General features: G+C 37.7%; 7 protein-coding genes and 3 pseudogenes across 10 annotated transcripts; 2 read left to right on the forward strand and 8 right to left on the reverse strand.

Moving 5' to 3' along the window:
* Window positions 1–3,062: 3,062 nt before the first annotated feature.
* LOC143599354 (profilin-1-like) lies at window positions 3,063–4,634 on the reverse strand (annotated as a pseudogene).
* A 1,168-nt stretch (window positions 4,635–5,802) lies between these two features.
* On the reverse strand, window positions 5,803–8,600 carry LOC143599355 (acid phosphatase 1-like). Its single transcript, XM_077077330.1, has 3 exons — window positions 8,197–8,600; window positions 6,556–6,765; window positions 5,803–5,980 (listed from the first exon to the last, which is right to left on the reverse strand). Exons 1-3 carry the CDS (start codon window positions 8,598–8,600, stop codon window positions 5,803–5,805), a joined length of 792 nt encoding a protein of 263 aa, XP_076933445.1.
* A 3,012-nt stretch (window positions 8,601–11,612) lies between these two features.
* LOC143599348 (light-inducible protein CPRF2-like) lies at window positions 11,613–23,442 on the reverse strand. The gene is made up of 6 exons (XM_077077326.1): window positions 23,212–23,442; window positions 23,076–23,127; window positions 22,419–22,551; window positions 22,272–22,347; window positions 21,867–21,992; window positions 11,613–11,774 (listed from the first exon to the last, which is right to left on the reverse strand). The coding sequence occupies exons 1-6, from the start codon at window positions 23,440–23,442 to the stop codon at window positions 11,613–11,615; spliced, it is 780 nt and encodes a 259-aa protein (XP_076933441.1).
* A 5,741-nt stretch (window positions 23,443–29,183) lies between these two features.
* On the reverse strand, window positions 29,184–33,728 carry LOC143599356 (NAC domain-containing protein 75-like). 3 transcript variants are annotated; one of them, XM_077077333.1, is made up of 3 exons: window positions 33,116–33,728; window positions 31,843–31,944; window positions 29,184–29,615 (listed from the first exon to the last, which is right to left on the reverse strand). In XM_077077333.1, exons 1-3 carry the CDS (start codon window positions 33,323–33,325, stop codon window positions 29,529–29,531), a joined length of 399 nt encoding a protein of 132 aa, XP_076933448.1. In that variant the 5' UTR covers window positions 33,326–33,728; the 3' UTR covers window positions 29,184–29,528. The 3 variants fall into 3 exon arrangements, with proteins under 3 accessions (XP_076933448.1, XP_076933447.1, XP_076933446.1); XM_077077332.1 differs by having other exon boundaries at window positions 31,843–31,950; XM_077077331.1 differs by having other exon boundaries at window positions 31,843–31,953.
* On the reverse strand, window positions 33,569–45,803 carry LOC143599351 (NAC domain-containing protein 75-like). Its single transcript, XM_077077327.1, has 4 exons — window positions 45,639–45,803; window positions 44,892–45,069; window positions 43,803–44,275; window positions 33,569–33,574 (listed from the first exon to the last, which is right to left on the reverse strand). The coding sequence occupies exons 1-4, from the start codon at window positions 45,774–45,776 to the stop codon at window positions 33,569–33,571; spliced, it is 795 nt and encodes a 264-aa protein (XP_076933442.1). The 5' UTR covers window positions 45,777–45,803.
* Window positions 45,804–56,466: 10,663 nt separating this feature from the next.
* Window positions 56,467–56,880, forward strand: LOC143599352 (uncharacterized). Its single transcript, XM_077077328.1, has one exon. The coding sequence runs from the start codon at window positions 56,467–56,469 to the stop codon at window positions 56,878–56,880; it is 414 nt and encodes a 137-aa protein (XP_076933443.1).
* Window positions 56,881–59,597: 2,717 nt separating this feature from the next.
* Window positions 59,598–60,302, forward strand: LOC143599353 (secreted RxLR effector protein 161 pseudogene; annotated as a pseudogene).
* Window positions 60,303–67,676: 7,374 nt separating this feature from the next.
* LOC143599358 (mitochondrial-processing peptidase subunit alpha-like) lies at window positions 67,677–76,140 on the reverse strand (annotated as a pseudogene). The gene is made up of 13 exons (XR_013147283.1): window positions 76,106–76,140; window positions 73,740–73,979; window positions 73,354–73,649; window positions 72,310–72,477; window positions 71,882–72,048; window positions 71,697–71,777; window positions 71,398–71,464; window positions 71,145–71,242; window positions 70,989–71,061; window positions 70,832–70,902; window positions 69,195–69,244; window positions 68,805–68,917; window positions 67,677–67,996 (listed from the first exon to the last, which is right to left on the reverse strand). The product of XR_013147283.1 is annotated as a mitochondrial-processing peptidase subunit alpha-like (transcript).
* A 7,337-nt stretch (window positions 76,141–83,477) lies between these two features.
* Window positions 83,478–87,605, reverse strand: LOC143599357 (glutathione hydrolase 3-like). Its single transcript, XM_077077334.1, has 6 exons — window positions 87,339–87,605; window positions 86,176–86,694; window positions 85,177–85,412; window positions 84,843–85,107; window positions 83,912–84,049; window positions 83,478–83,827 (listed from the first exon to the last, which is right to left on the reverse strand). The coding sequence occupies exons 1-6, from the start codon at window positions 87,570–87,572 to the stop codon at window positions 83,558–83,560; spliced, it is 1,662 nt and encodes a 553-aa protein (XP_076933449.1). The 5' UTR covers window positions 87,573–87,605; the 3' UTR covers window positions 83,478–83,557.
* Window positions 87,606–90,129: 2,524 nt separating this feature from the next.
* Window positions 90,130–98,713, reverse strand: LOC143599359 (uncharacterized). Its single transcript, XM_077077336.1, has 21 exons — window positions 97,864–98,713; window positions 97,649–97,764; window positions 96,210–96,418; window positions 95,853–95,972; window positions 95,613–95,747; window positions 95,403–95,528; window positions 94,549–94,604; window positions 94,383–94,473; window positions 94,184–94,301; window positions 93,825–94,037; window positions 93,404–93,731; window positions 93,209–93,302; window positions 93,009–93,117; window positions 92,560–92,834; window positions 92,275–92,402; window positions 91,945–92,179; window positions 91,662–91,850; window positions 91,119–91,589; window positions 90,787–91,029; window positions 90,525–90,616; window positions 90,130–90,362 (listed from the first exon to the last, which is right to left on the reverse strand). Exons 1-21 carry the CDS (start codon window positions 98,676–98,678, stop codon window positions 90,215–90,217), a joined length of 4,311 nt encoding a protein of 1,436 aa, XP_076933451.1. The 5' UTR covers window positions 98,679–98,713; the 3' UTR covers window positions 90,130–90,214.
* Window positions 98,714–105,332: the final 6,619 nt, after the last annotated feature.

A 105,332-nucleotide genomic window follows, 5' to 3' on the forward strand; every position in this document is an offset into this window, starting at 1 on the left:
AACCGACACACGGGGTTTATGCAATAATTCACCAAAATTTCCAGCCCTTAAACACAACCTATTTCATGTCTAAATCAAACTTTACAATAACAATTCAAGTCTATCAATCAAACAATCCATAAAACCTATCAAACACTAACAATAATCATCATTCCTAGGTAGAACTAACAAGTTTAGCCTATGATCATAATTGGACAGGCATGAACATTGAATAAAACCATTAATAAACTCAAACCAATCATCTTAACAATTGTCCAACAATCAATAAAAATCATAAACACTTCAATCTCTAACACAATTGCAAAACAAATTAACAATTAAGCAAGAAACTAAAAGTGTATGAACAATGAAAGTTAAAATATTGGTAAATGCGATGGTTTAACCATTGATCGAAATATTGACGGTAGGTTGAGAGAATCAGCTTCTTAGTTGTCCCACGAGTCGATGATATGGGAAAACAACAGTTTACGGGTGGCTTCTAGCCCCACATAAAGAAAACAAAATAGACACTCTTAAAATGAAGAAATGGAAGCCCGAAATGAAGAAATGAAAACCATACGTGTTAAAGAAAAATAAAATGAGAGACTCACCATATTAATCATCACAGGAATCCCTACTAGGCCTAAAAATTAATAACAATCCATATAATCTATATTTATTTATTATTATTTTCTCACAATCATTGGTTCTTATACACATTGTATCAGATATAGTCAAAATATTGGTAAATGCGAACGTTTAGCAATTGATCGAAATATTTAGGGTATGTTGAGAGAATCATCTCCTTAGTCGTCCCACGAGTCGATGATAGCCTCGTTAAGAGAAAACAACAGTCTACCGGTGGCTGCTAGCCCCGCATAGGGAAAATAAAATCGACACTTTTAAAGGGAAGAAATTGAAGCCCGGAATGAAGAAATGAAAACCATACGTGTCAAAGAAAAATAAAATGAGAGACTCACCATATTCATCATCTCGCGAGTGTCTACTAGTCCTAAAACTTAATAACAATACATATATTCTATATTTATTTATTATTTTTTTTCACAATCATGGGTTCTTATACAAATTGTATCAAATGTAGTCAAAATATTGTTAAACTCGAAGGTTTAACCATTGATCGAAATATTGTGGATAGGTTGAGAGAATCAGCTTCTTAGTCCTTCCACGAGTCGATGGTAGCCTCTTTAAGGGAAAACAACAGTCTACCGGTGGATGTTAGCCCCGCATAGGGAAAATGAAATCGACACTCTTAAAATGAAGAAATGGAAGCCTGAAATGAAGAAATGAAAACATACGTGTCAAAGAAAAATAAAATGAGAGACTCACCATCTTAATCATCCTATGAGTCCTACTAGTCCTAAAAATCAAAAACAATCCAAATAATCAATATTTATTTATTATTTTTTTCTCACAATCATGGGTTCTTATACACATTGTATCAAATAACATAGAAATATTGGTAAATGCGAAGGTTTAACCATTGATCGAAATATTGAGGGTACGTTGAGAGAATCAGCTTCTTAGTCGTCTCTCGATTCGATGATATCCTCGTTAAGGGAAAACAAAAGTCTACCGGTGGCTGCTAGCCCCGAATAAGGAAAACAAAATCGACACTTTTAAAATGAAGAAATTGAAGCTCGAAATGAAGAAATGAAAATCATAGGTGTCAAAGAAAAATAAAATGAGAGACTCACCATCTTAATCTTACCAAGAGTCCCTACTAGACCTAAAAATTAAAACAATCCATATAATCTATATTTATTTATTATTTTTTTCTCACAATTATGGGTTCTTATACACATTGTATCAAATAAAGTAGAAATATTGGTAAATGCAAAGATTTAACCATTGATCAAAATATTGAGGGTAGGTTGAGAGAATTAGTTTCTTAGTCGTCCCACGAGTCGATGATAGCCTCGTTAAGGGAAAATAAAAGTCTACCGGTGGTTGCTAGCCCCGCATAGATACAATAAAATCGACATTCTTAAAATGAAGAAATAGATGCTCTAAATGAAGAAATGAAAACCATACGTGTCAAAGAAAAATAAAATGAGAGCATCACCATCTTAATCTTTCCGAGAATCCCTACTAGGCCTAAAAATTAAAAACAATCCATATAATCTATATATATATTTATTTTTTTTCTCACAATCATGTGTTCTTTTACACATTGCATCAAATAAAGTCAAAATATTGGTAAATGTGAAAGTTTAACCATTGATCAAAATATTGAGGGTAGGTTGAGAGAATAAGCGTTTTAGTCGTTTCACGAGTCGATGATAGCCTCGTTAAGAGAAAACAACTGTTTATCGGTAGGTTTTTGTTTTCTTTTAACGGGGCTATCATCGACTTGTGGGACGACTAAGAAGCTGATTTTTTCAACCTATCCTCAATATTTTGATCAATAGGTAAACATTTGTATTTACCAAAATTTCTATTTTATTTGATATAATGTGTATAAGAACTCATGATTGTGAGAAAAAAATAATAAATAAATATAGATTATTTGGATTTTTTATTTTTGGGTCTAGCAGGGACATGGTAGCCCAACGAAGAAATGGTAGCCAAAATAATTAAATGGAAACCAAAAGACATAAATGGTAGCTCAACAAAGAAATGGTAGCCAAAAAGGGTAAATAGAAGCTAAAAGATATAAATGTTAGCTAAAAGCCATTAATTGAACGTAAAAGATATAAATGTTAGCCAAAAAACATAAATAATAGCTAAAAGGCTTGAAAGAAAGTCCAAAGATAAAAATGAAATCCAAAAGATATACATGAACACATTTGCATCATAAACAAAATAAATAGAGAGAGTACAATGGGTTTTCTCTTATTTACATAATATGCCATCTTGTGGCATTAACTGCCACGTAGAGTACAACTTTTGAACATATTTGAATAACAAGTTATTGAACTTATGGATTCGTTAATAACGATACAAATGACCTGGCATATAACAAGGATTCGGAGAAGCACCAAAAAACAGTGAAAAAACCGTTTGTATCCTTGTATTCAAGACTATAGACACAAAAGTACTTCGAGTAATGACAATAACACAAATCACATGCCTTGGTCCACGAGATAATCACCGAGCCTTTCCATAACCATGTTGCATTGACCGGGAGCTACCGGCTCTTCGTAAAGCCCAAACACTATTGCTTGACCGGTTTTCTTGATGCAAATCCCTCCAGCTCTCTGTAAATTCAAATATTATTAATTAACCATTTGAACAGTTAAACGATAAACGCTAACCCATATCAACCATAGCCGTCCTCAAGAATCCCTAAAAATTCATGGGCCCAAAACGAGTAAAAAAATGACCCCTAAAATATAAACTCAAAACTTATTTATAATATAAATTGTTGTGATAACAATAAACAAAATAAAAATATTATAGCAAAATGATATAATTTAAATACTTAAACGAATCGTGAAGCTCTCCTAGCATTTTTCAATGCCAAGCTATTGATTAACTCTTTGTAATCAGTACTCTATTATGTCATTCTCAATAGCCAATTAGCCATAACGTTTTAAATGCGCGGTAATGATAAATTATGATTTAAATGGGTTAATGATAACATATATAGTTGGGCAATGGCGGTCGCCAACCTCGCGCCCTAAGCTAAATCAAATGTTAATTGGTTGTTGGGTTTAAAATATATATTTTTAAGATATGTGAAAAAGGTAATAAAAAAGGGCCTCGGGATCCTGCCTCGACTGGCCATGCTATCAACATATTAATAAAGTGCACGGGTTGAAATTACCTTCTTTCCACGAATAACAACTCCAGCCTCGCCTTGTAACACTATGTACTTTTGACTAGCAAGAAATAAACCAGTTGGGGCTAGGTACCGGTTTCATCGAATTCTTTAATGATAGCTTTAATTTCCTCAGGTTTAAACTGCACAGAAAATGATTACAAGGAATAAAAAATCTATAAATTCGGTTTGAGTACAGTTTTGCCATTTGAGTTTAAAATTTTTGGGTTGAAATTAAAAAAATTAATAAAAACTAACCAAAATATTGAATTTTGGACTAAATCATTTTGTTAACTAATTGATTATTATAAATTTGGACTAGCATATTTGAGATACACATTTATTAAATTCTTATAAATTATTTAAAATAGAAAATGAAAATCTATAAATTCGGTTCGTTTCGATTTCAGTTTCAGTTTTTTTGGTTATGGTTTTTTCAATTTGTTTTCGGTTTTTTGGTTCCGTCATTTGAGTTTGAAAATTTTGGACCGATATAAAAAAAATGGCAAAAATAATGAATTTGGATCTAAATCATTTTGCTAACTAATAGTCTAATAACTAATTTAGTTATTAATTATTCCACATATCGGAAAAAAAATATTTGAGTTAAATATTTATTAAATTCTTATACATTATTTAAAACAAAAATGAAAATACATAAACTCGGTTTGGTTCTTTCGGTTTTAACATGCAAAACCAAAACCAAAAGCCGGTTTTTATTACGGGTCGTAAAATGAAGACAAACCTGGGGAAAGGAAGTGCTCTTAGCCCAAACGGTGCCATCAACACCAAAGATAGCGGCGGAGCTTAGGTGCTGGCCACTGCCATCAATGTCACACATTAAGTGGTCATCGACGTAAGTTTGCCACGACATTTTAAGACAGTTTTTATGTTAAGTTATATTATTGTTTGAGAAAGTGTGAGATTTAAAGTTGAATATAAGGTTAATTAGAAGAGAAGCGATATTCTAGTTATTGTTGATGGTTTTTATTTAATTGCCTATATTATGTTTCGCCTTTGTTTAAGGACAATGTGTTACCAAAATAGGCCTTTGTAACATGACAACTAGTTGTTAAGATTTTTGTGTTTTATTTGTTAGAAGATTAAACTGCGGTTTTCGTCCCTGTGGTTTGTCAAAATCTATGGTTTTAGTCCAGTAGTTTTAAATAATTTTATATATTACCAGTTTAAAGTATGGATATAAACGAGCCGAGCCGCTCGCGAGCAACTCGAGATCCAATTGATAAAAAGTTCGAAACGAACCAAGTTTTTCAAGCCCGGGCCTCAGATAAAGCTCATTTAGTTATGCTCTTTGAATAGGAAGCTCGCTTAGGCTAGTCAAGCTTTGACTCGGTTAAGGTTTTTCTTAAACTATATAAAAATAACTAGAAAGGTATATAAGTTAATTAATTAATAAAAAATGAGTCAAACCCGAGCTTGAGCACTCGTACGTTAAAATGAACCGACTTGAGTCTAGTCAAGCTTGGACTCGACTCAACTCGTTTACACCAACAAAAATAGCTTCAATAAGATATTGAGTATCATTCTCCCACTCATCTATGTCACTTCTAAGTGTTTTAGTTATTATGCTAGTATGCTACTATTCATGTGGGAACATTATTAATTATGAGTATTAGTAAGTTCTACAAATATACATTCTAATATTTCCTATCAAATGCATATTATAACCTTGTCAGTTTCTTTTGACAATCACAAGACTTGAACACTCACCATTTAAAAAGTAAAACCTTATCTAACAATTTATTGTGTTGATCATATTTTTACTCAGAATGGTTAGCAGATGTATGCAGAGTCTAAAAGATCGACGATAACCAATTTGACATGACCGATCGTGGAAGAATGAGATACTTCCATGATACCTACATTCACACGTTTCATCGAAAACTTTTAAAAGACAGTTATTAATAACACATTTTGAATAACATTCAACATATTACCCGAACCAGAATCTATCCATTAATAAGAAATAAGAATAAGAAATACAATGAGATACAATGAATTACCGCAACCGTGGGTATAAATCAGGGGATGTAATACAATGGATTTGGAAGTTTAAAAGATCTGTCTGCTCTTGCAAAACCAAACAAATCACTCCACTGGTCTCCCGAGCTCCCTCGTACCCGATAGCCTGCGTCTTTTAGCTCCTGTCTCTTTTCAGATTTGTACACAGTAGCTGTTTTACCTAAATCTGAATCTCCCCTGTTTCATTAATAAACATATTAAAGTTGTGAAATGAGCGAGCCGAATGTTCAGTGAACTGTTCGGTTGGAAGTTCCTTTATGTTCATTTATTTAATAAACGAACGGACAAGAACATGTTTCATTCATTCATGTGCATTCACTTATGTTTGTTCCTATATGATCCTTTATTTGCGCTTGTTCGTTTATGTTCGTTCATTTGTGTCCGTTTGTTTAACCCATTTTAAAATGAAATTAAATAGTTTTTTTAAAAAATAAACATGTTAAGTAAATAAAAACTCATATGTGTTAATCATGTACTATTGTACTTAATGTTTTATATTTGTTTGTTCATATTTAATTTAGTGTGTTCATTTATGTTTGTTAGCGTTTGTTAATACACGTTCATGAACTTTTTGTTTAAATTTTACGAACAAACATAAACGAACACAAACATGCTCACGAACATGAACACAAATATTTGTCTGACTAACTGCTCGTCTGGCGTTCGCTTAAAGTTAAATAAATAAACATGAACATACCCTTGTTCATGTTCATTCGGTTCGTTTACAGGCCTAGGTTTTAGAGATAAATTACCTTAAGAAAAGCTTTTCATAGTTGGTGTATCCAGCAAACTGGAGATTCTTGTTAGTAGCTTCTCTTTGAAATTCACTTCGGCCCGTTAACAAGAAAATCTTGAACCCTAACTGTTGAAGCTCTGTGTATAATCTGAAACTTGCTGGTAAGGCGGGCGCCTCAGCTAAGTCTACCCACTCATCGAAAGACTTCTCGTTAAAGACCTCTGATCTGTTCAGATCAAATCAATCCGGTTAATAATAAAGGATATTGTTATTATGTTAAAGCATTATAGTTTTTTGCAGTTTCCCTAGATATAATGTGACGTGATCTGGTTGGTTGAAAATCTAGTCGGATGATGATTATTAAGTAGCGGGTCCACGGGATCTAGGGTGGACAGGCTAGGGGCAGAGCCAATTCTAAATGTCAGTATTATATTGGCTTAGGATCCTCATGCATCATTTTAGATTCTCAGTTCTCACACACCATTTTTTGCATATACGACTCGTATAAGGCTATACGGGCCGTATAGCACCTGAGTTGTGTCAGTTTGTGTCGGATGTTGTCGGTTATTTTTTGTAGTGTCTCGTATAGGCCTATACGGGCCGTATAGCCAACTTTTTGTACACAAATTTTTTATGACCATATATTTATGCGATTTATGACTTTAACATCCTATATTTATCAAGCCATCATCCGGACTTGCACCATATTTTTTTAGCAATTTTAGCGGCTCTTTTTTTCAACCCTTTCATGTTTTGTTTCAGTTATATAGAATTATGTTTTATACTGAAAGGTTGAATAATATAATAGAATAAATTGTCTATTAAAATTTACATAACATATTTGGCTAAGTAATTTGTAGTTGTACCCCGAGAACCTTAGTTTAAGATTATATTATGGTAAACCTTACAATAGTCCATACAAAATAATCAATCAATGATTAAGAAAACAACAAAACATTTGGCCAAAACAACATACTAATAACATCTGGTCCACATGTATAAAAATAAGTTTTCTATACGGCCTGTATAGAGGTTTTAGGGGGTGTTTGGCCTAGCTTTTATTTTTTTGGCTTATGCTTATATTTCAAAGTAGCTTATAACTTATTTTCTATTATTTGATAAGCTCTTTTTAAGTATTTGGATTAGCTTATATTCTACAAGTTGATAATAAGTTGTTAAATCCACCGTTCTTTAATTTGTTACAGTAATAAGTTGCTTCAATAATTATTAATCCGCCACCATTTTAGGGTAAATGAGTAACTTACACCCTTACACAAATAAGCTAAAAAAACCGTCTTCAAATAAGCTTATTCAAATTAGCTTATATAAGCATATAATCATAAGCTTAAAAAGCTAAACCAAACACCAGTTAAGCTTATTTTGTAAAAAAAAGCTAAAAAAGCTAAAATACTACTTATTTCATGATTACAAGTGTTGACTTGTGAATACTCATTAATGAGAAAAATGCATGTACGTCTCTCGTATAGGTGCTATATGAGCAATTAAATGCGGTCTTGTATAGGTCTATATGGGTCGTATGGCCCGTACGAGCCGTATAGTCATGCCCGTATAGGCCTATAAGTGTACACCCGCGCCAGATTTATTTCCATTCATATTACGATTAACTCGATCAAAGGCTTCTAATTTTCTAGCTTACCCGTATCCGTGATCGACATAATACGGCAAATTAGACACCAACGTCTGATCAATATCAAACACCCACGCATCCAAACCATCACCGGAAACATTCACCGTCTTCGCATACTCCACCGCATTCTCCCCAACCACCTCCGAATCCGACCGGTACCGCTCACCGTTCATATACTCCTTCACAAATTGAACGTACCGGTCCGGCACAAGGTACCACACTCCGGCGTCGTTAGCTTCGATCGAATATTTCCAGCTTTCGCAGAACAAATCGTTGGTTTTACGGTGGGTGTCGGAATAATACGCCGGTGATCGGTGGTACCCACGTGGCAACCGGATTAATCGTTCGGATGAAGAGGAGGTGGTGACGGAGAGGATGAGGAGGAGTGTGACGGCGAATTGGCCGGAGTTCATAGTGGGACCACGTTCTCCGGTATGGTGGCTTCGCCGGATTTGATATTCAATGGCTAATAATGGAATGGAATAATAATATGTTAGGTGTATCGTTTATGATAATATTATATTATGGGCCAATTTCAACTCTTTAAAGCTACGTTTTTATAACCGGATATGACAGCGAATCGGATAGGCGACGGGTTGAACAATTTTGGTAAAAAAATAACGGATAGCGCCGGAAAAAGGTTTTATCAAAATTTGTAAAATAAAACATATTCTATTTATTTTAAAATTAGAAATTTAAGCATACGCATTGTATTAATGAACCATTCTTATTATTTTTTAAATTATTAATAAAAAAAAATCAATGTTTTCAATAAAAATAAAAGACAGAATTACAAATTTTGTTCTTTAAAATAAGACGAATTACGGTTCGTGTCCTTTTCTTAGTTTCCTTGCAGGCGGTGTACTTTAAACTTTTTATTCTTACAAGTTTTGTCCTTTACGCTAACTTTGTTATAAAAAGTCAGTTAAATCCCATCACGTGAGGCGCATGTGAGGGTAGTTTTGTCCTTTCATATATCTCTGCAACTAAACCCTTTATCAGTCTTCTTCTTACTCCATCTTACTCCGCCGGCAATGCTACCGGAATCCACAAACAAACCACCACCACAATAAACCACCACAATGTCACCACCAACCAAACACCCACTTAAATTAACCGGTGAATCTCAACTGGGATCATGGAAGCTATCAGCAAAATCAACATTATAATCAAACTATTAGTTGGAATATTGAGCCACTTGTTAACAACCATAGGCCACAACAACTCTACACAGCTGCAATCCCAACATTTTTCAACTTAATTTATGATATGCAATTGGAGATCATACACACACAAACATATGTTTTGGATTATTATCCCCAAATCAATTGTGCAGTGAATGTGTGATTAGTTGTCCACTGTCTTGCGATGCCACCTAGGGTTCATAAATGGAACCCAGCAACAACACACAAAAATCGCCCACCGACAAACAATCGCCATCTAACCCACGACCCAGAGACCGTCGTCCGTACTGCCTGCCTCTCCGCCACCGCTTCCATCGCCACCCACGTCACCACTCACCTCTCACAAACCCTAAACTCTAACTGCAATATCTCCACCACCACTTCGCAGATCTGAAAAATCGAAATCGCAGACTGGACGGGTTTCCGGCCACCATTACGGCAGCAGCTACGGCCACCATTACGGCAGTCGGTTTTCCGGCCACCATTGCCATCGCCGGAATCACCATCGATCCCTAGACTCACCATCGCCGTCACAGTCGCCGATATGAGGGTTTCCGGCCATCATTACGGCAGCTTCTACTTCCCTAGAATCACCATCACCGTCACAGTCGGTTTTTCGACCACCATTACGGCAGCAGCTACGGCGGCTCCGGCGAGGCTGTGGGCGGTAGATTGGTTGGTGAGATTGATGATGGCGAGGTTGTGATTCCGGTGGTGGTGGTGGTGAGTCCGGCTGGGGTGTTTAGGGTGGATTCTGTGATGGGTAATTGGTTGGTGAGATTGATGATGGTGATTGAAGAAGATGTGGTTAGTTGCAGAGATATATGAAAGGACAAAACTACCCTCATATGCGCCTCACGTGATGGGATTTAACTGACTTTTTCTAACCCAGTTAGCGTAAAGGACAAAACTTGTAGGAAAAAAAAGTTTAAAGTACACCGCCTGCAAGGAAACTAAGAAAAGGACACGAACCGTAATTCGTCTTATTTTAAAGGACAAAATTTGTAATTCTGTCAAAATAAAACAACTGGTTCAAAACTATTTGGCTGACCCTATTAACCCGTCCAGTTTGGTTTGTTATTTTTCAAAAGTGTAGTTAGTGACTTAGTTTCTGACTTTTTTCACGATTGGATGCAATGAACCTTCAATGTCCTACTATAATGTTTCCAGAGCCAGGATTATATGACAAAGAATAGAATGCCATCATTTAAACTTTAGAGCTTTCTATAATTCTTGTCAATTTTCATAGTTTCCTTTTACGGCTAATTTAAGCAAAATGAATAACGATCTAAACTAAAGCAGAATTCAAAGTACCCCAATCTTACTAATATATTAAAGCAAGATGATTCTCTCCATATGTCTTTATTCTAGCCTATTTATATAGGATTCTATGTAATCACATTTTCATATCAATAATTTCCACATATTCATAATTATTTTTAATCCACTAAATTAAAATAAGCATTCCAATTTAATTCAATTAATCTGTAATTAAATATATTTATTCAAATTAATGCAATTAACTCTATGATTAAGTCTATTTATTTCAATTAATAACCACCTTGTTAATGATTTAATTTATTCTTGAGGAAAGAAGAAGAGCCGGTGAATGGTGATCAAACCGAATCTTCTTTAAGTTTTATTTATTTATTTATTAAGAAATAACATGAAAAATGCTATAAAAATATAGATATCTCTGAAAATTATTTATAAAAAACACTATAAAAGAAAAAAGAAAAAAACATTCTTTAGAACAATTAGGAACATTTAAAAATATTAAATAAAGCTGTTTATAAAGAGATTTTTGAAACTTAATGTGATACAGTTTAAAGTTGGTATGTATTTGTAAACTTAGTTTTCAATTAATATTACAAAATCTTTTACTAATATGTGTTTTTTTATTTATTTTCGGGTCTAATGGTTCATTTATGTTATATTATTTCTTATTCATTGCATTGTTTATTTATAAAGTATTTTCTTTGTATGTTATAGATATAGTTTAACATCTTTTGTAACATCTGAGGGTAAAAAACTTATGTCAAATATTTGTGTTGACTGAATGCGTAGTTTATATTTTATATTGTTTGTTGATATGTTTTCCACCTGTGTGTAACACGGGCTATTAACCTAGTTTATCAATAAAGAAAAATTAGCTTTATTACATATGTTTAGTTTTATAAAAGTCTACTTGTCTGATTCGTCTAGCACTTTTTTCGCCACTAATGACCCCAATTGTCGCCGCTAATCCATGTCATGTTGTTGATTCATGTCAACTGTGGATGAACCAGATGGAATACAATTATATGAAGGCATAAGACCCATAGTTGATAAATTGGATACTGGTTGAACCATTGAGTTAAATTCAGGAATAAATTTTTTCACGCTTTCTTCAGCTATCTTCACCTGCATACATGTTTGATAAATTATCAGGATATTAATTGCATCAGGATTGTTTGTGACTCAAACCGTGAACCATATGCATGAAATGTAAACGAGCCAAGGTGCACATTAGCTACTCAAGATTAGCTCACTAAAGGTTCAAATAAAGCTTAAACGAGCTCAATCTTGAATGCATGCCTAAAATACGGTTCATTTAATAAACGAGCTCGAGTCTGACCTCCATACACCAAGTCTATTTAGACTTGTGACCCTGTTCTTATATACATATAATTTTACTTCTATAATATAATATATAATTACATAATAATATTATTATATACATAAATATAACAAAAACACAAATAAAATATATTATATACAGTGAAGTGAACAAGACATGCTGCTTGTGCTCTACTTGAGATGGGCTCGCAAATACGTCAAAACGAGCTCAAACTTGAGCTTCACATACCAAATTTGACTAACTGGCTTCATTCAAGTCATTTATATGAAAATTAAATTTTATTTCGCATAATAAATATATAATTACATATTTACATGATAAATAATATATATCAAGACATGTTAAAAATATCTCCATGATGCGTATTTTATTATATGTTCAAAATTATAATTACAAAAATATAGTTATATCTATATATTAATAAACAAATTAAATAAATATTTTTTAAATGCATATAAACGAGCTGATCCGAGCAGAGCTTGAGCTTGTTTAAATTAAACAAGTTGAACTCAAGCTTAGGCAAGCTCAGGCTCAGCTCGCTTACACCTCCTAGTGTTGGGTTCGTAGGTCTTGTTGGCCCGGTTTATTATATGAAGTCAAAAGAGGAGACGGGTGTGGGCGGTCGGGCCCAAGCCCGGCCCGGTTTAGATTTCTTGCATAATAATTTACTAACCCTAGTTCAGTCTCTATATAAACAACATTATGTATTTGTAATATTTGGTCACTCAATAAAGAAATACCTAGTTGCCACCCGTGGACGTAGGTCAGTTTAGACCGAACCACGTTAAATCCTCGTGTTCGTTTACTGCTTTCGTGTGTGTGTTCAGTTTCGTGTGTGCGTTTAATCCTAACAAGTGGTATCAGAGCTTAGGTTCGGATCACACGAGAACGCGTGAACCAGTTCTGCTCATCGCGGCCGCGGAAGTCGGAGCTAGGGTTCCGTCAGTTTCTGTTCGCCGTCGTCACAGTCGGTTAGGGTTTTTTCCCAGCCACCGACGTTCTTTTTGTGGAGGTTCTGTTCGAAAGTCATCTGCGCGTCGCCACCGTGTACCGTCGCTAGTTTCCCTCCGTTGATCGGTTCATTGTTGGCAGTTCCATTGCCACCATAGAAGATCAGAACGCGGAGCTGAAGTTGCAGTCGTATTAAATTACTTTTGTGGGAAAGCAGCGGTGTGATGTGACCTCGTTTGACCAAAAAATTCTTGTTGCTACCAGACCCTCCTTATTGGGCTTAGTAAAGGCCTGCTAAATAATTTTTTATTTGGGCTTTAGATTAAAAGGCCCAATTGGTTTAATTTGGGTGGTACGTATATTTTTTGGCAGGTTAGCCAAATATATTATTTTTGGTCAAGATCATATTTTACCAAAAGGGAGTTTTGTTACCAGACCAGTTCTGAACTTTTTGTTTGGCCAATATAGATCGTTGTTTCGATCTTTGTTATTGGTGTGGGTTGTTTCATTACCGATTAAGCAAGTTAATGAACCAAGAACAAGTTGAATCAGGATTCTATTTTTCATTGAAGAACCGTTGTCAATCAGAAGGAGTCATTTAAAGAAACAGAGAACCAGTGCCAACCGCGTTTGTCAGGTTTTATCGTTTCAATTTAAAATTTCAGTTTCTGATTTACAGTTCGTATTTCTGCTACGGTTTAAATAGGTTGATTTTTAACAGAGTTCAGTAGAACAGCCGTTAAGTTCAGGCTCGTGCCATTGTTGTGTCTGTCTCTGTTTTTATCCAGTTTTTCGTTTTAGTCATTGTTATGGCAGAAGACGGAAAGGTTTCGATACAGAAGTTTGACGGACAGAAGTTCGGTTGGTGGAAGATGCAGATTGAGGCACTACTTTGTCAGAAAGACTTGGATGTAGTGTTTGAGGATGAAAAACCAGAAAAGTTGTCAGAAGCAGATTGGAAGAAGTTAGACAAGAAAGCTAGGGCTTGTATTACTTTGTCGTTGTCGGAAGATGTGGCGTTTAACATCATGAAAGAAACCACAGCACGTGGTATGATGGAGGCGCTATCCAACATGTATGAGAAGCCTTCGGCAGCGAATAAAGTCTATCTTATCCGAGAGCTAGTGACAACAAGAATGAAAGAGGGTGGGTCAGTTACAACTCATATCAATAATCTTAATTCGATCTTGTCCCGCTTAGTGTCAGTTGACATTAAGTTTGATGATGAAGTTCAAGGCCTCTTGTTATTATCCTCTTTGCCCGACAGTTGGTCGCAAACAGTGACTGCGGTTTGTAGTTCGTCTACAAATATTACTTTCGATGGGATTCGAGATCTGATTCTGGGAGAAGATTCAAGACGCAGAAGTTCAGGTGAATCATCAGGCAATATGCTAGTCACAGAAGGTAGAGGTAGGGGAAAACAGCGAGGCAGTGGGAGCAGGAAGAGGAGTCAGTCTAAGACTCGTAAGGATATTGAATGTTGGGGTTGTAAAGAGAAAGGACACTTCAAGAATCAGTGTCCGAATGGTAAGAAAGAGGTGAACGTTACAGAAGACGACACAGATGACGGGGTCAGTAGTGATGAGGCTTTGGTTTGTAGTGTTGAGAGTAGCGTTGATGCTTGGGTGATGGATTCTGGTGCATCGTTTCATGCCACTCACTGTAGTGAAACGATGAAGAATCTTAAATTTGGGGATTTTGGAAAGGTTCGACTAGCGAATGATGATATTTTAGAGGTTACGGGTATGGGAGACGTTGATTTGATAACTTCAGCCGGTACTTCTTGTACTTGAAAGACGTGAGGGTTATTCCAAGTTTGAAGAAACGTTTGATTTCAGTTGGGCAGTTGGATGACCAGGGGCACGATGTTAAGTTCGGGAATGGGCAGTGGAAAGTAGTCAAAGGGAATCTCGTTGTTGCTCGTGGCAAGAAATGGTCGATATGTCATCGAAAGGAGTGGATCCAGTTTTGGTGAAAGACAAAATCCGGTTCACAGAATCTCGTGGGCAGAAGAAGGTTCGTTTTGCAAGTAACAAACCCAGAGCCAAAGTGAAGATTCAGGATGAACGAGCTAGGAAGGTTAAATCAGTTGGGGGACATCGTGACAGTGGGAGCACAGGTCGTGTTTCAGTTACAGTTCCAGGTCGACAGTGGATTAAGAAAACCAGTATTCCAGCTGTAAAAGTCTCTCCAATGAATTACTTGCTGAATATGGAGAGTGTTTGTTCTCAGGTTATCTCAGGATCCGGTAGTTCGTTACAGTGGGAGCCGGTAGGGACAGAGAATGGGTCAGGGGCAGTTTCAGCCGTGACTGACGTATTGGAGCTCCGGGGAGCTTCAACGGGCCTTCTGGTTAATTGATGAGAAGGCAGTGGCAACTAGAAGAAGTTTAATGTTCAGATTACAGAAGTACAATCAGGAGTGCAGACTAGAGTACTTAAGGCCTCCGAGTGGGAGATTGTTGGGTTCGTAGGCCTTGTTGGCCCGGTTTATTATATGAAGTCAAAAGAGGAGACGGGTGTGGGCGGTCGGGCCCAAGCCCGGCCCGGTTTAGATTTCTTGCATAATAATTTACTAACCCTAGTTCAGTCTCTATATAAACAACATTATGTACTTGTAATATTTGGTCACTCAAAAAAGAAATACCTAGTTGCCACCCGTGGACGTAGGTCAGTTTAGACCGAACCACGTTAAATCCTCGTGTTCGTTTACTGCTTTCGTGTGTGTAACATCCCGAAATTTTTATAATGATAAATAAAAGAAAGTTATGTTTAGTAATTTCACGTTTTAGTTATTTAATGTCGAGTAAGGAACGGGTCTTGGGCTTAGTTATTTTATGAACTCGGCCTGTCTCGACCCGTAGGAAGCCAACCCGAGCCTAACCAAACCCGTAGTATATAAACGAAAGTTCTTGACACTTTCACCATTTTCACCAACTCCCTTTCACTCCCACACCCAAACACTCTCAATTCTAGAGAGAGAAACTAGAGAGAGAAAGTTCTCGAATCACAAATCCGAGTCCACAATCTTGTTCCTAATCGTTTTTGGTAAGTCCCTCTTGAAAATCATCCGTTTTCATAACCATTTTCGACCTCAAATCGAGCAAAAACTCCCGTTTTTGTAACTTGAGTTTTCGGGTCAAAAACCGCCTTGTTTTGGTGTCAAAATGCAAGCTTGTGTGTTTAAAAGTACAAGGAATCGATAGCCCTTTCAATCCCGAGCATTTCCATGTCAAAAACGTCGATTTTGGGTCAAAAATCTGGAAAATCTGGAAAACCCGTGGGTTTCTCCGTCGCCAGCTTGAAGGAGTCGAACCAGACTCATTCGATCGAACCAGTCGATCGAATCAGTCCATTCGATCGAATGCGTAGATCGAACAAGTCCAGTCGACCGAATAGGGAAGCAACCGAATGGTCTCCAACTCATTCGATCGAATGAGTTTTGTATTCGATCGAATGAGTGTTGTATTCGATCGGTGTTCCTATTCGATCGAACGTGTTCCTGTTTGATCGAACGTGTTGTATTCGATCGAACGTGTTGTATTCGATCGAACGTGTTCCTATTCGATCGAACGTGTTCCTATTCGATCGAATCAAGCCAGAACCAAGTTGTTTCCAAGTTCGCCTAAGGTTTAACTTCGCCTGAAGCGAAGTTCGTTTTTTTAAAATGAATTAAAAACCTAATGGGAAATGTGTTAAGGCAGTTATTGAAAACGGGTAGTAGTAGTTAATTGATATGTGTAAATATTATACAGTTAGCCGAGCCCAGTTAAAGAAAGGAATTACAATCAACGGAGAACGTAACCGTATTCAGGTGAGTTTCTAGCCCCCTTATGTGTTATGTTTTCGGGGCTGTGTGCATACTCAATATGTTTGTTAATACACTTATCCTACGAGATAAGTGTATGCCTTATGTGAATGATATGATATGTATGAATGATTGCTTGATGTTACGTGAACGATCTTCGGATATTGCACGTACTGTCAGGTTGTAACGCCAGGTGTAAGGTAAGTATGATATGTATGTTTACGTGTATGAACGTGATAAAGATAATAAAAGAAAGAAATGATAATGTATGGTTGTATGGTAACGAAGAGGGAACCGAGCCCTAATAATACTCGAGGAAAGAGGGTACCGAGCCCTAATAATACTCGAGGAAGGAGGGTACCGAGCCCTAATAATACTCGAGGAAGGAGGGTACCGAGCCCTAATAATACTCGAGGAAAGAGGGTACCGAGCCCTAATAATACTCGAGGAAGGAGGGTACCGAGCCCTAATAATACTCGAGGAAAGAGGGTACCGAGCCCTAATAATACTCGAGGAAGGAGGGTACCGAGCCCTAATAATACTCGAGGAATGTAGGGCGTAATGCTCTTTATAACGTAAGATATGACAGTAAGTTAATACAGTATGAAAGTATGAAAGTATGAATGAAAGAACATTATGTTATGTGAATGGTATGATTATGTGATTATCTAGAACTCACTCAGCGTAGCTGACTTTTAGTATGCACGCAGGTGAGTAGAATGAGGCAGCTCGCTTGAGGGGACACATGGCACTGAACGAGAGTCTGGCATCTGAAGACTTATGATGTTTTAATTTAATGCTTTAATGTTGAAAGACAAAGAATGTTTTGAGACAAGTTATGAATTATGCAAAGTTTTATGAAAGTTTTATATTCCGCGTAAATGTTTTAATTAACTCTGATATTTAGAACTGTGTTTATGAGTAAATCCAACGCGAAAGTAGGGCTTCCGGTAACGGGGCCTTACAAGTTGGTATCAGAGCAAAGTTCGAGAGATTTAAGCATCCTACATGCTTAGACTCGAACAGAGTATGAGATATAAGTAAGAAAGGAAAGAAGATGCCAGTTCAAGAATGCCATGTGTTGCTCAAGCAAGAACAGTAAAGGTAAGGTGTATGATTAATTGATATATGTTAATGAGAAAAGAAAGATATGTGAACGTCAGGGATAGGAATAATTGATTGTTTGATTTGACAAACTGCTTAAGTAGAACCGGCACAAATAGACTCATAAAGGGAAGTGTATAGGACACGGAAAGTAACGTGATCAGCTAATCACAACTGGCCACTGTTATTACCTGTTAGCCTTGCTATCCTTGTACTAAATAGTTCCTTGAGTGATGATGTTTGTGTTTTCCATTTAAGGATACTAATGGCTGGAGCAAGAAGGTTTGTTGGAAAGGGAGGTCACACTGGACGTCCTCTTGGATTACGCGTTGTCCGAAAACCTTCTGAAGAACTAGTTACTACCTCGAGAAAGGAGAAAAGTGAAACTTTGCAAGGACCAAGCAGCGATGAAGGATATCAGCTGGATCCTGCTGTTCGATTTGCCATTTCCTACGCTGTAGCTGCTACAGAGAAGAAATTTCGTACTGACAGGTCTGCTGAAAACCATGCAAGGGCCACTTTGAAGGCAGGAAAGGACAGTGAGAGTGGTGATGATGAAAAGGGAGGAGCGAAAGGAACCAAAAGATCTGTAGATGTCGTGGAGTATGCTGGGAAAAAGATACCAAGGGTCGCGGGAAGGGAAACGTGCAAAGTGTGCGGGAAGATGCACCTAGGTGAATGCAAGGCTGGTCCAAATCAGTGCTACCGATGTGGGAAGAAGGGACACATAACTCGTGATTGCACCGAGGACCAGAAATGTTATAAGTGTGGTAAGTCGGGTCACTTTGCTAGGGATTGTGGGGAAACAAGAACGGTGGGGGGAGAGAAGGAAAAGAAATGGGCTACCTCTACTAAGCGGTCTGGCGTGATGGTGACAACAACTGATGAGAGGAAGGCCAAGGGTGGGAACAAGGATACATGTGAGACATGTGGGCGAGTGCACCAGGGAGAATGCAAGACTGGGACAGACAGGTGCTATCGGTGTGGAAAGAGTGGGCATTATTCTCGAGAATGCCCTGATCGTCCAAAGTGCTTCAAATGCGGAAAAGCTGACCACATGGCTAGGGATTGCAAGGAATCAGGGGCGGTAGGTGCGAAAGGATGAAGACTTTGGGAAACTGCAGAGAGGAACACCTGATGAAGGAATAATTGCTCATGCAATGGTTCTATTAAATTACATTTGCTTAAGAACTTGTTTTGTGTTAAGGTTTAAAACTTATGTTTATCTGTGGTGTGTAATTATTTTGAGTTTGGTTAAGAATGATTATTATGTTATGGTGAAATGTTGATTTAGACAATAGTGTTAAAAGTACTAATCGAAACCCTTAGAAGGATGAGATGAGTCTTGGTGCATCGAGGGTCTCATGGACAAGCTACCTTAAATAGCTAAAACACATGACCACCATTCGATGACTGCAAAGCCGGAAGTAAGAAGGGTAACTCAGAAAGCGAAGGCGATTCAATAAAGCGTGTAAATATAAGAAGTTTTCCTTTTATAGGGAATAAGTTAGGTTTCGGGGACGAAACCTCTTTAAGGAGGGAAGACTTGTAACATCCCGAAATTTTTATAATGATAAATAAAAGAAAGTTATGTTTAGTAATTTCACGTTTTAGTTATTTAATGTCGAGTAAGGAACGGGTCTTGGGCTTAGTTATTTTATGAACTCGGCCTGTCTCGACCCGTAGGAAGCCAACCCGAGCCTAACCAAACCCGTAGTATATAAACGAAAGTTCTTGACACTTTCACCATTTTCACCAACTCCCTTTCACTCCCACACCCAAACACTCTCAATTCTAGAGAGAGAAACTAGAGAGAGAAAGTTCTCGAATCACAAATCCGAGTCCACAATCTTGTTCCTAATCGTTTTTGGTAAGTCCCTCTTGAAAATCATCCGTTTTCATAACCATTTTCGACCTCAAATCGAGCAAAAACTCCCGTTTTTGTAACTTGAGTTTTCGGGTCAAAAACCGCCTTGTTTTGGTGTCAAAATGCAAGCTTGTGTGTTTAAAAGTACAAGGAATCGATAGCCCTTTCAATCCCGAGCATTTCCATGTCAAAAACGTCGATTTTGGGTCAAAAATCTGGAAAATCTGGAAAACCCGTGGGTTTCTCCGTCGCCAGCTTGAAGGAGTCGAACCAGACTCATTCGATCGAACCAGTCGATCGAATCAGTCCATTCGATCGAATGCGTAGATCGAACAAGTCCAGTCGACCGAATAGGGAAGCAACCGAATGGTCTCCAACTCATTCGATCGAATGAGTTTTGTATTCGATCGAATGAGTGTTGTATTCGATCGGTGTTCCTATTCGATCGAACGTGTTCCTGTTTGATCGAACGTGTTGTATTCGATCGAACGTGTTGTATTCGATCGAACGTGTTCCTATTCGATCGAACGTGTTCCTATTCGATCGAATCAAGCCAGAACCAAGTTGTTTCCAAGTTCGCCTAAGGTTTAACTTCGCCTGAAGCGAAGTTCGTTTTTTTAAAATGAATTAAAAACCTAATGGGAAATGTGTTAAGGCAGTTATTGAAAACGGGTAGTAGTAGTTAATTGATATGTGTAAATATTATACAGTTAGCCGAGCCCAGTTAAAGAAAGGAATTACAATCAACGGAGAACGTAACCGTATTCAGGTGAGTTTCTAGCCCCCTTATGTGTTATGTTTTCGGGGCTGTGTGCATACTCAATATGTTTGTTAATACACTTATCCTACGAGATAAGTGTATGCCTTATGTGAATGATATGATATGTATGAATGATTGCTTGATGTTACGTGAACGATCTTCGGATATTGCACGTACTGTCAGGTTGTAACGCCAGGTGTAAGGTAAGTATGATATGTATGTTTACGTGTATGAACGTGATAAAGATAATAAAAGAAAGAAATGATAATGTATGGTTGTATGGTAACGAAGAGGGAACCGAGCCCTAATAATACTCGAGGAAAGAGGGTACCGAGCCCTAATAATACTCGAGGAAGGAGGGTACCGAGCCCTAATAATACTCGAGGAAGGAGGGTACCGAGCCCTAATAATACTCGAGGAAAGAGGGTACCGAGCCCTAATAATACTCGAGGAAGGAGGGTACCGAGCCCTAATAATACTCGAGGAAAGAGGGTACCGAGCCCTAATAATACTCGAGGAAGGAGGGTACCGAGCCCTAATAATACTCGAGGAATGTAGGGCGTAATGCTCTTTATAACGTAAGATATGACAGTAAGTTAATACAGTATGAAAGTATGAAAGTATGAATGAAAGAACATTATGTTATGTGAATGGTATGATTATGTGATTATCTAGAACTCACTCAGCGTAGCTGACTTTTAGTATGCACGCAGGTGAGTAGAATGAGGCAGCTCGCTTGAGGGGACACATGGCACTGAACGAGAGTCTGGCATCTGAAGACTTATGATGTTTTAATTTAATGCTTTAATGTTGAAAGACAAAGAATGTTTTGAGACAAGTTATGAATTATGCAAAGTTTTATGAAAGTTTTATATTCCGCGTAAATGTTTTAATTAACTCTGATATTTAGAACTGTGTTTATGAGTAAATCCAACGCGAAAGTAGGGCTTCCGGTAACGGGGCCTTACAGTGTGTGTGTTCAGTTTCGTGTGTGCGTTTAATCCTAACACCTAGTTATATATAACAAATAATTGTAATTATAATAATGTCTAAAATATTAATTAAATAAATGCATAAAAAATAATAAATGAGCCAAGCCAATATCAAGTTCAAGCTTGTGTAGTTATTAATTCATGAGCCAAGCTTGAACTTTAGAAATACAGCTTGAAATTGACTGAGCTTGAGCTTGAGCTTGAACTTGAGTTTGAGCTAGAGCTCTCTTAAATTAAACGAGTTGACAAGATGAGCTCGAGCTCATGTGATCTTTAGTTTGGCATGGCTCATTTACTTCCCTACTTGTGCACCAAGGTCCTTATCGGGTAGCAATTACTATCGAAAACGAAAAGCTCATTTGTAAGGTTCTTATCAGTTTAGAAACTAACTGACCTTGGCTTTCATAGTTTCAACATCTGCTTTCAGCACTCTATTATCAACAGCAGCTTCATTATACTTTCGGTTAATGTCAGCAAGACGCTTCAGTAATGCAGAGTGTTCAATCCTCAATTGAGCAGCCTAAAAACAAGTATATAAAATGTAGTGTATGGACATACAAATGACTTTTATCGTGAAAAGGGTACAAATAACTAGAGTAATAATATTAACACTATTGTAATTATTATTACTCTATTAACTTTTGAACTAGAGTAATATTATTATTACACTATACTATTTTCTAAAACATAATTACTCTCGTTCAAAACTGTACTTACACTAGTTATTTGTATGTTTAATACGTAAACTTTTATTTGCACCAAATCGCAACCCATAAAAACAAACATTTAAGAAGCAGACCTTTGCCTCAAGCTCAGCCAACTGATCCTGCTTTCGTCTTCTTGAACGTCTAGCGGATTCTCTGTTCGATATCATTCTACAAAAACAATAATTATATTTCAATAACCTACAAGAAAAGTGTTGGCGAGTCAACCCAGCCCAACTTACCTTCTAACACGTTTTACATCCGTAGGGTCTGCGTCAAGGTGATCGTCATCTGATAGTTGTTTTGATGATCCACTTGTTGCTGAGTTCACTGAGATTACATTGTTGTTTTGTATAATAGGTCCATCACCATACCCTAATATTATCAGCCAATACAAACAAACACATGTACACTTTCAGCCCATAAACTCATAACAAAAAAAAATAAGAAAGTTACACAAAGTAAAACGGCGAATGTGAACTTGTTGGATTAGTTGTTTGGCCGATACTCCGCTAGTCCCGAATTAAAAAAAAAAAAAGTTCGATGATACCGCAATAGGGTTTCATTAAAAGAGACACGAGTTATGTTTCTTCTATAATAGTTATTAACGTTTGTGTGCATTTTTCATGGATTTTGTGCTCAATTTGTAATTGCATGTTAAAACATATATTATAGGTCCAAAAAAACATGTTGTTCTGGACATGCAAACCGGCCCACGCCAGACCGTCCCAGGCTTATCACGTGAGAGGTAAATCAACCTCATTAAGCGGCAAGGCGATTGGCGCTTAGGATTGGTTTCGAACCCACAGCCTCTAGGTTATTGTTACAAGTCTTAAACCCCCTTAACCAGCTGAACTACTTGGCGTGGACGTTAAAAGTATGCAACTGTTCTAACAAACCTATAGAAGGAGCCTGTGATCCACTGCCATCTTGAGTTCTTTCAGAAGATTCCTATAAAGCAAATCTTAAATAAAATTATCATCCTATAAAAAAACTCTTATTAAAAAGTATGCACATATAATAATATAAGCAAACCATAGTTAAAGCAACAGCTGCACAAGCAAGTTCAAGTTGACTCCTGAGGTATCTCTGGCACTCTTCCGGATCAACCGGATCATCAGTTGCACTGAAAGTATTAGTGGCTGCGAATGACTGACTTTGATCGACTACAACGACGTCGTTCAGTTGAGAAGATGGAGATTCTGGTGGTGTCCATGGGTCTTGGAGGAGGCATTCTAAGTCCCACTCGGACGTGCTTTGATTCATGATCACTTGTTCTTTGATGAAGAGGATGATCCAATGTCATATATATATATATATATATATATATATATATATATTATATATATGTATATATATATAAACAATATTGCAATGGAATACATACATGCTATATTTAGAGCCTCGATTTTGAATTCAATCATTTTTATCTAATTCTTTTATCAATTTTTATAGTTTCCTTTTACGGCTATATAGTTTGTTTATGTGTTTGTCCACACGTGTGTAACACGGGTTACTATCCTAGTAAATAATAATTTAAAATAAATCAGTTAATTCAAAGTTCTCCAATTTATCAAAAAAGAAAATTTAATTTCATTAAATATGTTTCGATATATATAGGTCGACTTGTCTTTCGATATATATAAGTCGACTTGTCTAATTCGTCGACATGACACCTTGGGATTGACGACAAAAGTTATTAAAAAATTCGCCGTTTTTTCTTTTTTTAAATCAAGTTCAATATTTTTAAAATACTCTATACAATTTTGAGCATATCTAATAGACTTATATCTAGAACATATTTGTTACCATGTATTCATGTAATAAGAATTGATTTGATTGTTATTATCTCCAACTCTAAATGGGAGCTTGATTGTAAATGAGTATATATAGGAGGTTAATAGGAGGTTAATGTGAAAGAATAATATGTATTTTCTATTAAAATCAAAGATTATGTTGGCTTTAGGGTATGTTTGACAAAACTAGCTGGTAGCTGTTAGCTGTAGCTCTTTAGATATATATTTAGGCGTTGACAGAGTAGCAGGAGCTTTTTAGATATATTTAGGTATTTGGCAGAGTAGTTGGAGCTTTTAATAAAACTAATTGGGTGCCAGCGTGGTGCGGCTGAGTGCGCACGCAACCTGAGATCAACCGCATAAGTAGTGTCGGTACGTGATTCACTTGATATTAGTGCACGCATAACCTGAATGCAGACGTGTACTTCGTGCAAAGGCAGCAAGCGTGTAATCGTGACGAAAATCAAGAAACAAAGCTAAAATATACAGTAATTTCAAATATATAGTTTTTTAAACCAACCTTTTTTGATTTGAAACCCTTTCCAACCCGACATCGTTTTAATCTGAAACATGTTCTGACCTGGCCTCTTTCGACCCAAAACCGTACCGACACGAACCCAACTAAATTAACCCTTTTTAATCGACTCGTTCCGACCCTAATTTGGTTTTACACATGACCCGAGCTCGTTTGACTCGACTTGTTGCCAATCATAACCGGTAATGAAGTATATCAATATCATACTCAAATTAAAGAGAATAAAATGCTCTTTTTTATGATGTAATGTGTTTAAAAAAATATTAGCGTGTGAAAAAGTTATGAACTTTTAAAGAGACATGGGGGTAGTTAGTTTTCAATAAGGGTAAAATATGTAACTATTATATAAATTAACAAAAGTTGATGAAAGTTCAAGTACCAAAATTGTAAATTCAATTGTAAAAGCTTGTAACTTTTTCTCGAAAGCTAGTAGTAGTAGTAGCAGAGTTTAGAAAAAGAGCTTTTTCTCCTAATATAAAAACTTTAAGCTCATTGAACCAAACAAGGTTTTTTGTTAGGTAGGAGCTTTTTCTTAAAAGTTGAAACTTGAAGCCCCTAAAAGCTCTTAAAAGCTTCTTGCCAAACATACCCTTGGTCAAACACCAAATTTTCCAGAATTTTATATTTTAAAATATGACATAAATAGCCCCTTTACTTTTAGGTCACTCATCAATATCAAATTTCATAATATATATGCTCCAACCACTAGATTTAGCAATGTTATTTAATATAAAAGCACCCGCAACGTTGAACATTTACAAACCGTCGCATCAGTGTCACATAAGATTTCAAATTTTTTTCAAAAGCTCTATTAGCATCATTAAAATATTATTAAATTATATATATAATATGCATGTATATATGTGATGTGAGAGAGTGATAGAGATAAATTACCTTAAGAAAAGTTGGTCATAGTTAGTGTATGGGCCGTTTAACCTTAGTCTTGACTAGAGGTGTACAAAACCGGTTTTAAACCCAAACCGAACCGGTTTATAAACCGAATCGGTTTGGTCAATGGCTGGTCAAAACCGGTTTGACTCAAGCCGGTTCGGTTTATAAATCGGTTTAGACACAAGATAGGGCGACCTGGTCATTCGGTTCGGTTTGGTTATAAACCGGTTTAACCGGTTTTAGCCGATTTTAAACCGGTTTTTCTCAAACCAGGTTCGGTTTTAAAACCGGTTTGGTAGATCTTAAGGGGAACCGGTCCTGAAAATGGCAGTTTGGGTCGGGTTGGGAACCGGTTAGGGTGAAACCGGTTTTAAACCCAAACCGGTTCGGTTCGGTTTGCCTAAAACCGGTCCCAAACCGGTTTTTTTGTACACCTCTAGTCTTGACCTCTTGGGGTCTAGATAACAACTGGCTCGGGCCTAAACTGGTAGTGGGCTGTTTCTAATCACATCTTTTGATGTTTTGTTTTGAAATTGAAATTGGGTTGCTTTTTTCGTTTCTTTTGTTTTATTTCATTATATATAAAACTTCTGGTATGTTTCACTATGTCTATGTCTTTCGATCAATCTCTGGCTTGGAATTGTTAGTTCGTCGTCATCAATTATTGCAAACTGATGTCACAACCCTCGTCACAAGAAGATGATTCTTCATGTGACCACTCTATGGCTTGATAATTAGTAATGCATAGTATGGGCTCAAATTTTCGACGGAAAACGGCTACATTTACACTACATATAACAATTTTTGACAAAAAAACGGGTAAATTTACACTGCTGTGTAAAAAACAGGGGGGCCCGGGGGCCAACCCAGGCCTTAAGCATACCTCACCATTGATTCCCATTAGTGAAGATAAACATTCTTTTTGTCATGTGGTTCTCCTTAACATGTGAGGTAACAACATTTCAAGGTCAACTTAGACTAGAGTCGTCGGGTCGGGTCGGGTCAGGTCGGGTCAGGTGCTTGTGGGTTTATGGATTGAATTCGTGTCATACATCTTCACAAACGAATATAAATACAGATCTATTTGTGTTCGTCCATTTAAAGAATAAAAGAATGACCACAAACACATATCCACCATATTTTCTTGTTTGTGTTTATTCATTTAGGAAATGAAGTTGTTTTGTGTCTTTATGTTTATTCTTAATACACCAAGCCATGACAAATAAAAATAAAAAGAATAACCGGCACAATCGAATACTCACGTATATAAACAACAACGAACATCTACAAGTATTCACAAATGATTTACTAAGTGTGAGGGTTTAAACAGTGGCAAGCCTAGAAAAAAAGTTGAGCAACGTATGTTAAAAAAAGTTATTGTTCAAAGATAGCTGATACATAAAACAAAAAAGAAAAAAAGTTTTACTAAAATATACTTCGCCAAGAAAGCTGATTGCATGGGCTACCCCTCGACCGTGATTAGATCCGCCCTGGGTTTTAAGGTTATTACATTAGTTTAGAGGGTTAGGTTCAAATAAGAAGTTTGATTTTCCTAAGAAGGCTAGGAAGGATAGTATTTTAATCAACACTTAAATATCAAAACCCACTTACTTTAATCTCAAAACCCACTTACATTCATTTCAAAAACCCACTTACATCTTCACTTATATCCTACAACCACCACACCGCCCACCACCACCACAACCGTCACCCACCGCCATCACCTCGCCTGAAAAGTTCGAAAAAACACAATGGAAAACACTATGAAAAACATAATGTAAAAAACACAATTGAAAAAAACACCATGAAAAAAAAACACAATAATAAAAACACAATAAAAAACACAATTGTATGACACAATGTAAAAATACCATGAAAAAAACACAATGAAAAAAAAACACAATGAAAAATACTGTTGTATAACACAATTTGTAAAAACCGACTAATTTTTTTTAATTTTTATATTACAATATGGTACTCATATAAAAGATAAAAAAACACTCGTTATCATGGTGAATTTGTTTTTCAATAAAAACATCGTAAAAAAAAGTTATGGACGTTTTAAAATGATGGGGGAATTTGGCATGTGCCTTGCATGTGGAGAGAGAAAGTCAACAAATGTGTTATTCCTTTTATGCCATTTACCTTGTGTTCACACTTGATTTCTCCATAAACTAATCTCAACCCTCCATATTCAAAATCAATGAACAAGATTACTTTTTATCCTTCCTACAAAAACTATACTTCCTATTATAACCTAACCCTTAATTTAGAAATTAAAATGTTTATTTTAATTAATGAAAAATAAGAGGGTATGTGGTAAGGTGGAGTCCATAAAAGGCAAAAAATGTAGCCATGCATGTTGTGATATTCCTTGATGCCATTCTCTCTACACCACCTTTATGGGACCGAATCTAACCAATAAAACACTATGCTACAAGGAGTTGTACCTTGAGCTACTTCACTTGTACAATGTCCCTTCCTCCTTACTTTTATAAAGGCATCCAAATCTAATGAAAGGGCCACAAATTGAATGCAAACTTTTTTTTAAGCTAAACAATACTTGCTAACTTGCATGATTATCATTTCTGTTTCATGTTCTTTTTGAAAATCTTTATAATTTTTTTTTTGCTAATTTTTCATTTAGACCATCATAATAGGAAGCTTTAAAACCGGCTTCACGCAAGTACCTTAACTAGCTATTTAGCTTGGGATTTGCTCCTCTAGCAGCTAAAACCAGCTAAAAATCCCCCTTTCTCCCTTCACTCACAAAACCTCTTATTTGCCTTTTCTTTTCTTTTCTTTTTTCCTGTTTTTTTTGTGTGTGTGTGTACAAGAATGTCCACCATGACGTCCTCGCCTCCACATAATGTCTTCTCTTTTCCAAAACATCGACTCTATCCTCAAAAACATCTGAAAGCGACTATTGTGGATAGTCTTATATTATTTCACATGATAGGCTTTAAGTTTAGGCAAAACTAAGCGGGGTCTTAGTTCCTTGATCCTCGGACCAACTGAATTTGTTTTTAACACTTAAGATGGCTTTAATGTCGTCATTCTTTTAAAATTATTTAACAAAATTAAAAAGATAATATTATCATTATTAGAGTAGTTGAAACTTGGAACACATAGAACCAAACATGGACGTCACTTGAAAAGCAAAGGCTATATTACATGCACGTTCACCTATCTCTTTATTTTATTCGATATGACAAAATCCAACTTTTTATATCAACCATTGGAACTCAAAGATTTGGGACTACACTTGCTCGTAAAACTATAGCTCAAATTATATTGATTTAAGCAAGTATAACTAGCTTATGCGATTTACTTGGTTTTGCGTATATGCTTGATGTTTTAATGTAGTTAATTTGTATCAAACAATCTATTTACCAACTTATGAGTATCTTATGATGACAAGCATCCAACCTAAAACATACATTGATGTTAACATTAGCTACATGTTAAAACTGCTGATGTGCTACCACGTCTCGTTTTCTCATAGTTTGTATCATAATTGGAGCTCAAAAGAAGTATAAATTATTCATAACAACACTAATATATAATATTATTCACGAATTCTATTCATTATTTCTTCTCCATATAAAAACAATTGAAGAAGGGGTATGCAAAATATTAAGTATTAACTAGAAAGAAAGAAACAAATCAATAAATAAATAAAAATCCCATAAGATGATAAAGTGTAATCATGTTGGTGATGATTTTCATGCAAAAAAGAAGGGTTCTTTTTTTACTTTTTCTTTCTTTTTTAGGGCTTGATGTTATATCTTGGTGCCAGTAGAGAACTAGAGATGAACCTTTTCTTGATTTCTTTTCCTCTTTTTGGATGCTTCTTTTCTCTTTACCAACATGGGGTTTTGATGTACAGTTAGTTTTTGGTTAACCCTGATTTGTATATGTATCAAAGGCCTGCAAATGCAAGGAGTTCTAGAGAGATAAAGGGAAAAAGTAAAAAAGAAAAAAGAGTGAGGAAATGGGGTCTGTGTGTTGGTGAAAAAGAACCAGCAACTAGCTAGGGTTCAAGTAGGGTGGTCATGATGATAAGGATATATAGTGATGCTGTTTTTTTTTTCTTTTTTTAATTTCTTTTCTTTGAAAATTTGCTGATTTCAATGATGATCTTGACTGTCAGGATCAGGCCAGAAGGTGGAGTACTTCAACCAATCTGCCTCATTGTGGTTTGTGATTGATGATTCCTGCATGCATTTTCAAGTTAGATTTCAGGTTAGCAATTATTGAGTTCAGTGATGGATTTAAAAAAAGTTTAGAGGTAGCGTGAAAAAAAAAGTTTAGGGGTCGCTGATACAGAAAACAAAGAAAAAAATTGCACCTAAATATGTATTTCGCCAAGAAAGTTGAGGGTAGCGCAGTCTATCTAGATCTGTCCCTAATTGAGGTTGGATTCATGTTTCTGGTTATGAATCACTAGGATTAATAGTTAATATGAGAATGACGGGTAGGACACAAAGTTATACGTTTATCCCTATGGCACGTTGGTTGAATACAAAACTAATATTAAAGTAGAGAATTGTAAGAACGAAGTGTACCAAGATAATCATATGTTATGAAAGAGAGAAAACGAAGATGTCACTATCATCTTATGTATCATATTTAAAATAACAAATAATAATAGTGTTTATACGGTTATTATAGGTCTTTATTTAAATTGTACGTTTTAAGATGCTCTATTAAATAACTAAAAAAGTTTATAACTGTAATCACTTTTGCCAACAATAGAAATATAGAATATAGAAACACCATCTTATAAAATGTCTTAATCAAGAAGGGTAGCATTTGTTTTCATTATATCTTAAAGGAAAGGAAAAAGGCGGTCATATATATGGAGGTTATACCTAAATTTCATGGTGCTTTTGGTCTTCAATCGCCATAGGGTGTTGTGTCTCTCTTTGTCTTAGGATGCCATTCATCAAAAAAGGTTTTGGGTCATAGATCTTACATCATTCTATAACTTTTACCTTTTAACTCGAAATTATAAGTTGATTGTAACCTAAGCTTCATCTTTAGTTAGATCGTATCGGATGAATTAAATAAACTTTTCTTAGAAGGGACACGCGTAAATGATTTTATTAAGTTGACAAGTTTTTAATTCTTATGAATACAAATAACTAGAAAAGCGAAATCGATCTGTTAATAAACAAAATAGAAACTGAGTATGCCAATCCATGATTATACACTTTGGCATTGTAGATGTGATAAGTTAAATATAACTTTCGATATAATAAAATGATAGATAAATTAAGAAAGAAAAAAAAAGGTCTCGCTAGGATTTTTACTTTATACATGAGTACAAGCTTGAGTTTCTTTGTACTTTTGTCTTTTTTTTTTTTTTCAAAGAGAGAGAGAAGAAAATATTGGATGCCAAACACCCATGATTTAGTCTGCCATCTCCACTTTGGTGGGATGGTAAAGGCTTTGGCCTTTGGGTGAGAGGTCCAGGGTTCGATTTCTGACAATGGTGGTATATTGTAAATAGTATGAGGAAAGCATTAACATTCAAAAAAAAAAAAAAAAAAACCCATGATTTAGTCTAGAATCCCAATGGACAACCTCAGATTTTTTCTTCCTACCTTTCGATTTATACATGTCAACATTGAAAAGTAATATATTGCTTTTATCTCTTTTTAAGTGTTATATATTTTCGGTTTATTGGGTTTTAATAACCTAAATTTTCACTTATTGACCGGGATTAATCTTACGTTAGAAAATGTTTGCATATAGTCTCAACTTTAAACAAAAACTATCTACAAGAGTACATTGATTTCTCTCCAACAATCTCATACATATTTTCATGTTATCAAAAAGCTAACGAGGTTGTTTTTCAGTTAGTATGGAATTGTGAAGCAAAATACGTTTAAAGTTGGGACCGTCTGTAAATATTTCATAAGTAGAGATTAATCCTGAACGATAGGTAAAAGTAGAGATTGTTAAAATCTAATAAAAAAAATCCCAATTTGAAATAGAAAGCATAATGAAAGAACACCACAAGTAGACACGTTAGCAAAGGGAAGAAAGAGCAAAGGTTATAAAGGGAAAGGGGAATAACAAGAAGAACAAAAGAAGCATGCATTAAAATATTTGAAATTGAATTAGAAAATATGTAAAAGAACACAACAAATATACAAAATTTTCTTACACATATATCTTTTTTTATAATAAATATGAAAATGTAATAAAATTCAGATAACCTGTCAAACCAAATAAAAAGTTAATAAAAAGAAATAAGCAAGGAGAAGCATGAAAAGAGAAAGGTGAAAAGAATAAATTAAATGCTTTATCCCCACATATATATATTCCTTTATTTAAAATATATTTGAGTCTTAATTTATATTTATTATTTCAATGTATATTAAATCAATAAAATTTACATAAAATTCAGAGTCAAAAAGGTTGTGAAAAACTAACTTCTTTAATATCAGTTGATGATGATGGAGTGCACCCCATTATCAGTTCCTCCAATCCTGATGTTGATCTCCCTCCTCCCATCTTATGATGATGTTGATGTTGCTGTTGCTGCTGTTATTAGAAATCACAAGGAAAAAAATATCTTTATTACTCTTTTATACATTTTTTATTCAATATATTTAATATTGAAATATATATATATTTTCTTCTTGGACTCCCACAATATATAATATCGTATAGGTTAATAAATCCGTGCATACACCAATATATGTATAGGCAAGTTTTTTTTTATTAAGAACAACGACTTTCTTGTGTGTTAGGCCACCACACTCTCCAATTTTAAAAGTCTTGTTACCCCAGTTTAACCAGATTATGTTGTGTTAACCGGATCCACGCTGGCTTCAGAATTTGACTTGGGTGTTCCCCGAGAAACCATACGACCGGTTGTCACTTGACAGTCATTGTGCCACCACAAGAGCATAAACATTTGTAAATAGATATAATTCGTTTAATGGTTTTTATATACTTGCACAAATTAGTTTCATGATTTTATGATATAACTAGTGATTGAAAATTGAACTATTCAAATATTGTTGTCATCATAACAATATAATATTTTGTGCTTAGAGCATTCATTATAGCTTTAAATTAATTTATCTCTATATCTAAAATATAGAGAATGTTTTGCGTCTCTATCTATAAAATTTGAAGTTTGATATATAGATATACTATTCATCATCTCAATAATATTTGTAAATGTTTAAGAAAAACAAATAGAAAATGTTTGTTAATGAGATAGATATAGAGATAAAGAAACTAATGTGGTAAGCTATGTAAAATTCACAGAAATGTAATAACACTCACATCAGCTTCTCTATCAATATCAATCTTTATACTTCATGTAAAAGCACTCGTCTATAAAATTTGATCATATTCCAAGAACTTTTTCACACAAACTCGTTCTCTATATCTATCTTTATTCGATCAACTACGTAATACTTTTTTTTTCTACTCACAAAATATAGAGAATATATATAGATAACGAATAGTGAATCTCTATATTTATAGAACACTATAGCTTATATTGTTTTTGTATTTTATAATATTGATATAGTGGTATCTTTACTAATTTCTCTAAATATTTTTTATAAAATTTAGAGATATGGCAAATATAGATAACTTGTTATCGAGACAGAGAAGCTGACATAAAAACAGAGAAGCTGACGTGAATGCTGGATATATATAATAATATAACATGATAAATGTAAATCACCTGAAAATTGTCCATGATTGTTGATACATGAAATGAGTCCTCATCAAGCATATTAACGGAGGTGTGATGCAGATGATGTGGCGGATGAGGTGGCGAAACTAGGGTGGATACAGGTTGACTTGGCCTGCTGACGTCGAAAGCCATCTGCTGATGACGTGGATTATGTTGGGTCACATTGATGCGGCTGCTGTCTTTGTAGGTCATGCTCATTGCACGTTGTACCCACCTGCATCAAACAGTTGTACTCTTGAAAGCTGTGGTAGGCATGACAAATACAGCATCGTACAAGTCATAATGCACAAAGTACCATAGAGGTAATCATGAATTGGTTTGCTGCTTGAACAAGTTAAGTATTTATGATAAAACATAAAAGCAACCTTTAAACCATTTTTAGTTCATCTCTTTACCTTGCACTCAACTAATTTCTAAAATTATGGCATGCATGCACTTATTTTATGCCTGTAATTAAGTTAACATTTAGACAAATTTTGGTGTATTTGATTGATATTGTATTGAGAAAGAATTCAAATGATAATTAACAAATTTAAGAATTATGTGTATTATATATACCAAAATGTATCATGAATGTATGTAACATACTAAAAATATTATATTTAAATGTATTAAACTTTTAAAATTTATCATTTATGTACTAAATAATTACCTATGTAAAAAAGAAAAAAAAACCACTTATGACTGTACTAAATAAGTTGAGAAGATGTGTTGTACGTACAATAAACATGATAGATCGATTAATGATATAATCTTTTAAAACTCACCTCATCAAAGCTTTTTTGAAATGGGACAAAGTTAAAATGATCCACGCCTTTTAGATGTTGCATATGATCTATGGGATTGTAATTCGACATAATTGCGTTGACGCTAACCGCTGAAAATTCATCAATGCTATTATGAGCACGATTAGTAGTTGAAGAAACACTAAGTGACCCCGGGCAGATTATGGGTAATCTGGGGGCTAGGTAATGTTTCCCACGAAGGTTAGGTCCAGCAGAGTAAGTTGTACTTCAAGGAACCTGCAAAACAGACACCGTGAGCTCGTCACTGAGAAGGGGGGGGTTCCTCCTTGTGACCACCCTCCGGCGTGAGAATCAGACTAGATTGCTCTTTAAATATAAAAGTATATTAAGAGATTGCTAGAGCAGATATCAGGTATAATATGATGATAATGTGTTAAGATGAGATGGTCATACCATTTGTGGTATTTATAGCCGAAGGTAGGTTTCCAAAGAGGTATGGCCGGCTGCAACAGTGTTCCTGTTCCACCAACAGTAGCCTACGCACGTGCCCTGCTGGTAGTTGGTGGGTAGGTAGCGGCTGATAGTGACCAGGCCTGCTGTATACTATTCCTGTTCCACCAACTGACGGCTACGCACGTGGTACGGCAGTAGTTGGTGAGTAGGCAGCGGCTAATAGTGATACAGTACAGGAGCATGCTGCTTGCCATACTGTATCAGTGAGCTGTCGTATCTCTGATCAGATCTTTCGCCCATACCTCGTCAGGTACGGTAAAAGATCCTTCAGTATACGGACTGGCTTATTTGGGCGGGAGTATTCCCCCTCCCGCCTCTGTGCGGGATTGCTCCCGGCTTGGCTCATTCCTTCAGGTGACACTGTGATCGAGAGCTAAGTGCCTTGTGCGTGTAGCCATGCTGCGCGGGTGGCCTTCCCTAATGGCTTGTATCCGAGGCTGCGGGGACAGGCGGAGTCCTTCACCATTGGGAGGCATTTCCTGCGGGACCAGCTTGCGTACTGCGCGTAAGGACGTCACGTCTCTGAGCATGGTTGGTCCTGCGGATCCAGTTGGTCTCTGCGCAGACGTCCCTGTTTAAGGTGAGTCTTGCGGGTCCAACTGGGCTCTGCTGGGACCTACCTCTTCAAGTCCCCCCAGTCCAATGTTCTTCTCATGAGTGTTTAATAAAGTGAGGTGAACTTTTGGACTTGAGCAAAGGGTTTTGAAAAGGGTTTTGTAAGGTTTTCCATGGGGATTCTTTCCGCAGAAGTCCTTGTCACTTGCAGAAATGCCCGAGTTTCCTGCTTGGTCTTTGGGTATGATGCGGGTAGGTCTGTAACCTCCTCGCAAGTCAGGAGCATTGAGTCCCAGTTGTATGTATTTTCCATGAGGTTTTGGTAGTTTTGAACATAGTGATCAATTATATTAAGACCACCAATTCCATCCTGGAGCTTTAAACAACGTAGTTCTCGACGTTCCCGCTATGCGGGGATGTTATTTCCGTTTCCGCAAGCATTGCCCAGAAGATCCTTCTTGGTTTCAATTCCCAGCGGAGCGCTAGGTATGTGAAGGGTTTTGCCTTAACACTGTACCTGCGCACGTCTTACGGTTACTTTACTTCCAAGGTATTCCTGGCGTCAATTCCTTGCGGGTGCTAGGTATGTGAAGGGTTTTGCCTTTACACTGTACCCGCACCCGTCTTATAGTTACTTGGTTGCCGAGGTACTTGGCTTCAATTCCCTGCGGGTGCTAGGTATGTGAAGGGTTTTGCCTTAACACTGTACCCGCATCCGTCTTACGGTTACTTGTTCGCCAAGGTTTTCTTGGCTTCAATTCCCTGCGGGTGCTAGGTATGTGAAGGGTTTTGCCTTAACATTGTACCCGCAGCCGTCTTACGGTTACTTTACTTCCAAGGTATTCCTGGCGTCAATTCCTTGCGGGTGCTAGGTATGTGAAGGGTTTTGCCTTTACACTGTACCCGCACCCGTCTTATAGTTACTTGGTTGCCGAGGTACTTGGCTTCAATTCCCTGCGGGTGCTAGGTATGTGAAGGGTTTTGCCTTAACACTGTACCCGCATCCGTCTTACGGTTACTTGTTCGCCAAGGTTTTCTTGGCTTCAATTCCCTGCGGGTGCTAGGTATGTGAAGGGTTTTGCCTTAACATTGTACCCGCAGCCGTCTTACGGTTACTTGTTTGCCAAGGTTTATTTGGCTTCAATTCCCTGCGGGTGCTAGGTATGTGAAGGGTTTTGCCTTTACACTGTACCCGCATCCGTCTTACGGTTACTTGTTCACCAAGGTTTTCTTGGCTTCAATTCCCTGCGGGTGCTAGGTATGTGAAGGGTTTTGCCTTAACACTGTACCCGCAGCCGTCTTACGGTTACTTGTTTGCCAAGGGGTAAGGGGTATTTTCCCGCTTACTTTTTAATATTTTTGAATTTTGAATTTTGAAATTCGAAGAGTTGGTGAAAAGATAACAGTCCAAATCTCTGAAACGTCGTGCGACGGTTTCTTCTGACTGTGTCAGGACGTGCAGGAAGTTATGGTGACGTGACAGAACATGGTCATTCCAGTCGCTTTTTCAGGCGCGTGGCCGCGATTTTTCGGGCGCGTGGCCGCGAAATTACTGGCACACGTCCTTTCAACAGCTGTTGCCAGCTTGCTTTTTGCCACGCGTCATACTTTCATTGCACCTTTGACTTCTCTCTCTCCCGTATTAATTTCATCGCATTAATTGCGATTACTATATAAAGGGGGAGAGGGTTATTTGCAATTCACATTTTCCACTTTCATCTCTTCTTTTCCAGTAATTTCCGGCGAATTTCTCTTTCCAGTAAACCACTACTCTGAAATCTCTTCTTTCTTCCACCATGTCTTCTCACGATGCTGATGATCAGAAAACTGCTGGCGAATGCCAGTGTTCTCTTCCTGTCGAGCTGTACCAGTATATCGTCAGGAAGTTCATGCTCGAGTCTCTCGAGCCTGAGTTTCCTGAGCCCCACCATACTGTGTACGATGCCCCTAGTGGCAAGATCGGGGTTTATGCTGCATTCTTTGTCTACGGAAACCTTAGGTTTCCGTTGACAAAGTTTGTGTATCGTGTCCTAGAGAGGCACGGTGTGCACCTGACAGAGGTGCACCCCATGGCCATTGCCAAGGTCCGGCACTTTGAGTGGGTGTGCCGGATACTGGGCCTTGAGCCCTTCGTTGACCGCCTGATGACCTTCTATACATGGAGGTGCATCCAAGGGTGGTACACTCTTACAACCCGTATCAAGGGTTTAAAGATTTGTACCACCGAGCGGAGTCTTCGCTCATGGAGAAGAGAGTTCTTCTTCATATCCGCTCGCGCCATCCCCATCGCCATGAAGTTCAAGAATGGCCAGGCGCTTCCGAACCTTCCCGCCCTCAACTACGAGGAGGCGGAATGGTTCTCGAAGATTTCCCGGGTCCAGTCCCCGGTTTTCCGTTTTCCGGAGTCGGCGATGGTGATGTTGGGGATGAGCCGGGTGTGGAAGGCGGCGAATGCGGATAAGGTTCCGATCGTCCTTGAATATGGTTCGAACTCTGTCCCTTATGGTACGTCTTGTTTCATTTTGCTGACTTCGATTTTTACTAACTTTCTTGTTGATTTCAGAGGGGAACGATCTTCAGTCGCTCCTGAATCCGCGGGAGGAAGATGGTCCTGCGCGGATGGGTACTCGTGCTCTGGACGAGAACGAGTTGCCCATCTTAGAGCAGACCGCGGGTCGGTTCGTGGAGGTTTACCCGCCAGGCCAAGAGATCCTGAGCCACCGACGGCCAGGTAAGCCTATCTTCTACCCTGAACCTCTCAATGCTGTGCCTGCTGCTGGAGTTCATGACATTTCTTCTTCTGAGGAATCCGCAGAAGGTCCTCCACTGGTGCGGAAGAGAAAGGCTGCCGTCGGGAAGGGCAAGGAGAAGGTGGCCTCTACGGCCGACCCGGTAGTCCTATCTGACTCGGAGTCAGATAATGCAGAGGTGGCGGGGAAGCCCGGTGGTGAGGAGACCACCGCTCCGGAGGCTGCCGGTGTTACCTCCGGGGAGGCAGCGACGACGACGGTTACCGGTGTCAAGAGGCCGGCTCCATCGGGTTCGCCCCCGCTCGTCCGTGCGTTCAAGCTCAAGAAACCCCGTGAGTACCCCCATAATTCTTGTCTAGATTTGTTGTTTCAAATAAATTTTTCTAACACTTTTGCTTGTGCAGGTGTGGATGTTGACGCATTCCAGGGTGGAGTTGGAGCAAGTATTCCCCCGCCAATGACGGTAGGCTCGGTCAGCCTTCCCGAGGCGTCGACCCAGGCGTCTATGCCTGCTTCCGCTGGTTCCAGCCTTCCTGAGGCTGTTCCAGCTGAGAAGGTGTCTCCGCCGGCCGTGAGTGCAATTTTTACAGCATCTTTCACGGAGCCGGCGGTTACTGTTGCTGAGGAGGTGGCGCCAACCATGGCTACCACAGCGGCTGCCACTATACCTGTGCCACCGGCAAAGACGGCCGGACCATCAGGTACGCGCCAGGCTTCCCGCCGATCTATGCCACCTTCCCGTCTGCCTGACCTGTTGGATGGATTTCCTTTAGGTTCAGGTGATGGGTTTGGCGGCTATCGGCCTGTTATTGACCCTACAGGTATGTAGGGTTCTTTTTCCCTTATATATTTTTATCATCTTTTCCTAACTGCCTTTGTTTCTTTTGCAGTGTCGGATTCCAATGAAGTGTATGTTCCAAGATGGAACATACGCCGAGGAACAACCCTTCGCACCCCTGTGGAGTGCGTGGACTGGGCTCGCCACGCTGCTCCTCATGGTGCGTTGGGGGAAGCCATGGCTAGCTACCAAGAGGGTAGGCTAACCAATGAGCTTCGGGTTCTCCAGGCCCGAACGCAGCCCCGCGTCGAGCTGCTTTGTCGTGAAAACGACAAGTTAAAAGCAGCTCGCGCCAAAGATATATCTGAAGCGCGGGCCCTTCGGGAGGAGAACCGGCAGTTGGCCGCTGCCGCAGCCGAGAAGGAGAAGGCATTCAAGGCCCTCGAGGTTGAAGTCCAGGCGCGACTCGAGGCCCGCTCCAAGGCTGCCCAAGCTGTGAATGAACAGCTTCGGCTGGCCAAGGAGACTGCGCGAAACTCAACTGAGAGGGCTGCCAAGGCTGAAGCTGTTGCTGAGCCACTTCGCGAAGAGAATGAGCAGCTTAAATGCAAATTAAAGGCTCTTCAGCATGCTCATGACGCCTTGGCAATGGAAGATGCCAAGAAGCTGCAGGAGATCCTTGACCAGAGGGGGGTGCTTGACCGTACTGAAAGGAAACTCAAAAGCGTCGAAGAGGCTGCCGCCAAGGAAGTTCAACTTGCCAACCTTGATAAAAGCGGAGCCGAACGTGCTTACAAAGAAAGTCAAGTTACCCTCCAATGGTTGCTTCGAGAAGCGTTGCCTCAGGTATCTTTATCTTTTTCTTTACGCTTTTTGCTCGTAATTAGAAAATGTTCTAACTTAGTATTCTTTTGTAGGTTGTGCGTCAGGTCCTCTCAGAGACCTCTTATGACGATGCGATGAGCGCAGCCCTCAACGCTTCTCATGAGGATGGGCAGAAGACTGGCTTCCTGCTTGGTCTAGGGTTCGCTGAGAGAGGCTTTCCGCCCTCCAACTTCCCTTTATTCAATGTTAATACTGAAGCTGCTTATGACCAAGCTGTGAACCAGTACGCTGCCTTCCCGCATCCAGTGGTGGAGAAGGTGAACGAAGCTGCTGCTGCTGATGATGGGCTAAACATCCTTAAGGCTTTCCTTGGGCAGCCACGCTCAGACGGTGCTGGTCCAAGCGGAGGTGGCCCTGAAGCCTGATCCTGAAGATCTCTTCCCACCGCTAGGATAGACTTAGCTTTGTATAGATTTCTTTTAGGCGGGTAGTTACCCGGCCACTGTTGTAATATATCATCGAAATATTAATCTTTTTGCGTATAAGATTGTTATTTCCTTCTTTGGGTTCCTTGCTTTATAAACTTATGACTTGCATACTTAGTTTAAATTAGCAATTTTCCAAGTGTTCAGAATAAGTTAACCTGTGAACGTGGTTGATGGGTTAAAGTGTTGCTTCCTCTTTCGTGATTGTGCGGGTAGACCCGTCACTTGCACTTAGTAGGATGGCAAAACTTTACCCTTATCTGACCTGCGTGTAGGTTTTTCTCATCTTTTGAGGATAAGTTAACCTTTGAACGTGGTTGATAATAGGTGTGAAGTTTTGCTTCCTCTTTCGTGATTGTGCGGGTAGAACCGTCACTTGCACTTAACAGGATGGCAAAACTTTACCCTTATCTGACCTGCGTGTAGGTTTTTCTCATCTTTTGAGGATAAGTTAACCTTTGAACGTGGTAGATAGGTGTGAAGTTTTGCTTCCTCTTCCGTGATTGTGCGGGTAGGACCGTCACTTGCACGTAGTAGGATGGCTAAACTTTACCATCTGACCTGCGTGTAGGTTTTCCTCATCCTTTTGTTTAGAAATTCTGTTTTGAACCGTTCGACGCGCGGTTGTCAATAGGTTTGTGTTCAGTTCCCTTTTTCATGATTCATGCGGATAGACCGGCACTTTCATTTAATGGGACTGAACTGTTCCCCTTCGACTGACCTGCGTGAAGGTTTGTCGTTTTCTGGGTTTATGCGGGTTTTGCCGCCTTCCCCACGCAACGATTTCACGTAATTATGCGGTGAAAACCGGCATATCCGTGTTGAATAAATTAACCGTTCGACGCGCGGTTGTCAATAGGTTAGTGTTCAGTTCCCTTTTTCATGATTCATGCGGATAGACCGGCACTTTCATTTAATGGGGCTGAACTTTTCCCCTTCGACTGACCTGCGTGAAGGTTTGTCACGTTATTGGGTTCGTGCGGGTAAGACCGCCTTCCCACGCAACGACTTCGCGTAATGTGAATGTCGTCACCAGTGTTGGATAGTTTTAACCGTTCGACGCGCGGTTGTTGACAGGTTATTATTCAGTTTCCTTAATGATTCATGCGGATAGACCGGCACTTTCATTTTTGGGTGCTGAACTTTTTCCCCTTCAACTGACCTGCGTGAAGGTTTGTCACGTTATTGGGTTCGTGCGGGTAGTACCGCCTTCCCATGCAATGACTTCACGTAATTATGCGGTGAACACCGGCATATTAGTGTCCAGAAAAGTATAAATGTAAAATCATCAGCTTCGATATTCTTAAAGAGAATCATTTCCATTAGAAGTGGCTCTTGGCCTTCTCTTTACAAATTGGAATTGATTACATGCAAACTGTGTAATTGAACTCCCTTCCATGTTGGGATGGGAGTGCCATCGAGCCGATACGCACCTGGTTCGGGATCTCGTTCTTTACGCAGCATGTAGTCTCGATTTTGAAGCTGGAATTGGTTCGTGTTTTCCCCAGCTGGGGTTCTATACGCACTCGCCTGCCTTGCTTTTATTTCGCCACGAGGTGCGCGAGCGTCCCATCTCTGACGAATGTTTCGACCATGTCTTTTACGTCTATGCATTCTTCAGTGTTGTGGCCTTTTGTTCTGTGATAGTCACAGTACTTGCTCCGATCAGCATCGTGACGATGTCGGATTACTGGAGGCTTTGGCCATGGGAGCTCTTCAGTAGCAAATATGTCAGTGACGCTTTTGGTAAGTGGCGTCCATCTGGAGTTCCGGTGCGGCTTTACATTATCCCTTTCACCCAATCGGTGCTGTAAGCCGGATGAGGTGTCAAAGTTTACCCTTGACTGCCAAATGCCTTGCTTCCGTTTTTTGTTCAATCGGGCGGTGAGGACGTTGTCCTCTCTCGTCCTCTGGGTGTAAAGGTTTGTGCTCTGCGGAAGGTCTCTACCCAGTTGCTTCTCCGTTTCCGCATAGCGTTTGGCTGCTGTCATGATGCCATCCCATGTGGATGGCATTCCATCTTTACCCGTTAGGGTGCGGATAAGCTCTGGGTCCTGCGCGCCCTGGATGAAGGCTGCGCGAACAAGATCCTCGCTGATATTGCCCAAACTTAACTTCTTTGTGTTGAAGCGAGTGATGAAGTTTGGCAGAGATTCATCTTCTTCCCGTGTGCATTTGAGGATTGTCCATTGCTCCTCGGTATACTTTCGCTGCTGGCTGAAGTGTTGGCTAAACTTCTGCTGGAAGTCTGCCCAGTCGTAAATGTGGTTAACCGGTAAACGATCAAACCAAGCCCTAGCAGCCCCCACCAGCGTCATTTGGAACATGTAACACCACGTGGGTTCCGTCCAATTGCTAACGGTTGCCCCCGCTATGAACCTGTTCAAATGATCGTCTGGATCAGATAGGCCGTCATATGTGCCTATGTTAGGCATTTGTTTAGCACTCCTCGGGGCAATTGCTTCAGCAATGTCCCTTGCAAATTTGGACGTTCCTGCATTTGTAACGTTTGGTCTGAACGTTTTAGAGAAGTCTCGTGGACTTCCATCTATGCTTTTTGGTTTGAAGGCTTGTCCAAAATGCCTTTTCGGTTGGGTTTCCGTTTCTTTACGCTTCCCTTTTGCCTTGTGACGAGGGTTCGCGTCGGAGTCGGATTCCTCCGAGTCATCCTCCCAGTATTCGAATTCGTCGGCCTGTTGCACGGAACGCAAGCGTTCGTCCAACTCAGCCTGGAATTCCTTTTGTCGTGCCTCCGCCCATGCCTTAACTTCATCGAGAGTCTGGCGGGGGAGTCTTCGTTTCTCAAACTGGGTATCGGTGGATCCCAGTAGTCTATCATTTACTGCACTTGCCCCAGCTTTGGTAAGTGGGGTAGTGTTCGTAAAATTTACTTCACTTGCCCCGGCTTCGGTAGCCGGGGTAGTGTTCGTAAAAACTGTGTTGCCGGTATTCCCCCTAGTAGCTGGGGTTGTGGTTACCGGAATTTCTCTAACCATCTTTGTAGAAGTTTGAAAAAACTGGAGAAAAATAAAGTTCTAGCTTTATGCACGGATGGCGCCAATGAAGAAACACTAAGTGACCCCGGGCAGATTATGGGTAATCTGGGGGCTAGGTAATGTTTCCCACGAAGGTTAGGTCCAGCAGAGTAAGTTGTACTTCAAGGAACCTGCAAAACAGACACCGTGAGCTCGTCACTGAGAAGGGGGGGGTTCCTCCTTGTGACCACCCTCCGGCGTGAGAATCAGACTAGATTGCTCTTTAAATATAAAAGTATATTAAGAGATTGCTAGAGCAGATATCAGGTATAATATGATGATAATGTGTTAAGATGAGATGGTCATACCATTTGTGGTATTTATAGCCGAAGGTAGGTTTCCAAAGAGGTATGGCCGGCTGCAACAGTGTTCCTGTTCCACCAACAGTAGCCTACGCACGTGCCCTGCTGGTAGTTGGTGGGTAGGTAGCGGCTGATAGTGACCAGGCCTGCTGTATACTATTCCTGTTCCACCAACTGACGGCTACGCACGTGGTACGGCAGTAGTTGGTGAGTAGGCAGCGGCTAATAGTGATACAGTACAGGAGCATGCTGCTTGCCATACTGTATCAGTGAGCTGTCGTATCTCTGATCAGATCTTTCGCCCATACCTCGTCAGGTACGGTAAAAGATCCTTCAGTATACGGACTGGCTTATTTGGGCGGGAGTATTCCCCCTCCCGCCTCTGTGCGGGATTGCTCCCGGCTTGGCTCATTCCTTCAGGTGACACTGTGATCGAGAGCTAAGTGCCTTGTGCGTGTAGCCATGCTGCGCGGGTGGCCTTCCCTAATGGCTTGTATCCGAGGCTGCGGGGACAGGCGGAGTCCTTCACCATTGGGAGGCATTTCCTGCGGGACCAGCTTGCGTACTGCGCGTAAGGACGTCACGTCTCTGAGCATGGTTGGTCCTGCGGATCCAGTTGGTCTCTGCGCAGACGTCCCTGTTTAAGGTGAGTCTTGCGGGTCCAACTGGGCTCTGCTGGGACCTACCTCTTCAGTAGTGTTAGTTATGTTAATCTCTTTTGAAGAACAACTCCCACTTCCACTCCTACTCATTTCATTATTTGACCCCTCTATGGGGATCATATTGGATAACACGTTATTACAAGCCTTTTCAGACCAGTTGCATTGCCTCGGTTGAGTCTGATAAAATATCTTTGACACCACAAGCTCGCCCTCGAGCTCTTCCTCATTTTGTCCAAGGTGGTATTGGTGCATTACCCAATTGGTTTTCTCCGGTTTTCGGTTTTTACCAAAGTTTGTGTAGAGTACCAAGATCTTCTTGCACCCCTTTTGTTTTCCGTTAACCATAACAGGTCGGGTCTTGCCGGTTTTATGCCAACGGGTTTCACCACCTTGTAGATCACATTCGGTTTGGATCTTTCTTCTCTTTCTGGTCCCCGTTGTGTAAGCTTTAGATGGTCGGTGGAAGAAGTGTCTACTCAACCCGTCTTTAGTAACTCCTGAAACATAAAAAAGAAATTTAACTTATACATTTCATCCATACATGTTGTTGACTGATTCAGGATTTTTTTCACCGCTATCATGTTTGTTCAGTTTTGATCCGAATTTTTCTCATATGTTTTAACAGTTTTTAAATTATCATATTTTTATTTTAGTTAAAATTCAGGATTAAGTTGTCATATTCAAATATTCCAAAATATATATATGAAGAAAAGTAGATATATAGGTGTAACAAAAAGAGGAAACCCTAGATTTGAAAAACCCTTCAAATTAATATTTCTTTTCTTAAAAGACGAAAAACTATTTGCATTCAATGTAAAACCTAACTCTTGATGAATTCTGAGACAAAACAAGTTATTTTTTTTATTATTATATTATTATTTTTATATATGTTCTTGTTTATTTCAAGAAAGTGAGCAAAAAATAATATAAAATACCAATCAGATTTGTTGAAAATGACAATAGTGACATAGTCTTTCATTCATACTCCCATGAGACACTAACATCTTATTGTTTTGGGTCGTTTCAGGAATTGCCACACCTAACCGACATGAGTGGATGATGTTTTGCGGCCGGTTACCAGGGATCAAGAACAAGAAAGCAATTAACGCTCACCTGGAAGCTTTTCAGGATGAGTATAGCAAATCCCGTCTTCACCTTCAATTGTAGGGATGAATTCATCAATCAATGGGTGAGATTTCATGTTCTTGGCTTCAACTTTTGCTTCAAGATGTTCAATCAATTCTTGATCCGTTGGATCAAATTTCACTCCTGCTGGTAGGCCCATCCAATCCTACAAATGATCTCAGAAATTATAAGTAAATTAATAGCAAAAGAACATAAAGAAAGTTATATTCTTTTTAAGATATATGAAATTCTTGAAAAAAGACTAGAAATTTGCTTATATTCTTTTAAATTAATTAATAAAAAAATAATTAAAAAAATGAATCTTTTTTAGATATATATATGAAGTTCTTGAAAATGAAAAAATAATTGGATATTTTATATTGTTTTAAATAATAACAAAACTAATCAAAGAAAATTTAATCTTTTTAAAATATGAAATTCTTGAAAACAAAATGGAAAGTATTTGCTTAAGTTTATATTCTTTTGAATTCATTCAAGATTATTATAAATATATTAGAATACTTTGGGAAAAAATTTAATCAGAAACTCAGTAAACTAATAGAAAAAACTAATCAAAGAAAATTTAATCTTTTTTAAGATATATGAAGTTCCATTAAATGAAACAAAAAGAAAATAAATAAAAATAATAACTAGACATTTGCTTAAGTTTAATTCCTTAATTTGAATTGATCAATCAAGATGATTTTTGGGAAAGAATTAATCAGAAACTCGTACCGGTTTTCCTTCGAATCTATGACCGCAACTTGGACAGTGTTTGTATCCACACAACTGATGTTCTTCAAGCTTTGCATCAATGAGATCAGAGCTACTGATATTCATTCTTCTTTGTATTTGTTGATCAACCGAAGTCATTATTTGTTACATGAATTAACACCATATATTAAAACACACAAAGCTCTTGATTTATTCCAGAAATATACGATTGAGAACTGATTTTTACTGCAAATTGAAGGGTTTTTAAGATAAACAAGAAAGAAAACATTAAAACAAATATATTTGAAGGAAGAGAGTATGAAAACCTGTGGCTTTAACCTTGAAAAACACCGGAATTCCTTCAACTTTAACTGAATTCTAGAGAGAGAAAAGAAAAGTTGTCTCTTTCTGACTGTGTGTATGTGCATGTATCTATATGTGTATGTATTAGATGTATGTATGTGTATATGTGTGAGTAAACACATGTAGCATGGCTACCTTTTTCACTATTTTCTAATTTCAGCATACTATAAGTTTTAGCTAGGCAAAAACATATGATTCTCACAGCTTTTGATATAATTTGTGTCAATGTGTGTGTATATATAACTAGAATGCAATGCTTATTACTTATTAATAAAATGTGTTTATTTATAAAATATAAACACGTACAAGTAATTAGTGTTTATGTTATAAGGGAAATTAAGATCAAGACAAAACTCATACTTAAATAGAGAAGTTTAGAACTAATAAACTTGGGGAAACTCGACTTAAACATGAATTTTTTTTTTTCAAATATTTTTTTTTATTATAAGGTTATCTCTATTAAAAAAAAGTCGATCGCTATATTTGATATATTACGTATATGTAATATAGCAATATTGTTGTATAATATAGCATAATTACATGTGTAATGCAACAACTTGATCTGTGTTGTTATACATCAATCAATCACTATTGTTGCGGAGCTTGTTCGTCTGCAATAACATGTAATTTATGCATCCGTAGTTGTACAGTCGTCTGGTTTACCTAGTTTTGATAGACTTGAGGCAAACTCTAATCTTCTACCCCATTCTCCACTGCTAGATCCTGAAATCGTCTGTTAGCACACCAAAATCGCTTGAAGATTTGAAATTGGTGGAGCCAAACGCAATTGCGTCAGGAAGAATAGCCTGTACTTATATTATATTGAATCAAAATACAGATCTTCGATTCGTAAGGCTAATACTCGTTACCGAGGTGATTTGCGCCGGAGCTCCGCCGCCAACCACTGTAGGTATCTGCTGCACTTACGTCCACCGCTGCATCATCTTCTATTTTTACCACACGACGCTGCTGGCTGCTCTGCTTATTCAACACACCTTCTCACGCTGCTGGCCTTTCGCAAGCTGCTGGCTGCTCTTCTTATTCCGCATTAACACAAGCTGCCGTCACGACGCTGAAGCAAAAGAGTGAGCTTCTTGTAACCTGGCTGCATCATCTTCACGGTATACTCGTTCCTTTCTCACTATTATTATTATTATTATTAGTATTATTATTATCATTAGAACATACGTGATCCGGATCTTTGGAGTTATTTTCATTTTAAGATCTCTTGACTATTATTGTTATTGCTACACACTATTATTATTATTATTATTATTATTATTATTAGTTTTTGTTACTATTATTATTGTTATTGATTTGGTATTCTATTGCTTGTGTTTGTGTGATTAGTTGCAACCATAGAGCGTAGAAACCATGACTATTACTTGAGACCATGTCCTGAAACGAGGGGTGTAGGAAAGAGTAAAGATAGGGAGCGTATATTGCGTTTGGCTTCTTGGAATGTAGGAACATTAAATGGTAAGTTTCTAGAATTGGTAGATGTGCTTAAAAGACGTAGGGTTCAGATAGCATGCCTCCAGGAGACTAAGTGGAAAGGACATAGAGGGGCTGAGTGTAATGGGTATAAGTTGTGGTACTCGGGGTCTGATGGAGCTAGGAATGGAGTGGGGTTTCTAGTGGCTAAGGAAATACACACTAGTGTGGTGGAGGTGATAAGACATAATGACAGGATTATGGTGTTGAAATAAGTACTAGGAGAGGAAGTAGTGGCAGTAGTCTCCGCCTACGCGCCTCATGTAGGCCTAGGGGATCAGGAAAAGAGAGAATTTTGGGATTGCCTAGATGTAGTGGTAGGGGGCATACCTAGAGGGGAGAGGATTTGCATAGGAGGTGATTTTAATGGACACATTGGTAAGCCTAACGATGGTTTTCAAGCCGTACATGGGGGTTTCGGTTTTGGTGATAGGAATGAGACCGGAACAGATCTTCTAGAGTTTGCGGTGGCACATGACCTAGGTATTATAAATTCTTATTTTAGGAAACAAGATTCTCATTTAATCACTTTTAGCAGTGGCGGACGCCACACGCAAATTGACTACATTTTGATGAGGCAAGGAGACTGACGTTGGTGGAAGGACTGCAAAGTCATACCTGGGGAGGCAGTTGTGACTCAACATCGACTACTAGTGACAGATATAGCCTTCAGAAATAAGCTGACTGTTCGAGAGAAGAAAGGTACACCGAGAATTCGATGGGGAAATTTGAAGGGCGAAAATCTCCTACTGTTTAAGGATAAACTCTTACTGCATACGCGGGCTCGACTTAATGGGGACTCAACGCATATATGGGAAGCTATGGAGACAAAGATCATTCAAGTAGCAAAGGATACTCTCGGGGTCACAACAGGAAAGACAAGTGGGCATAAGGAGTCTTGGTGGTGGAATGACGCAGTGCAAGACAAGATAAGGGACAAACAAGGATGTTTTAGGGAGCTAATGAGGTGCACGAATGAGGAGGAGCGAGTGAAATTGAGGTACAACTACAAAACGGCCAAGATAGAGGCGAAGAAGGCAGTGGCGGAAGCAAAGAAGGCGGCCTTTAAACGGATGTATGAAAGTCTAGAAACAAAAGAGGGGGAACATGCTATGTTTAAGATTGCCAAAGCCAGGGAGCGTAGAAGGCAAGATCTAGGACCGGTGAAGTTCATAAAGGATACAGATGGGCATGTACTGGTCAAGGAGCAGGACTTCAAGCTAAGATGGCAAACCTACTTCCACAATCTTTTTAACAATGGGAGAGCTTACCAAGAAGAACATGACAACACAAACTTTCAACGACAACAATCGAATAACTGCTACTGCCGACGGATCACACGAGAAGAGGTGAATGATGCACTAAGGAGGATGGGAAGGTCTAAGGCGGTTGGCCCAGACAACATACCCATCGAGATGTGGAAGTGTCTGGGGGAGGAAGGAGTCATGTGGTTAACTACTCTGTTCAATAGTATTCTCAAATCAGGTAAGATGCCAGACCAGTGGAGGAGCAGCGTTGTAGTTCCTATCTATAAGAACAAAGGAGATGCCCAATGTTGTGGTAACTACCGAGGAATCAAACTACTAAGTCATACTATGAAGCTATGGGAAAGAGTGATTGAGGTTAGACTTAGACGAGAAACTCAGGTTACGGTCAACCAATTTGGCTTCATGCCGGGGCGTTCCACCACAGAGGCAATACACCTTATAAGAAGATTAATGGAAAAGTATAGGGAGAAGAAGCGTGATCTACATACGGTGTTTATTGACCTAGAAAAGGCCTACGACAGTGTGCCACGACAGGTGCTCTGGGAGTGCTTGGAGGGTAGAAGAGTGCCCAGGAAATACATAGAGATAATTATGGATATGTATACCAGGAGTGAAACAAGTGTCCGTGCGCCAGTGGGGGATATCGATTTCTTTCCTGTAGAGGTAGGTCTTCACCAGGGGTCAACGTTGAGCCCGTTTCTTTTTGCAGTAGTCTTGGATGAGTTGTCAAAGTCGATTCAGGGGACTCTCCCGTGGTGCATGATGTTCGCAGACGATATTGTGTTACTTGCTGAGAAAAAACAAGATCTAAACATGAGGCTTGAGGAGTGGCGAACAACCTTAGAGACAAAAGGTTTAAAGATTAGCCGATCTAAGACGGAGTACCTCCACTGTGATTTTGGTGGGATAAACGACAATGAAGACGCACAGATCACAATTGAAGGGCAGGTGGTCCCGCAGGTAACGAAGTTCAAGTATTTAGGATCATTTGTACAGAGCGATGGGGAATTAGACAGTGATGTGACCCACCGAGTTCAGGTAGGATGTTGTAGATGGAAAGCAGCCACAGGTATATTGTGCGACAAGAGTTTCCCGACTAAACTAAAGGGAAAATTCTATAGGGTGGCAGTTAGACCTGCAATGCTATATGGAACAGATTGTTGGGTCATCAAGAAGGCACAAGTGCGGAAGATGGAGGTAGCAGAAATAAGAATGCTACGTTGGATGTGTGGGCACACAAGGCTAGACCGAATAAGAAACGGTGTGTTTCGCGAGAGATTAGGGGTGGCGAACATAGCAGACAAGATAAGAGAGTGGAGATTGAGATGGTTTGGACATGTAAAGAGAAGACAGACGACGAATCCTGTTAGATCCTTAGAAAACATTACTATAGAGGGGAGGAGGGGTAGAGGACGACCGAAATTGACTTGAGATGAGAGGATTAGGCATGATTTGATAGACCTAAACCTCTCCGAGGACATGGTTAAGGATGGGAATTCGTGGAGAAGTAGAATTAAAGTTAAGGATTTTTAGAGAGAATTGAATACCTTAGGGCTTAGACTTAACTTATTTAGGTTACATACCATAATGGTATTTCCCTTACATATATTATTATTATAATTATTATTAGCTTTTATATAGCTGTTAAAGTGTGATCTTATTATTAATATTATTATAATTAGTAGTAGTTTTTATATAACTGTTAAACTTTGATTTCCTTTATTTTGCTTCATACACATGTACTTAGAGCCGAGGGTCTCTCTGGAAGCCACCTCTTTATTCCTTTGGATAGAGGTACGGTGTGCCTACATCCCACCCTCCCCAGACCCTACTTATAGCTTTGCTGTCGGTGGGATTTTACTGGGCATGATTGATTGATTGATTGATTGACATGTGTAATGCAACAATATTACATACATGTAATACAACATATTGTTATAGATTGCGTATAACACTATTACATATATGTAATACAATAATATTACATATGTGTAATATTGTGATTGACATTTTTTTATAAATTTTGTTAAAAAAAATAACAATATATAAGAATTGTTTTTGTCAAAAATTAACAACAGTGATTTCGTAACCAAATTAGTAATCAGGACTTAGTGCTTATATGAAATGAACGTAAAAGTGCTTGAACACAAGGATTTGTTGCAAGGAAAAAACCTGTTATCCTTAAGATAACAAGCAAAAAACCCCGGGCGGTGAAAACTATTACCACAGGTTTATTAATAACAAAGGTGATTACAATGGTGGAGCTCAAACTTGATCGTGATTACAGAGAATGCGAGTGCTAGTAAGCTCGTGTGTCTAGAGTGTGTGTTATGATCCGGTTTTGAGCTCTATTTATACAAAAATAAAAAGCTAACAATATGGCCTATATTTAAGAAAACTGCGGAATTATTCCAATTAGCCGTTAGCCCTTCAATTAGCATGTTTCCTTTCTTGTTACGTTTTATAAACTGAAAGTGCGAGTCTTTGGGAGATCAAACAACCGTCTTTGACCTGGTAAACATGGAAAGTAGCAAAGATCGTGTTAGTTATATAATGTAATTAGGATACCTGTTACCTTGGAGGATACCGTATCCTGAATTTGCTCTGAACATAACCTTTGCTGAGGATAATGAAAATCTGTGCCCTAAAAATTCTCCACAAATTTGACAGCTGTAGATATAGATCGCAGCTATAAAATTTTTGAATTTTGAATTTGAAATTTCTGCATGTGAGGTGGATTGTTGATACATGCGTCAGCCGTTTTAACTACTCGCCAAACCCTAGGTAATCCCTATAACTACCCAGATGATAAAAATTTAACTCATCTTCATCTTCGTCTTCAGGTAATTTCTTTCTTCCTTCTTTTTCTTATCTTCGTGCAATCATGAGTCTGAAGCTTCATGATTCTGGCATTGAGGATTTTGTTTCCCAAAATCTTCTTGCCAATCCTGTGAACGAGATATGTACGTTCAATAATAATGATATTGCGTGTTTACGATCCCGAGGCTGCTTCCCTCCGGGAACTGTTTTCCGCTCCTTCGATCCAGCTGTCTTATCTGATCTTGTCTCTAAGACCTGGATTTGTTTTCCGTTTTTGCCATTCAAGATTGGCTTTACTTACCCTTTTCCAACCCTTACCACGAAGTTTTTTATCCGAACTAGGCTTAGTTTTATCCAAACCATGCCGATGGTTTGGAGGACCTTGTTTGTCTTGGAGAGACTAATCGCCGATCGTGCTATGGATCTCACCCTTTCTAAGCTTGCCTCCGTCTATGACCTTCGTAGTCACGGATCCTCAAGATACCTTCTCAAAACCAGATCTGGCCGAACCCCATTAGTTTTGAAGAACACCCAAAACAACGACCAATGGAAGAAGCAATTCTTTTTTGTTAGGAGAGACTCGCTTCCGAATCCTAAAAACCTCCCACACCTTTGGGTGACTAAAAGTAGGATACGTTGTCTTGAAACTGTATGTTGTTATTCTTGTGACTGGCATATTCTTATCTTATCTTGTCACAGCCTTGAAGTTCTTCGAAATCGCTCCTCCTGGCAAAGAAACTGAGAACAAGCTAAATTCTTTCTATCTCATAGGCAAGGAAGAAAGAACGTTTCTTTTTCAGTCTGGTCTCCAACAATCATCTCCGTCAGTGAGCTCCGTTATGTCTGGTAAGGGACATTGAAATGTTAGTATAAATATTTTAAGGATCAGAGATACTTACTGACCTGTACACTTGTAGGTAAATTTGCTTCAGCCTTTGCTTTGGATGACATTGATAGCATGGTCTCTACTCGTAGTACCAAGAAAAAATAAGTTGCCCCTGCCTCCTTACCAAAACCTGAGAGTAGTCGCGCCAAGGGATCCAAAAAGAGGAAAACCCAAGAAGCATCTTATTCTTCTCCGACCTGCAATCTAGAGTTTAACAAGGTATACCTCTTGCGAGTATCCTCATATTTTCGAAATAATATATGCTGAGGAAAGTTCGTTTTGGACAGGGTTTGGAACAGCTATCCTCCTGCTTTAATGATCTTCATCATGAGCTTCTTGATTCCAACACTCGCATAGCCGAGATGCTGAAGATTGCAGCTGTCAAAACCAATCATCTTGACAAGCAGATCAAGGAAATTAAGGAGTTGAAGCAGGAACTCTCGATGACCAAGAAGGAACTCGTCCACCAAGAAGCGGATCGTCTGGCAGAGATCCAAGAGGTTACTGAGGGTGCGAAGAGGTCTGTGGCTATTTCCATCTTCCAGTCTCGGCTTAAGATGGCCAGGGAGGCCAAAAATGCCTGGGATGTGGCTGCTTGGGAGAAGGTTTTGGCTGAGCTCATTGGTGAGGATACGGGGAATGCTGGTCCTAGTGGCGTGGTGAAGATTGCGAAGGAGGCAGTGGATGAGGCGACCAAGGGAGTGGCGAAGACGGTTGGTGATGAGGTGCAATTGGGCGATGATAGCGGAAAAGAAAAGGCTTGAGCTCAATCTTTTGTGTGTTAGTTTGGATATGGGGTTGTAATGGTTATTGAACAATTTTCTTTTTTCTGTCTTGAACAATAGTATGCTTAGGATATTAGGATACATGGGTGGAGGGATCTTGACTTTTCAAGACGAAGCCCATGTTATCTTGACTTTTGAACATCTGGCAGTATTCGGATGGAGGGATCTTCGCTTTTCAAGAAGAAACCCGGGTGTTGCCTTTCTAATTTCCTGCACTTATGATTAGTAATAGCATAATCTTTTGGCTTTAAGTGTTGTGTTCAATAACTTGTAATTTTTAGTTGGAATATTGTCACACCCCGACCAAAGGCGGCGGAACATGCCGAAGTGTAACGATTGTCCATAAGCACATGACACTAATTAAAGTGACAGTATTTAATAAACTCATTTCATTTCACAACATCGAAAATGTCACATAATAATTATCCATAAAATAACCATGAACAAGATATCACAAAATATGGCAAATTGATATTGTTCATTTTTACTAATATCCTAAGGTCTTTGATGTCGTTTTCTTCACAATCATAAATCAACCAAGATGCAAACCTGCAACATTTCATAAAATAAAGTTTGTCAACACAAAGGTCGGTGAGCAATTCATAAGTTTAATCATATTAGTATATAATAAAGATAGCCACAAAACTTGCATACGAAACGATAAATAAAAGTGGTAATTTGGATAAATAGATATCGCTAAACACATTAGCGACACCTAGCTATAAGGGGATGCGAAATAGTCTAGGATTTTATAGTTATCGTTAATTGCATTACGTTAACGACACCTTGCTATAAGGGGATGCCAAATAGTCTAGGATTTTATAGTTCCACCAACCAAAAGCGATAAACACATAGGCATATAAGCATAGAACACCAAATCGAGCAATTATTTAGGTAAAGTATACAACTACATTTGTGGTTTAAGATTCAAATATAAAGCATTTTGTTGAATAAGTATGAAATGTCACCCCCAAAATAAAAGATGGAAAATGGGGTATGAAGTACTCACCTTCAAGTAGTAAACTTGAAAGATGATAATTTGGAGATTTGTCGGAACGACGAGTTTAACGCACAATGCCTAAAAAGAAAAGAAGTCTTGAATTTAGAAAGGTTGTCTTAAAGGTCTTTAAACAAAATAAATGTTGAGAAATGTAAATAATTAAAGTTCAAGGTTTAAAATGTGACTATTTAAGAATTTATAATAATAACCCTTTAAAAATGTAAGTTTGCTCGAAACCGGGTTAAAGTATCTAACCTTAATATTTACTCAACCTATGTTTAGTAATAAGGTGGGTAAAATGCAAGAATGCAAATCCCTTTGGAATAAAGATACTAAAACGGGTTTTTTTTTATCGAGTGTTCTGGTTGTCGGTTCGGGTCTTGATAATTGGTCAAACCCAAAGTCAACTTTCCAAAATATTGAATGTTATGAGATAACTCAATAAAATTTAGTAAGACTTAACCAAGTATGTAGTTCCATTGTTTTAGAACTAACAACGCACGTTAAGCGAGTGCTCGGTTTTGTCGGTCCAAACTTTGTTATGAGATCAAGTTGGATCCAACATTTCCAAGTACTTAAGAAAATATTTAAAAATCAATTTGTAACTATTTTTAAAGAAATATACAAGTCTTGATGGCTAAAAAAAACACACTTGTGTGTCTTAAGCGAGCAAGAATCGGTTTGGTTCGGTTTCCATCTTACAACAAGTTCATAGATGGTTTCCACATGTCCAAACACTAAATAACTTGTATAATAATGTACAAAATTCTCTAACACCATAATTCAATCCATCCTAATTGAAGGGTAATTAGACTCTTAATCAAGATCATCATTATGGCATCATCTTCATCAAACACTCAAAGGAATCAATCGTCTCCATCAAGTAAGTTTTACAACCCATTATTTATGACAGATTAATTTGGGACTTGTAGAATTGATATCATATGTTGAAATTGATTCAACATGTGGCATCAGAGCCATGTGTTAATTTTCAAATTAAATTACTCAATCATACGAATAGTTTTTGGAAATCAATTTTTGATTTGGGTATTATATCATACGACGTTAAAGATGATTTTGGTTTCTGGAAATAAACAAATCGGTTCGGTGGTTTTGTTTTATGCAAACAAAATAAATAACTAACTACCCATACTTTTGAGATTCTTTAAAAAAAATTGACTGTAAACAAAATAAGAATTGAATTGCATTGAATTAATGCCCACTTATGTTTCCAGAAACAAATAAGAATTGACTGTAAACAAATTACCACTTTATGTTGAAATTAATACCGCTTAAAAGAAAAAAAAAGGAAAATTGCATATATATGTTTCTAGAAACTTATGCCCACTTGAATTATATTGATGGACATTAAAATTTGTTGCTGAATTATATGGGTTGGCAATTAGTCATAAATAAGTATTGAGTATTTAATGTTTTGCAATACATAAATGATACAAGAAATTCAACGCAAATCTGTTACATGTATTGTGATTATACTTTCAAAAATTTGCAAATCCTTTTGTTTTCCAATGTACATTAAAATTATTTAATGAGTAATGGAATACAAATTAACGAAATATTGTCATGAATTATTAAGTACATGATTTAAATTCATGTGATTTCTTTCTGTATTCATAAAAGGAATATAGAAACGAAATCATTATACATGCCTACTGTATTATGATTCATGTTGATTAATTTTATTCTTATATATTGTTTCTATTTACTATGACATGCACTTTAATTGATTTGAGTAATCAAAACAGGAGATTACTCAAGTCAATATAAGCACTAATATTAAGCCACTGAATATACATTGTTTAAATTGTCATTCTATGAACCCAATATGAATTGGTTTAACAATTTAAGTGATGGAAATAAACATATTTGTTTCATCTTACCCAACGGTATTTTAAAACAAATATGTTTAAAAAATAATTTAATATAGCATTTTAAGTTGAATTATTAACTGAACAACGAGACGTTAATAGTTGAACATGATGTGTATTTTACCTATTATTGGTGTTAGTAATAGGTCATTTTTTATATCTGATATATTTTATTTTGTATCCTAATTATGTTTCGTATAGTCATAACTGAGCATAATATTTATTCTTTTCATACATCAGCATCTACTTTACGATCAGGTTCCAGTTATATGCACAAAATAGAACCTTTGAACGGAAATAACTTTGGTACTTGGATAGAACAAGTTAAGTTGGCCTTGGGATTTATGGACCTTGATTATTCTTTAAGGCATGATGCTCCTCCACCTCCTGCCGATAATTCGACGGCAGAAGACAAGAAAATTCATGATTGGTGGGAGCGTTCAAACAGAATGTCTCTTATGGTTATAAAGAATTCAATCTCTCCTACCATTAGAGGAGCTATCCCTGATTCGGAAAATGCTAAGGACTACTTAGACTTGGTTGATGATCAATTCAAAGGTACCTCAAAAACTAATGTTGGTATCTTAATTCTTATAATGTTAACTACCAAGTATAACGGGACTAGTGGTGTGCGTGAGCATATCATGATGATGAATGACATGACTAACCAATTGAAAACTCTAGACATGGAAATCAGTGAAGGTTTCTTAGTTCACTTCATTATGACATCTCTCCCTTCTCAGTCTGATCTTTTTTAAGATCAACTATAATACTCAAAAGGAGAAATGGAAGATGAGCGAATTGATTGCCATGTGCGTTCAAGAAGAAGAACGCTTAAAGCTAGAAAAATATGATGTTACTCACCTAACCACTTTTGACTTCAAGAAGAAAAAGAGCACATTCAAAGGCAAGGGTGAAATGGGAAATAAGTCAAAACCCAAAAAGTTCTCTACCCCTGGAGCAAGTACTAGCATAGCTAAAGGCACTCTTAAATGTCGTTTCTGTCACAAGAAAGGACATTATCAAAGGGATTGTCCAAAGTTTATGGAATGGCTAGTGAAAAAAGGTATTGCCCTAAATCTTATGATTCATGAATCATTTAATATTAATGTTCCCTGTAATACATAGTGGTTTGACTCTGGTTCCACTGTACGCATTTCTAATTCTTTACAGGGATTCTGTACAATAAGGAAGCTGGGAAGAAACCAATGGACCGTTAAAGTGGGAAATGGCTTGGTTACTGAAGTGGAAGGCGTGGGGACTCTTTCTTTAGTTCTGGAAGGAGGCTTCATTTTAAATTTACCTGAAACTTTATATGTACCAACTATTATTAGAAACTTAATTTCTGTTCCTAAACTAGATCGTGACGGATATGTATTTACATTAGGAAATGGTAAATGTATTATCAGTTTCAATTCCCGCAATGTTGGTTATGGTCTATTAAAAGATGGTGATCTCTATAAATTACGTTTAGATCATAATTTTTCGGAATCCCTATTGTCTTATAATGTAGAAGAAAACTTCGTATGTAAAAAGAGGAAAAGAATTACAGAGACTTCATCTAAATTATGGTACCAAAGATTAGGCCATATTTCACGAGAAAGAATGAATCGACTCGTGAAAAATGAAGTACTACCAAAACTAGACTTTTCCGATTTTGAAGAAAAATGTGTTAAATGTATTAAAGGAAAAATGACCAAGAAAAATAAGAAAGGTTCAACTAGAAGCATAGGATTACTTGATTATATCCATACCGACATATGTGGTCCTTTTCTTACGGGTATTGGAGGGCATAAGTCGTTTATTACTTTTATTGATGACTATTCGCGCTATATGTACTTGTATTTAATCCATGAAAAATCTGAAAGTTTAGAAACTTTTAAAACCTTTAAGGCTGAAGTTGAGAATCAACTAGACCGGAAAATAAAGGTTATGAGATCAGATAGGGGTGGGGAATACTACGGCCGACACACCAATGTTGGACAAAGCCCAGGGCCTTTTTATGAATTTGTAAGAATCACGGTATAATATATCACTATACCATGCCCGGGACTGTTCAACAAAATGGTGTAGCTGAAAGGCGTAATCGTACTCTTATGGATATGGTACGTAGTGTGTTGGCTAATTGTGATCTCCCTTTATTTCTTTGGACCGAAGCATTAAAAACAGCTGTCCACATACTTAATCGGGTTCCTTCTAAGTCTGTCCCCAAGACTCCATTTGAACTTTGGACGGGAAGGAAACCTAACTTAAATTATTTTAAGGTGTGGGGATGTCCGGCTGAAGCTAAACTGTATAATCCACATTCCAATAAGTTAGATATGAAAACTGTTAGTTGCTCTTTTATTGGATATCCCGAACGTTCGAAAGGATACCGATTTTATTGTCCTTCTCATTCTACCAGAATTGTTGAGACTAGACATGTTGAATTTCTTGAGTTTACAAACTTGAGTGGGAGTAACGATGGTAGGAAAATAAATCTTCAAGTAGAAACTGAAGAGGCACCATTCAATGACATACCGGTGCCCATTAGTCAGCCACTCGAACCACCTAATGATTTGTCGGTTTCTCATAATAATAATGTTACTAACACTAAGAATCCATCTACATCAAATCCATTAACATCTCAAGAGGTAAATGAACAAGAGACTCAAGAACCGGCATTAAGAAGGTCTTCTCGGCCTAGGCGACCCATAGTTTATGATGACTTTGTGACTTACCTTCATGAGACTGACTTTGAGTTGGGTAAAATAAATGATCCAACTACTTTCAAAGAAGCCATGAATTGCGACCAATCAGCTAAATGGTTGAGTGCCATGGAAGATGAGTTGAACTCAATGAAAATAAATAATGTTTGGGAACTTACTGAATTGCCAAAAGGTGCTAAGCCTGTAGGTTGTAAGTGGGTCTATATTAGACCCTAATGGAAACATTGAACGTTATAAAGCACGTTTGGTTGCAAAAGGATATACTCAAAGAGAGGGAATTGACTATCAGGAGACTTTTTCTCCTGTGTCAAGAAAGGACTCTCTAAGAATAGTTATGGCCTTGGTAGCACATTTTGACTTAGAATTACATCAAATAGATGTTAAAACTGCATTCTTAAATGGAGATTTGCATGAAGATGTGTTTATGAAACAACCTGAAGGTTTTGAGCCTAAAGGCAAAGAACACTTGGTATGCAAATTAAATAAGTCAATTTATGGGTTAAAACAAGCATCTCGACAATGGTACATCAAATTTGATGAAGTAATGAAAAGACATCATTTCATTAAAAACCAAGTAGATCAGTGTGTTTATATTAAGATGAGTGGGAGTAGATTCATCGTACTTGTGTTGTATGTTGATGACATTTTACTAGCAAGTAATAACTTTGACATGTTGCATGAATCCAAAAGATTATTATCTGCTAATTTTGACATGAAAATCTCGGTGAAGCCTCTTATGTGATTGGCATAGAAATCCATCTAAATCGATGCACTGGACATTGGGACTTTCTCAAAAGACATACATTGAGCGGATACTTAAAAGATTTAATATGGAACATTGCACTCCCACTGTAGCGCCTGTAGTTAAGGGTGATAGTTTTGGGTCTTATCAGTGCCTTAAATCAGAGGCAGAACTCGAACAAATGAGACTTCTACCATATGTTTCTGTTGTAGGAAGCTTAATGTATACTCAAGTTTGTACTCGTCCCGATATCGCATACATAACTGGCATGCTAGGCAGGTATCAAACAAATCTTGGCCTAGATCACTGGAAAGCTACTAAAAAGGTGTTGCGATATTTACAAGGGACAAAAGAGTATAAGTTAACTTATAGAAGATCAGATGATCTTGAACTCATAGGCTATACCGACTCTGATTTTGCGAAGTGTAAGGATGACAAAAAGTCTACTTCGGGATACATTTTTATGCTATCAGGTGGGCCCATTTCATGGAAGAGTCATAAACAACAATTAACCACTACATCGACAATGATGGCGGAATATGTTGCGTGTTATAATGCCACGTGCCAAGCAATGATTCTAAGAAATCTTATTGAGGGACTCAAAATTGTTACTTCCATACAGAGGCCTATAAGAATGTATTGTGATAATAGTGCAGCCGTGAGTTTTTCAAACAATAATAGCTCAAGTGGTGCTGGATTATATCTCGACACAAAGTACTTGTTTGTGTGAGAGCGAGTGGAAGACCAACGTGTTATTATTGAATATGTTAGCACACATGAAATGTTAGCGGATCCACTTACTATCCACAATACATTCTTATAGGCCTATGTTAGCACAATATTTTGTCTACCGCCTAAAATATTCAATGATCATGAACTTAATATGGGCTTTAGGCGAGACCTTTTATGAATGTCATGTAAACAATATAAACACGTTTAGGATACCATCTTCTTATTTTCCTCAAATGTAAAGTTTGTCTATATTTCTTAATATATGTGCACTATAATGTTTATTTTATACAAATGTTTATTTTAGACAAGCGTATTCTTTACCACCTAACCTATAAATTTGAAGATGATATCATTATCATAATTGATAGGGGTCTTTGCATTAATGATAATGCAACTGACTGTATCGGTTTGTTTTGATGTTATCATAAGAAGGTTTAATGAAATTACCTAATTTTATAACTTGGCCAATTAGTATTATTTTACATGTATATATAGTACACGCATATATAAATGTTTCGTAAAAATGGTCCAGCAGCCAAGTGGGAGAATGTTAGAAATATTATATGGCTTTTGACTATTTTACATTTATATGGACTAAATGTGTGTAGCCCGATAATAAAGGTATCTAATTTGATGGGAGTTAATACTTTAAGGGGTTAATATGTAAATATGGTGGTTAAAAGGATTGTTGAGTCGTTGCCCTAATTAACTGTCAGATACAACGTACGTTCATTCATTCATACGATATACACTCTGACAAAATTCTCTAACACCATAATTCAATCTATCCTAATTGAAGGGCAATTAGACTCTTAAGCAAGATCACCATTATGGCATCATCTTCATCAAACACTCAAAGGAATCAATCGTCTCCATCAAGTAAGTTTTACAACCCATTATTTATGATAGATTAATTTGAGACTTGTAGAATTGATATCATATGTTGAAATTGATTCAACAACTATACCATATGATTTGACTTAAAAGGAAAATGTTCAAAATGGCTGCCAACAAAAGCACAAAATCATAATGTGCCAATATGATTGGGTGACAAAATTGAGGTAAAAGCTTACTTAAACGAGTCGGAGTGCATAGCCGGTGTCGTGGTGGTGGTTATGTCGACGTGTTTTTATGGTTTAACCCGCCGCAACGGGCGGGTCTAAATACTAGTTAAATACATGTGTTCTTTTAGTAGCATAGATGATCGATGATGCTTTTGCCATGGAGGACAAGGTTACTTGATTTCCAAGTAAAATCATCGTGTACTAGAGAGGTTTAAATATGTTTCATTCAAAAGTATTGCTTATGACGATAAAGAAGACAAACGGGCAATAAGCTGTGTCACCAACCATTTTTGGATATACAGCAAAACTAGTCGTTTGAAAATAATGTGCTACAATATACTGTGTATATGTATATGGTTATATCTGTTAATAGCTAATCGTGTATGGTTTTTTTTTCCTTCTAAAAACACAACTTGATATTAAATTTTTGCGTAGGGTCTAATATGAATCAATTATATTGTTTCTCTTTTGGTTTACTTAATTTATGTATATGTATTATAATGAGTACATCGTATTACTGAAGAATACTTGAATAATATGCACCAATATTATCTAAAAGAGACCATCGGTAGGGATGAAATAATCATACTTTATGTTGACTTATTGAAGTCAACTTTTAGATATATTATACATGTACTCACTAATTAAAGTTTGGTATATATATGTCGTTAGTATGTCTGGTGCAATCTTTTACTAAGGATACCATGGTTCCTAGCTTTACTAATTAATAGGTTTTTTTCAAACGACAACTTTTATTAAAACATGGCATACCCACAAGATGCTACTGGAGAATACAATCACGAGGGATTTAAAGTAGTGATTTAAATCCCATATTTACATATGATTTGTAGTGATTTACTGTTTCGTAAACTATATATGATATATTATGCCAATAATTAAACATAACTACTGATAATTTTTTATTTTTATGACAAACTTCGTGTTGGTGAATAGGGTCATCCCCAAGAATAAAAAATAAATAAATAAAATCCAGGAGGTGGGACATGTAAAAAATCGGGTTTAATTTAATCATTCAGTGGGCTTAATTAAATCAAAGACTCAAATTGGAATTAATTTTTCAAAATGGGTCTAAAATATTAGTTTTTAAAGTGTGTGTATTAAAATATATAAAGAGTATATATATATATATAAGGGTGGGTTAAAATAAAAAGTGATTGTTTTCTAGGAAGACTAGGAATAAATCATAACCATTGGATAATGTTAATCAATGGTTGAGATTTAAAATTACCAAAAACCGACATAGTTTTCTAGAATTACTCTTTCACCATTATAACCGACATAGTTTCCTATAATTATTCTTTTTACATCATCATCATCATCATCGTACTCAGTATATCCCACCAATAGCAATGCTATGGTAGGGTCTGAGGAGGGTAAGATGTAGACAGCCTTACCTCTATCCCATAGGGATAGAGAGGCTGCTTCCGGTGAGACCCCCGGCTCGATAGTAGTTTTGCATCAAGCCTTGGACATAAGGCACATAGCACTCAATCATCAGGGACACCGGCTGATTGGTGCATGTGCCCTTGTCTTTCGGCTATCAACGCCACCACATGATGCCTGATTAACCTTCCGCCACTTTTAACGTTATTTTCACGAGATTAGTAAAATAACGTCAAAATTAGTGCACTTTTACTTTTGCCCACCCGAGGGTTCACACATATACACATAATTATTCTTTTTACCATATGTTTTAATGCCAAATGTCACAAATTTATTGGTTCTTACCATCCTAGGAAACTCTTTATTCTTATTAAAACTCTTTTATATATATATATATATATATATATATATATATATATATATATAGAAGTATAGTTTGAAAACCCTCTTGAGTTGAGAAAACCCGTGAAAACCCTATGTAACATCGTTTTTTTTGTTACATGTAATATATGTTGTTACATTTAATACAAAACATCGAAAACATAAAAAAAATGTTTTGCTATTTTTTTTTACATTTTTTAGTAATTTTTTATATGTTTTCAGGAGAGAGTAAATGTAAATAAACTTTTACATTTTTTATTAACTTTAATTGTGGACCACAAGATTTAATCTTTAATTAAAAACATGTAGTTGAGAATGAGTTTCTAGAGTTTTCACAACTCAAGTGAGTTTTTATTCTAACCTAACCCTATATATATAGGGTAAGGATCCTAAGAGAACCATTGGCAAATTGAGAACTTTGAGAATCATTTTGGACCACTAAAAAAACCTTCTAAAAAAATATTAAAAAAATTATAAAACAAACAAAACCAAAAATTTTAAAAAAGTAAAAAAACCAAAATTCTTATATTTCATTCTGATTTCATTAAAAAAAACCGAAATTTTTTTTCTTTTTAATTCGTATTCGTATTATACCTATACACATATATATACTTTCATTTAATCTCTAGTTACGTAATATACACATATGTATATTATCATTTACCTTAAATTATACATATGTGTATAGGAAAAAACATGTGTGTACATATTATACATATATGTATAATAAAAAAACCGATTTTTTTTTCTTTTTAATTCGTATTATACCTATACACATATGTATACTTTCATTTAATCTCTAGTTATGTAATGTACACATATGTACATTATCATTTACCTTAAATTATACATATGTGTATAGGAAAAAAAACATGTGTGTACATATATGTACATATTATATATATATGTATATGTATAATTTAGCTAAACTGAGAATTTTTTTTTTTTACGTTTTTTTTAGAAACCGAGATGATAAATAAGAACTTTGGTTTTTTTACTTTTTTTATTTTTGTGTTTTTTTTTGTTTTATGATTTTTTTTAATTTTTGGTTTTTTTTGTGGTCCAAAATAGTTCTCATAGTTCTCAATTCTCAAAAAGTTCTCACATGATCCTGATTCTATATATATATATATAGACCGGGCCGGCCCAGTTGACGAAAGTTAGAAATGCACATAAAGTTATTAATCATATAAGCGTTAATTAGGTAGATTGTTCATATAAACCTGCGGTTTGTGCAATGTAACACCTTTGGATATGAAGGTTAAAGTAGCAAGTTTAACTTTAACTACCCTTTATAACTTTATTATATAACTAGAGTTTTGTCCCGCGCAACGTAAAACATAGACGGTGATCAACCCAAACGTTGTTGGTTCCGAAGGTTGAGGCGGTGAGCCTGTGCGAATTTGGACATTATCGGCTCCATTCGTTACGGTATAGACACCACTGGTAAAACCTGAGCGTTAAAACCCAAAAAATAAATTCGTTTAAGTAACATATAAAATATTAACATATAAACAAATAAAGCATTCGACGTTTATTTGGTTGGTAAACCGGGCGGTGGTAAAACCCAAGCGTTTTCGATCCCAGGCATTGAGGTGGTAACTCGACACGAGTTCGGTTACTTTTGTTATGGTACTGGAGCTAAAAAAATGGGAAAAAAATAAAATAAATTAAGATGGGCCAATAAGGTAGCTTTGGTTGGTGAACTTGACATTGGTAAATCTTCGAGCGTTGAGGCTATGAGTCTACGCGAATTCGATCGGTTTCCGTTATGTTTGTTACGGTACCGGAATAAAAAAAAGAAAGAAAAAACAAAATGGCAACAACTAATACGGTGCCGCCAAATGATCCAATTGGCATTTAGCGGCACCAAGCTTACTAATTATATTATATAATAATATCATATAATATACATTTCTTAGATGTTTTATAGGAATCATAGGTAATTAATAAAGTTGGAACACAAACACATTTATAAGATCAACTTCAACTTATACAAAGTTCTATTCCAACTTCTAACAAATCTATATTTAAATAGCTGCCTCCACTTGTTTAAAGTTTAAACCCTAACTATGTACAAAATGGCAAAACAATCATTCAAGAACATGCAAACAAGCGCTTTGATTGGGTGTCTTCTTTTATCTAAACAATGGATTGCTTCAAAGTTCTTGGTTGACCCCTGTCAATTTCTTGAATGTGAGATAAGCAAGCCAACATGATGTCCCACAATAATGAAATTTATGTTTTGTCCTTGGATCATTCTTTGCCATATATGTAATAAGCCAATATTATTCTGTTAGATATGAGAGTGGCATCCTACTATTGTTTTTAATAACTTAATTATAAAAGTTATGATTAATTACAATAGTTTATAAATTATCTGATCCTGCTGTTTCTTTCTTATGTTATTTTCTGTATAGAAAAAGTTGTGTATTTTTGTAAGAAAGAAGAATCAATATTGAATATTAAACAAAAGAGCAAAAACAATTCCACGTAATCAGGAGTGACTCAAGAGGATGTGGAATAAAGCAATTCCTTTAACCTTTTAAATTCTAAAATGTAACAAATTATATTGTGTAATTTGGATTTTGAGATTGTTTGACGATAGGGCTTGTGATCTATAATAACACATACGCATTGATGACAGCCACAACATCGAAAACAACAAATTTTCTAATAAAAAGGACCCCAATTTTTCTAATCAACACGATTTCACATTAACATCTAACCGGTCTCATCCCAGTTAATATTACAAATCCTTGATATTTTCCTACTTTTGTTAAATCAAATAATATCTTTGATGATATATTGTTGAAATGAACAAAAGTTAAAAACAAACCTTACAAATTACAACATCAATCAAATTAATGCATAAAAGATTTTTCTCTTTACGTTATAGCTTTGAAATCATACTGTGATTACGACGGTATTTTAATTTTTTGTTACCCATTGTTTCTCACTCTTAGCAAGATTCTTCGTCGAACGGGTCATGCTCATCAATGAATTGTTATTACTCGATTTTCTAGTAATTACATTAACAGGGTGTTTGGGTTCCATATTTTACCTCCTTCTAACTTTTCTCATAAGTTAATAAGTTACAACTTTGTAACTTATAAACTTATCCCCTTACAATAATACACCATATCAAACACCTTTTAATTTTTTCAAAAATTAAGAAGTTATAAGTTGCTTAAAATACGCAATCCCAAACACCCTAAATCAAACTTAATAATAATAATAATAATAATAATAATAATAATAATAATAATAATATTTTTATTATTATTATGGCATCTCTTTCATTGCTGCATGTGACTTGTGATTCTGAATTGAAGGATGATTTGCTTATAAAACTAATAGAGGGAGGCAGGCAGGCAGCATGCCTTGTCTTCATTATTAAGCAACATCTAAAAGTCTTGCCACAAAAGAACAAACATTAAACTATTGTGCTATAATCATATACTACTTGTCTCTATATTTTAATTCAGGGATTTGATATCCATACCTTTAATTAATGCTATCCTTAAGGGTACAATTTTATACAATCGTCATCATTTGATGGTAGTTATTACATCTATTTATTTACTACTGATGAGTATGAAAACAAATATTTGAATCTTATCATATAAAATTGAGAGAGTATGTTTGAGATTGAGTTTAAAAAAACTTATTGACTAATTGACTTTTACAAAAAGTTATTTTGAAAAGACAGGATTTGTGGCTTTTAGAAAACAACTTTTTAACCTTTTCAAAAAACTAAAACAAAAAAGATTTTTTTGATTGTCGAACACTTTTTTAACTTATTTCTTTTTGGAAAAACCACTAAACCAATAAGTTGTTTTCAAACTCAATCCCAAGCATCGTCTTAGTTGTAGTTATATATGTATGTATCAATAACCGAATTATACCGTCATTAAAACCAATACTTTATACCTTTTATTAATTACATGGCTTGATTAGTTAGAACATCTATAATGATGGAGGTGTTTTTATTTTCAAACAACTCAACACAGATTTCAAACACTTCACAAACCATCTATTGAAGATGCTGTTTGTTGCGATAGATTTGCGTTAGCTCTAAATGTTTCATGTCAACCCACCAGATATTGTTAATGTTTCAACGAGCCAAAACCTTAAACTCAAACCAAAACGTATGTGCGTAAATGCTGAGCCCAAAGCTCTACTAACAATCCCAAACCGAGCCAAAGCTCTATTAACAATACCAAGTTTCCATCGTAAGTAGTTTTTCAGACTCAAGCTCAGCGTGTTATTTACTTACTAATTATTTAATTGTTCCATTCATATGCATTAACAATTTTAACACAATTAAACTCGTTTATTGAGCTTGCTTAGGTTTTACCAAACTTAAATACCAAGCGTAGTATAGCATCGAATAGAGCGAATAACATGTCATTCACATAATTATATCCATCTTGCTACTTCCCAAATCAACTCGATAAACAGATGGAACAAGCGAAATAATATGCCATCTGGCTCGCATAACATTCCAACAAAACAGCTGAAACCCGACCCATTTTTATCTTTTAAATAAATATATTTCAAAAATGGTGTGAAATCCATTGGCTGGCCCCACTCGACAACTTAAAGAAATACAAGTACACATCAAGTCTTATTAGAATCTATGGGTACCGAGGGATCGCCTTACATGATTGTTTTGAAAGGCCAAAAAGCAAATCCTTTATTATCCATGGTTATCAACTGTAAAACACCTCGAAAGATACATGAAGCGAAAAAGAAATAGTACCAAAATTTGGCACTGTGAAGCAATCCCGCCACTACTGAAATTTGCGGCTCACCGAATCATAAGTTGGAACGCTTAAAACTGAAAACACGCATAATTAAGTAGAAAGTCAGAAGTGAAATTTTGGTTAAATAGACACCAGTTTATTATGAATTTTAACCAACGAACGTTCCTAGGCCTGTAAACGAACCAAGCGTTCAATGAATTGTTCATGGATCGTTCGACGGAAAGTTCGTTTATGTTCAATAAACTAACATGAACAAAACTTTTTTCTCATTTAGTTCAACAAACGAACATAAACACATGTCCCGTTCATTCATTTATGTTTGTAAGAATTCGTTTATGTTCATTCATTTACGCCCATTTATGGTTTATGCTCGTTCGTTTACGTTCATTTAGGTTCGCACGTTTATATTCATTTAATTTTTTAGCCCTGCTACAATGTAGACTAGTTTTATAATTGTTTTTAGGCCCGACAAATGTTCACATTTACTTGTAACTGGAGCTCGATGGGTCATGTTCGTTCATCTATTTTCAGTTATGTTTGTTCATTTACGTTTTTGAACTATTCGTGTATACTATTAACAAAAGAACACGGACACACTCATTTTCTTACAGACGAACAAGAACATGTCAGGTTCGTTTCATTCAGTTCGTTTACAAGCCTACTCGTTCCACAATTTACCAACTAGATCCCTAAAGTTTTCTTACGCGGCTTTGTCCAATTCTCCTCTATTTGTCTTGTTTGAAGATTGAAACAATTGGATTGATTTTAGTTAAACAAGTAGAGTTTAAGAATTAAACCACTTAAAAAAAACACACTAGAGACTTGAACGATAAATTTAAGCACGAGGAACATTTCAACTTTAATTAAATTAGTGAAACTTACCGTCTCCGTGTGAAGCCATGGTGAGAGGGGAAGAAAGAAGTTTTTTCGCAATGGAAGTGATGTCAGCAGCTGTTACTGCATCAATAGCTTTCAGAAAATGTTCCACGGGTTTCCTAGTCACAGAATAAATTAATTACATAATTAGGCTACAGATTATGAAACTGTAGAAATAAAAGATGACATGGCAACAGGTCCAATCGGGTTACATTTTATCTTAAATGAAATAAAAGAAGCTAAAAGAAAAACAGTCAAAAACTGCAAAGATGCTTTATTAAAAAAATATATCTGTTATTGCCATCAACAAATGTGTTGGCCCAAACCAGTAATGACTCGTTACTTTACCCGCCCATTTTGATATTATTACACAGATGGATATTAATAAAGCTATACCTTTCTCCGTATGTCAAAATTTGTCTACCAATATCTTCTGAAGCAACCATCTGCATAAGATCAACAACAAGAGCATTAAGGGTATGTGTGGCAAAATTAACTGGAAGCTGGTAGCTGATAGCAGGTAGCTGGTAGCTGTAGCTTTTTAGATATATTTAGGTGTTTTACAGAGTAGCTGGAGCTTTTTAGATATATTTAGGTATTTTGGCAGAGTAGCGGAAGCTATTAATAAAACTAATTGGGTGCCAGCGTGGTGCGGCGGAGTGCGCGCGCAACCTGAGATCAACCGCATAATCAGTGTCGGTACGTGATTCACTTGATATTAGTGCACGCATAACCCGAATGCAGACGTGTACTTCATGCAAAGGCAGCAAGCGTGTAATCGTGGCGAAAATCAAGAAACAAAGCTAAAATATACAGTAATTTCAAATAGATAGTTTTTTAAACCAACCTCTTTTGATTTGAAACCCTTTCCGACTCGACACCGTTTTAATCTGCAACATGTTATGACCTAGCCCCTTTCGACCCAAAACCGTACCAACGCGAACCGAACTATATTAACCCTTTTTTATCGACTCGTTCCGACCCTAATTTGGTCTTACACATGACCCGAGCTCGTCTGACTCAACTTGTTGCCAATCATAACCGGTAAAGAAGTATATCAATATCATACTCAAATTAAAGAGAATAAAATGCTCTTTTTTATGATGTAATGTGTTTAAAAAAATATTGACGTGTGAAAAAGTTATGGACTTTTAAAGAGTCACGGAGGTAGTTAGTTTTGAATAAGGGTAAAATACGTAACTATTATATAAATTAACAAAAGTTGATTAAAGTTCAAGTACCAAAATTGTAAATTCAATTGTAAAAGCTTATAGCTTTTTCTCAAACGCTAGTAGTAGTAGCGTTTAGAAAAAGAGCTTTTTCTCATAATATAAAAGCTTCAAGCCCATTGAACCAAACAAGGCTTTTTGTTAGGTAGGAGCTTTTTCTTAAAAGCTTGAAGCTTGAAGCCCCTAAAAGCTCCTAAAAGCCTCTTGCCAAACATACCCTAAATATGAGTCGGCATTTTAATAAGCCAGTTGACTAGTCACAATCAATCAATCAATCAATCATACCCAGTAAAATCCCATCGACAGCAGAGCTATAGGTAGGGTCTGGGGAGGGTGGGATGTAGGCACACCGTACCTCTATCCAAAGGAATAAAGAGGTGGCTTCCAGAGAGACCCTCGGCTCTAAGAACATGTGTATGAAGCAAAAAAAGGAAATCAAAGTTTAACAGTTATATAAAAAAAACTACTACTAATTATAATAATATTAATAATAAGGTCACAGTTTAACCGCAATATAAAAGCTAATAATAATAATAATAATAAAATATGTAAGGGAAATACCATTATGGTATGTGACCTAAATAAGTTAAGTCTAAGCCCTAAGGTATTCAATTCTCTCTAAAAATCCTTAACTTTAATTCTACTTCTCCACGAATTCCTATCCTCAACCATGTCCTCGGAGAGGTTTAGGTCTATCAAATCATGCCTAATCCTCTCATCCCAAGTCAATTTCGGTCGTCCTCTACCTTAGGTCTATCAAATCATGCCTAAGCACTAGTCACACATGTGCTAAAATTTACATACTCTTGATTCAAGGTTCATCAGAACAGCGGACTTGGTTGTCTTCTTCGCACGGTCCAGCTGTACCTGGTTAACTGAAGGGTGCATGTTGGTTAATTAAATGCTATAATAATAAGAATCAAAAGGTGTAATAGTTAAAAGTATAGCCTAACAAGCTTACCTTCACCACTAGTGGCAACTGCAATGAGTTCCTTTGCTGCTACATCAATGGCTCTCGATACAAAATCAGAGCTCTGAAATATATTGATAAATATTAGCATCTAAAAGGATTTTAATTATGACAGACATTGAATAATGGAAAATTAAGATGTTTTACTGTGGTAGCTTGGATTCCAAATATCGCAGTGTGGTTATAGATCGAGCTGAATGCTGAAAACGACTGAATCTCAGGGTACTTGTTCAAGACTCTAAGATCTGCCCATGATCATAAACAAAATAATTTAGAATGTGCAAGCAAAGTTAAAGCACTAAAAGTTTAAGCAGTGTGTGTTAACAACATTTTATGCACATGCAAATAGTTGGATTTGAAGATTGTAGCATCAAGAAACTAAGTGTGTCAAGTAACTTACAAAGCCGAGAGTACATCCCTTTTCCGGGCCCACCAGCTGAGAAAGATCCACCTCCTACCATCAACATCTGCAAATAAATATAATAAAATATTAATCCTATATACTCGTAAGTTAACAGAACATTCCATAAAGTTAGAGGTGGTATTTGGTAATTTTGACCTATTTATGTATATGAATATGATGACAGAAATTATGTTTACTATCACAAATGAACAATTATTGCTAAAAGTAATAAATAATTTTGCAGTACCAGTTTCCAATAAACTAACAAAAGATATCACTAAGTTAAAAAAAAGTACCTGAAGAACTGACAAGGCCATGGCTTCTTTCTCCTTAAGCCAGCCACCAGGAAGTTCAAATGCAAGAGCAAAACTAGTTCTCTGATAAAAGAAAGAATGCAATAAGAGGATAGAACACACAAATATTAGATAAAAAATGGAAAGAACAAAAAAGATTGATGTTTTAAGTTAAATTTTAGACGTACCCCTGTATCGGCCATAACACGGTGATCACCTCCAACATACAATGATCTTGGTTCCTCAACCTGAGCGCACCTGGCAAATCAGAAAGAAGAAGTTCGGCATATTTCAACAGTTCTTCGTGTTCGACTCCTGATGCAGCAAGTACCATTCGAGGAGCAGTATAGTTTGCCTGAAATTTTCAAACAAGATTTTTTCAGAAACAGTCAGATAATCAGCTTAATTCACCTTGAGGGTAAAGCTGTGATTTTGAATACACCAAGAATCATGAATTAAAATAAGCAATCTAAACTGCTTATTAAAAACGACTTATTTCACCATAGTAATAAGTGGATAAACATAAGCACTTTTCTTTATCCAAACACCTGAAAGTGCTTATATGATTTTAGATACACCATAAATATTAAATAGGATAAAAGGTAACACTACTTACAGCTACAAAATCTTCCAAAACTGTACTGTTAATTCTGCCAATTACGCCTTCAGATGCAAGAAGGGGATTTGCAAGTGGACCAGAATATCCAACTGAATGAACTGCCTCTAACAGCAAGGCCCCGGGATTGTTGGCATATTCACCAATCTCAGCCTTCACTTTCTCAATCTGTCAAAAATTTGTAATGTTTTAAATCATAAAAGGATTTAACCAATCTCAGCCTCTAACAGCAAGGCCTCTGTTTCTTAATCAAATTCAAACCTATATAAAGATTGGCTATATTCCACTACTTAAGCTTATTTAATAAGTCAAAAAAATTAAGGAGTGAAGCCAATGCCAAGAAAAACTCAAACAGTGAAACCTCCAAACTGTTTCAAGATGCTGTTATAGATTTAATGGTAGAAATTTAAAAGGCCTCAAATTCAAAAGTTCTCAAGGTTTTAAAAGCTTCCTTTTCAAGTTGGAAATTGCAATATGTTGTAATTCTATCAATTACGATTCAAATCAATATGTCAACTCTTTTGCCAAACAAAAACACCAAAATTGTAATAGTTTGTTGGTTACTTGGCTTTTGATATAATTAACCTTTTTATCATTCAACAATATTCTGGTATGTTTTTAGCTGAATTTGGTAAATATAAAACATAATAGAAATTTAATTGGCTTATAAAGTAGTTGACTAGTCTCAATATGTGTGGCTTCAGTACAAGAAAGCAAAAAGCACCCGTGGATTGAAAGTTGAAACTACTTTAAACAACAATAAACATGCCCTTAATACTTTTAGAAGACAAGAATTCTATTCTTGCTATCAACAAGCAACAATTCAATGTAAAAAAACAATGTGTTTTAGCATTTTTACCATACTTTAATAAATTTTTGCCAAAATTTAGTATAGATGAAACAAGATAAATAATTAGCTAGCTTACAAGGTAGTTTCAATATAACAAAAAGTTGAACACTTGGGTGGCCTTCACATACATTACCCCATCAAAAATGCAGAAGTAAACACAATAATATAGAACTAAAAATAAAAAAAGAGAGCACCTGTTCTTTAACCTCCCAATCCAAGAAACTTGATTTCTTACAGCGTCAACAAGTAGCTCCACCATTTGAGGAACATAAGTTTTGAGGGCATCATAAGTGTAACCCATTTGCTCTCTAGAAGCAGAGGCCGTCACATTGCCACCAATTGCCTCCACTTCCCGCACAAGGCGCAAGTGGCTTCGATTAAGTGTGCTTTTAAAAGCCATGCGTTCTAGAAGGTGTGAAACACCAAATGAGGCCGGTGTTTCATAGATTGAGCCGCTATTAATATACAACCCAATCGAGGCAGCAGGGTTCTACAAGAAAGAGTAAAAACAACTATGATCAATCAACACCAGATATTTATCCACAATAACCAAATTATAAATGCTAAAACACTGGCTTACTGATGAAGTTTCTGATGCGATTTTTAGTCCGTTTGAAAGGGTTGTTATCTTTGTCTTTCCGGGTTCAATGTTATCAGGTAAAGAAGGTGGGAGCTCAATATCCTTAAGAGGAAAGTCCAACGGAGGTAAGGTGGAAGCTCTTCCTCTTGTGAACCAGCTGAGCACACCCCCTGATGATGACTTGGCGGCAACAGCAGTTGAACTTGCAAACCTAGTCAGCATCCATTTGCTAGCATAGCCCTAATGCATATACCAATGTAAGCAAACAATTATTATTTGTACTTCACTTTAATGTAGCAATAAAAACATACTGCAATACATACAAAACAAGGAAAGTGTGCATGATAATGCTCATGACAACAATCACGTAGAAGCTCTGGTAGTCTGGTAGTTGTAATTGAGACAAGGGTAAAAAAGAAAACTAAGCTAAGCTACTCATTGTAGGTTATTGACCAACTTCATAATATATTATCACAAATTTACATAATTCCATAAAATATCTTATCTTTCTATATGAAGTTCATAATTCTTGCATCTTACAGGTGAACAATTCAAACCTCCACAACAGATTTACATTTAACTTATTAGGTGTTTTTTATCCATTAAGATGTATACATGTAAACAGTTCTCGATTGCGCAGTAAACTAAAAAAAATGAACCTTGATTAACCAACTACAAGCAACTAACCAAAATCCGCCTCCAATAGACAGTAAACTATACATTATATCTTCCCCACACTCAAGGAACCATATGATGTAAGTTTGATGAGTTATATCTTGTATACTCCTACTGAAGACGTAAACGCCCCCAAAAAGGCTCCGAGTTATTGGTATCAGAACCAATATCACAAATCGAAACGACAAGACTAACCAAAGCAAAGCTCAGCTTTGGTAGCAATTAAGTTACAAGTAGTATCCAGTTTCACCATTGGGTCCATTATAACAAACTTCTTAAAAGAACGCTGACCAAGAATGGTCCACGAGTAGACCAATAGGGCTGATGTCATCAAATATACCATGTACCCCAATGTACATATACATAAACATTGTAAGGTATATTCATTATGCAATATCCAAGTACAGTAAAACAATCTCGATACAAAAGTTTCATGCATTTTCGCCATCATACTTTAGTCTACCATGTAAGAAATTTACAAATTAAGAGTTGTCGAATAATTCCATATCTGACTAGCACTTACTTAAATAAGTAGCTAATCGGGTACGGAACTATCAAACAACACTTAATTCATCAAGTTATTACAAGGAGGACTATGGTATGATAAGAAAACTGCAGAAAACTTGTATACCAGGTATGTCTTACAAAACTTGGATATCACATTAATAACACATTTGACCATGTTTACATATATACATACACGAGTTGCATCGCATCTTTGATGACATCATCCTTATCGACCGCCTCCTATCACCATCCGATCACAAAATTTGTTATAATGACCCCACTAGTAAAAGTGCCAATATATGATACTGGTCCAGAAACCGATAAATGCGAGTAGGGGTGCAAACAAGCCGAGCGGCTCGCGAGCTACTCAAGATCGGCTCGTTAAAAAGCTCGATCGAGTCGAGCCTGAGCCTGAGCCTGAGCCTGAGCTTGAGCCTAAAAGTAAGCTCGTTTAATAATCGAGCCCAAGCCCGAGCTTCACTTACCGAGCTCGAGCCGGCTCGCGATCCTAAACAAGCATGTCATTTATATAATTTTTTAAAATATATATTAAATAATAATTAATTGCTATATATAATGTTATGAAAAAATAAATAAAAGTAACTAAATAATATATATTTTTTTATGCATAAAATTATAACAGAAAAAAATATATAAAAATAATTATAATTATATAAAAAAATAATTGATAAATAGTAAACGAGCCGAGCTCAAGCTTGAGAATCTACTACGAGCCAAGCTCGAGCTTTGGAAATAGAGCTTGAAACGATCCGAGCTCGAGCTCTGTGTAAGTTAAACGAGCCAAGCTCGAGCATAGTTGAGCTCGGGCTCGGCTCGGCTCGGCTCATTTGCACCCTTAAATGCGAGCATCACATCATAATTCATATATCAATATATCATTACAATAAGCTCTGTAAAACGACTCATTTTGTTTTTTTGTACATATTTAACATATAAAATTCCTCATGTGCATAATCAATCAAACATTTTATAATTATTCACACACGAATCAAATCACGATTGGAATACAGATCTAGAAACCCTAATTAGCAGGCAGCTAATAACACGATGCATAAAAAGGTGCAAAACATGTAATTATAATTAATTAATGAATTAACCGGTGAAATAATTGATCTAAATCAGGTTAAATTAATTCAATCAAACTAATAATAATAATAAGTCACCTTTAGGGTTCTGATTCTGGGAGCTGTTGCACGATACATGATGGCAATAGATCGATACCAAACCGGAGAAAAAATTTGTGTTGATTTATAGCTGCCAGAGCAAATTGGGGGTGAATGTGCGACGAAGTAATAATAATATTAGGGATGCAACTTACAAAGAGTTAGATCTGGGCTCACGGGCTGGGGCTTCTATCTTATCATGGGCCTTTAAATGGGCTAACTGCAACATTTTTAAACCGTTTTTTATACTTGTTATTTGTTAAAGAACTAGTGTTATGCGCGAAAAACCATACTAAGTAGCGCCCATGCCACACCACGTCAGCGACCACTAACACCAAAAAAAACTCGTATAAAAAGAACAAAAAATGACAATATAAAACCGAACGAAAAGTAGCCAAAAACATTGAACCATGCAAGTTAAATGTAAAAGGCAAAAAGCAATAACTAAGTCGATCTCTAACCCATGCGTTGCGATGGGGCCGTTTAACGGGGGGAAATATGTTTAGGAATGTTGAACCACACACGCGCAATGTGACGTGTAACTCCCAAAATTTGTATCAAAACGTAAAATTTAAATTCGTGAAAAATAAAAGGTATTGAGAAATAAAGTTGAAAGTAAAATATGTTGAGGTTAAATTGTAAAATATGTAAAAGTTTTGAGTTAAAAGTCAAAATATTAAAGATAAAAAAAAGAAAAAAAAAACAAAAGGTGGGTACAACTTATAAAGCCCAAAATACAACTAAGTTGCTACTTGTGTGTGTGTGTGTCAGTTCATCTAGGTGTAAAAAAACTAATCCGACCCACATGTGCAAACCTTTTAACCGGTTAGACCGATTAATTCGGTCGGCTACTTACTGTAAGTAACAGGGGGAAGTGTTTTAAATAAAAAAAATGAAAAACGTAAAATCGGTTTCAGTTAACCGGCTATTAACCAATCCCTGGGTCAAAATGTATAACGGTTACTAACCGTTGGTTTTTTCCTAGTAGAAACCGGTTAACCAGTTTGGGGGTGCACCTCTATTCCCGTTCTTTGAAACTGGTTTATAACCCAAACCGGTAGTAAAAAATCCGGTTTGTAATCGGTTTGACTGGTTTGGAGTTTCGTCTTTCAAAACCGATTTGTAACCTGAACGGTTTGGCCCAAACCGGTTATGACCATGGGTTGACCAAACCGATTTTGTTTTGAACTCGAACTGGTTTGGAATAAAACCCGATTTTCACATGTCTCATCAGGCCTTAGGGTGGAAAACATAAACATAAGATAGTCTTAGCCTGAGTTTAAAAATAAGTTTATTTAATAAACGAGTTTGAACTTGAGTTTCACGTACTAAGGTTGGCTATCTTAACAAGGCTATTGTTTTTATATAAAATTTTAATACTTTTAAATATTTCAATAGTATTTATAATTATATATGATTATTATAAAAGAAGGTAATACTTTACATAATGTTATACTAAAAATTATAATTATAATATGAATACATAAATTAAGGTTTAATGAACAAGCGATAGCAAGCCGAGCTAGAGCTTGAAAATTTACTCTGGTGCTAAGCCTGAGCTCAGTTCGCCTTGTTTACAATTTACACCCCTAACGAGGAGGATACTCGGTTGTGGAATGTGTATTGATGGTTTTAGTTAGAGGTGTTCAAAACCATTAAAAGTTTAAAACTCAAGCAATTTGGCCAGTTTGAGATCCAAACAGTCATTACCCAAAACCTCATCTTAAATTCGCCTTTAAGCCGACTTAAAATATAAAATAGTCAACTACTCTTTCTAACAATTTTATAGCTTTTATAATAAAGCCGAGGCAGGTAAATAAAACCCGGGAAATGGTAAATATTAGACATAGTTTATTTATATATTATATTAGAGGGATTAGAGTGTAACATTGACTTCTATATATATTCTTGTAACATGTACAATACAATAACAGCATACAATATACACTTTTACAATTCTAACTTGGTATCACAGCTAGGTTACCCTAACCCTACTGTCGTCACCTACCCACCAACCCTTTATGATTATTTTTTTTCCCTCCCCCTTGTTACAGCCCTTGACAGGTCCCTGATCAGTTTTCACACAATGACTGATCTTGTAGCTTTCTCCAAATCCGATAAAACAATCCATAACTCTCACAAGTTTGGATTTACCTTGTCTCTAACCAATTACGGTTATTGGAAGAATCTGATCCAGCCCTTCTTGATAACCAATGATCTGTTTGGCTATGTAGATGGCACAATTCCATCTCCTTCACCTACTATCTCGGTTACATCCTCTTCTGGTAAAGACAAAGAAGAGGCCAGCATACAAAAGACACAACCGAATCCCCAGCATGCAATTTGGGTCTCTAATGATGCTCATGTTCGCATGCTCCTGCTATCCACAATCTCTGAAGCCTCCTTTTAGCATGTCCAAAGTTCTACGTCTCAGGATCTTTGGTTGTCTTTGGAACGTGTGTATGCTCCTCATACGACTTCCAGAGAATACACTTTGAAAACCCAATTTTTAAGGATCATGATGAAGCCTGATGAGTCCTCTTCTGATTATCTGACTAGGGCTCAAGAGTATGCCACTGCACTCACTAACATTGGTGAACCGATGAAAGAGAAAGACATTGTGATTCTTGTGGTCTCTAGTCTTCGTGAAGAATACCATGGAGTGAAGACCACAGCCCTTTCCCGACAACTGGCTTTCAATGAGCTACATGCTTTAATGGCTGATCATGAGTACATGCACAAGAAAACAGAGGTTGATCTTCCACCAACACAAGCATTTATGGCAGCCCGCAAACCTGCTAGCGCCGCCTCGTCCGGTTCATGTTCCCAATCTGATGCAATTCAAGCAGTCAAACAGTTGGCTGCCCAGCTAGGTTACAATTGCAGCCGCTTTCCTTTCAGCCAGCACAAGCATACTTCATAAACAGGATCCCAAATCGTAACCAAAATAATAGGCAAGGAAACAGTCGTGCACGTGGCAACTACAACAGCTCTAACAACCGTAACAATACGGGAGGTAATCGCACTCAATTTAGTTGGGCTTCTAATCAAAATACTATGTATGGTACTTGCAACAGGTGTGGCATCGGTCATATATCGTCTGAATGCCCCAATCGTGATCCCGCCACGCTTCGCTCACGACAGCAACCATCCGCTATTTATGCCAACTATTGGGCTGATTATCGCTCTCAAGCTTCCAACTTTTGGCTCCCAGACACCGGATCAAATAACCACGTGGTTCCAGATCTCTCCAGCATCGGTAATTCTGAAGCCTACCATGGTAATGACAGTCTCCATGTTGGCAACGGTAAGGGTTTCCCCATCTTACATATTGGTTCCACTCGTTATTATTCACCCACTAAAACTCTTGACCTTAAAAACATACTTCATGTCCCCGAAATCAAACAAAATCTCCTCTCTGTCCAACGTTTTTGCCTTGATAATAACGTTTATTTTGAATTACACGCTACTTTTTTTGCTGTGAAGGACAAGTCTACACACAAAACCCTCCTCACGGGTCCAAGTAATGGCGGTTTGTACTCCCTCCGGTTCCCGTAGTTTCAAGTCCTGCCTAAAGTCTCCTTTTCTGCAACCCGTGTCTCCACCTCTATTTGGCATCAAGGACTTGAACATCCCCATCCAAAGCTTTTGAAATCAATGCTATCTGTTTATCATTTACCTTTCAAAAACATGTTCTTAGCACTGTTTGTGATTCATGTTCTGTTGGGAAATCAACAAAATTACATTTGTTATCATCTAATGTTAAAAGTTCAAGTGTTTTGGATCTTACTTTTTGTGATGTTTGGGGCCCGGCTCCCGTTACGTCCTTTGAGGGCCATAATTATGTTTTGTTGTGTGTAGACCATTTTTCTAAGTTCATGTGGATTTTTCCATTCAAACGAAAATCTGACGTTTTTGGAATCTTTAAACAATTTATCACCATGGCTGAAAGACAATTTAACACTAAACTTAAATCTGTTCAAAGTGACTGGGGTGGTGAATTCCGAAGTTTGTCTGCTTTCCTTTCTACCCTAAGTATCACACATCGTCTTTCCTGTCCACATACTAGTGAACAAAACGGCATTGTGGAACGTCGTCATCGTCATGTTGTCGAAACAGGTCTCACTTTACTAGCCCAATCATACATTCCTCAACATTTTTGGAACTTTGCTTTCGAAACAGCAGTTTACCTTATAAATCGTATGCCCTCTCGTACAAATTCCTCCAAATCCCCATTTGAACACATCTTTCAACATCCACTAGACTACTCCTTTTTACGGGTTTTCGGATCTCAATGTTTCCCACATCTTCGTCCTTACAATAAACACAAAATGGATTTCCGGTCCACCTCGTGCGTTTTCTTGGGTTACAATTCTGCTCATCATGGTTATCGTTGCTTTGATCCGCAAACCGACCGCATTTACGTTGCACGCCATGTTCGTTTTAACGAACAACACTTTCCATTCCACCAACAATCCATCCCAAGCTTCCCATCTCAACCTACGGAGACATATGTTTCTTCCTACCCTACTATTTCACCTACTCCTCCACCCACCCCACCATCTTTCGGTCCACCTCTACTCCATACTTACACTCGTCGACCCAAAACAGCCCCTACGGCCCCACCCGCATCCTCTCCTGACCCAACATCCACCATCCATATGGCCACAACCCCACCCACACCATCCCCGGTCACTGAATCAGCCCCTACGACTCAACCCTCCCCGATTAACAAACCAACCCAACCAACCCCTACACCTAACCCACCCACTATGAACCCTACCACACCCACTCCATCTACATCCATGACACCAGCCCCTACTACCCAACCACCGGGCCGTCAACGGCCACCAAACCTTCGCCAAAATCCGAAAACTACAAAACCTTTTAATGCAACTTCTTTTCACTATACCACCCTTGATCCTGACACTGAACCCGCTTCCTTCACCGTTTCTAATACACAGCCTAAATGGCGTCACGCCATGCCTGACGAATATTCCGCGTTGATGAGAAACGGTACGTAGTCTTTGGTACCTCGTGCTCCAGGCTCTAATGTTGTTGATTGTAAGTGGGTTTATAAACTAAGAAGGGACCAAATAGGAACTATCACACGTCATAAAGCTCGATTAGTTGCCAAAGGTTTTCGACAACAACCGGGCATTGATTATCAGGAGAGTTTTAGCCCGGTAGTCAAGTCTACAACCATTCGTGTGGTCCTTTCCATAGCAGTTGCACAAAAATGGCAACTCTGACAGCTTGATGTTCAGAATGCTTTTCTAAATAATAACTTGCAAGAGACAGTATATTTACAACAACCACCTGGCTTTGTTGACCCACAGAGACCGAATCATGTTTGTCTATTGCATAAGTCACTATATGGTTTAAAACAGGCCCCTTGAGCTTGGTTTCATAGGTTGTCTGCAGCTCTTCAAGGGCTTGGCTTTAGAGCTTCCAAAACGGATCCTTCTCTATTCATTTACTCATCTGGAGGCACATTACTGTATCTACTTGTCTATGTTGATGATATTATTTTGACAGGTAACAACCCAAAGGCAATTGATCACATGGTTCACAATATTGGCCGGTCTTTTGCGGTCCAGCACATGGGCCGACTCTCCTATTTTTTGGGAATTGAGATTATACATCAAGGCTCGGATATAATCATGTCACAACAGAAATACATTCTGGAATTATTGCAGCGTGCAAACTTATCACATGCTCAACCGGTTGACTCACCTATTACAACAACTGCCAACTTGGCCTTGGGTGATAGCCCTCCTTGTGAGGACCCGGTAAAATATAGACAGATTCTGGAATTATTGCAGCGTGCAAACTTATCACATGCTCAACCGGTTGACTCACCTATTACAACAACTGCCAACTTGGCCTTGGGTGACAGCCCTCCTTGTGAGGACCCGGTAAAATATAGACAGATTGTTGGTGCCCTTCAGTATGTGACAATTTCTCGTCCCGACATCACCTATGCAGTTAACAAGGTCAGCCAATTCATGTACTCGCCAACAGAAAACCAATGGTCCGTTGTTAAACGCATCTTGCGCTACCTGAAGGGTACTGCCTCACATGGCTTTCTCATAAAACATAAGTCGTCGTCCTCTGTTCTTCATGCTTACACAGATGCCAATTACAACACTCTGAGTGCCTTTTCTGATGCTGACTGGGCTAGATATCCAGATGACCGTCGATCCACTGGGGGACATGCTATATATCTTGGGTCGAATTTGGTATCTTGGGCTGCGCGTAAACAAAAAACTGTCTCTCGGTCATCCACAGAATCTGAGTATAAAGCTCTTGCTGATACGGTTCTTGAACTAACGTGGTTACAAGCACTCTTGCGTGAACTACGTGTCCCAGTAACTCGGTAAGATCACCCCCAACACTATGGTGCGATAATCTTGGTGCAACATACTTGTCAGCAAATCCTGTCTTCCATGCACGTACAAAGCATATTGAAGTGGATTTTCACTTTGTTCGAGAACTGGTAGCTCAAGGGAAACTCTCAGTGCAGTTCATCTCTACAGAGGATCAGATTGCAGATGTTTTTACAAAGCCTCTACCCTCTCCACGATTCCTATTCTTACGGTCCAAGCTAAGGATCGCTCCCCGGCCTTAGCTTGCGAGGGAATATTAGACATAGTTTATTTATATATTATATTAGAGGGACTAGAGTGTAACATTGACTTCTATATATATATATTCTTGTAACATGTACAATACAATAACAGCATACAATATACAGTTTTACAATTCTAACTGTAAAACTCAAACATTGTCGGTATCAAGTGTTAAGGCGTAAGTCGACGTGAATTCGGCCGGTTTTAGTTACGTGTGTTACTGTACCGAAACTAAAACCAAAATGAAAACGAAAAATAATAAAATTTGAGGTGGACCCAATGGGTGGCGTTGGCCTGTAAAACACGGGCATTGGTAAAACCCGACCATTTTCGATCTCGGGCGTTGAGGCGGTGAGTCTACACAAATTCGGTTGGTTTCTATCACGTTCATTACGGTACCAGAACTAAAACAAAATCGGCATTTGGTTGATTTTCGTTACGTTTGGTACGGTACTGAAACTAAAACAATACGTGTTGAGTCTACTCGAATTCGATTGGTTTCCGTCACGCTCGTTACAGTACCATAACTAAAACAAAACAAAATTGACATCCGGCTGGTTTTCGTTACGTTTGTTACGAACCGAAATTGAAACAAACCAAAAATGACCAATGAGGGGCCGCAAAGTAGCCCATTTCTTAATTGTATTATATAATAATATCAGTTTTTAACAAGTTTATCAATTAATTTACAAACCATTTTCAAAGTTTTTAACCTTTTAATTTACAAATTTACATTCAATGGTTATTAAATAACCTATTGCATGAGATTCAAATGCACCCTTAATATTCAACCTCCACCACCACTGTCTGCAAACAACCATCACCAGCAGGCGGCCGGCCGGCCATCTTTCCTTGGATCACTAACCGCAGTGAGCATCCCTCTCAGAACCTGCTGATGACCATAACTCAGTTTTCTATGCCCGTTCGGTTTCTTAAACGTTTGAACGATAAACTGACAAATTGCACCACCAGCTTTTGGTTCCAACTTATGACCCCTTTCTATCAAAAACTGCTTTCGGTCATCCGATAGCTCGATGTGATCACCATCAATCATTGTCCAGTTTTCATAAGACACCACATTTGGTATCAGCTGCATAGCACAGTATCATGATATTAGCAAATATAATAGTAATGTAACTTTTTATGAAAAAAAAAAAAAGAAACTCGGGAAGACCTTGTGGTAGACACGTGGCGACTGAACCGCGTCTGTAGGGTCCATGCCAAGGACGAAATAATTTAAGAAAACTTGCGCAACTGCAGGAATAATATTCATTCCGCCACTGCCTCCAACCACCCCTACTAACTGTTTATCCTGTAAAACTAACATTTTCAAAGTCAAATCTTGCATGTTTGACTTCCAGAATTCTATCTTTGACCATTTATGTAACATATACAAGTATCTGTAGGGTCAGACTCTGACAAAACTAATGACTTTCTAAAAGTCAAATCTTGATATTTGTCTTGACTCTTGACTTTTGAAAGCCAAATATTGGTATTGTCCTGGTTTGACTTTCAAAAGTCAAATCTTGGTATTTAGTGTTGATAGTCTAAGCTAGAGGCATGTTATCTCTAACATGTCACATTTGGAAGAAAACGGGTCAAATGTTACTCACTGCAATAAAGTATGAAACTGCTAAATTACTGCAAATAAACAAATGTACCTGGTAAAGTTATTAGATAAAAAGGGATTATTTCATATAATAATAATAAAGTTCACAATTTCATATCAACACTACATCATATTTACTAACTTTCAAAGTAAATAAAAAAAATAGCTAATATATCCTCTATTATTGAATAAATGAATACGATAATAGCCTCATAAACCAATAAAATAAATACGAAATTTTTACAACTGAATAAGTAAATATGATATTATATGTTAATGTTTTATAAAGTTAAATATGATGTTATGAAATTTAAATAGATACATACGAAAATTTGAAATTATAGAAGGATGTATATAAAACTGGCCGATACTTGAGACACTAATTATTTCCAAACGAGAGAGTATTTCTAGTCAACCCAACCTAGCCCGTCATGTTGAACAGAAACTAACATTTGACTTTCAAAAATCAAACCTTCTAAAGGAGTTGACTTTTTACCTTAAGAATGATAATCGGTGTCATGGAAGACAACGGTCTTTTGCCCGGTCTAATAAAATTTGCAGGCGAAGGCGGAAGGCTATCTTCTGATATCTCTGTAGGCACCGAGAAATCACCCATCTCATTATTCAACACAATGCCCGTTGACTGAGACAAAACACCACCTCCAAACGCATAATTCACAGTCGTTGTCATCGATACCGCGTTTCTGTTACCATCCACTATGCAAAAATGACTTGTGCCTTGGTCTTGAAGTTGACTCCAACTAGTTAAAAAAAAAGTCAATGATTTGACTTTATGGTCAAAGTCAAACAATGAAGAGGAAATGTATTACCTAGGCATGTAGTAATTGGAAGGGAAAGTTGTGTTGTCTAAAATCTTTTGTTGAATATTTTTAGCGAATGCGGGTGAAAGCATATCGGCTACGGTCTTACTTATGTTAACAAAATCCGGGTCTCCTAAATCCATCCGAACAGCAAACATGTGCTTCAACGCTTCAATGAGGCGGTGTAAGCCCAACGGGCCTTTTGCAGCATTTGAAGTCTCATAGCTTTCTAGGATGTTTGACACCTGTGTTTCACAAATTTAATCAAAGGTTACAATGCCAAACCATTAATGGATCAATTTTATATGTTTTAATTATAGTTATTACTATTAGTGTGTTGTATTTATAACATTCAGATAAATGTTAATTCTAGTCTCGTTTACACTATGTTTAAATCTCAAACTTGTTAAATGGATCAAAGCAAGAAACTTTAGCTAAAAGAAGAATGTATCAAACGGACCGAAAACTGTGCGATAAAAAATTTTAGTTTCATACAACCTCCTAAAAACACATGTTTCAACAAAAAAAGATTAAAGCCCAAATTCATTATTTTGATCTTTTTTCGGCCCAAAAATTTCAAGCCCACAAGACAACAACCCCCCCCCATCCCAAAAAAAAAAAAAAACGCGCCTAAATCAAAATAACCGAAACTGAACAGTACTCAAAAACTCAAAACTGAAATTTTGTTTTATGGTTCAGTTTGAGCCCAAAACCGACCCATGCACACTCTTAACTTTGCCACCCCTACTAATTAAACAGCATGGGATTCAAGTGACTAAATGAGTAAAGTACTGTTCATTATTATTATTATTATTATTATTATTATTATTATTATTATTATTATTATTATTATTATTATTATTATTATTATTGTTACTAGTATTATTATTATTATTACTACTACTACTACTATTATTATTATTGCAGTCTCTTTTACATGTAAATACAATGTTGAGATGTATAGTGCAACTCAACAATATGTTTTACAAAAATGAATATAAAACATACCAGAGCTAGCCCCAACGTACCACTCGACGGTGTTGGCATTCCTAATATCGTATGCCCCATAGTATCAACCTTAACCGCATCCTTCAACTCAACATTATAACTCCTCAAATCATCCATTGTCAAAATCCCACCCGCATCTTGAACATCCTTAACCAACTTCTCCCCTATCACCCCATCATAAAACGCCTTCGGTCCTTCATTTGCCACAGCTTCTAAAGTCAAACCGAGCATTCGGTTATAACAAACGTCACCAGCTTTTAAAAGCTCGCCATTTGGTGCAAACACTTGTTGTAAACCGGGATCTTTTTTTATTTTATCTGCATTGCTTGATATTTTACCAGCAAGGTAAGGTGCCACGACGAAGCCATCTTTTGCGAGGCGAATGGCTGGTTCGAATAATGTTTTCCAAGGTAAACGTCTGTAGGTTGACCATGCTTTGTGGAGACCGGATATCTCTCCGGGAACACCCATTGATAATGCTCCTTTGTATTTGGCATCAAGATTTTTCTCATACATGTTCTGTGTGATTTAAACATCATCAATAGTCGAAAATTAGTGTTATATACTAGCAGCCAACTTTAACTTACACCTAAAATAGAAACCGAATGAACCCAAAAAAAAAAAAAACTTGAAAATAACTTATAAGCAAATAAATTGTTGGCATGATGAACCTATATGTCCAGGTTCTAGGCAGAACACAGTTTGTTTTTTTTTTGTGTGTGTGTGTGTGAGAACACGAAGAACAAACTAAAGCGCTCACTTTCAATCTTTATATTTTTTAAAATATATAAAAACGGTTGAAACACAATGTTTATTCATCTATCCTGAAATTCTATAGAAAAAATGAAATAAAATAATTTAACAAATTTCTGTTTATTTTTATAACAGAACCTACACATGTGTAAACTGTTAAAAACTTACGAAAACATATAAACAAATTAGTTTGATGTATTTTTTGTACAGAACATACACGTATGTATTTAAGAAGTACAAAATTTAATAAAATTCGAAACATTGATAAAAAGAAAATTAAACGATTTAGATTTGCTTATTTTTGTTAATTAATTTACTGTTTTATTATTAACCTAAACTGTGAACCCAATGACTATGTCTATCAAGTTATACATTTTTCTCAAGTATAACATTAGGATACAAATAACAACCTCTGAAGCAGCCAATGGAGCAGTTTCCCGAAAATCAAATGCTTGTGTTCGTGACGTATCCGCTGACCAGACCACCATAAAGCCACCACCTCCAACACCACTACCCATCGGATTCACCACCCCGAGACACAGAGCAGTGGCCACAGCAGCATCAACTGCGTGACCGCCCTCTCGAAGCATTGACACTCCAATTTCAGAACAACGAGCGTCGTCGGCTGCAACCACTGCTCCCATAGACTCAACTGTATCATTGGCTGGCACTTTCCAAGATGCATCATGGGCGTGCAGGCTCTTCGTAAACAGCCATACCGAACTTGGAGTGCCTGTGCCTCCCAATGTAACAAGAATAACTGAAACACATCATAATTTAGAGAGGTGCATAAAACCGAAAAAAATAAACTGAAAAAATCAAAATGAAACAAAAACTGATGGTTTGGTTTGTTTTGCATATAATTAAAAATATAAAAAATAAACGAAGCGAATTTATAGACTTTCATTTTTTTTTATTTGAAATAGTTTATAAAAATTAATAAATACGTAACTCAAATACTTAGCACTAATCTATGGAGTCTAGGTCATGCATTAAACCAAAAAAAGCAAATCGGAACAAAAACCGACGGTTTGGTTTTACGTTTAGGTGAAAACCAAACTGAACCAAATGCATAGATTTTCGTTTTTTATTTTTTTATTTAAGTAATTTTTAAGAATTCAATAAATACCTAACTCTTATATACAAATGCATAATAATCAATTACTTATTAATTAACAAAATTATTTACGCCCGAATTCATTATATCGGGCCACTTTTTTCCGGCCTAAAATTTCCAAACTCAAATGGCAAAACTCAAGGCATTGATTGATCAAACACGTTATTATTGCAAGAGAAAACTGGCTCAAAAACTCGTTACAATACACATCTAAAGCCTCTAATATTTATAATCCAAAGACATTACCGTATTAATCATATTACAATTATGAAACTAAATCAATTACCAACTTAGGTCCTTTCATATTCACAAACTTGTGAATACGGTCCAGAACTACCAACAAAAACCGAACCAAACCTAAACTAAAAAAAAAACCAAAACCGACCGGTTTTCAAATATTCAAAAACCGAAGTTGATAGCAAGATAACGATTTTGATGTATTTGATTAAAGTAACAATATCACAAAAATCAAAGTAGATCAAAACTAAAGTCAAAACCACAAAGATTAAAGCTAGAAATTAATGAAATTATATAATAATAATAATAATAATATTATACCGATGATGAACATGATGAGCCATGGAAGTGTTGTTCTCCATTTCTTCTTCTTCTGCTTATTATTATTATCAAGATCTTGTTCATCTGACAATAATAATAATAATGATGGAGCTTTCGTGTTGAGTTTTGTCATCGTGTTAACTCTGGCAGACAGTCAGACAGACGGGGTTTAGTTAAGTTTAAGACTTTTAAGTACACACACGCTATGCGTGCTTTGTGCTGTCTTTTCGATATTATTGGAAGTTATTTAATGCTCCATTATTATTGGTTGTTTATATTTAGTGCCTGATATTTTTTATGGAAAGTGACAAATTATAATTTATGGTAAAAAATTTATGTCACAAGATGTTGATTCATTTTACATCTATTTTGAATTTTTTTCTAATCATTGCCTCGTTGGCATTTTTAAAATGTATATAAACTAGTTTTTTTTTACCCGGCGTGTTGTGTCGGGCAGGTCAGATAATGGGCCAGGTAGGTCGAATGTGTTTATGTTATGTTGCACTTGTGCATTACTGTGGGTTCGGTTGATAAACATATAAAATATTAAAATATAAAAAACGGCATTTGTTTGGTCGGTAAAACCCGAGTGTTGTCGGTATCGAGCACTGCAAGTCTGCAACAGTGAGTCGGTAAAACTCAGGCGTTGGTAAAACCTAAGTGTTCCCGAGCGTTGCGACTGTGAGTTGACGTGAATTCGGTCGATTTCGATCGTTACGATATCTGAAGTAAACAAAAAGGAAAGTAAAACCCGGGCGTCGGTAAAAACCTAAAGTTGTCCATCCTAACTGTTTTATCGGTAATTTAAGATTATTAACCGTTTAATTATCAAATTTGAAAAAAAAACAAAAAAACAAAATAAGGAACCACTTTAGTGCCGCCACTTGGCCCAATAGGGGCATGGCGGCACTGAAGTTATAAATTATATATATGTATAATAGCTTTGTTTATATTTTTTCTTAACATGCAGATATAAATTTTAACTAAGTTGTATTCAAAATGAAGAATTGTTTCCTCGTAAATGGCTTTCGCTTGTAATGTTATTTAAATGTTGTAGTTTTTTTAATTTATTAATGCATGAATTTTAAATTTTCACAAAATAATGTCAATTTGGTCTTAGAATCATGTACACTCTCTCTTTTAGTTATACCAAGTTTGAACTTGTCTATTTCAACTTTTCAAGCATGGTTTAGAAAAACAGACGGTATAAACAGGCCGAGGCTGGTTAGAACTGTAACAAACGGTCTGATTTGTATCAACCAGTTACCAATTTAAGACGCCTAGCATCAGCCATAATAGACGGACAAAAAGACCTAGAAGCCGATCTGATCAGTAAACCGGTAATATATAGCTGATTCAGTTGTCGATACAATTTTCGAAACATTGATAAAGCTGAAGATTTGGCCACGTCTTACATTTAAAAAGCGCAAAACATTTATATAAAGAGCATAAATTTGTCAACAAAACCCAAATTAAAAAAAAAATATGGGTGAAAAAAATTAATAAAATCCTACTCTTATATTGTGTTTCTTTTTTTTTTTTTGGTTTCTATCTTTCAATCGACTAAAAAATAAACACACACGCACGAAAGGTATCTATCTACGGATGCTTTCAGGACTGCCAAAAAATGTTGGGATCATTACAGTACAATGTTCGGTCTTGGATTTCTTGATTAGCCACATGATAATCAATTAATTGTGCTTGAGCTATCTTACATATCATCAGCCCAGACGGAAGCATCCACCAACCGCCATCATCCCTGCAAACAAACAGTTGAAAAGGTACTCTTACAAGAGTTTTTATGAGAAAATAAAAAATATGCGCATTTTAAACTTTAAATACTTGATCAATCACGAAACCGCGTTTTCAGTGAAAGTGTGTAGTGTTTTTCCAAAGATAACTTATGAAAATAGTAGCTTACATGCTCAAGCTCCACGATAAAACATCTAGATTATTGTCACTGGGCGGTAGTTGATTTTTGTAATGGAAATATCCGCATATGAAGGCAACCACCTGTTTCACAAAGAAGCAACACACGATTTTAATTTGTAAACATGAAAAAAAAAATATTGTTCAATTAATTGCCTGTGCTCTTGTTCGGTTGAAGTTAAATGAACAAACAAGAACGGGGCCATCCGGTTCGTTTACAAGCATACATTCAGGTGTTGGAATAGAGAACTTACAACGTTGACCAATGATGTGATATTCCACAAAGCATAAAAACGTGCAAGGCCCGATGAACGCTTAGGTGTATGACTAAATAACGCACTAATTCCAGCTGGAAACGGAAGGAGAATGCCAAGAGGAGTAATAAATAAAACCAAATATAAATCCAGCACGGAATTAGAGTAAAGCTGAAGCAACATGAGCAAAACAAGGATAAAATCTCCTAGAAGAAGAATAGAGATCACCAGCCCAACTAGATCCTGCCAAAACAAATAACCACCTTAGTGACCGTCAAGGCGTCAACAAAAGCCAATAATTGTTGAGAAACCTATGCATAAATAATATGTACCTGATGACCAATTGGTTTGACGTTGCAAATAATAAAAGATAGAGGGTACCACAACATGTTCTCTTTAAGTGATTGTAAGCTGCTATTATTTAATATCCGCCATGATGCTCGTCTATGTGGCGTTATTAAGGATTCTGTCTCTCGTCTTTGCTCTTCAAATTTGCCATAATAATTATTAAAATATCTTGGCTGGTCAACTGAAGGTGAACCACGGGTCTGGTCAAATGAAGGTGTTGGCCGCTCATCCTCAATAGCAGAGACTATTAATCCAAACTGATAATAACCAGAAGCAGTAGGCTGAAAACGAGCTAAATCAACACGAATATGATGAGTGCTTAAAGTTGGATTCGCATACGTGTCGAGCCAGCTTATGATTGGTCTGAATGTTGACTTTAGTTGATCACAACACACAAGGCGTAGCTGCGCGTTTAGACCCGCAACCAAACGGTACCAAATGGTGGACGGAACAGACTGCAAAAGAAACAAAAGAGAACATTATCATATTGTGTTTCTTGGTCAAAGGCTAAAGTCAAACTAACAAACCTGACTCATGAGACTGGTCAAAATGTTGTCACTGTGAAGAACAAAAGGAGCCATATAACTTCCGTCCCCACCAAAAACTAAAGAAAGTGGAAATCTTTGATGAAGTGGCGGAGGAAGGTCGTCTCGTTTCTCATCTCCACCGAGAAAGAAATCCACATAAGCAAGCATCATATCAGAAGTTGCAGAAACCTGCAATTTTATTATTATTTTTAAATATTATGTTTTTGGTAAAATTAGTTGTACAAATTGTAATTAACAACTGTGAAAAGAATAAAAGAATAACCTTAAGGCCCTCGTATAGTGCACGGGAACGACATGAACGCAAGCACGCATGATCATATTCTGATCTAACAAACTCACGCAACCTTTGTATCTTCTTTTTACGACACCATTGCAGCCATGTCCAAGAAAATGGATATGAAATAATGGAAAGAATATTATAAAATGACCCTTCCCACCATTGATAAGCTGCTAAAATGTTAATTTCTTCTGCAAACCTATTAAATGCATCTTCATACCTGCCACGCCGCCCACACGTGAATAATAATATATCAAATGCATCATCATCCCTAGCTGTTTAAAGTTTAAACTACAAGAAAGAGAAGAGTCATACACAATTTCAGTAACTTGTTCTGAAGGAGAATGAGGGAGATACCAAGGTTCACTGAAAGTATTAGACCCCAAGAAGTACATGCGATGCACATGATTTCTGGATTCCTCATTTCTATTGGTTTCAAGGACCTGCATGGAAGAAAAAAAAGACCATTATTTCTACAACTACTGATTGAAGAATGTAAAATATGAAACCCATTTTAAGCCGACACTACTTGTTTTGGCCTAATTACCCGAACCCACCCACTTTGCTACGTGGAGGTAACAAGCTAACTTAAAAATATACCTCATTTAATGACTCCAAGAAGGGAACTGAGCGATCCAATTGCAAGCCGCCATGCCTGGCTGGCACTAGGCTAGAGAGTTCATCACCACCAACAAATTTCACACGAGCAACACTAAGTACAAGAGCAAAGAGTATGAGCAAACTTATGATCATGAAACCAAATAGCCATGGTCCACCGAACGTGTAAATCAACTCCTCGAATGTTGTATAACAGTGTGGCATGTGATATCTTTCAGAAACACACTTATAAGGGCAAGGAACATCAGAAACGCCACCTGTCATATGATATATGCATTGTTAACAAAACAAACCTAGACATAATCTTGCAAATTGTGTTGGTATTCAATTTATAATGTTACGTTTCTTGAAAAAAGAACATAACACTTAGCTTCTTGGAAAAGAAATCCACGTATTTAGCATAAAACAAGATTGAATTTAAACTGAAATACCTCGAACAGGGGTATAAATGGCACGATATGGAAATTCTAGAGTTGGGCAATCATAGCAAAGAGATCTTTCAGAGCCGGTGACATTCTTGTAGGTGCCAAGTGGGCATTCCTAATAAGAATTATAGAAGCCAACATCAACATATAAATACTATAATATCCTAGTTATCAACACACTAGGTTTGTATGAGATAAAATCCTACCTCACAAAAGATACCATAGAGCCCTTTTGGACAACTTATTCCAGTTATAGTTCCATTGTCCCCTGGTTGGCCCAAACCTTTACCAATTCCTCCTCTGCCATATGAAGCAAAAAGCATCATAAGAGTATGTAAAGCCAATACTGATGTCATCAAGAAGAAGAAGAAAAAGAAAGTAGTGATTGTCAAGATTCAAACCCAATACTAATGCTTCCATTTACACTTGCCACGGGTTGATATTCATCGCCAACTGTAATATCTGACCAATGAAAATGAATCCTACCACCGCCGCCGCCTCCAGAATTTGGACCACCATAGCCACCAACGGTTGAGATTGTAGATGAATTGCCAAGTGCCAGTCTATCAACAAAGAGAAGAACACTTCCACCAGATCCACCTCCTGGACTAATCTGAGGGTTAGAATTGACATTTTGCTTTCTTATATTTTCTCCAAAGCTTTCTCCATCAGCTGTGAGTGAGCCATAGATGTACAAACTTGACAAAGAGTGCTCAAGTGAACCCATCACTATTTCAAATTATTAAAAATTTCAGGGGAAAAAAAGGTCAATGAAGAAACAAGATATTAAAAACAGCATAATTTATAGATTTAGAAGCTTACCTATGATACCGCCACCAGCAGTTGCGCCACCCACGCTATCATTCCCACTGCCACTACCAAGCTCACAGGGGAAATCAGCATCACCATAAGTAGCACCACCCTCCACGACCAGACTGTTATTATAATATGCATTACCACCTCTGCCACCGTGGCCCCCACCACCACTAGGGCCCGCACTCAAGACTTTTCCTTGACCCACCCCACCAATGCACCCTGCAAACCCCAAGTGTATTAAACATCATTAAACCTAACAATCACAACCTGTGATACTAGAAACAGGTCGTTTTCGGTCATGAGCATATGAATGATGCATGTTCCCAGACACAATTGGAGCATAAAGAAATAAAACAAAATAATACCTAGCCCAGAAGCAACTATTGATCCAGAAGGTTGAATAATCACAGTTCTGACCCATTGAAAATGAACAACAGATCCTTCAATGGAACCTTCAACAATTATTTCTTCAACTCGACATATCTGCAGAAGCATGACATCTAATCAGTACGCCTAATAGGCTAATATGAAAAGATAATCTTATTTAATTATATAATGTATCACCTGAAGGGTGAAGGACAATGACGAGTTCACATTACAGTCTTCAGGTGGATGAATTAGTTCCATGGGGCAAACCTCAAGTTCACAATTTGACCTGCAATATATCAATATATATCATCTACCAAAGTTTGAGCGAAGTCATGGGTATCACTAAATTGTAATTACTTACAGGTAGTTATTAGTTGTGTTCTGCAATGGACCTCGGACCACGGATCCAGGCTCAACCTACATATGTGGCAAGATTACATTACTTTCATGCATAGTTATCAAATGCGCGAGGCGCACTCAAGGCGCATAGGCCTTGCCTAGGGCCTAGGCGCAAGGCGCAAAAAAAGCGAGGGCCCGAGAAAAAAAAAACGCACAATGAAAAATAAATACAAAATATATTTATGTATTCCAAAACTTGAATCACATAGTTTCAATGCCAAAAAAGTTATCCAATATCAAAAGTTCAAAAACTTTAAAATTATCCAATACCAAAAAGCTAAACTTTAATAGCATCAACAGCCAACAAAAATTTGCAGTCAGCAACTAATTGAAGTCAGCTCTACACATTTTAGATTAAATCAGACTACTAATTATGATCTGCAATTTCTAAAACAAAAAATAATATTCTAGATTAAAAAGTCCACCTTTAAATTTTAGTTTTAAAGTTTAAATCATATAATGAGAATTTAGCAAAGCAAATTAAACTAAAAGAAACATCATCCAGAATTGTCAATGATCATATAGGAAGATTGGATTAAATTAAGTAAATTTGACTTTATTTTAGGTAGCTTTGTTAAAGAAAAATCAAAAGAAATCATAAAATATTTTTAAAAAATTCAAAAAAACGGAAATTGCTCCTAGAATTGCGCCTTCCATATATAGAAGCGCTAAATCAGCGCCTCGCCTAAAAATAGCGCCTAGGCGCATCAGGCGGTCGCTTTTAATAACTATGCTTTCATGCAGAATGAATGATGCTAAATGCATCTAAGAGTCAGAGAGGGCATCAAAATATATCATGTGCAATGATAACTTTACATTGATACAGCAGAATATCGATAAAACCAGATGTTGAGCTTCTATAATATTTCCTTCACCAGTTAAATTCAGTGAACCTTGTCCATGAATACCAAGATTTGAGTTTGATTGTATCACAGATCCACCCTGACATAATTAGTTAAACGATTTAATAACTTATATAATAAAGCAAGTCTCTGATTTAACTTTTGAATAGAGAAGAAAATTTACCTTGAGAACCAGTAAATTGCTAGCCTCGAGCAATGAAGTGGCAATAATTGGATCCCCCTCACCATCACCATCTATTACCATTTTGGAGTTCAACATTAGGTGCAACTTAACAGACATTCGCAACGCCCCATATATCTAATAGAATATATTAAAGAAAACAAGAAAAACAATAAAAAATATCATTGAATTATTTTTACTATAAGAGGTTAAGAACAAATAAAACTTATACCTCTCACTTACCTTGATAACTGAATCACTCATTAAAAGTTCTTCTGCAATTAGCTCAAACTCTGACACAGCATCATGGGAAAGACCAAAGCTTAAAACAGCTGAGTTTGATAAACTAAGCTGTCCCTGAACCTATACAAGTTTAAAAAAATGATATTATGTACAAAATACTCAAAGGTCTATTTTTGTAGTATGCGGCCTTCTAAATCATTTTACTGAAATATAAGTTTATTATCATAGGAATATTTGTTTTGTTACAACTTGGACGAAATATGGCATGTTTTAGCCCACCCCGTTTTGACCCATACCCAACCCGTTTTTGCATGCTCTAGAATATGCAAGAATTGCAGTAACTGACATGTTGACAACCTGCACACGACTCCAACGCAGAGGAACATCAGCTCTGGCAAAATCTTGAATGTCAACACTGGTCCAACGGGGCTGATTTGGGAATGCAAAAAACGGTGTGTCTGTATCCGTTGACCTGTTGTGATTGTTAACTTTAAGCCTTCGAGGAACAGCATCATAGAAAGTTCCTGCAGCACCTGAATTTGCTGGACAGCCATAACTTTGTCCCCCTATAAAATAGAATAAAAAGTTAGCAGCTAAAAAACCATCTCAAATGCAATATAATAGATGAGGAATTAGCATGTTATAGGTTAAAACTATTATTTCCTCCAAAAATGCAATAGCAAATTGTCATTTTGCATGTTTTTGGCCAACTAGTATTAATTGAAACCAAATACTTACAGGCTGGAATATTGATTTGAAACACGCTAGTTTCATTTATACCAAATTCAGCTAAAAAGAAGCCAGATGTTGTAAAATGACAAAAGGACATAACTGTTTTAACAATGAATGGTTATTGATAGCTTGATGCAATTGCACTATTGCCTTTTTAAAAAGTGTAAAGGCGTTTCAGTCCTTAGGCATGTTTTTGGCCACATGGGTGAGTAGGTGATCTTAGTGAGAAAATTGTATACATGGGTGGCGCCCACACATTATCCCTAATTTGAACGAGAAATAATGTTCTATTGATATACCACATGAGCACTTCACTATTTCTCTTTTATTTTGTGTTCATGTCTGATAAAATTTCCTTCTACCAATCTACCATAGACGCCACAAGAGGAGTCTTAGGGTTAAAGCAAAACACATAAAGACCAAAATCCATGAGAAAGCGATTGAGTACACAATTTCTATGATTTAACATATAAAGTTAGAATTGTTGTCTAAAACCTGGTTTATCAGAAGTTTCCACAAAGACCACAAACATAAGTGTCCTGGATACACCCTACAAGTAATTTATAACTATAGATCATTAAAGATAAATGAGTAATTCTCCTAAAAGCCATATAGAATATCACTAAATTCACATACAAGTCCCTACACTATACTTTTGCATAATTAAATCCTTAGATTTGCACTTAACTATTAACATTAAGTCCTTTTTGTATAAGTAAATGCCTAGACTTCTCATAATTTAACAAAAAGGTTCCTTTTATGATTAGGTCAAGGTTTACTATAACAACATTCCATTAACTTCTAAAAGCATATGGATTTTTAATACTTAACAAATAAGTTCCCTACAAGTCTTCAAAAAATTTAGGGGCATAATCATTGTAACAATGGAACTTTGGTTGAAATTTTTTAAACTCTAAGCATCTAATCATACAAAATAAAAAATTATACGCTAATAATAAAGTGCATGGATTGTAACGCTAAGTTAGAAAAATACATATCAACGATTTTAAGAACTACAAATTTAGATTAATGAAAACAAGAGTAACAATGTAATACAAATGTACCATGAGCAAAAATTGCTTGGTCATCATGTCTGCTGAAAACATCTACAGATATTCTTCCACCAGCACCACCAGCAAATCCATTACCTCCAGATGCACTTAAAATACCACTACCTGTCCTGTTCTTCATACAACAAACAAAGATAATCGTTGGATAATTAATCATTCAAAACAAATAGCAGCAAAAGAAACTAAAACCTGAAGAAAGAGACAATTACATTTTATGCGCCTTCACAAAAATACTGCCACCAGACCCTCCACCGCCTTTAACACCGCCATCACCACCATCCGCGTAAACACTCCCAAAAAGTTCAACAGCATCCACCACCTCAACCCGAACCCTACCACCTCCTTTCCCACCATAATCCTCACCCTTACTAGTCGTCCCACCTTTACTCCCATAATCAAACGGCAAATCCAAATCCGACCACCCATACGCATCACCGCCCCACACATCCTCAGGCAGCTTCATATTATCCACCACACAGCACGCACCTCTCCCCCCATGCCCACCACCACCTCCCAACACCCCTTTCGGCGACCCGCTCGTATACTCCGGCGGATCACCCCCCAACGCCGTCACATTCACAACCGAACCGTCTTCAAACGACGCATTCCCCGCCACCACATAAACCGTCCCACCTACCACCTCCGAATCCAACCCTAACCTAAACTCAGAACTAACATTCACAATAACCGAACAACCAAACCCTAAACATGTAACCCTAACCCTAGGCATCACATGTAAGCTCCCAACACCTTCTATATACACATCAGTATCAAATATCAAACTATTATTCAGTTCACACGTGGCGTCTAAGCTACCAGTACCTCGTAAATCGGCGCACGTTAGCGGCGGCGGGTGCGGCGACGGTGGCGGCGGTGGCGGAGACGGCGGCGAGTAATCGCCGTGGAAATCGAGAACCGAATACTCGTCAATTGGCTCGAAATGAAAATTAGGGTTTGGTGACACAAAACCAAACCGTAGGAGTGTAATTACAGTTAATTGATAGATAATTCGTGTAGTATCCATCAATTAAACGAGATCGAATCATATGCTGATATCGGAATTGAACGGCAATTGATCGGAGACGGTGGCCGGACGGCGAGATGAGTTTGAATCTAATAATAATAATAATAATCTGGACAGCATGAATGAATCACTGATGATGATGTGGCACATGATTCAGTTATAAATGTAAATATAAGTATATATATAACTCAATCTGTATGTATACATTTGGTCAATATACTTGTTAATATGCTACATGTTTAATTGTTTATAGATATAGGTGTTATATAAGAATTATATAAAGATATATTTGTCCTTTTTGATTAGGTGTGCAGATAATGTTGTAGTTTTACAATCATGCAATACATGAAAATGACATGGTGATGAGTAATAAAAGATGTATACAACAATTGAATGTTTTTTATATGATTACGACGAGTGTGTTATATCATTAAAGCTTAGTAATCTGATTGACTGTCTTTTAGCAGCAGTTAGCAATAATAACAACAGGATTAGCGGTAATAAATAACAAAAGTTATTGGTAGGGTCTTAGAGAGTGAGACATGATTAAAGTTTGTGAAGAGGTAGGTCCCAGCAGAGCCAGTTGGTCCCGCAAGACTCACCTTGAACAGGGACGTCTGCGCAAAGGCCATCTGCTCCCGCAGGACCCACCATGCTTAGAGAACCTTACGCGCAGTACGCAAGCTGTACACGCAGGGAAAGCCTCCCAATGGTGAAGTACCCCGCCTGTTCCCGCAGTTGCGGATACAAGCCATCAGGGAAGGCTACCCGCAGACAGCAGGGCTACACGCACAAGACAATAGCTACTTCAGTAGTCACATGAAGGAATGAGCAAGGCGGGAACAATCCCGCCAAAATGAGCCAGTCCGTATGATTCTGAAAGATCTTTTGTACTATACCTACCAAGGTATGGATAGGACAGACAATCTGACCAGAACAGCCCATGAGCCAATCACAGGGTGACAGCTCACCGACAACAGTACGAGGAGGAGCACCCTCTAGTACTGTTTGTCACTATTAGCCGCTGCCTACTCACCAACCCTTACTGTGGGGCATGCGCAGCCTACAGTTGGTGGAATAGTGTTACTGTTGGCCGTAACCTATTCACCAACCAGCATGGCCTGCGTACAATCCACAGTAGGTGGGACGTGCATAATCTACAGTTGGTGGAATAGTGCAGCCGACTTTGTTACTGTTGGCCGTAACCTATCTACCAACCAGTATGGCCTGTGCATAGTCCACTGTTGGTAGAACAGGAATACTATTCAGCCGGCTGTACCTTCTAGGAAACCTACCTTCGGCTATAAATACTCCAACATCTTGGAATGGTAAGATCATCTGCTATCCTGTTATCTAGCAATCTCTTAATATACACTTATATCCAGAGCAATCTAGTCTGATTCTCACGCCGGAGGGTGGTCACAAGGAGGAACCCCCCCCCCCTTCTCAGTGACGAGTTTACGGTGTTTGTTTTGCAGGTCCCCTGAAGAACAACCTTCTCTGCTGGACCTCATCCTCGTGGGAAACATTACTTAACCCTCAGATTATCTACAATCTGTACCGGGTCACTTAGTGTTTCTTCATTGGCGCCATCCGTGCATAAAAGCTAGAACTAATTTAGTTTTTTCAAATTTTCTGAAGAAATGGTTAACGTTACTCCGGTCCAAAGGCCAGTAACCGACCAAGAAACCCCGGTAACAACCCCAACAACTGGGGGGAACACCGGCGGTTATACAATCCTTACGAACACTACCCCGACTACCCAAGCCGGGGCAAGTGCAGTAAATATTCCACTGGGGTTCACCGATACCCAGCTGGAAAAACGAACGAGGGTCCCTCGCCAAACACTAGATCAAGTGAAGGCGTGGGCCGAAGCACGTCAGAAAGAGTTCCAAGCTGAATTGGACGAACGCTTGCGTTCAGTTCAACAGGCTGACGAATTCGGCAGTACTCGCCAACACCTCATTATGAACAGCGAGGGCGAGTACTCAGACGACGAGAGGGAGGAGTCCGATACCGACGCAAACCCTCGCCATAAGGCGAAAGGGAAGCGTAAGGAAACGGACTCCCAGCCAAAAAGGAATTTTGGGGAAGCCTTTAAGCCAACAAATGCGGAGAGAAACCCGCGTGACTTCTCCAAAACCTTTAGACCAACTGCTACAAATGCATGAAAGTCAAAATTTGCAAGGGATATTGCGGAAGCAATCGCCCCGAGAAGTGCCAAACAAATGTCCAACATTGGCACTTATGATGGTCTATCCGACCCAGACGACCATTTGAACAGGTTCATTGCGGGGGCTACCGTCAGTAACTGGACGGAACCCACGTGGTGTTACATGTTCCAGATGACTCTGGTCGGAGCAGCCAGGGCATGGTTCGACCGTTTACCGGTCCACCACATATATGACTGGGCGGACTTTCAGAACAAGTCCAGCGAGCACTTCAGCCAGCAGAGGAAGTATACTGAAGAGCAGTGGACGATCCTCAACTGCGTTAGAGAGGAGGATGAATCTTTACTAGACTTCATCACCCGCTTCAACTCCAAGAAGCTGAGTCTGGGCAACATAAGTGAAGATCTTGTTCGCGCCGCTTTCATCCAAGGCGCCGAGTACCCAGAGCTTATCCGCACATTGACGGGTAAGGACGGCATGCCATCCACATGGGATGCCATCATGACGGCAGCCAAGCGCTTTGCCGAGACGGAGAAGCAGCTGGGAAGAGATCTTCCCCAGAGTACACACCTCTACACGCAGAGGACAAGGGAGAACAACGTTAGGATCGCCCGGCAGAACAAAAAGAGGCGGCTAGGTATTTGGCAGTCAAGGGTAAACTTTGACACCTCATCCAGCTCTCGCCCTCTTGTTGGCGGAAGGGACAACACACACCCTTCAAACCGAAAACACCGGTGGACGCCACTCACCAAGAGCGTCACGGAGATATTTGCCACGGAAAAATTGCCATGGCCAAAAGCCCCATTGATCCGGCAGAAACCTAATGCGGATCAAAGCAAATCCTGTGATTTCCACGGGACAAAGGGTCATGGTACTGAAGAGTGCACATCCCTGAAGGATATTGTTGAGACATTTGTCAAGGATGGAAGACTTGCACATCTCGTGGCATCAATCAAGAAGGGAGGAAGGAATGACAACCGGTACAAAGGTAACGGACGAAAGCCCGTCGACATCAGCATCAACATGGTTCATGGCAAGGTCAGAGGAAGAAAAAGACGAGTGACAGAACCATGCGCGTGGAAGGAAGCTGAGGTGCGCTTCCCGCGAGTGCCAGGAGGCCCCAGCAAAGAAGGCCCCATCGTCATCAAAAGCCAGCTGGGGCATTACATCACTTCCCGCACTCTTGCTGACAACGGCGCTTCGTCGACAGTGATGTACAGGCAGTTCTTTGACAAGCTGGATGATGAAGACAAAGAACGCTTGGAAACGGTCTACGCTTCAATGGAAGGGTTTGACGGCAGTACAGAAACCCCCCTGGGTATCCTATCTTTCCCCGTTACTCTTACCGATGGGAATCATTCACGCACAGAAGACGTGGATTTTGTCGTGATGAGAAAGCCACACCACACGTACGACATCCTATTCGGAAGAGACGGGATGGCAAGATTCAACGCCGTGGTATCTTCAGTCCACGGCATGATGGGATGGCCAATAGCTGAGGGTGTAGCGATGATCACTGGCATTCCCCAGGTATGCATCGCATCTGTCTCATCTAAACCCAAACCGAAAATGGCTAAACCAACCATCACCGAACCGGAAAAATGGGCCTTCAATGGCAAATACCCCGACCAGGCCGTTACCATTGGACCAACAATCGTTGATCCCACCCGCACCTTACTCAAACGCTTACTGCAGAAAAACGCTGACATCTTTGCGTGGGCACCAGCTGACATGACTGGTGTACCCCGAAGTAAGGCGGGGCATAAGCTCAAGTGCGATCCGGCTGTTACGCCAGTCGTACAAAAGCGCAGAGTAATGGGGCCTGAACAAACTAACGCGTGTAGAACCCAAGTCAAGGAACTCCTTGACGCAGGCATCGTACGCGTTAGTAGATATCAAACATGGGTTGCAAATCCCGTAATGGTACCGAAGAATGACAAACAATGGCGCATGTGCATAGATTTCAAAGATTTGAACAAAGCATGCCCCAAAGATTGTTATCCGTTACCAGAAATTGATCTTAAGGTGGATTCGTTGGCACCATTTCGCCTTAAATGCTTCTTGGATGCGTATAAGGGGTACCATCAAATCCACATGGCCGTAGATGACCAGGACAAAAACCGCATTTTCGGACGCCCGATGGTACATTTTGTTATAAAATGATGCCATTCGGACTTAAGAATGCAGGGTCCACGTACCAACGACTGATGGACAAAGAGTTTCATGCCCAAATCGGGAGAAACTTGGAAGTCTATATGGATGATTTGGTCATCAAAAGCCCCGAGCCAGAAGCGATGTTGAAAGACATTGAAGAAACTTTCAACACGCTAAGAAGATAAACATGAAGCTCAACCCGAGCAAGTGTTCATTTGGGATGGAAGAAGGGAAGTTCTTGGGAGTCATTGTTACTAAAGATGGCTTCAGAGCGAACCCTGAAAAGGTCGAAGCCATTGTTAAAATGGAATCACCTACCACCATCAAACAGGCTCAGACACTGAATGGACGACTAGTCGCACTTAATCGCTTTTTGGCAAACCATGCGGATAAGTCGTTTCCTTCGTGTCAACATTGAGAAACTGCTTAAAGAAAACGCACTTCCGCTGGACACCAGAAGCGGAAGCAGCTTTTCAGGAGATTCGGTCACGCCTGATCGAACTCCCAACACTTACAGCACCACAAGCAGGAGAGGAGTTAATCCTATACCTTTCCGCAACAGATAGAGCAACCGGGGCAGTCCTGCTAGTAGAACGAAAAGGCATCCAGATGCCAATCTATTATGTTAGCCGTGTACTAACAGACGTAGAAACCCGGTACTCTACCCTCGAAAAATTAGTCTTAGCACTTATACACGCTTCACGCAGGTTAAGACGATATTTCCAGGGCCACCCAATCACCATTCTCACCAACTTCAAACTCTCAAACGTTCTAGGCAAACCCGAATTATCGGGACGTCTAGCCAAATGGGCAATTGAATTGGGAGAATATGCAATTAAGTACAAGCCAACGCCCATCTGGTTTGCTCGAACAACCAGAAATTCCTACGTGGAAATGGGAAGGTATAGCGATGGACTTTATTACCAAGTTACCTTTGACAGCAAGCAAACATGATAGCATTTGGGTAATAGTGGATCGATTGACTAAGTCTGCTCACTTTCTGCCCCATTCGTGAAAACTACCGTGTTGAGCAACTCGCGCAGCTTTATGTCAAGGCAATTGTCTGCCGCCATGGTACTACCTTTGAGCATCATATCCGATCGCGATGGCCGTTTTATATCTCGCTTTTGGAAATCTCTCAATCTGCGCTAGGAACTCGCTTGGACATGAGTACGGCATATCATTCTCAGACTGACGGTCAGTCTGAGCGAACTATTCAAACTCTTGAGGATATGCTCCGATCTTGTGTTCTTGATTTTGGAGGTAATTGGGATTCACACCTGCCTTTGATCGAGTTCTCTTATAATAACAGCTATCATTCCGGTATTGGTATGGCCCCATTTGAAGCACTTTACGGTCGTAAGTGCCGCTCCCCGATTTGTTGGAGCGAAGTGGGAGAAGCTCAAATCACAGGACCCGAACTAGTTCAAGAGACAACCGATAAAATCGCCAAGATCCGTGATCATCTGCTGACTGCCAGAAGCCGACAGAAGAGTTACGCAGATCGCAGGCGAAAGCCTCTCGAATTTCAAGTTGGTGATCTTGTTCTCCTCAAAGTGTCGCCCTGGAAGGGTGTTGTCCGCTTTGGGAAGAAAGGTAAGCTTGCTCATCGATATGTTGGACCATTTAAGATCCTCGCCGCGTGTAGGAAAAGTTGCCTACAGACTTGACCTGCCGCCCTCTGCGCTCAGTAATGTGCATCCAACGTTCCATGTATCCAATCTCAATAAGTGTTTAGCTGACGAGAACCTTCACATTCCACTTGATGAAGTTCAAGTTGATGAATCTATGCATTTCGTTGAGAAGCCTGTTGAGATTATGGATCGCGAGGTTAAGCAAACCAAGCGCAGTCGCATCCCTATCGTGAAAGTTCGCTGGGAGTCCAAGCGCGGAGCCGAGTTTACATGGGAACGGAAGATCAAATGAAGATCAAGTACCCGCACCTGTTCTCTGCGCAACCTACTTCGAGATAAATTTCGGGACGAAATTTCTTAAAGTAGGGGAGACTGTAACATCTGCCCCGATCCGACCCGACCCAGGTACCCGTTTCTCTTATCCGATCTCTTTCTGTTATGATTTAATATTTATTTATACTTATATTTTACTTTTAATAATAATATATAATTTCCTTCCCGCCTCTCCCTCTCTTTCTTTCCCGCCGTCCCGTCCCTCTTCTTCTCTCTTTCCGCCTTCTTTTCCCTCTTGTCGCCGTCCCGCCCTTACGCCTTGTTTCCCTCTTTTCTTCCAACTCTTTGCTTGTCCTTTGTTTCTTCCCGCCTAAGGTTGTCTGCGCAGCTCCACGCGCCAGACTCCTTTCAAGGAAGCCTGC

The sequence above is a fragment of the Bidens hawaiensis genome, unplaced genomic scaffold, assembly GCF_021521415.1.
Source record: "Bidens hawaiensis isolate Kalapana, Puna unplaced genomic scaffold, B.hawaiensis_p1.1 tig00052066_1, whole genome shotgun sequence".
Lineage (NCBI taxonomy): Eukaryota > Viridiplantae > Streptophyta > Magnoliopsida > Asterales > Asteraceae > Bidens > Bidens hawaiensis.

What these genes read in the sequence shown, in the direction of transcription:
- LOC143599355 (XM_077077330.1), bottom strand. Translation starts at nt 8,600, where the DNA reads ATGAACTCCGGCCAATTCGCCGTCACACTCCTCCTCATCCTCTCCGTC. An exon ending in TATGTCGATCACGGATACGG is followed by an intron (nt 6,766 to 8,196) that starts GTAAGCTAGAAA and finishes TGATCTGAACAG; the next exon opens with ATCAGAGGTCTTTAACGAGA. An exon ending in TATGAAAAGCTTTTCTTAAG is followed by an intron (nt 5,981 to 6,555) that starts GTAATTTATCTC and finishes TTAATGAAACAG; the next exon opens with GGGAGATTCAGATTTAGGTA.
- LOC143599348 (XM_077077326.1), bottom strand. Translation starts at nt 23,442, where the DNA reads ATGAATCAAAGCACGTCCGAGTGGGACTTAGAATGCCTCCTCCAAGAC. An exon ending in ATCACAGGCTCCTTCTATAG is followed by an intron (nt 22,552 to 23,075) that starts GTTTGTTAGAAC and finishes TGATAATATTAG; the next exon opens with GGTATGGTGATGGACCTATT. An exon ending in TGGCTGAGCTTGAGGCAAAG is followed by an intron (nt 21,993 to 22,271) that starts GTCTGCTTCTTA and finishes ACTTGTTTTTAG; the next exon opens with GCTGCTCAATTGAGGATTGA.
- LOC143599356 (XM_077077331.1), bottom strand. Translation starts at nt 33,325, where the DNA reads ATGAGCATGACCTACAAAGACAGCAGCCGCATCAATGTGACCCAACAT. An exon ending in CAATCATGGACAATTTTCAG is followed by an intron (nt 31,954 to 33,115) that starts GTGATTTACATT and finishes TTCTAATAACAG; the next exon opens with CAGCAACAGCAACATCAACA. An exon ending in CATCAACTGATATTAAAGAA is followed by an intron (nt 29,616 to 31,842) that starts GTTAGTTTTTCA and finishes AAATGCATGCAG; the next exon opens with GAATCATCAATCACAAACCA.
- LOC143599351 (XM_077077327.1), bottom strand. Translation starts at nt 45,776, where the DNA reads ATGACTTCGGTTGATCAACAAATACAAAGAAGAATGAATATCAGTAGC. An exon ending in ATAGATTCGAAGGAAAACCG is followed by an intron (nt 45,070 to 45,638) that starts GTACGAGTTTCT and finishes GATCATTTGTAG; the next exon opens with GATTGGATGGGCCTACCAGC. An exon ending in TCATCCTGAAAAGCTTCCAG is followed by an intron (nt 44,276 to 44,891) that starts GTGAGCGTTAAT and finishes TTTATGTTTCAG; the next exon opens with GAGTTACTAAAGACGGGTTG.
- LOC143599352 (XM_077077328.1), top strand. Translation starts at nt 56,467, where the DNA reads ATGGACCTTGATTATTCTTTAAGGCATGATGCTCCTCCACCTCCTGCC.
- LOC143599357 (XM_077077334.1), bottom strand. Translation starts at nt 87,572, where the DNA reads ATGGGAGCAGTGGTTGCAGCCGACGACGCTCGTTGTTCTGAAATTGGA. An exon ending in GTACGTTGGGGCTAGCTCTG is followed by an intron (nt 85,413 to 86,175) that starts GTATGTTTTATA and finishes TGTGAAACACAG; the next exon opens with GTGTCAAACATCCTAGAAAG. An exon ending in CGCCACGTGTCTACCACAAG is followed by an intron (nt 83,828 to 83,911) that starts GTCTTCCCGAGT and finishes TGTGCTATGCAG; the next exon opens with CTGATACCAAATGTGGTGTC.
- LOC143599359 (XM_077077336.1), bottom strand. Translation starts at nt 98,678, where the DNA reads ATGGATACTACACGAATTATCTATCAATTAACTGTAATTACACTCCTA. An exon ending in TTTGTGAAGGCGCATAAAAT is followed by an intron (nt 97,765 to 97,863) that starts GTAATTGTCTCT and finishes TATGAAGAACAG; the next exon opens with GACAGGTAGTGGTATTTTAA. An exon ending in TTATCGTGGAGCTTGAGCAT is followed by an intron (nt 90,363 to 90,524) that starts GTAAGCTACTAT and finishes GTTTGTTTGCAG; the next exon opens with GGATGATGGCGGTTGGTGGA.